This window comes from Phocoena phocoena, chromosome 8 (assembly GCF_963924675.1).
Source record: "Phocoena phocoena chromosome 8, mPhoPho1.1, whole genome shotgun sequence".
Lineage (NCBI taxonomy): Eukaryota > Metazoa > Chordata > Mammalia > Artiodactyla > Phocoenidae > Phocoena > Phocoena phocoena.
In genome coordinates this window covers 74291733-74435911 of record NC_089226.1, presented here as the reverse complement: position 1 = coordinate 74435911, position 144179 = coordinate 74291733, and the positions used below count along the sequence as shown (strand labels likewise).

Sequence of the window (144179 nt, the reverse complement as noted above, 5' to 3'; positions counted from 1 at the left end):
CCTCTCCATTATTGATCAGACCTAATTCAAAATGTCTCTCTGTACATTAAATCAAAATAAAGAACTTTCAAGTGGTTGGTCCTACTTGTGCCCTTTCCTTCTCCACAGAATAAACCTAAAACCTCTCGAGCTTGTCAAGAGGTTGGTGTATGCAACCACTTGTATGCAAAGCCCTGGGGGAGAACAGAAGAATGACCAGAGTCCCTGCCCTCAGGAAGTTTACACCCTAACAGAGGAGACAGAGAGATGAACAAGCTACAAAATAAGGCAGAATAAAATGTGGATTAAAGACAATGTTAAGAAATATACCTTATCCTCCAGGAGAAAGAACCCATTTAAGTCTGGGGTCATCCAGGATGGGTCAAGAAAAAATGTGATACACATGAAAGAAGTTATAGAGGCTGAAACGGAGACAGAGGCCTCTCTGGCTGATGAAACACCAAAAGCACAGACTTCCATCAGGAAAGGGCAACACACTCTCAAGGATCAGCTGTAGGATGGACAGATCTTAGAATCAGGAACGTGATGTGGGAGATGAGAACAGAAAGATGGGTTGGAGCCAGATTCATGGAAGGTCTCAAATGTCATGCTAAGGAGTTTGGATTCATCAGGCCACATTCTGAACAGGGCAACGCATTCTGAACAGGTCCTCTGGGAGAATGCTGCTGGCCACAGCTTTGAGTGTAGACTAGAGAAAAGAAAGATTAGCAATGGTATGAGGGGAAATCAGAATGAGAGGCTGTTTGGGAAGGAAAGTAATAGGTATGTGTTATGGACTAAATTGTGTTCCCTCCCATAAATTCTGTGCTGAAGTCCTAACCCCCAGTATGATGGTACTTGGAAGGGGGGAACTTTGGGAAGTAATTACATTCAGATGAAGTCATTAGAATGATCTGGACATTATGTTCCTATTAAGGTGGCCTAAGACTGATGGCATAGGTTCTTTTGGCTCATACTGAACTTGAGTCCATTAAAAACCCCAGGTTGGGCTTCCCTGGTGGCACAGTGGTTGAGAGTCTGCCTGCCGATGCAGGGGACACGGGTTCGTGCCCCGGTCCGGGAAGATCCCACATGCCGCGGAGCGGCTGGGCCCGTGAGCCATGGCCGCTGAGCCTGCGCGTCCGAAGCCTGTGCTCCGCAACGGGAGAGGCCACAACAGTGAGAGGCCTGCGTACCACAAAAATAAATAAATAAATAAATAAATAACAGGTCTTTTTCTCCTAAACTGCTCTCAAGGTAGGCTTGCCCTTCTGCAGTTGAACCACTGGGAAGAACTTTGTACTAATCCCTATGAAATTCCATCCCGTCAGTTTCAGTTCCTGGTTCTTGCTCTCGGGGATACTGAGAACCTCGATCCTGACATTCAGTGAAGGAGCTATTTCTCCCAGCTCTTCATCACCTCCAGCAACAGCTGTGGAATAGGGGACTTGAACAGACTTTGGGTTGGTTGCGGGTGGGTGAAGGAGGGTTTGATTTCAGCATCCCTCTCAGCTGCTTTCCTGCCTGCTTCACTCAAGATGCTCAGGGCCTTTGCCTGAGCACACCAGGTGAGGGCAGCCCTCTAGGTGACAGCGCTCCCCATAACCACTCCTGAGTCCCCCACCATCATTCCTGCACACCTCACTACCAGAAACCACAGAGCTTCTTCCCTGCCCTGTGGGGAAAAGTAGGCAGCAGAAATGGCTGAGGCATGTCAGGCCAGAGATGTGCACGCATATGGCCTGTAGGTGGATGAGTTGTTTCCTATCGTCTCTTGATATAACGTAAAATATCTGAATTGAGTGAAATAGCATTAAGAGTGTCATTCTTTTATTTGTGTCAGCAGAGTTATGTGAGTCTGAACTTTCCACTAAGTCTAAAAAAATAATCTGGTCCATAGGCCGACATTAAAGCTCTATGCTGTGATGTACTGTCAAATATAAATCTCCAAAATGGCAAATCTATAAGGGAGAAAATTACAGAAATCAGACTCGTTGTAATTTTGAAAACTGACTTTTTACGTTGCAATCATTTGTGTTATATCCATTTTATTATTTTCTTTTAATGTCACTATAAGGAAGCCAATTGTCCTTTTGGGGGAAGGGCTTTGTTTTTTTGTAAGATCACGTTCTTCCTCCCTTTTTTGATATTAAAATATCTTTTCTCCATAAAATATGGGTGAAATGAATAGATGATAGTTAACATAGTTGCATCCTTACTTGGCAAAAATAAAAAGCTGAAGACTCTGCATCATTTCCTAAATGTTTTCTGCAACTTTACCAGATTGTGAAACCCAAAATTCCAGGAGTTGTCAACCCAGAGGTCTGATAAGCATACCTATGATTGTCTTCTTCCAAGTTGCTGCTGAAAAATGCCAGCCCAGAGAGGATTACGTGCAAAATCAGACAGCATGGCCCTGGGGACCACCCTTCATGTCAACATCAATTCATGAATCAACACATTTAGGATATGTTTGTTCAGCCAACTATAAATCCACCTAACTATATTATCAACAAGCTCACATTTAACCATCATGCCCAAAGAGCATCCTGAGAGACTGTGCTTAAGGCCCCACTGAAATCAAAGTATCCTTGTGTATGAGATAACAATGGATGAACTGGTTGAGAACCCAGAGGTATTTGAGGTTTTTTTCCCTGTTCATTACGCACTTTCCCTCCTTTTTTGTAACTATACTATTGTCTTCCTTTGGAGATCCACCACTCACTCACTTTCAGTCTACTGGGTTCAGGTCTTGACTCCACCCCTCAACTCCATGGGTGGACATGTGACCCAGGACCAATCAGCATCATCCATCCTTCTGAGCACAGTATTTGGCTCAGGGATGGGTATATGACCAATGACAGCCCAATAAGACAGTTCCAAAGTTTTTGTTTTACTTACTGACAAAAAAGAGGCATCTTTCCACTGACATTCTGGAGAGAATATGATATAAGCCTGAGATCCTAGGGGCAACCTTGCTCCCCTAGGGAGAAGCCTGTCTGCAAATAACCAGCCCCAAACAACAGAGCTAAAAAACGAAGAGAAAGTGAAATTAAGTCATGATGACATCATTAGAGTACCTTAATCTATGAGGACTCAAGCCACTTCTATCCCTAACTTTGGTTACACAAGCCAATTAAATTTCTCCTTTTTACTTAAGCCATTTTAGTTGTCTGTTGATCTATTACAAGTAAAAGAGCTTGGCTGGTACATAATATTCTTTCAAAAATATGAGTTTGGCAAGTCCTATCATTTCATTTATCACACAGACATTTAGTATGTGCCTTTACAGTTTAAGGCACTTGCTAAACTCAGGGATATAACTGAGAATAAACTTGGTTCTGGCCTTTAGAAAGGTAGTTTAGTGAAGGAGACAGACAGCTAAAGACACAAATTATCAGAAAATATGTGGTCAGGGCCAGAGTCAAGTATAATTAATGTAGGAGCACAAAGACCAAACTGAATTGATTCTGCCTTTTAGGGTCCACGAAGCCATCAAAGAAAGGTGACACTTGAATGGATTCTTGAACCAGCTCCAGGGGAGTCAACAATTTCTCTTCTAATGTTCCCATATGTTTAATTAAGAAAGAAATCTAGAAATTTGCCAAGAAGAGATATTAAGATCACTAGGCTATGCTTTCTGGAACCCAGAATTTCCCCTTTAAAAAATAATAATTATAAAGGATATATATCCAGCCCTTCATCTCCTCCCTCATTTCCCATGATTTCCCTAAGATTATAAGACAGAGATTGGATGATCAAAACTAAGTCCATCCTATTTCTCTGGATGAGATTCATCTGAGCCTCAGGGCTAGAACTTGTTTAAAGCACTTTGAAGTTCTCTTTCCATTTTATAACGAAATTGGACTTTCACTTCCTGTTTGTTCCACACTGTCCCATATTAAGATCATTCCTCTAGAAGGAAAGATTGAGCCAAATGAAAGAAAGTGTTTCTGTGTCATCTGTTAATCTTACACCACCTAGTCCGAGCATGGTACCCATTCCTACCTTTCTCTTCTACTTCTCCCAGACATAATGATAAGATTTTAAAACCACGGTAATTTCTAGTATATGAGACATATCTCTGAAATTTTCTGTTTAAAGGACAATAATTAGGGTAAAGAATAATTTTGTGGTCTCACCAGTTATAACTTTATTTAATAGAGAAAATTCTCAAAGAAGAGTCGGTTTTTCTTTGCCATTTGTACGAGATGTTTATAAATATTTGCCCTTCCACAGTTCCCGCTGTGGGAACGGGTGCTCCCAAAGGTGACTAAAGCTAGAGTTGGCATCAGATCATCTCAATTGATGCAAGAAAAGCACCTGACCAAAAATGCAACAAGCTTTCATGATGATAGGGGGAAAAGAACTCAAAGTAGATCTTAAAAGTTGTAACCACAAAAGAAAAAAAAGGTAACTGTGTATGGTGGCAGATGTTAACTAGACTTGTTGTAGCGATCATTCCTCAATACATACAAATATCAAATCATTATGTGGTACAAGGAAACCAAGATCATGTTATATGTCAATTATACCTCAAAAAATAAAAATAAAAAAACATAAAACCTCTTAGCAACCTAAGAATAGATGACAACTTCCTCATTCTGATACAGGGCATGTACCCCAGAAAAAAGCCCTACAGGTAACATCATATTTAATGGTGAAGCATTGAATGCTTTCCCTCTAAAACAGGGACAAAAATGTTCTGCATCACTTCCACTCAGCATTGTACTGGAAGTCCTAAACAGTGCAATAAGGCAAGAAAAGAAATGAAAGACAAAAGATTAGAAAGAAAGAAGTAAAACTGCCATCATTAACAGATGACATCGTTGTAAATGAAGAAAACCTCATAGAGTATGTGAAAGCAAAAAAAAAAAACTACCAGAACAAATAAGTGGATCTATCAAGGTCTCAAGATAAATGATCAATATATAAAAGTTAATTTCAATTCTACAAAATAGCAACAATTAAAAATGAAAGTTAAATGGTATTACATTTTAAATACCTTTTAAAAATCTAACATCAAAGAATATATCCAATGAAAGATGTGCAACACCTCTACACTAAGAATTACAAAATAATGCTGAGAGATATTTTTAAAAACCTAAATTGTTGGAGAGATATATAGTGTTCATTGGTTGACTCAATATTTTTAAGATGCACACTGTCCCAAATTGATACACAGATTTAATATAAAACATATCAAAATCTCAGTAGAATTTTTTGAAAAATTGAAAAGCTGATGCTAAAATGTAAATTTAAATTGAAAGGATCTAGAATTACCAAGCAATCATGAAAAAAAGACCAAAGCTGCAACAACTACACTATCTGATTTCAAGACTTACTATAAAGCTGCAGTGATCAAAAGAGTGTGGTATTAGTGTAAGAATAAAGCTACAGATCAGTGGAACAGAATATAGAGAACACGATCACATGATTTTTTTTTACAGAGTCACCGAGTCAATGAAATAGGAAAAGTCTTTTTAACAAATGGTACCAGAAGATCTGGATATATGTATATTAAAAAATGAGTCTCAACTTTTATCTAATACCACACACAAAAATTAATTCAGGATGCATCATAGACCTAAACATAAAAGCTAGAACCATAAAGTTTCTAGAAGATAAAATTTTTTCATAACTTTATAGTGCAGTCAAAGATTTCTTAGACAACATACAAAAAGCTAACCACAAAAGAAAAAAGATTATATATTGGACTTCATCAAAATTTTAAATTTCTGCTCATGAAAACACCAGTAGTATATGAATAGATAAGTCAGAGACTGGGAGAAAAATATTTGTAATGCATGTTTCTGACAAAAAGCTTGTAGCCAGAATATGTAAAGAACTCCTATAAGGCAATAATTAAAAGAAAAAAAAAAATAGTAACAGGTAAAAAAGACTGTAACAGACCCTTCACAAAGATATAGGAATGGGAAAACACACACACACACACACACACACACACACACACACACACGGAAAGATGCTCAACATAGTTAGTCATCAGGGAAATGCAAATTAAAACCACAATAAGATATTGCTAAATACACGTCAGAATGACTAAAATTAAAGGGACTAATAATACCAAATATTGGCGAGGATGTAGCGCACCTTAACTCTCACACTCCGTTGATGGGATAGTAAAATGAACAACCACTTTGGAGGACTCTTTGGTAGTTTCTTATCAATTTACACTGGCCCTCTGACCCAGAAAGTCCACTCCTAGATGTTTACCCAAAAGAAATTAAAATATATTCATACAATGGAAGACTAATTGGCAGTAAAAATGAAACACTGATCCGTGCAACAACATGGCTGAATCTCCAAAATATTATGTCGAGCAAAATGAAACCAGATACAAAGACTGCATACAGGGCTTCCCTGGTGGCGCAGTGGTTGAGAGTCCGCCTGCCGATCTACTGAACCTAGAGCTTCTCTTCTTTAGGACTTCTTATTACATGAGATAATACGTAAAGCTTCCTTATTACTTAAGCCAGATGAGTGTGAACGATCACTTACTTGCAGGCAAAATATCCAAAACTTACACAAGAGCATGAGGAAATACGAGGCATTCAAGAAACTGACACAGCAACGTGACTGGAGTACAGAGAGCAAAGACGGTGGTAAGACACTGTCGCGCATATAGACGAGGCCATGTCACACATCCCAAGGTGATGGGAAGGCACTGAAGGAACACTGGTGTTCTAACTCCACTGTGGATAGGCAGGAAGGAGAAAACTTTGGCCATGGAATGTAGGTTTTGCGCATAGACTGACACATTGTAGCCTTAACTCTGGCACAAGCTCAACCATCTTTGGCTATGGCCGGGGTATGCAGAGCAATTCGTGCTTAGCAATCTGACTGGTCAGGAAATTCACTAAGAATATAAACTCCACCCCCCAGACCCACCTTTCTTTCACACAGTGATGCCAACAGACAGGCCAGGTGAGGGCATATGGGTTACTGACATGCAGGTCCCAACCACACAAGCAAGAGAAACCACACAGAGCTGACAGGATCCAGGTCTGAAGCTCACAAACTCCACTTGTCCTCTGATATCCAGATCACGCTCATCTGAACATTATCATAGGATCTCAGGCATTGTCCTCTGCATAGATGCCTTCCAAACTCCATCTCAAATCCTTCCTCCCTTTTAAATGAAAAGATGCCAAACCAAACAGCTCTTGCTTCCCATCAGCCTAGACTTCCTAGTATCTTGCTGATCAAGACACATTCTTCTCGCTGAATCAATCAATGTATGTTTATATGCTTATTTCAAAAGACATTTTATTTCTACTAATATATCATATAAAATATTCCCAAACATGCATGACCACATGAGAATATCTTTTTGTACACAGAGGTTCAAAGCAGGTACCTTTCCCACACGGACTACTTAACTTCTTCCCACTATTTAAATATATTCAACTGCACTCCAGGTCAGCACTGTCCGTCACTCTGAGACAATATTCAATTGTTCCACAAAATTGTTATTACATATGCCAGGTGTTTTATAAGAAGGAAGTCAGGCATGTAATTGTGAACAAGACACATCTCTGAGTTAAAGGGGAACAGACCAACAATGAGCTATCTCAAGAGTCGTCAGGGGCTTCCCTGGTGGCGCAGTGGTTAAGAATCCACCTGCCAATGCAGGGGACCTGGGTTCGAGCCCTGGTCTGGGAAAATCCCACATGCAGTGGGTCAAATGAGCCCGCGTGCCACAACTACTGAGCCTTCGCTCTAGAGCCCACGAGGCACAACTACCGAGCCCATGTGCCACAACTATTGAAGCCCACACACCTAGAGCCTGTGATCTGCGACAAGAGAGGCCACCTTAATGAGAGGCCTGCGCACCGCAACGAAGAGTAGCCCCTGCTCACTGCAACTAAAAAGAAAGCCTGAGCACAGCAACTAAGACCTAATGAAGCCAAAAATAAATAACTTTATTAAAAAAAAAAAAAAAAAAGAGTCGTCAGTGGGGACTTCCCTGGTGGCGCAAGTGGTTAAGAGTCCGCCTGCCAGTGCAGGGGACGCGGGTTCGAGCCCTGGTCCGGGAAGAGCCCACATGCCGCGGAGCAACTAAGCCCGTGCGCCACAGCTACTGAGCCTGCACTCTGGAGCCCGCAAGCCACAACTGCTGAGCCTGCATGCCACAACTTCCAAGGCTCACGAGCCTAGAGCCCATGCTCCGCAACAAGAGAAGCCGCCACAATGATAAGCCCGCACACCGCAACAAAGAGGGTCTCCAGCTCGCCTCAACCAGAGAAAGCCCGAGCCCAGCAATGAAGACCCAACACAGTCGAAAATAAATAAATAAATAAATTTCAAAAAAAAATTAATATTACATTAAAAAAAAAAAGAGTCGTCACCGGAGACTTCATCAGAAGGCAAAGAAAAGGACAGGGTTTTATCAGCCTGGTACGGGGTGAGCATGGTGTTAAACTTCAGTCATGGGGATAGGTCAAAGTCGTTTCAAGGTCTTTCCAGCTTTCAGAGTATATCGTGTATAACCAGGAACAAAGCTCCGTGGAAGCTGTATGTCTTACACATCTTAAATTTCCATTTACCAAACCACCACAGAGAAGTAAATAATTGGTAAAGAATGGTGAGTGGATCAAGAAAACAGACCTTAAAATGATCTAGGATACATGATGTAAATAAAATTTCACATTATATGAAAGTCCCACTCAGCAAATGTGATAGAATCGCAAAAGGGCAATGCTCAATAAAACTTTAAATAATCATCATCACTATTGAGTGTCCACTATGGGCCACATGCTTTGATTCCTTACTACACACCTAAAAGGGGAAGGCTGTTAATGTCCCCCCACTTTGCAGGTGAGGAGTTTGAGGTCAGATTGGCTGCCCAAGACCACTGACCTAGTAAGTAGACAGCAGGATTTGAACCCAAATCTGACTCCAAATCACATCTTTCCACTAGTCCATGTCACCTTAAAGTTTTTGAAGCTTAGAGACCTTTGTCTGATGGTTCCCAAAGAACTTCAGTCTATGGCCCACTGTTAGGAGTAAGGTCAAAGGTCCTACAGAACCTGTGCTTCACTCTCTGTCAACTAACACTGTCAAATGATACCCTCGACCTGTAGCCACAGTCCACATGACCACAGAAGTCTTCCCTAACTCAGGAGATAGGGATTCTAGTGGAACTCTGCTACTGACTGCCCTCACATCTCAGTTCCCTTACCTATTAAATAGAATAATAACTGCCCTGACCTGCCTCACTGGCCCATTCAGAGTTAAATACTTAAGAGTGAATAGGCCCTAGATAGGTAAGAAAATCTTATTCCTTGTGAAGGCATTTTCACTTTGCATGGAGGTCCAGAATGGAAGAGAAGAAGGAACCCTGAGATCAGAGTCAGGTGACCAGAAATAATAGTTCTTGATTCAGCCATTACTACCCATGTGTTCTTGGACAATCCTTTCCCAACCTTGAGCCTCAATGTCCTCATTCAGAAGATGATGTCATTGCACCAGATCAGTAACTCTTCAAATGTGGCCCACTGCCCAGTGGTACACCACTCGCATTCTCTTCAGGAGTCTCAAACTTGACCAAGAAATAAAGGTGCTTTTATAAATTTCATGAGTAGATAGCCCCTCATTTCAAAGAATTATTTTTATGGACAGCTAAGGGTTACTTACCAGCAACATACTAATTAGGTTACTGTAATGTGTTACCAGTCAACTAAAATTAACGTGTTTCTAGTCTACAAAGGACTTAAATACTTGACAACATTCAATGCTCCTATGGTGAGTGGATCAAGAAACATGTGCAGATGGTTGGAAGGTCCACAGTTTTCAGGAAGAATATATTGGTATCAACATCATTAGCGCTATCTTTAGTTGATTGTGGCTCTCAATTACTGTTATGACTGCTTATAAATTAATGTTAATTAAGCTCCATAATTACTATTATAGATTGTAGTGGGTCATTTGATTAACCCTACCACGTGTGGTGATGCACTCTTGGGTCCACAGTGTTTGAGGCCTAGGATTTTCAACAGTTGGACTTTAAGGCATATAAGAACTGGATGCCTGGTCAAACTAAATATTTATTGAGCACCTATTATGTAACAAGTTCTGTTCCAGGTATTAGAATCCTTCTGTGAACAACAGAAGGTCCTGTCCTCCAAAACTGTACATGCTATTGGAGGATTATAGACAATAAACAAACAAAACAAGTAAGTAAGGCAATGTCAGGCATCAATCAAGTATGACGGAAAAGATAAAACAGGTTAATGTGGTAAAGAGAGAATAAGAAGGTTACTTTGGCCAAGATCAAGAACCTTCAAAGTCTTCTCTAAGGGAGTAACATGTAAGTTAAGAACTGAATAATGAGAAGCAGGCTCAGGAAGATCTAGGTGAACTGCATTCCACGCAGAGGGAACAGCAAGTACAAAGGCTCTGAGGCAGGAACAGGCTTGGAGTATATCATGGTTTGGACTGTCATTCACCAAATGTATTCCTGTCCTCCTCCCACTGTGGACAGAAAATGCTACCCTGCCCCCTGATGTTGAGACTGGACATATGACTTGGCTTTGGCCAATGGGGTATAAGCAAATGTGGCATGAGCAAAGGCTTAACATGGGCCTGTGTGATTGGCCTGCCCCCTAGGGTTTCTGCCTTGCCCACAAGAAGAGCATGCCCTGAGTAGTTGCTGGTCCTTCATCCTGGGTTCCATAATGATCACACTTGGAGGAGAATTGAGCTCAAACTACTGTGAAGAGACAAGACCAGCTGGATTTTCAGCTTGAAGCAGAACCTCCTAGCCAAGCTCAGACTGGATCAGCTGATTCACTCAACTTGGAGTCCTATAAAAGTGAGAATAAATGTCTATCATTTTATGCTCCTGAGTTTGGGGGTAGTTTATTACACAGCAATAGCTGACTCATATAGCATGTTCAGACAGAGAGAAAATCGGTCTGATTACAGTGAGGAAGGAAGTCATCTTCCATACTCATATGCCAATATGGATGAGATAGCAAGGAGCCTGATAAGGCAGAGCTCTACAAGAAAGGTTTTAGCTTGGATTCTATTTTAAGTGTATTGGTAAGTCATTAGGGAGTTTTAAACATAAGAGTAATAGTATCTGGCTGCTGTATGTAGGATGGACCGCAGAGGTGCAAAAGTGGAAGATGGGATGCCAGTTAGGTGGCTATTATGATGTCCCAAGCAAGAAACGACAGTAGCTTAGAATAGGGATATGGCTATGAAAATGCTGAGGAGTGATCTAAGTCAAGATATATTATGGAGGTAGAGGAGATGGCTCTAATTAGTGGACTGGATTAGTGATGTAAAGATAAAAAGGTTCAAGGATACTCCCTAAGTTTTGGGTCTGAGCAACTGAGTAAATGATGGAGAAGGCTTGGGGTAAGAAGATGTCCAGAGTTGAGAAGTGGGGAAGGTGGGTGGTTTTGGCATCTCATGTTTGAGATGTTAACTAGGCAGTTAGGTGTTCAATTCTGCGTTTCCGGAAAGTGGTACAGACTAGAAATATAAATTTGAGTGTCAACAATGTATAGATGGCATTTCAAGCCATGAGACCAGGGGAGATCACCTAAAGACATGAATATGATAAGATACCTGAAGATACAACTTAGTCCAACATTTGGAGATATAGGAGCTGAGGATAAGTCAGCAAAGGACACCAGGAAATATGGGCCTATGCAAGAAGAAAAGCGGGCAAGGTCAGTAGGAGGAAATGAAAAGTCATGGATCAAACTGAATTCATACATGGCTCTGAGTGCTTGCTGAAGAAGATGTACATCTCATTACAAAAGAAAATAAAGGCCAAGAATCACTTTGAACAGTAATATCTCATTGTTATGATACCTCACCTCTAGAAAGTAGGGATAGATTTGGCAGGTGAGTCACAGGTCTTGTGCGTAAGTGGACTTTAGTTAGAAAAGTTTCAGAGTCACGGGATTTAATGGTTTCTACAAGCAGAAAGAGAGCTCTGTGGAGTCTGTGACTAGAGACTGGGTAGGACTACATTAGTTCAGTGTAGATCATCTGGCATCTATATCTACTGGAGAGGTGTACACAGAGCCATCCTAGGTGGAAAGAACAGAATGCAAAGGAAGAGTGAGTTCTTTTATCCCCCTATCTCCCCCACCACCAAAAAGAAGCACTGCTATGGACTGGTGATATTAAGGGGCAGATAGTAGAGTCTTTAGTGTGCCAGAAGGAGAGGTGAAGGCAAGGCCCACAAAGACCAGGATCCTTGAATGTCAAGGAAAGGCATTGTGTTTGCTGCTGCTTGGAGGGATTTCCAGTCATTTCCCTCTTGGTTTCCCTTCACTGCCTCTTTGACCCCCTTCCTTGTCTACAGCCATTAAGGTAAGATATGGCTCAAAACCTTCTCCAGCTTGGGAAGATGTGTCCTTCGCAGTTCTTCACCCCTAAGAGAGCCAAATAAGAACCAGACTGCAACGTGGATGGACATAGAGATTAACATACTAAGCGAAGTAAGTCAGAAAGAGAAAGACAAATATCATATGGTATCGCTTATATGTGGAATCTAAAATACGACACAAATGAACATATCTATGAAACAGCAACAGACTCACAGATATAGAGAGCAGACTTGTGGTTGCCCAGGGCTGGCAGTGCGGGGGAGCAGGGTGAGGTAAGTTTGAGATTAGCAGATGCAAACTATTATATATAGGATGGGTAAGCAATAAGGTCCTACTACATAGTGCAGGGAACTATGTTCAATATCCTATGATAAACCAACATGGAAAAGAATATGAAAAAGAATATAAATATGTATAACTGAGTCACTTCGCTGTACAGCAGAAATTAAATACAACATTGTAAATCAACTGTACTTCCATAAAATTTAAAAAAAGCAAAAAGAACCAGACTCATGCCCAGATAGAAACAACAGGCTTCTCTTGGAAAAAGAAGTCCTTCCTACTGCAAAGTCCACCTCATTAGAGGAAGTAGCAGAGTTTGGGGCCAAAGCTCCAGCAAATAATAAAAATATTCCTTTGCTGACTCTTCGTCGTCTAGCCTTTTGCTCCTCAAAGGGTGGTCCATGGGCCACATCCTAGGCCCACATCAGCGTCTCCCAGGAACTTGTTAGAAATGCAGAGTCTCAAGTCTTACCTCAATCTACTGAATAGAATACATACGTTAGCAAGATCCCTGCAAGTTTCATACGCACAGTAAACTTGGAAAAGCATGACTACGCTATGTATGTCCCTTGGGACTTTGTAGGAAGGGATGACTGATGGAGCAGAGATGATGTATTCCTCAGCTCCCTGGCCAAATACCCAATACTATCTTCATGAGCACAAGATACTAGAATTCCAGGAGTTGAGAGAGGTTTGCACAAGACTTGTAGTGTTCCATGGCAGACTTAATCTTGATGGGTTCGGGTGGCTTGTCTGTATGTTCTCTGAATTACTCACCACTCCCAGAAGTCCATCTCTTAGAAACCCGAATCTCTGGAAAGTTTTTAGGGATGTTAACAGATATGAAAACAAAGAAAGACCCTGATGATCTTGGTGGTTTGACAGGGAGGAATCCAAGATGCCTCTGCCCCTTTTATCCTAATTGGGGATATTAAATTAATCCTGATTATGTTCGTGGACTTCAGAGACAGGGGGATCAATTCAATCACAATGAGAAGGTGGCATCACCCATGAACAGGTAGAGAGGAATGAGAGCTCTTCTGCCAGGCGATGTAATATGACACGTTCTTAAGTTGAGATAGATAAAAAAAAAGCATACTGGTGGTAACACAAGGCCAGGTTCCAGCCGGGAAAAGTAAAAGGTCTCTATCTAAAATGCTGGCACTGAGAACCAGACCTGCATCAAGGTAGAGGGAAAAGCACCATCAGGAGGCATGAAGGCTTCAGGGACGAACGTGTGCACACAAAGCTACTACTTGGACTTTGCAGTAAGGACATCAGAAACCCGGGAAGGATTAGAATAGCTTAAAAACTGATTTTGATCTTGAAGTCAAATCAAGAAGAGTGGGAAAGAGAAAGAAGAAAAGGAAAGGAAAATCTCAGGACCAGTCCACAGTATTAGGCCTAAAAGTGGCAGAGAAGGAACTGAAGAAGCAGGTTGAAGCCATTTCAGAAAAGTTAAACCAGCAGAAAGAGGGACGGGAACACCAGACAGAATCAAAAAGAAAATATTAGAAAAAACAGATTCAAGTTCCTTTACTGCAGGCAAAGAGGTGCTAGGCAAAAGATTATTCCTGACATCACTGAAACAAAAAAGGGACCTAAGCCTGCAGAAATCAAATGCTGTGGAAAGACAAAGTAGGTGGATACTGCGGCCTGGGGCACCAGTAGCAGCAGGAATCTGTTAAGGGGCTTCTCCATCAGGACCAAGGAAGAAAGGAGTCCTAAATCTGAGGAATTTCAGGGCCAGGGGCAGCCATGGAAGCTGCTGTTGCCCTAAATGGCATCGCAAGGCTAAGAAAGCTTCAGGATCCTGCAGTTTTAGAAAATGACAGAAAGGAGAGGAGGAGCCATGCCACTTCCAAGTTGAGTGACCCTGGACAAGTTACCTAACTTCTGAAGAACGGGGGGTAATAATAGCGTGGATCTCACAGGGTTGTTGCAACAATTCATTGGATTAGAAAAGTGTCTGGTGTGTTCAGCACTCAGTAAGTGCTGGCTTTTCTTCCCTCACTGCATGTAAATCCCATGAGGACAGGGATTATTGTCTGTGATTGCTATAAGCTTAGACACCTAGAATAGGACGTGGCAAATAGTAGTTGCTCAATAAATATTTGTTAGGTGAATGAATAGTTCTCTCTCTGAATCTTCATCCTAGTATAAGGGTGAAGCGTATTAGTAACTATTTCTTTTTTTGTTGTTATTGTTTTCCTTTATGGTTTATCACGGGATATCGAATATAGTTCCCTGTGTCATACGCTAGGACCTCGTTGTTTATCCATCCTATATATAACAGTTTGCATCTGCTAATCTCAAACTGCCAGTCCATCTCTCCCCCACTCCCCCTCTCCCTTGGCAACCATAAGTCTGTTCTGTATGTCTGTGAGTCTGTTTCTGTTTCATAGATAAGTTCATTTGTGTCATACTTTAGATTCTACATATAAGTGATATCATATGGTATTTGTCTTTCTCTTCACTTAGTATAATAATCTCCAGGTCCATCCATGTTGCTGCAAATGGCATTATTTCATTCTTTTTAATGGCTGAGTAATATTCCATTGTATATACGTACCACATCTTCCTTATCCATTCATCTGTTGATGGACATTTAGGCTGTTTCCATGCCTTGGCTACTGTAAACACTGTTGCAATGAACACAGGGTTGCATGTATCTTTTTGAATTACAGTTTTGTCCAGATACATGCTTAGAAGTGGGAGTGCTGGATCATATGGCACAGAGTTACTGTGTATCTTGTTGTCTATCTCCGGATGGGTCCTTTAAAAACCACCCTTCCAGACCACTCGACTTTTCTGGACCATTCCCCACCTGCCTTTCCCATTCCACCCCCCACTGTACATCAAACACTCCCTCTGGGGAGCCCTGCAGACAGTGAGGGGAGGTCACTTCCTCTCTCTGTGCCCAGGGAATGGCTGGGGAAGATGTCCATGAATGTGCCTGTCATTTACCCAGCTGGATCCCACCCAAATCCCACTGCACATCAGTTGAGCAAGGGGCCCCTGTGACGTTCACTGCCCAAGGTTTCTGGAAAGACACTGTCAAGAGAATGACAGAAACGGGAAAGTGCTTTTACCATGCTACAGCTCCCACTCTCTCTGCCTCGACAGAAAACGTAAACACTGGCAGGCAAGCAGCTGGGTTACTGTCTGTTGGGAACGTTTAAAGTTCATTGCAACTCTATTGACAATAGCCAGGACATGGAATCAACCTAAGTGTCCATCGACAGATGAATGGATAAAGAAGATGTGGCACATATATACAATGGAATATTACTCGGCCATAAAAAGAAATGAAATTGAGTTATTTGTAGTGAGATGGATGGACCTAGAGACCGTCATACAGAGTGAAGTAAGTCAGAAAGAGAAAAACAAATACCATATGCTAACACATATATATGGAATCTAAGAAAAAAAAAAAGGTCATGAAGAACCTAGGGGCAAGACGGGAATAAAAACACAGATCTACTAGAGAATGGACTTGAGGATACGGGGAGGGGGAAGGGTAAGCTGTGACAAAGTGAGAGAGTGGCATGGACTTTTATACACTACCAAACGTAAAATAGCTAGCTAGTAGGAAGCAGCTGCATAGCACAGGGAGATCAGCTCTGTGCTTTGTGACCACCTAGAGGGGTGGGATAGGGAGGGTGGGAGGGAGGGAGACGCAAGAGGGAGGGGATATGGGAACATATGTGTATGTATAACTGATTCACTTTGTTATAAAGCAGAAACTAACACACCATTGTAAAGCAATTATACTCCGATAAAGATGTTTAAAAAAAAAAAAAAAGAGCTACAAAGCACAGCAGGAAGCTAAGAGGCAGCATTCATTGATGGGGAGCATTTGGCTCCCAAGAAACAACCAAACAAGGGTGGTGTGTGTTCTGCCCATCCCCAAATACAGCCCGTAAGACAGAGTGACATCGCCGCTGCATGAGGTCACTCTTACCTGAGGGCTCTCTCCTCTGCACGTTCCACTGGGCAATGTTAGCAGGCCCTGAAAGGCACTGCCAAGCCACCGCCATCTTCTCAGCGCTGTCTGCTGACCCCTGTGGCCTCCCTCCCTCCCCCTTCACAGGCAGTGCATCCTCAAGAATGTTCTACAGCGACAGCTGTGCTATCCAGGACACTAGTCAGTGCAGTGTGAACCACACTTTCAAGGAATTCACTAATTGAAGCAAAGTCTGGCTCCTCTGGAGTTAAAGACCAGGGCACCACCGCCTCCGAGGAAAAAAGAAAGAAGCCCCATCCCTCGCATCTCCATGGCTCTTAACCAGTCTACAGGGCTCCTCCCCAGACGTTACCTCACCGGTGATTCACAAACCCCTGGGAAATTGGTATTATTTCCCCCACTTTACAAGTGAGGGACATGGCCCAATGTCACGCAGTTAGTCCTGGCCAAGTTGGGACTTGAATCCAGGTCCCAGTCCAGAGCCCAGGCTGTTAGTGAATTTTACCAGAGAAGAATGAAGGGAAAAAAAATAAATAGCCTCTTTGAAAAACATCACATTTTCTTACAAGAGTTCAAGGAGTAAAGCGACCCAGATTTTGATTCCACAACAGCTTAGACCATTCTCTCCTGGGACCTCCTGTCCAAGCTGAAGCACTCTTGTTCAAAACCATCAGTGATTCCCCATCATCTGCGCTCCCTGGACCCAGAAAACCCAGCGCCCTGGACAGCACCTCAGCGCCTTTCTTTCTCATTCATCCATTCAGTCTGTCTGCACCGAGCACTTCTGTGCACCAGTGCTCTGCCAGGCCCTAGCATCTCTGCCCAGACCGTCTCCTGCCTACTCCTCAACCTGCCCCCACTCACCAAGGCTTGGAGGATCCTCTCGTGGGATGCTTTCCCAGACACCATACACACATGCATGCACACGTGCATTCACACACACACCTCTCCAACCCACAGCAGAAATATTTGCTATGATCTCACAATCCTTTAGATTACATTTTTTCACACTACTTATAGTGTGTATAAATACCTCCCTTTGCCACTCAACTGAGTATTACTAGCATACAGTAGCTGAACACCACAAAGAACCTAACTCATGGAGCTTATATCCAGTGGGGAAGAAACACATCAAATTCACATGTAACTGCAAACAACAATTCCTGTTGGTTCCAACTCAGAGTGTAGCACAGTGCCTACATAATAGTAGCTCTTAGTAAATATTTGAGTTTTTCCCACTCTGAACTTTTACAAATGGAATATTTATCCTAGAATCCTGTAGAGCATTCCATGGAAATAGTATCAACAATAATGTGAATTACGGCTGATGCTCATTGAATATGATGTGCCAGTTGCTCGCTAATCTCTCTGCAGGAATTAACGTTCCTCAATCTTTACAAGAGTCTTTAAGTTCCTTAATCTTTACAATCTTTTCACAGATGGCAAGATTGAGGCACAGAGAAGTTGAAGCATTTGTTCAGGGTCATATTCCTTTTGACCATTATCATGTATTCACGGATTGCCAGTAACAGCTTATTTCAATTGATGGCAATAATTATTGCTTTTTATAAGTAAATTGCCCCACCTCAGCCAACGGGAGCCTTTTCACTGTTCCTCTTGGCCATTTTTTGCACTAATCCAGATATATCTGAAAGCAGACAACCCAGGGCCATCGTGATATTCCCCTGCCCCAAATTTCATAATTAGCTACATCTAGGGAGCTCCGGTCCCCTTCAATGGAGAACAACATTAGACACAAAACAGGAAGCCAGGGCTTCCCTGGTGGTGCAGTGGTTGAGAGTCCACCTGCCTATGCAGGGGACACGGGTTCGTGCCCCGGTCCGGGAGGATCCCACATGCCGCGGAGCGGCTGGGCCCGTGAGCCATGGCCTCTGAGCCTGTGCGTCCGGAGCCTGTGCTCCGCAACAGGAGAGGCCACAACAGTGAGAGGCCCGTGTACTGCCAAAAAAAACAGGAAGCCAGAGGGCCAAGACTGAAACCAGGTTATCAGACTCAAGAGCCCGGGAAAATAATAAAAATAGGAGTAAGAAAACAAAAATTAACAGGAGGGAGAATGCTATGCACAACTACGGGATGTAAGTGGGGTTGGGGAGGAAGAAAGGGTCTGGAGATGATTGATTTTTGCTGTATAAATTTTAGGATTATTTCCTTTGTTACAGTGAAAAAGTAGTTTGCAATTTAAAAGATAAATACAGAATGTTCTATAAAGTAAATAAACTAATGCCACATTTTGAACACTGGTCAACAGAGCACAGGCCTGAGAAACCCCATGGACCAAGGAGACCTCTGTCCTCTCTGGATGGAGAGAAAAGCCAAGACGGCTCTAGAACTTCTAGACCATCCCAAACCACAGTGAAGGGGCTCAGCTTCAACTCTGAGCTGAGTGCCCAACTTCCTTCCTGACTGGGGGCACCTTGGGATCCTTGTTTGCACCATCCCTGTGTGCTAACAGCTGGTCCTCCTCAGCCAGTGGGTACCTGGGGTTCCTGGGGCAAGGCCAGTGTGCCCTGTGGGAGCTCTGATCCCCTCCCCGCCCTCTCACCTGCCACCCATGAGAGCAGAGGGGGCGTGAGGAAGCATTCTCTACCATATCACATCACCCATTGTAGTTTCTTCTATTTCACACCTACTTCTCTCACCTCAAACCTCCACCACCTCCCCTAGCCCTCCATGGATGACCTCACTTTTATTCTACTGAGAAACTAGAGGAAACAACCTCATCTTTGCACCTTTAAGTCTGCCAACCTCATGGCCCCGTATTCACTGTCCTCTGTATTCACTGTCCTCTGTATGTATGATACCCTGCCTCCCCTCTGGCTGCCAAGGATCAGTTCGTCCTGCTCCTAAGATCAGTGCCCCACTCATGTATGGGATTCCAGCTCCTCTCACCCCTGTTCAAGGACCTCCCTCCCGCTATTAGTACCCCTCTCTCCTGCATCATTCTTTTTTATTTACTGAAGTATAGTTGATTTACAATATTGAGTTAGTTTCAGGTATACAGCATAGTGATTCAGTTGTGGGAGTTTTTTGCAGATTATATTCCATTATAGGTTATTACAAGATATTGAGTATAATTCCCTGTGCTATACAGTATATCCTCGTTGCTTATCTATCTTATATATAGTATTGTATCTGTTAATCCCACACTCCTAGTTTATCCCTTTTCCCCCCACTTTCCCCTTTGGTAACCATAAGTTTGTTTTCTACATCTGTGAGTCTGTTTCTGTTTTATACATATTATAGATTCATTTGTATTATTTTTTAGATTCTACATTTAAGTGATATCATATACTATATTTCTTTCTCTATCTGACTTATTTCACTAAGCGTAATATTCTCTAGGTCTATCCATGTTGCTGCAAATGGCAATATTTCATTCCTTTTCATGGCTGAGTAGTATTCCACTGTGTATATATATGTACCACATCTTTATCCATTCATCTGTTGATGGACATTTGAGTTGCTTCCATATCTTGGCTATTGTAAATAGTGCTGCTGTGAACATTGGGGTGCATGTATCTTTTCAAATTAGAGTTTTCTCCAGATATATGCCCAAAAGTGGGATCGCTGGATCATACAGTAGCTCTATTTTTAGTTTTTTAAGGAACCTCCATACTGTTTTCTATAGTGGCTGCACCAGTATACATTCCCACCAACAGTACGAGGGTTCCTTTTTCTCCACACCTTCTCCAGCATTCGTTATTTGCAGACTTTTTGATGACAGCCATTCTGACTGCTGTGAGGTCATTGTGGTTTTGATTTGCATTTCTCTAATAACTGGCACTGCTGAGCATCTTTTCATGTGCTTTTTGGCTGTCTTATGTCTTCTTTAGAGAAATGTCTATCTAGGCTTTTCATATATAGCTTTCATTATTTGCGATATGTTCCATCTATACCCACTTTGGTGACAGTTTTTATCACGAATGAATGCTGAATGTTGTCAAATGCTTTTGTTAATGTAGTGTATCACACTGATTGATTTGCATATGTTGAACCACCCTTGTGACCCTGGAATGAATCCAACTTGATTATGGTGTATGATCTTTTCCACGTATTGCTGGATTTGGTTTGCTTATATTGTTGAGGAATTTTTCATGTATAGTCACCAAAGATATTGGCCTGTAGTTTTTCTTTTTTGGTAGTGTGTTTGGTTTTGGTATCAGAGTATTTGGAGGCCTCATAGAATGAATTTGGGAGAGTTCCTTCCCCTTCAATTTTTTTTGAATGGTTTGAGAAGGATATGTATAAGTTCTTCTCTGTATGTTTGGTAGAATTCCCCAGTGAAGCCATCCAGCCCTGGACTTTTGTTTGCAGGGAGTTTTATTACAGATTCTACTTCACTTCTAGTGATCAGTCTGTTCAAATTATGTTTCTTCTTGACTCAGTTTTAGCAGGCTGTATGTTTCTAGAAACTTGTCCATTTCTTCTAGGTTGTTGCATTTGTCATATAATTGTTCATAATATTCTCTTATGATATTTTGTATATCTGTGGTATTGGTTGTCATTTCTCCTCTTTCACTTCTTATTTTGTTTATTTGGGTCCTCTCTCTTTCTTCTTGGTAAGCCTGGCTAGAGGTTTGTAGATTTTGTTTATCTCCTGTTTAATTGTCTCCACTATGTTATTCCCACTCAATTTCAAATATGTTATATCTCCTGCCTTAAAACAAAACAAAAACCTCCCTATAGACGCCAAGTCACCTTCCAGCAGCTGCTCCTTTTCACTGTTCCTCTTTATAACAAAACCTCTCCAAACGCTTGCCTATACTTGCTGTCTCTGCTTCTTTACCTTCCTTTCTCTCTTCAACTTCACTTTCTCTTTTAACAAGCTTCGTCAGAGCCACTCCATTGAAACTGCTCTAGTTAAGGCTAAGAAAAGATACTTATCTTGCCAAATCCACTGGACCATTTGGTTCCTCATCTCCTTCAATCTTCAGCAGCATTTGAACCAACCATCCACGCCTTCCTCATAAGCATTTGTCATCCATTGCAAAACCCTCTGCGTCTTCTTCTTAAATTCCAGGTTGGTTCTTCTCAGTTCCCATTGCTGGCTCCTTGTACTCCAGATTTTAATTGTTGAGGGACCCATGGATCAATCTTTGGACCTCCTCTCTGTCTACACTCACCCCCCAACACTCAATATGAGTTTGTACCAGAATTATCTGGAGGGCTTGTTAAAACACACATCACTGAACTCTACACCCAGAGGTTCTGATTCAGTCAGTCCAGAGAAGAGCTTAAAAATCTGGATTTCTATCAAGTCACCAGGTGCTACTGCCACTGCTACTCATCCATGGACAACATTTTGAAAGCCGCTGCCCTACATGATTTCAACACGCCCTTGGCCTCAAATACCACATTCATGCTGATGAAACCCAGAAATATACCTCCAGCCTCACCTCTCCCCTTAACTCTGGACTTGTAGGACCCAATGCCTCTCCCCTTAACTCTGGACTTGTAGGACCCAATGCCTCTCCCCTTAACTCTGGACTTGTAGGACCCAATGTCTCCTCACTTCCCCTGTGGACATTAAATAGGCTCCCCAAACACAACATGACCTAATAGGACTGAATGACAGCAGTATCCCCACTAGTCTTCCCAGTGGCAATAAGGAGAAGGCAGCCTTGATTCCACCAGATCCCTCAAGCCCCATATTCAGTTCATCACAAATCCACAAATCCTGTTGTCTCTACCTGCAAAATACATCCCAAACCTGAACACTGCTGACCACCTCCTCCACGACATTCTTAGTCAAAGCAATCATCTTCCCTGGACCCCTGCCTGTAAGCCTCCTGTCTGATCTCTCTAGTATACCCTTGGCCCTCTGCATTCTATCCTCCACAGAGCGCCAGTCGTATTTCAAAAACGCAACTCATACATCATTGCCCCACTCAAAATCCTCCAACTGCTCTCATCCATGGAAAATAAAGTCCAAATATGATCTGGCCTTTGCTTACCTCTCTGATCTTAACTCCTACTACACTCATCCTCACCCTCTTCACTTTAGTCACCCTGACCTCCTAGATTTTCCTCAAACTCACCAAGCTTGGAGCCTCTGTACTTGCAGTTCCATCTACCCAGTATGCTTTTCCCCCAGGATATGGTATAGCTTCTTCCATTACTTCAGCAAGTCTCAGCTCTAACATCATCTTCTTCTTCAGACCTTTTATAAGCACTTGATCTGAAAAGCACCCCTGTCACCTGTACCCTGTTATCTTCCTTTTTTCATAGTACTTATCGCTAACTGAGCCTTACTATATATTTGTCTCCTGACTGACTTGTCTCCACTAGAATGCAAAGTCCATGACAGTAAAGACTGTCCCCTTCCTTGCTGTATTCTCAGCACCTCGAATAATAGCTAGCAAATAGAATACACTCAAAATTTTGTTGATGACTAAGTAAATGAATGAATGGTCCTCATCTCTGTTCAAAATTATCTTGTAATTTCTTTGTTAGTGTGCTTATTATCTGTCTCTTCTGATCTACACAAGCTCCATGAGGGCAGGGAATTTGCTTTCTCATTCACTGCTCTAGCCTCAGCAGCTGGACACTGGCAGGCGTGTGGCAGGCACTCAACAAATACTTAACAGGAGTTAAACTTTTGCATGGGGTCCACCCCTCCCCAGTAGAGTCTCGGCCTACACCTAGGGCCCTTTATCTCTTCTCATCTCCCATTCTCTCCTCCTCCGACTCTGCTTCGGACCTCCACCTGTTCCTGCCCCTTCTGGCCTGTGCTCCCAATCTAGTTTTTGCTAGGTATGCCTCACCTTGAGCTCAGACCACACCCTGAAATTGCAGTCGTCCTGGAGAAACTCACAAGGCACATGTAGGTTAATTTCTACTGCTGATGAACTACCTCAGTCTATGACAATTTACAGTCACTCCCAGGAGGCAAATGCATGAGGCCAAGAGCCTATGGAGAGCGCTAAACTGTAGTTGGCAGTCTCAGCGGCAGTTGAAAAGGTGCAATGTCCTTCTCTCAGAGCAGCAGGCATAGAGCGGAGCCAATGGCTCCCCAGAACCTATGGAAAGAAGTGAGGAAAGGGAAATGGCAAGAAGAAAGAGGAAGGGGGAAGCTAACACCACTTGGATACAGAGCTGTTATTTTTTTTACATGATTTCATTTAGTGACAGCTATCCCTATCCTACAGACGAAGAACTGAGACCTGGAAAGTTTGAGGAACTTCTTGATGTTTACCCAGGAAGTAAATAACAAAACTAGGACTTGAATCTACTAGAATGTAAGTTGTGCAAGGGTAGGGGCTGGTCTTCATGTTCTCCACTGTGTTCCCAGCACTTAGAAGAGTACCTGGCATTTCAGTGAATGTCTTACTGAAAGAAAGAATGAATGAACCCAGGTCTAAATGATACCAAAGTCCATGCCTTCCCCACCATAACTTCCTGAGCCTGGCATTCAAAGCTTCTCACAGCCAAGCCCTAACCTGCCTTTCCAGGTTTCTCTCCCACGTATTCTCACATGAACTCTTTATTCAAGCCAAACTGTCCTCTCACTGTCCCTTGATCATGGTCCCCCTGTCCCTTTGCACATGCCATTCCCCCAGCATCCTATGTCTTCCTCCCACTCTCAGCCTAACCCAGCCCTACTCATTCTTCCGCTCCTGCTGCGAGTCCTTCTGGATCCCGCCAGCCCTGAAGCATCTCTGAACCTCACCCCTCCACCGCACCCACCATCGGGGAGCCATTCAGGAACACCAGTGATGCCCCATATGGCTTATCATCTTTTCACGCACACCTGTATTGCCTCCCTAACTAGACTCTTCTGGTAGTGACCTTGGCAGCAAAACTACAGGAGTACCCCCAAACTTTTCATGCAGAATGAAAGGACAAAAGCCATAGTAAAGGGAGCAGCTAAGACCCACCAGCCTGCGGGCTCCTCCAGGGAGGATTCACACCTTATCTACACACTCATTCAAACCAGCCTGAGCAGAGCACCCACAATGTGCCTGACACTGCTCAGAAGCCAGACCCGGTCCCTCCTGCCCCACAGTTGCTCCTGATGAAGCTGGGGAACCAGTCCTAGAAACCGATCACTGAAATGTAAGGTTACGAGTGCTGAGATGAAGGTCAAAGAAGCCATCCCCTCTAAGCTGCGTTATTGTTTTAGTAAAAGCTTTAGAGACAAGCAATACCACCTTCAGTGACTATATGTACACCTTGACCGTAAGACACACCACGTTAAAAGGTAAAATGCGAATCTCAAAATAGAGAAAATACGGTAATACCGACCACAGAAAGCTGATGGGGATTGAAGGTGGAACTTAAGCACCATCTTCCACTCACTAAGATCCACAAAGCACAAGAACCAAGAGGGAACAGACAGGAGGAAAGGGCAAACTAGGTAGGTCTCAAGTGGACGTAAGTGAGCCCGATGTACATAAGATCACCTAAGCACCCCCATCACCTCCTCCCTCCACCAACAACAGGGAAAGAACCTGGGAAATGACAGCTGGTGAGAAAAAGACTCAAAAAGGCAGCACAAAAACTGTGAACAATCCTAGTGGGAAATCAGGGCAAATCCTAGGAAGGATGGGTCCCAGGAGAGATTCCCTGTGAAATGCTTCTCTAGAAAAGGAGCTTTGGAGAGTACACCAGTGATTTCGGATGAGGGAAGCCCCTTAGTTAAAGAGAGTCTGCTAAGACAGCCCCTTAGTTAAAGAGAGTCTGCTAAGACAGCCCCTTAGTTAAAGAGGGTCTGCTAAGACAGCCCCTTAGTTAAAGAGGGTCTGCTAAGACAGCCCCTTAGTTAAAGAGGGTCTGCTAAGACAGCCCCTTAGTTAAAGAGGGTCTGCTAAGACAGCCCCTTAGTTAAAGAGGGTCTGCTAAGACAGCCCCTTAGTTAAAGAGGGTCTGCTAAGACAGCCCCTTAGTTAAAGAGGGTCTGCTAAGACAGCCCCTTAGTTAAAGAGGGTCTGCTAAGACAGCCCCTTAGTTAAAGAGGGTCTGCTAAGACAGCCCCTTAGTTAAAGAGGGTCTGCTAAGACAGCCCCTTAGTTAAAGAGGGTCTGCTAAGACAGCCCCTTAGTTAAAGAGGGTCTGCTAAGACAGCCCCTTAGTTAAAGAGGGTCTGCTAAGACAGCCCCTTAGTTAAAGAGGGTCTGCTAAGACAGCCCCTTAGTTAAAGAGGGTCTGCTAAGACAGCCCCTTAGTTAAAGAGGGTCTGCTAAGACAGCCCCTTAGTTAAAGAGGGTCTGCTAAGACAGCTGGGGATAAAACCAATGTGTGTGCATGCACATATGCACAGCCTACCACACACGTATGCGCACACCTACTCCCATTACAGACACTAACATCTGTCATTGACTCAACACTTACTAATGCCAGGCGCGTACTTAGCATTTTTCACGCATGCTTTCTGTTTTGACCCTCACAGTAACTCTGTGAGGTGGTTATTATTCTCCTTATTTGACAGGTGAGAAAACTGACATGCAGAGAGGTAAATTACCTAACCCACCCCACTTATAAACGGTGGGTCTGGAATTTAAACCCAGGTCTTTGCTACCGCATACACACACAGCCCCTCCCCAAGCACACACTCACACTCACACCCATGCCCACATCACACTCCCAAAGCCACAGGAGTACATTCACACACATAACTTCACACACACCGCTCCACACCTCTTCTGCGCACCCTCGTGGTGAACCCCCTTCCGGCCTAGCTCACATGCAGTTCTGTAGTTCTAGAAGGTTCTTTCAGCCATGAACTCCTGAAGCTCCAGCTTTCTCCTCCCCTTTCATCTGGCCACAACCATTAGCCCGTTAAACCCAACAGAATGATCCCCCAGCGTGGTCTCAAGTCACGCAATGGAACCTCACCAGGTCACCTCCAAAGTCTTGCAGCTTGCCAAGCTGTGAAAGTTCTCACAACGCATCTGAAGCCCCTAGTGCCTCACGCAGGTGCAGACCTCCCCGGGTATCTGCAGAACTGCATTTCTCAAGGTGAAGAGCAGAGTTAAGGGGTGCGGGTGTGAATGCCCCTGCTGGGGCTGCAGCTTGAAGATACCAGAGAACCCAGGCCTGGACATCCCAATGAACTCACCAGTGACAACCGGATGTCAGGAAATTATAGTGGATTTAGAGCCACAAAGAAAAATGGTGATCATAGGAAGCCTTCAGAGATGATGTATCCTTCCCCTGAATTTAAATAAAACTATTCAAGACAGAGCCAACTCTAACCACTCAGGAGACTTAATTCATCCTTCAATCACCCCCTTTTAGTCAGGAAGTTCCTCCTTGGGTATAAACTACACTCCTCATGCAGCCAGGCACTGGCCCTGGCTTCTGTGGGGATGGGGACAGCTGGCTGCCACCACCCTTATTGTGCACATCCAGGAACCCAATGGAAGGCGTGCTGCCCTCGGACCCCCGCTCTCCAAGATGAATGATCCCAAGTCTCAGGGCCTTGCCCCAAAGCACGTACTTTCTGTTCAAAGCAGCAATCACACACCATTCCCAGGCACAGACCAGAGGTGCTTGCCTCATTTTCCCCTTATTAATGCTGTAGGAATACACCACGGCAAAGTGGGTCAAGCACAGGGTCTGGGGTCAAAGAGGTCTGGGTCCAAGTACTGACTCTGCCTCTTAACCTCTCTGGGCCTTGGTTTTCTCACCTGAAAAATTAGGGCTGCTATGAAAATGAATTCAACAGAGTGAATTCTATTTGTAAGGGACTGCACACATCTTTGGGAATATGGAAGCAGTAGACCCTTTCCCCAGAAAAATACATAGATTTGCATGCAACTTCAGGGGGCCCACAGATTCACCAGGCTTGTTCATGGACTCCAAGTTGAGATCACTGAGATACAACAGATGCCTCCTAGCCAAGCACAGTAACTGTTAGTTATTAATATTAATAACATAGTACTATTAATAATATTTTATATATTTGCTTACCTCCCAACTACATTTTCATTTGCTAAAGGATAGGAATCATAACATGGACCTGCCTGTAATTCATAATTCCTACACAGTGCCTTGCAGTTAGCGAGCCACTAGGCCCTTTGATGATTTGGTCCAATGGGGAGGCTGTATGTCTTAAGGTCCTGTGAGATTCAGAGAAGCCGGGTATGCTCCTTGGAAATCCATCTTCTCCCTACATTTGGGAGTTGCTGCCACTACACTGGAGCTCGAGCCAGAGATGGAACAGCTCCTTTCCTTTTCCCTTGGCCCGGACAACCTCAGTCATCCCAGCTACCAGGCATCCGGAGTGCATCCAATTTCCTCCCTGTTGGCTTGCCTTCCCCACCACCATGGCAGAAGAGGACATAAAGTTAGGAGAAAGAGGTGACTGCATTCTCTTGTGAGAAGTGCCCAGCACAGCATAGCACCAGATACAAGGGAGAACTTCAGTAAATGCCAAGCACAGAGATGATGGATGAATGGATGGATGGATGGATGGATGGATGGATGGATGGATGGAGATGAGCAAGGCCTGAACCAGAGATCAGGAAATCTCAGAACTAACTCTTCATAAGACCTGGATTCTAATTTTTATTCTGCAAGTAACAAGCAGTATCACCTTCTATAAATCCTTTCCCACTCTGGACGTCTGTTCCCTCACCTGTAAAGTGAGAAAACAGGGCTAAAAAGGTGATTATGTTTATAGGACACCCAGATTCATGAACTTGCTTTGCTTTCAAGCCAGAGAGGGCCCTGGAAGCCATTTACACTAGTCCCACGGAGATGCAGCCAGACGACTGCTGCCACCAACACATCTGCCACGGAGCTGCTCCCAGTTACTCTTGTCGCCCAGATGCATGCTCGAACAATTCCTCCCCTCTCATCAGGCCACTCACCTTCATCTCATGCTCTGGGGCCTCCCTGATGCCACAGAGGCAGGAGACATCTCAGGACTCACATGGCATCCACGCACATGCAGCCCAGATGTCTTGAAACATAGATGCTTCATGGTAGGAATTTGGACCCATGGGAGTTAGGAGTCAACAGGTACATTCTTCTCTCGTCCCCCCTTAGTGTACGGACCATTTGGAGAGGCGATGACAATACATGACCTCTATGAGTACATCCTGAGAGACGGAACAATCAGCTTGCCAGGAACCCATGGCCTGCTTGGTGACGCTCTCTCTTAGACTCCCTCCTCCTCTGCTTCATCTTTTAAGACTCGCACTCCTCAATAAAGTGTTGGTGCAGAAAGTGATGATCTCGTATGTACCATGTGCCCACTGTCCACTGTGTGTCTAGCACTGTGTATCACCTGGGCTAACTGCAGCTACAACAACAATAATTAGCATTTATTGGGCACTTACTACCAGCCAGGTACGGGCGTAAATGTTTTAAACCAGGAAATCCTTTATCCACCCCCCGAAACACTTACGGTTATTATCTCCGTTTTACAGATGAAGAAACTGAGGTATGTCTAAGTCAAGTACCTTATCCAAGGTTACACAGTTACTACACAGGGGAAGTGAGATACTCAAAACATTCCTGTGGAATGAATGATACCGCTATCTTCTTTGACAAGTGAGAAACAGAGACTGAGAGAGGTCAAGTCAGTTGACAAAAGTCACACAGCAATTAAGTGGCAGAGGTGCAACTTGAAATTCTGGAGTATACAGCCTACTATGCCCCCTCCAAGGATTCTTTCAACTCTGACATATTAACCTGTTAAGTCTCTGATGAAAGATAGAATCTTCTGGTGCTCCTCTCATTCCCAAGGCCAAAGTCCTTCTCTTCACCAACTGCTCTAGTTTTCCCACCTGCTTAGTCCCAAGGTGTCAAACTCCGTCCTCTATCTCTCTGAACTTTTCTAAAAATATTCAGTCCGTTGTTCTAGACTGTAAACCTGCTCACAAATATTTCCTGCCCATCGCTAGAAGAGAATTGTACTCCCCGTCTCCTTTCATTTAAAGCTTGGCAATACCCCTTGTTTCAGCCAATGAAATTTGAGCAGAAGTGACACATATTACTTCAGACCAGTAGCTTTAAGAGCCAGCGGACACTTCACCTTTCTTTTTCCCTTTGCCACAGCAATGGCCAGGCTATTGACAGAGGTTGCACTAGATCTCAGAGAGCGAAAAATATGAAGGAGAGAGGTGGCCAACTCATGAAGGACACATGGCATGAGCAAGAAATAAACTCTTGATCTTGTAAATCACTAGGTGTTTATTGCAACAACACCTAGCCTTCCTGTCAATACATGAATTGGTACAAGAAATGAGGTGTTGCTGTAACAACACAACAACAACAAGAGATAAACTAAAAATATGTGGCATTGGCTTCTGGCAGAGGGCAGAAAGAAACTGTATTATTAGAGACTGGAAAGATGTTTATTTCTATTATACAGTGATGGAATATTTGGTAAAGCTGTCATCTGAAATAAACTGGAAGACATAAATGTACCTGGTGAGTACATTTATGCCTCACAGTTCTGGAGGCTAGAAGTTCAAAATCAAGGTGTTGGCAGGGTGAGTTCAGGTACACTGACCAGAAAGTTAGTATATGCCTCAATTACTATTGGCTGCATTTGACAAGGACTAGGGGAAAGAGATGTGTTATGCATTGAAATTGGTCCCCCCAAAATTCCTACATTGAGGTGCCCACCCCCCATACCTCAAAATGTGACCATATTTGGAATAGGTTCTTTACAAAGGTAACAAATTAATACGTGGTCTTTAGGGTGGACCCTAATCCAATATGATTAGTGCCCTTATAAAAAGGGGAAATTTGGACACAGAAATGTAGACAGAACGAAAACAATATGATGAGACATAGAGAGAAGACAACCATCTACAAGCCAAAAAGGGAGGCCTGGAACAGATCCTTCCCTCACAGTCCTCAGGAGGAACTCACCCTGCCAACACCTTGATTTTGAACTTCTAGCCTCCAGAATTATGAGACAATACATTTCTGTTATTGAAGCCACTCAGTCTGTGGTACTTTATTATGGCAACACTGGAAAACTAATACAAGATGAGAGACAAAAGAACTGGCCACCTTGTGGATGGAAAGGGAACATAGTCTAGAAATTCCAGGACTTGTATTGTTGAAAGAGACAAGTTTTTTTTATCTCCAAACTGTAAAAAAGATACAACTGAGAAATACTTTGAGCAAGCCAATCAAAACTCAGTTTTCAAAAAAAAAAAAAAAAAAACTCAGCCTTGAGGCCAGGATCGCATCAAGGGTTTGGACATCCAACCTTTGTTAAAACATCTGAACAAATTAAAGTAGTTCCAGTGAATCCCTTCAGTTGGACAAAATGGCTAAGGGTCTAGCTCTTCTCCCATGAAAGCCTGATAAGTTCAAGGTAATGAAAAGTAATTGTGAATGTGGCCCTTGGTACATAAAACTGACTGGAATTAAATGAATACTATCTTAAACTAAGAGAGACGGTGACCATTTAGGAAACAAAACAACACTTGGGTCCCCAAACTTCTATGGGGAAGAAGTGGATTGACAGAGTTTTTCAGCTGCCAAAAAGGATAATGGAAGAAGAGAGACTCCCAAGAAAGTGAAAGCAAGAGCCATGGAAAACAACAGACAGGAGATCCACTTCTGGGGAGCCACAGAACATGCCCAATCCCTAAGGTAAGAGGCCCTTTTAGCATCTCTCCCATTAAATCCCAAAATTGCTATAATTGTGTATCTATCAGTCTTTTCCTTTCCAAAAAAAAGTATTTATTTAAGTTATTCTAGCCCTGTTCTAACATTATATATTGGGTATACGGGAAGCAGAATTTTTAGTGCATGGGTGTCAGAAGCAAGAGAGGACAAATAAATAACTGATGTAAAGTCCATCACAGGATCCCGGGCTTTGAGTGGACCGCCATGACTAGACAGACTTTCTGTATGGTCTCCCAAGAGGGAGGCAGGAGGAGGGTGTGTTTTGCGAGCTGAAAGGAAATTGAACCAAATATTTGTGATGATAAGGGAAGACTATAATAAACTATATTATCATTCACAAATATTTGCTGCCTTTCCCTGGGGAAGGCCACTACTTTGCTTTGTCATGGAACTTGCTTTCAGCAAAAGTGACATATTTCTAGGCAGAAGTTTTAAAGGTCAGCTCATGCTTTGCCATGTTCTCTTTTCCCTCTGTCACAACAGCAAAGTTCTACATAAAGAATGCTCTATCTGCTTGTTCCAGAGGTCCCAGATGTCCCACGATGAGCATGGAGAGAGAAACCAGCCCTTGTTATGAAACACAGTAAAACCCAGCCTAGATTGAGTGACACAATCATAAATATCCTCCTGCTGGAAGAGCCCAAGCCAATATTCCTTCCACCTCATGAACGTCTGTCTCCTCATTCCTCTCATTCTACTGGGGCTGAGTTCTAAAGTATCAAGTTCTAGAATCTGGAGACCTGGTCAAGACTATAGATGGAAAAAGCACGGGCAGAGAAATCCAGTTTGAAGACTAATAATACATTTTGTCAAGAGATGGAGTTCAGAGCTTATCTTGAGGATATATTTGCATGTTTGACATCACTACACAACAAACAAGACCATGTAATCGATTCCACGGACCATCGTGTTTCAGGCAGTCTTTCTTACTTGGGGAGGGAAGATTAGGTCACATCAGAGTATCAAGTAGAGGACTTTAGAATACGCAGAAAACCTACCCACCGAAGTGTAACTTTATTTTTTTTTTTTTTTTTTTTTTTTTTGTGGTACATGGGCCTCTCACTGTTGTGGCCTCTCCTGTTGCGGAGCGCAGGCTCCGGACACGCAGGCTTAGCGGCCATGGCTCACGGGCCCAGCCACTCTGCGGCATGTGGGATCTTGCCGGACCGGGGCACGAACCCACGTCCCCTGCATCGGCAGGCGGACTCTCAACCACTGCGCCACCAGGGAAGCCCCCGAAGTGTAACTTTAAATAGGACTCTCTCCAGCTGTTTACCGGGAAGGGCAGTTAATTTCCCCTGGACCAAAGATGTTTAACCCCAACAGCCAATTAGAGTCACCCAGAGAGTTTTTATAAGACTATCAAAGTCTAACATGAACCTCACATTTGATGAAATAAATCGTAATCTCTTAAAGGTAGGTCCTCAGCATCTGAATTGTTTCAAGTTCCCTAAGTGATTCTAGTATGAAACCAGGGCTGAAAACACTGTACCAGACAGGAAGTTCCTTGAGAGCAGGGGTCATTACTACCTTCTTCAAAGCTATATCTCCAGCATCTAGTATTGTGCCTGGCACTTTGCTAACGCTCAGTAAAAAAAAGAAAACAAATCTATTAAATAAAATAAAAGAACACTGAATAAATGAATCCTGACCCTGAGCAGACCATTTGATCCCACACTGGTTTCTCCCTAAATGTTATACATACCATTTCATCTTTTCAAAATTTGAAACTTTTTCTCTAGAACTGCACTGTCCAATACAGTAACCACTAGCCACATGCGGCTCCTTAAATTTAAAGCTCTATCGGACAATGCTGTTCTGTAACAACCAATTCCATTTTTAAGAGCTGCGAGTGACCTTGGTGGTTTAACCCTCTCCCTCTATAGATAGTAATGAAATTTAATGGTAATGAGCATAAGGACATAAACATGGGTCCAAAACACCAACTGTGTAAGATCAAGAAGGGAAAAGTCAGAGTTTAGCAAGTGAAACAGCAAACAAACCAATCTCTATGGGGTCTTGGTCCACAATAAGTTTATTATGAATTAATTCTGTGATGGGGCTGCAGTAATAGAAACTTGATATGAACTTGAATATAAACTTGAACAAGGAGGGATGCTCTGCTGTGTCCTGGTCACACTAGATTGTAAACACCATGTTCAATTCAAGACATCAGACATCATTAGGAGTAGAGACAATTAGCCAGGTAGTTGAAAAAGAGAAAATGATGGGGAAATTCAAAATGATGTCCCATCAGGAACTGCTGAAGCAACCAGAAACGTTAACCCTGGAGAAAGGAAAGGAGGGAGACCTTGAAAGCTGTCTGCAAATATCTGAGAGGATGCCTCATGAGAAAGGGATTTAGACTTTATCTCTGTGGTCATAGTGCCTCATTAACTCATTTCTTTATTCACTGCCTAAACAACTCTTTCTTAAGTACCAACTCTAAGTGCCAAGCATTGTGCTAGGCACTGACTTACGACAGAAAAAAAACAAGTGGAGTCATGGAGTTACCTACGATCTTCTGGGAGACAAAAACATACACAGGAAACAAACAAACAAACAAATATATATGTGTGTGTGTATATATACATACTTTCAACTTATGAAAAGAACTCTGAGGGACTAAACACCAGGAAGTGATGAGTCATAACAAAATGGGGAACCCTCATATGTAAGATGGTCAGGGAAGACCTCCTTGAGGAAGTGGTATATAAGAGTAGGAGCCAGATAGAGAAAATGCAGCTATAAGGTGGTCTTCCGGGCAAAAGGCAAGCAGGAATGATGGCGTGGGTCAGGGAAAATCTTGATGCAGTCAAGGAACAAAGAGGTGGCCAATGTGACTAGAGTGATTTAGATGGGATCAATGCAAGGGCACGGCATTAAACCAAAATCTGTCTTCCTTTAAATTATTTCTAACAGAGAATTCCAAAAGTAATATGAGCTGCCTCACGATGTGGTGGTACTTCCATCACTAGGCGACCAACCATAGGATTGGACTCATGGATTATTGGACACTTAAGGATTCCCTTAAAGAAGACTCCCTATAGTGAGGTATGTATTTTAAGAATTTCAGAACCATGGGCAAGGAAGCATGCACAAAGATGTACCTTTAAGTACTGTTTGTCAGAAATCTGAATCAAGCCAAGTTTCCACCGATAGGCGAATGAATACATTGTGGGGTTATACACCAGTTCACACTAATGAACTGGATCTATTCATCCTCAAAAGAATAATGGTGAATATAATAAGTTTCAGAAAGGTCCATACTATATGATGCCATTTCTATGTCTTAAGCCACACAAAGCAACAGCTAACATTTACCAAATGTTTACTATATGCCCAATAATATTCTAATATATTACATGAATCAAGTCAACCCACAGAACAATCTGAAGATAGATGCTTTATTATCCCTATATTACACCTGGGCAAATTGAGGCAAAGAGAGGTTAAAGAACTTCCCCAAGGTGATACAGCTATTAAGAGTCACATCTGGGATTTGAATCTAGGCCATCTGGTTCCAAAGGCTGTATTTAGCCCCTACACATACGCCCTCTCTGTTATGTATCTTGTGTATGAACACACACAAAAACATAAATGTGGCAATATATGAGCGTGCAAACACATGCATACACACCTACATATACACAAATGGACTAAATACTAATCAACCATGTTAGTGATGGCCTTTAAGGAGGTTGAGAGAGAGAAAGCACAGGGAGGGGAATATAGAGACTTCAACTGAGTCTAATGTTTTGTAAGGCTCTAAACAATATGACAAGATATTAACATTTGTTGATTCTAGAAAACAGCTACAGTGTTGTTGCCCTGTGCTTGTCCAGATTTTTCTTTTCTTTTGCAAAATAATTCCTTGTCAAGCTAGATATTCTATGACTTTAAAGACCTGAGGTCCAGAGAAGTCAAGGGATATACCCAGGAATCAACAGCAAAAGAGCCAAGCTAGACCCTGTGTTCCCAGGCTTGCGGTGCCGTGCATGCTCTGCGACCCCATGCTGCCAGATGGTGTGTGTGCCTTATTTTTTCACAGACAGTAAGCGTGAGGGCTGAGCAAGCCTAGCTTATCAGAACACCTTGGCTCCCCTTCATACACTGGCTGCGTCCCTGAAAAGTTGTATTTAAATAAAATATTTGCATATCAAATCACATTTTCTCCACTGATTTACATTCTAATTTTGGAGATGTGTTCCCACAGAAAAGAATTTAGTCCCAATATGTTAAAATAAACCCCAATTAAGAATCACAGCATTCATTAAAAAGCACAGCAGTCAAGGTGGAGCTAATTCTCCCACAATGCTCTCTCAAGAAAGCGCTGGTCAAATGGCCACAGAGGCTACATTTTAAATGGACACATATTAAACTGTAGCTCCATGGTTAATTCTGATTTTCTTGCATGTTCTCTTTAAGCATCCAAACAGATTACCAGGTATTCATCTCCAGATATTCAGCAGGACCCTCCAAGCGAAGGAATTATTAAAAATTCTATTAAATGAAATTCATCAACTTACAAAAAAGGGTAAGCTGGGACGAAGTGAGAGAGTGGCATGGACATATATGCACTACCAAATGTAAAATAGATAGTGGGAAGCAGCCGCATAGCACAGGGAGATCAGCTCGGTGCTTTGTGACCACCTAGAGGGATGGGATAGGGAGGGTGGGAGGGAGATGCAAGAGGGAGGAGATACGGGGATATATGTATACGTATAGCTGATTCACTTTGTTATAAAGCAGAAACTAACACACCATTGTAAAGCAATTATACTCCAATAAAGATGTTAAATAAATAAAAATAAAATACCTGCCAAAATATATTTTGGCAGATTGTCCTTTGGTGTCTCTTAGAAGAAGATATATCTCTAGCATATTGCACTTATTTTGTCTTTCCCACCATCATGAAGTAGGGAAAAACAGCCATGAGACGGATTGGGACCTGCACAAACTCCGCAGGTATAGACTCCTGAATTTAAATCCTATGTCTGTCACTACAACTAATGTCAGTTACTGGAACTCTCTGGGTCTCAGTTTCCTCATCTGTATAATGGACATGAAAACAGTACATATACAGGAATGTTGGTGGAAGGATTAAAAGGCAGATAAATTTTAGGAGTTGAGGTAACCCTTCTTTTAAAAATAAAATGGAGGTCAGACAAGTTATCCATCCTTATTAGGAATTAAGTAAGTAGGTAACTGCAAATATATACTCCTTGAGAGAAAATGAACAGAAATATTTTCCTGACTGTAAATACATTAATTGTTTAAAGTTATCTGAACTTACTTTATACCTATTGATTTGCTTATTGTCTGTTTACCCTTAAGAGCCAGACTTCTTCTGATTTGCTCACTGCTATATTCCTGGTGCTTGAAAGAGTGCCTAAAACATAGTAGGTACCTGCTAAATATTTATTTAATTTTTAAAAGTATATTTTCTGAATAAATACTCTTAATAATAATATTGACTAACATTTTCAATTTCTTTTTATGGCTTACAATAAATTTATATTATCTAAATTAACCCTTAAAAATATCTTGTATCATAGACACTACCATTATTACTTAATGTCCAGAGAAGAAACAAATCCCAAGAGGTAATTTGCCCAAGGTCAATTTGTTAGTATGGAATTGGCTCTTATACCCAATAGTTTCTAAAGGAATTATCTTTTTACATTCTCTGCTGTCTCTCTCCATCTCTGCTTTCCTTAATGTACAATTTGATAGGAAAAGGAGCATGACTGAGAAAATAGATTTTAGTGCAGATGTTAGAAGTGGGCAGTTTTGGGAAACAAAGACAGAGTTTATTTGATCTATGACATCCATTTACGCACATAGCCATTGAATGATTTTCCAGAATATGCCAGTGCAGGTGTTAATCTGCCCCAGAGAGGAACTTGTAAACCCACTCCAGCCCCGCAGCTTGCTTGAGGGTTTGTTTGTTTTTTGCTTTTTGTTTTTTGGCAAGAGCAAAAAAATACCTATATTTGGGAGACGCTGGCATGTGAACTGAATCACTCCACTAACTGATTAAATGCAAAGTTATACTAAATCACTCCACTCAAAGTGAGGTTGACTCTGAAGTGCTCCCAGAGGTAATTAGCAACTAGGCGCATCCAATCAACAGAAAAAACAATTTAGACTTGGGCAATAGTGGGTGGCAGGAAATCTGGAAGATCAGCATTAAACAAACCCTTTGGGTAACTCCATCTTACTCAGATTTTCTAAGTATTAAGAGCTATGGCTCAAACTTCAAGCACCATCTTGTAAAAATGATTATACCTAGGCAGTGCTCCTATGAAACAGAAACGGATTTACTTCCTATCCATCTTTCAAGTTCTGGTTCAGGTGCCACCTTCCCCAGGGAGCCTTCCCCAGGTTAGCCAGTGAGAAGAAATTTCTCTCTTCAACATACTTTATCCATACCCCGCTGCAAGCCCATTCTCTTGTCCTCTACGTTACAATGTCTGATGACATGCTGTGTTTGCCTTCTAGACTGTACCCTCGTTGCAGCCAGGATCTTTGCCTTATTCATCTGTGTCTTCCCCAACATCTAGCTCAAAGCCTAGAATGCAAATAGGTGCTAAAAGCCTCAATCTTCTCCTCAAAGTATCCCACATTAGCCTTTATTCTAACTTGTCACATAAAATAAGCTACTGGAAAGATACTACTTTTTCTTTAGAAATTCTCCTAATGTAGAACTCCTAAAAGGTAGCACTTTCCTGACAGGAAAAAGAAAGTAACACATTAAAGAATTTGCACTCATGTATATTCTAATTCACTTTTATAACTGAAACACCAATAGACAGACAAATCCTCCCAGCTACTCAACGCTAAAACATGGCCAGTCAGGGAGAAGTACAGTCCCAAACCATCAGAGCTTCTCTGAGTCCCATGCAAAGGAAAGCAAAATATTCCAGGATGATTTTTGAAACTCTGATTCTGGTACTCAATATATAGGATGTTTTTCAGCTTAGAGAAGACCTATGACAGTCTTACACATAGCCATTTATTCTCCCCACCCCCATCACCAATCCCTATTAAAATATGATTTGTTTCAGGTAAGAAGACAATAAAAATCTTCCTCATTCAAGCCTTTACACTCTACAAGGACAGCAGTGACAAAGGTAACCTTAAAAAGCTGAGTAGCCAGAAAATAAATCCTATCTGGCTTTGGAGCTGGTATGATAGGAGTGCTTCCAGTTAACTGGGCTTTCTACTTAAATTTATCAATATTAAGAGGCTAGCATTGAAATGAAGGTTTTCACTCCCTCAATACACATCAACTCAGAGCTGGCCTTAGGATGGTGAAACAGGAGAAGAAATAAAAATAAAGGAAGGAAAGAAGAATGAATTTGTTTTTTATACTTTATATTTTTCTCTTTTTTCTTTATTTTTAATTTATTTTATTGAAGTATGGTTGATTTACAATGTCGTCTTATTTTCTGATGCACAGCAAAGTGATTCAGTTATACATCTATATATATTATTTTTCATATTCTTTTCCATTATGGTTTATTACAGGATATTGAATATAGTTCCCTGTGCTACACAGGAGGACCTGATTGTTTATCCATACTATATATAATAGTTTTTTTTTTTTCATTTCCACAAGACAACCTGTCTCAGCCAGTGGGGAGATCCCCTTCCAGCTCATGGGAAAATGAGTGAGTGGCAGAGGGGAACAGAACAAGCCACAGTAGCAGGACAGCCAGGGTGATACATGTCACCTCAGGCTTCCATGTTTCCGTGTCTCTGTGGCTCTGGCTCTGGCTTAGCTCCCACCCAGGCAGCATCAGTTACACTTATTTTTCAAAGTACTTTCTCACACATTGTCATTTAATTCTTACAATCAACCCCATTTCCAGATGAGGAAACTGAGGCTGGAAGACATTAAGAGACATATCCACTGGTCCCCCTAAGTACTGCTTCAAGGTACTTCCATTTACTTACTGATAAAATGGAAGCATGATAATAATTACCTTATATGGTTGTAGTAAGGTAAAATAAATTAATACATAGAAAGTGCTAACCCCTAATCTTCTGCCCCCTCCCCAATCTTCTGCTTTTCCCACTATCCCAAGTTACCTCTGCAGGTTAAAATCGGACATTAAGGGACTTCCTGGTGGTGCAGTGGTTAACAATCCACCTGCCAATACAGGGGACACGGGTTCGAGCCCTGGTCCAGGAAGTTCCCACATGCCGCAGAGCAACTAAGCCCATGCGCCAGAACTACTGAGCCCGCGTGCCACAACTACTGAAGCCCATGTGCCTAGAGCCCATGCGCCTCAACAAAAGAAGCCACTGCAATGAGAAGGCCACGCACCGCAACAAAGAGTAGCCCCCACTCGCTGCAACTAGAGGAAGCCCGCATGCAGCAGTGAAGACCCAACGCAGCCAAAAATAAATAAATAAAATAAGTAAATTTTTTTTTAAATCTGACATTAATAACACACAAGACAGATGATACACATAGGAGAAGAAGACCAAAATTATACCCTATTACTTAAAAATGCATGGACTCACATTTAACAAGAGTTTGCCATGTACCAAATACAGTGTATTGTGTGTATTAATGTGTATTAATTTATTATGTGTATAAATTTATTTCATCCCACTACAACCATATATAGTAAGTACAATTACTACCCCATTTTATCAGTGAGTAAATGGAGGTACTGTGAGGTAGAGGGATTAAGTAGTTTGCTACTTACGATCATGTATTAAACTTGAAAGACAGGATTTCTTACCTTGCTCATATTAACTGAACTGTGGTGAAACGCTAAAATCTCTGAGCCTCTCTAGACCTGCACTGTCCAATATGGTAACCCCAAGCCACATATGGCAATTGAGCACTTGAAATGTGACTAGTGTGGTGGAGGAAATTAATTTTTAATTTTATTTAATTTGAATTAGTTTGAATTTAAATGAATATTCAATGAAATGGCAGTTTTCAAGACACTGGACATCAGTCAATGAAGAACAGTGACCCTCAAGAGATGGAAAACAAAAGAGATGAGCCCTACAATTACCCAAGTTTACCCCTCTGAGAGTTTCCAGGCTGTGCCATAGGGAAGAGAAATGCAAGCAAAGCCCAGCAGTCTTCACTCAAATTGAGGTGAAGAAGCTGAGAGTGTGGGGAGACCAAGGCACCTAGCTTTCAGAGGACAGCACACATGAGAGATAACGGCAGAGAGAAAAATATGGAACTCTCTCAGCTGACATAGAAGAACCACCCAAAAGGCAACAGTGCCTGGCATACACACAGGACCAAGAAGAGTACCTATTCTCACCACTCAAACTGGAAAACCCCATGATTCATGGGGCGCTGGGTGGAGTACACAGAAGGTCTTGCCTCAGTGATGGGAAATAATTAATTCTATTCTACATACTAGCACTAGCACTGCTCTGAGCCATCTAACAAATCTTAAAAGTAGGATCCATAACCTTCAAAAATTGTGAAGCACTACGCTGTACACCTGAAACTGATATAATATTGTACATCAACTATACCTCAATTTAAAAAACTAACAGGATCCAAAAGGATCAAATTGTTCTTCAGTAATTTAACTGTGTCCTAAAACGAAACTCAGGAATATTTATAAGAATACAAAAATATCCAGAACCAAACAAGGCAAAATTCACAATGTCTGGCATTCAATCAAAAATTACCAAGTATACAAGGAAGCAGTAATGAAGAGAAAAGTTAGTCAATCAGAATCATCCTAGTGCTGATACAAATATTAGAATTAGTTGTCGGGGATATTAAAACAGTTGTTACAATTGTACTCCATCTATTCAAAAAGTTAGATAAAGACACAGAAGATCTTTTAAAGAGTCAAACTGAACTTACAGAGATGAAATTACAATACATGACATAAAAAAAAAACAGAATGATACTAACAGCAGACAATACAGAAAAACAGTTCTTGAAGTCAAAGTAATAGAAACTATCAAAAATGATACATAGAGAGAAAAGAGAAGGCTCTAGAAGGAACACAGCTCTGCCAACACCTTGATTTTAGCCCTTTTTAAAGCCCATTTTTGACTTCTGATTTCCAAGCAAAGTGTTGAAGTTTCAGCCTGGTTGCTCTTTGCTGCTTATAGTAAAAGGTAAGAAGAAAAAGACAGATTGAGGGAAGAGCTGTTAAGCAAAAAGGAACCAGGACTGATTATATGCAGAATTCCCAGCCTACCCAGATTGGAAAAGACAATAAAATTAGGAGATTCACTGTCAGGAAAAGTCTGCTCTGGAAAAAAGCCAAGGGTGTGGTTGAACCACCTTCTGCTAGTGACTATGAAGGACCAAAGGGTCAGAATATTCAATCACACAGAGGGTTCTTTGAAGAGATCATGGTTGTAATTCATGGATCCCCTCAGCCATCCCAGCAGAAGTCAGAAATAGAGATTAGATTATCTCGGAAAGATCTGTAAGTGAGCCTTTTGTCTAATGGACAGGAGACCCTCTGGGTTCTTGAGAATGTTATACCAGCAGAAACACTGCCAACTTGGACTGAAGGGGACAGAAAGAACATGAAATGAAAGAAGGCTGATCGACTCCCAAAATTCTATAAGCAAGAAACAGGTTGATAAAACTATTCAACTACAAACCTATGCTACTGTTCGTGAAAAAGAAGGATTCAGAGGAATGAGTCACAAGCCCAGAAGGCAGAGACAAGGACCATAGAGAATGATCCTCAGGGCCCTGAAACCCAATGGAGTTTGCCCTGCTGGATTTCACATTTTCTTGAGCCTGGTGACCCCTTTCTTCTTTCCAATTTTCCCTTTTGAACAGGAACTTCTATAACTGGCATTCTATACCTGTCCCACTATTATATTTTGTAAGCAGATTACTTGTTTTCTAGTTTCACAGATCCATAGATAAAGAGTAATTTTGCTCCAAAATGGCAAATACTCAGAGTCCCACTCATACCTGATTTAGATTTTTAGAGAGTGAGATTTGGAATTTTTCAACTGATGAGTGGATGAGATTTCAGACTCTGAGCTGATGTTATAATTGGTTAAGACCTTTGGAGATATTGGAATGGGGTGAATGTATTTTGCATGTGGGGCAGACAAGAATCTTTGGGGGCCAGTGGGCAGACTTTGTGGTAAGCAGAATAATGGCTCCCCAAAAATGTCAATGTCCTAATTGCCAAAACCTATGAAATATGTTACCTTACATGGCAAATGGACTTTGCAGATGTGATTAAATTACAGATCCAGAGATGGAGAGACTATCCAGGTAAGGTAATCACAAGAGACCTTGAAAGGGAAAAACCTCCTCAAAGTCCCATAATAAAGTTACTCTTCCCAGCAAAGAAGCTGAAAATCTGTCCCTATTGTTGGAGAGATTTGGGATGGTAGACATCCCAAAAGCAGCTGCTAAAGCAGAGAACACACAAATTAGAAAGCAGACATCTAGCCCAGGGAATAAATAAATGAGTGAATGACCAGCATATAAAGTAGGCAACAAGCCTTTCCTAGAGCACATTGGACAGAGGAAATTTTAATTCAATTCAAAATGTTTACTTGTCACCTACTGTGTGTCATGCACAGTACTTGGCCCTAGAGATGTAGGGGTATTTAGACAGGAAGACTTCTGCTTTCACGAAGCTTACAGATGAGCCAGGCTTCCATAGCAACTCTGTCGACAAAGTGTCAGCAGCACTTCTCAAATCAAGAATGGGATGGCGAAATGTCTATTTAGGTCTTCTGCCTATTTTTGGATTGGGTTGTTTGTTTCTTTGATATTGAGCTGCATGAGCTGCTTGTAAATTTTGGAAATTAATCCTTTGTCAGTTGCTTCATTTGCAAATATTTTCTCCCATTCTGAGGGTTATCTTTTCATCTTGTTTATGGTTTCCTTTGCTATGCAAAAGCTTTTAAGTTTCGTTAGGTCCCATTTGTTTATTTTTGTTTTTATTTCCATTTCTCTACGAGGTGGGTCAAAAAGGATCTTGCTCTGATTTCTGTCATAGGGTGTTCTGCCTGTGTTTTCCTCTAAGAGTTTTATAGTGTCTGGTCTTACATTTAGGTCTTGAATCCATTTTGAGTTTATTTTTGCGTATGGTGTTAGGGAGTGTTCTAATTTCATTCTTTTACATGTACCTGTCCAGTTTCCCCAGCACCACTTATTGAAGAGGCTGTCTTTTCTCCATTGTATATTCTTGCCTCCTTTATCAAAGATAAGGTGACCATATGTGCGTGGGTTTGTCTCTGGGTTTTCTATCCTGCTCCATTGATCTATATTTCTATTTTTATGCCAGTACCATACTGTCTTGATTACTGTAGCTTTGTAGTATACTCTGAAGCCTGATTCCTCCAGTTCTGTTTTTCTTTCTCAAGATTGCTTTGGCTATTCGGGGTCTTTTGTGTTTCCATACAAAATGTGAAATTTTTTGTTCTAGCTCTGTGAAAAATGCCAGTGGTAGTTTGATAGGGATTGCATTGAAGCTATAGTACAGTCATTTTCACAATGTTGATTCTTCCAATCCAAGAACATGGTATATCTCTCCACTTACCTCAACATAATAAACAGATTGTCAACAAACACATGAAAGGATGCTCAACATCATTAATCATTAGAGAAATGCAAATCAAAACTACAATGAGATATCCCACACCAGTCAGAATGACCATCATCAAAAAATCTACAAACAATAAATGCTCGAGAGGGTGTGGAGAAAAGGGAACCCTCATACACTGTTGGTGGGAATGTAAATTGATACAGCCACTATGGAGAACAGTATGGAGGTTCCTTAAAAAACTAAAAATAGAACTACCATACGACCCAGCAATCCCACTACTGGACATATACCCTGAGAAAAACATAATTCAAAAAGAGTCATGTACCACAATGTTCATTGCAGCTCTATTGACAATAGCCAGGACATGGAATCAACCTAAGTGTCCATGGACAGATGAATGGATAAAGAAGATGTGGCACATATATACAGTGGCATATTATTCGGCCATAAAAATGAATGAAATTGAGTTATTTGTAGTGAGGTGGATGGACCTAGAGTCTGTCATACAGAGTGAAGTAAGTCAGAAAGAGAAAAACAAATACCTTATACTAACATATATATGGAATCTAAAAAAAAAAAAAAAAAAAAAACATGGTCATGAAGAACCTAGGGGCAAGACGGGAATAAAGATGCAGACCTACTAGAAAATGGACTTGAGGACACAGGGAGGGGGAAGGGTAAGCTGGGACAAAGTGAGAGAGTGGTAGTGTATATATGGACATATATACACTACCAAATGTAAAATAGATAGCTAGTGGGAAGCAGCCACACATAGCACAGGGAGATCAGCTCGGTGCTTTGTGACCAGCTAGAAGGGTGGGATAGGGAGGGTGGGAGGGAGGGAGACGCAAGAGGGAAGAGATATGGGGATATATGTATAACTGATTCACTTCGTTATAAAGCAGAAACTAACACACCATTGTAAAGCAATTATACTCCAATAAAAACGTTAAAAAAAAAAAAGAATGGAATGGCCTCTCAACAGTAACTGAAGAGACCTTGCACAATGCAAAGAGAAAACTAATCCTGTTTGTATTCTCTTAACCATGCCCAGTTTACTTACTTCACCAACTCCTTAGTAAGAGTAAGCGGAAATTAACATATCTGTAGTCTTGTTATATATTATTATACAGTAGTATCTATAGATGTGCTGTATATTATTAAGAAGCTTTAAATTCTCTGCAGAGGAAATATATATATATATCTCATCCCATAATGTTGGTTCAGTCATTCTAAAATAATCCTTTTGTTATCTTCACAAAAGGCTGGGTTAAAAGGAGCCTGCCAGGCATTTTCATAGAGGAGTATCGAGGCTGCCATATCTGATCAGATCACTCCCCTCCTTCAACTTATCAAAGGCCCCCACTGATCTGAAAGTAAAGTAAGAAACTAACATGGCCTATGGGCAAGGGTAATATTTGCAATAGTTAACAAGTACATGGCATCCCACCTATCAAAATAGACACTGGCCATAAAGCGTCAGTACACCCCAGCCTGTGGATATAAGCTAAATATCAATTCTGCCTTCTGGGCCCAGTGTGACCTAGCCCCTGCCTACCTCTCCAGCCACTCACCACCTTGCAGCCATGCCAAATGTCTTTCCATTTGTTTCTGCCTTAAGACCTTCCTACATACTATTTTCTCCGCCCAGAATGCTCTGAGCCGCCACCTCTCCCTACACAAGCTTTCTATTCATTTTTCACTTTTCTGCTGACATATCCCTTTTTCAGGGTAGCCTTTTCCTGACCACCACTATCTCCCCACTCCCAATAAATCAGATCTCCCTGTATACTCTTATTTGGCAACCTATACACCCCGTTCATGCTAAGTATAGCCACTGGAAGTCAATAATTACTTGTGTAATGACTGTTTCTCTCACCACATTTATTTACTCTTACTAATAATCCTACTATTAGCATGTTGCCTGGTACACAATAGGAGTTCCATAATAACAGCTAATACTCACCAGGGATTTACTATGTTATCAGGCACTGTTTGAACCACTTGAATGGATCAGCTCCTCTAATCCTCGCACCTGCCCCATTAGGTACTATTATTTCAGATGAAGACACGGGCAGAGTCAGCCTAAGGAATCGCCCGAAGTCGCAAAGTCAGTAAGTGGTAGGGTTGGAATTTAATCCCAGGCAGTCAGGCTCCAGAGCCCAGGCTTTTAAGAGCTCACTGTACTGCCTTTAGGAGTGCTTGCTGAGTAATTTAATGAATTATAGTCAAGTTCACAGTGGGGAGAACCAAGGAAGCTGTACCCCTAAGAAAATGCAGCCATGAGACACCCTCTTCGTGCATGGTCCACCCACTAAATGAGAGCTCAAGATACAGGAACAGGAATGGACGTAGGTATAGGTAACGATAGGAATAACAGTAGAAGAAATATCCTGTAAAAGTAATGTGGCTGCCCATGGCTTTCAAGGACTTTCCAAATTCATTCCACTTTAGATCCCCACCAAAATCCCCCGGGAAATATGTCACTGCCAAGCCAAATCTTTCATCACCACGCCCCCGACTGCCCCCTCCCACGCCCTCAGAACACCCCCCAAATATCTAAACACCCTCGGCATTTCTGAACATTCCTCATGACGGTAACACAAGGGAAATAGCAGAGATGATCCTCCGACAAATACACACCAGAGGAACAGTCCCCAGACAGACCCTCCTCCCCAAGTTCTGCCCCCATGCAAAGGAGAAAAATGCCTTTACCTTTAAATAAAAATGCTTTGCTGGTGTCGTGCAGTCCAGACACCTGAGTGACTCCAAGGGTGGTGTTCGTGAGGTCGAGCTCAGTGATAATATCCATCTGAAGGTGGGGATCCATCCCAAAGCCCACCACTGAAAAGGAACAAAGAGCCATCTTGGCTTAAAATGCCGACTTGCTTGCGGCCACATGGAACAGAAATGACACGAGGCCACAGGAGTGGCAGGGAATACAAGGAACCCAGTGATGAGTGCTTAGAGATGCTCTTTCCCTGGATGGAAAATGAAGGCAACTCTTTGCTCCATCACCCCCACTGATACTGTGGTTTTTTCATCCCTTCCCCATCTCCCATTCCCCATTACAGATTGATAATCCCTATGCAAAACCCTAGGGGCCAAATATATTTCAGAACTCAGACTGGACCATCTGTTGGAAAGCTAATATGGCCCATATACTACATCTTATGTAACACCCTCAGCAAAGTCTGCATCAGTACCCCATAACCAAACACAATATTTGTAGAGCAAAAAGTCTGATATCGTCCTCTAATTGGTATAAATAAAGACTATAAATAGCCTCGTGTCTGTTCAGGTCAAGTTTTGCCACCAAAGGAGTTCAGCTCAGGGTAGGTTTTGCTGTCAGGTGAGTTATGAAGAAACTTTGGGTTTCTGAGCTTTTTTAGAATTGGGAACTGTGGATACAGGATTGTGGCCCTGATCTACCTGCTTCAGAGACTGATACAGTAGTGAAATCTGACACCACGGTCACCAGGAAACACCTCCACAGAGCACTATTAATGTGGCAACAACACCTTCCATAAAGAGGAAGAAAATGAGAGGGATCCTGACCCTGACGGATAAGGGTGGCGGAGGGACTGGCCAGGAGAGAGATCCTCAGAACAATGGATGTAGATTTCAAGGGGATTCCTGAAAAGTTCCACACCCTGACAACTCTTGCTGGAGAAACTTAGCACAGAGGAACAGGGCCCTGAGCCCCCCTTGCCTCATCTGAAAAAGGCAAATCCTTAAGCCTGTCTCTCATCCACAGGGTGTTCCGCAGAATGATTCAGTCCTGACCGCAAAGTGGCTTCCAATTATATCTATTAATAAGGCTAGCGATCAGTCCAAGGGACCATGTTTAAGCCATTCCTACAGGCTGTGCCTGTCTACACTCAGCACCTCAGTAGTGCAATTCTGATTGCACAGTTGGAAATGTTTTAATCAGCAACAACTGTCAACGTTTGTCTGGTGGTAATGCAGTCGCTGAGGCAAGATTTGGAGAGCTTACACCCAATTTGTTCCAGAGAGACCGAGTGCATTTCATCAGGGCACCAAGCGCTGTGACAATCTCATCTGTCCTCCTGCCCTCACCCCTTTCCCCACAGATCTGGAGAAGGAAATGTACCCTCTCCTCACTCTTTTCCTGTTAGGAAACAGGGGCTGCTGCAGCAATCTAGGCTTCTGTCCACAGAAGGTGGCTCTGGGAAGGGTCTTTGGAGCCGAAGGTGGACAAAGGGTTAAATTAAAGGCACAGGCATAGAGCTGCCTTCTCAATTTTCGTCAGGCTTCCCCTCGTCCTCCGAAATGCAGCCAGATGCGAGACCAGTTTACCCAAAGACAACTCATTCATTCAGTCGTTTTTCAACAGATATGACTAAGTGCTTTCTATGTAACACACACACTGCATTGCGAGGCACTGGAGATGGCCTCCCTGGGCATGCATTCCTAGGGCAGCGGGTGAGGAGAGGGCAAAAAATAAACGAATACATAAATAAGATAATTTGAGATGGCAATAAATGCCACGAAGAAAATAAAACAGAGTTATGAAACAGAAAGCAGCTTGGGTGGAGGCTTAAAAAGGGTGGTAGAGGAAGGTTCCTCTGAGGAGACACCTGATGTCTATAGCGGCTGGCGATGGTGCAGTCATTCCGGAAGGGAAGATCTGGAGGGGAAAGCTTTCCAGGTTTAGAGAACAGAAAATGCAAATGCAAACCAGGAACAAACTTGGCGTGTAGAGGAAACAGTGAAAAGGCTAGTGTGGCCAGAGCAGAGTGAGCCCAGGGGGGAGTGGTAGAAAATGAGGCCCCAGAGTAGGCCCTGCCTTGTGAGCCGCAACAAGGAAAGGGACAGTATTCTAATTGCAATGGAGTATCACTGGAGAGCTTTAAGGTATGTGTTTAAGGGGAGGAAGAGTGGGATGTGCTCTGATTTACCTTATGATCTCACTTAAGGTTCCATCCTACCTGCCTGACACAGACTCCATTCATAAAGACTGATGACTGACCGAGTACCTACTCTGTGCAAAGAAGTACTGCGCTAACGGGCATCTATCAGCCCAGGTCACGGCACCATAAGCCCCTCGTTAAGACTGGCAATGTTTTTCTCCAAGTGAGCTCAGATACCCAGCAGTTCTATGATCACCTTGAAAAGGCAGGAAAGGAACTAATATTTCAGTTTGATCTATAGTGCTCTACACCTATATGGCAGAAATTAAATTAAGAGTGATCTCAGAGGACCTCCACACTAGTCTATCTCTGGCCAGGAATTTGAAATGTGGTTTGGGAAATGTGACCTTAGCTGGACACAAGAGGAAGGAAGCATCCCTGTAGCCTCAGTGTCTTGCACAAGGCTTCATATATGTCAGGCCCTGAATTTAGGACCTGATTAATTTTTTTTTTCTTTTTTTGCGGTACGCGGGCCTCTCACTGTTGTGGCCTCTCCCGTTGCGGAGCACAGGCTCCGGACGCCCAGGCTCAGCGGCCATGGCTCACGGGCCCAGCCGCTCCGCGGCATGTGGGATCTTCCCGGACCGGGTCACGAACCCATGTCCCCTGCATCGGCAGAAGGACTCTCAACCACTGCACCACCAGGGAAGCCCAGGACCTGATTAATTAATTGATGAGTGGATGTATGATCACTGCTTTGGGTGCAGTGATCTAAGGGCAATATGCATACCTGAGGAATACCACGAGAGGACAGGATGGCATTGGAGCCCAGGAAACTTTCTAAAAGGAATATGGTTGACTGAATTCTTGGCTTCAAATCTTTACCCCTGGATCTCCCTGGTGGCGCAGTGGTTAAGAATCCACCTGCCAGTGCAGGGGACAGGGGTTCCATCCCTGGTCCGGGAAGATCCCACATGCTGCAGAGTACATGCGCCACAACCCATGCGCCACAACCACTGAGCCTGCGCTCTAGAGCCCGTGAGTCACAACTACTGAGCCGGTGTGCCACAACTGCTGAAGCCCATGTGCCTAAAGCCCGTGCTCTGCACCAAGAGAAGCCACCGCAAAACACGCCCCTCAAGAGTAGTCCCCACTCAGGGCAACTAGAAAAAGACTGCTCGCAGCAATGAAGATCCAGTGCAGCCAAAAATAAATTAAAAAAAAAAATCTTTACCCCTCCCATAGCCACACCCTTTGCTATGTGGCTTTGCATGTCCTTCCACTAGAGTGGGAGTAAACCTCCCCATCCCTTGACTTTGAGCCCAGCCATGTAACTAGTTTGGGTCATTAGGATGTTAGCAATGTCACACAAGCAGAGGCTTGGATGTGCCTGTGTGGTGAGGCCTGTTCCCTTGTACCTCTGCATTACAGTGAGAAAAACATGGCCCTACTGGGCCACTGCTCCAAGGAGACTAAGACACACGGAGCAGACACCCTACCTGGGTTTGGAACGACTCCCAGCCACACCTGGCCCCAGTGAGCCAATACCAAACCAACCGACAGACGCATGCACCGAAAGAAATGTTGCTTTGAGTTTAGGGTGGCTTGTTATACAATATTATCGTGGCAGTAAGTGACCAACGCGGGGACTAAAGACCCACAATAATGGTTATCCCTAAGTTGTTTGAATCTCCCAAACTTGGAGCCCTGCAACCGGACAAGCCTAAAAGGCACCCACACAGATTCTGTAGAACTGGCAGAACACCCCTATGGTGCCCTTGGATTCCCAGCTCCATGTGAGAACACCTCAATATGGAAAGTGTTGTGGAAACAACACTAAACTAAGAGCCACTTTCAGTCCCGTCTCTTCTCCCTACTAAATTTGTGCCCTTGGAAAAATCATTTCACTTCTCCGAGCCTCATTTCCCTTAACTGTAAAATGGGGATAATACGCGCCTCCCAGCCTCGTGAGGTTTCAGTGATAACTGTAGGAACACTCCTAGCACATATCTGGTGCCCAGCTGGGGTCTGCTGCATCTGCCTTTCATAGGACCAGCTCTCCAGACCATTCCAGCTCCCTGGTCCTCAACTCCACTGGAATCATACGAAAGATACAGATGGCTCCCATTTTCCCAGCCCCTCCACATGCCCAGATGACATAGAAGGGCTTCTCACTCTGGCCGTGTTTTTTTTTTTTTCTTTAATTTATTTTTTGGCTGCGTTGGGTCTTTGTTGCTGTGCGTGGGCTTTCCCTAGTTGCGGAGAGCGGGGGCTACTCTTCATTGCGGTGCGCGGGCTTCTCACTGCAGTGGCTTCTCTTGTTGCGGAGCATGGGCTCTAGGCACGTGGGCTTCGTTAGTTGTGGCTCGTGGGCTCTAGAGCGCAGGCTCAGTAGTTGTGGCGCACGGGCTTAGTTGCTCCGCAGCATGTGGGATCTTCCCGGACCAGAGATCAAACCCGTGTCCCCTGCATGGGCAGGCAGATTCTTAACCACTGCGCCACCAGGGAAGTCCCTGGCTGTGCTTTGTGAAATCTGTATATTAAATCTATATTAACCCCTCTCCCTATACCCTGCAAGCGAAGGGGCTTCCCTGGCTTTAAGATAACTGTATTCCTCTAGTCATGAAAACATCCCATTAAAACAGAACAAGAGAAATCAATTAGGCTTCCAGAAACAGAACCGTACTCTTTTCTCTAAGTGGTCCCCTTCAAGATGAAAATACCTGGTGCCAATAGCTGGATGAGTAAAAGAGAGCACTTTGCCCACTGCCTAAAAAATCAGAAAATCTATTAATAAGACAGCATTTGCATGGCTTCACCTGAACCTTATACAGTATGAAAGTGTTGGTTCCATAAAAATATTTTTTTTATTTTAATGTTTCTGCTTCTTATCCAAGCATGGAGCTCTTGCCCTTTCCAAGGAAACTCTATTGAAGTTTTCTACTTTGGCGATAACTGCTCTCAAATGGCTGAAGCTGGGTATTGGAATTAAGCAGGATAAAAAGCTTCTGGGGAAAAAAAAATATTTTTTAAAACCTGGAAGGCAGCATGTCAATGTCACAGAGGCACTTGAGGCCTGGCTCTGAGATTCAGAATCTCCACCCTAATCTCCCAGGACACCTGCTGCTGGCCACTCCTCAGTCTAGCCCAGAGAGTGTTGAGGCCCAAAGCCCACTCAATTCACCTTCAGGGTCCCAGGCCTAAGCTCCCAAGCAAATCCTCCTGGATGTGGCTCACTTCAAATCTAATCCAGCTCACTATGCATGATGGCAGCTGTTTTCCTCTGGCCCATGAAGGGGAATACCATGCTGGAGACATGCTCCAAGACCTCATTTACCAGCAGGATTTCACAACCATTTGATCGGGTTTGGGCCTCTGGACTCCTACAAAGTTTCTTACCACCCCAAAAGCAACGTCCTTAAAGAACATGCTCTATGCCTGTTCCAAATCAGCCAATATTTCACATGATCACTGGAGGCTGGGGGCTTTTGTTCACAGCTCTATTATTCAATTCATAGTTAATGAACTGCCTGGGAGGTGCTTCTAAAAGAAAAGCTCTCCTTTCCAGCAGGCGGCAGCAAAAGGCATTCCCTCAGCCCCAGGGGCTCCCTCTAACCATTGCCCTGGCGACCAAACCACACTTGAAAGCCATGGGGGAGTAATCACTGAGTTTTCCATTATTCACACTTCCAGGTTACTGGAGAAAACTCGTGGACATAATGTATTATTACTGCTGTTATCGTAGCCTTCTAAATTTTCATTATTAGTGAGGTACCTGGAAATCTCAGATTTTTTTCACCCAGAAATAACCAGCACTGGAGAACAGGACCTATTCTTGACTCCACTCTCCTCTTTCAAACAAATTCTCTGAACAATGAGTAATTTAAGCAGCTTCCTGTGACACCTATCATTAGATCTTTTCATATGTAACTGCTGCTGCACTGCAGTGCTGCTTTAATTAAAATGTGCCTGATACCATCTGTTCATTTCCATTAAAAGGCAGTGATATGGGAGCAGCTCACTCAGCGAAGAAGCACGTGTTTATTTCATCTTGGACTGTTAACAGCCCAGACAGCAATTGTCCCACTTGACAAATAAACTTTCCGAGTGTCTGTTTGGATCCTGATAAACTAATTGAGAGCTAGGCTTAGCTACCTCAGAGGATGTATGTGTGATGCTCGTATGATGGTTCCCGGCCAAAACCAAAGAAGAAAATTGCTCATCAGACCACCTCAAGCCGCAAGAAATTGTAAGTGAAAGAAGTGAGATATAATTCCCCCCTGTCTTTCTCATTCTTCTGATAATTTCTGTAGAAGAAATAGGTAGCCTCTGGTGTTCAAAGAGTACCAAGTGGCATGGAAAACTCAAGCTCCCTAAGCAACTGCCACAACCAATGGGCAGATCCTTCCATGCTTCCTTGACTTTGGACAAGCTGTGCCCTCTGCCTGGAATGCTTTCCCTACTCTGTGCACCTGGAAAACTCCCTACAAAGCCTTCCAGACACAACTTTCAAATGTCACCTCCCGATTAAAGCCTTCCCTGACTACCGACCACCCCTCCCCAGAATTCACTCCTACCTCCCCTCCTCTGTTTCCTCAATACAAACTCCTGTACTCCCACCTCGCTTCCCCCCACCCCCATCAAGCTGTACAATAAAACTGCTTTTCAGTTTCTATCTAGATTCTCAGCTAAGCTGTAAGTTTCTGGAAGTCAAGCAAGCCGGTTCCTCTTTATATAAGCAATCCTGGCACCCAGCAAGACACTCAACTCTTCGCTGAATGAATGGATACAGGAGTGAATCTTCCCTGCAAGAGAATGTTTACAAGTTTTAAAGGGGCTTGATGTGGGGAAGGGGAAAAGACAGTGTCGTTAAAGATCTCCAAAAGCAACGTGCCCTGGAGACACAGTCCACTTCTGGGGGAAGCACTTTTTGCCGACTTTTCAAAAGAGTAATGATAACAAAGGACGTTAAGTATATTTGTTTGTGATGTGCACTTGAGACCTGAAATGCCCGATGCTGCCCTCTCCCCCACCTAGTTTCTCTCTCTTCGGTTCCAATTCTCTGCACGCAGGGCTGCTAGCCCAGGCTCTGCACTAGCCTCGCCTGCCCTGATCTTCCGGGGGCGCGTTTTTTTCCAGTGTGTTCTCGGTTTTTAAAAGACTAACCCATCTAGATGGGCCGGCACTCAAGAAGCACCTATTCTAGGCTGGACCGAGTCTTGGCACCTCGGCAGCCTGGGGAGCTCGGATGGAGATAGGAAAGGGATGGGGATGCCTTTTGTCCGCGGAGAAGTCCACACCCGCCGCTCTTTCATTAAGCAAAGGAAAAGCTGCTTCCCGCTCAGTCCTGGGGAAAATGGAAAGGGCCGGCGGAGGGAACTTTTGAGCGGACCAAGGCCGGGCATCCCTTCCCAGCCCTCTACAGATAAACTCTGCATGGGAAGGAGGCTATGCCTCTAGAGAAGGGAAATGAGAGTGATAAAAGAGAAAAAGAGAAAAGCAGAGGGAATGACTACACACCGATTCTGGGGTGCGAAGTCGGCCGCGCGTGGCGAGGATGGCTAGCGTAGGGATGAAACCTCGCGACGCCCCACCCCACCCCTGGGGGGAGGGTCCTATTTTTGCTAATTTCCTCCTCCATCCCACCCCACCCCCACCTTTCCAAATCTACTACTAGTCCCCTGGAGAAGGCGGCTGAGAGAGGGTCTCCAAACCCCAGGGGACATGGGGGCTGGGGGCGAGTAGAAGCTTTAGGAAGGAGGCGCGCTTAGAGTCCTCACAACTGCGTCTCTGGAGGCAGAAAGAAGTGGGGACTTCAGAAAATGACGCCAATTATCCTTGCCTCCCCTTTACAACCCCCAACGTGCAGTTATAGCACGGGAAAACTAGTGCGAGCTTGAGAGAATCTCCCCGGGATTGCTCCCACAGTTCCAATTCCCCCCAGTTTGTCCTGCCCTCTGGGGGAGGGGGGGATAGGGGTGGCAAGAGAGACCACTCCTGGAGTTCCCCTGGGGAAGAGTCAGGAGGGGACGAGGAAGAGATCGCGGAATCCCAGGATCGCCCGCAGCCCTCACCCCGCGCCGCGCCCTCCCGGCCCTCGCAGCGCCCGCCGGCCGGAAGCGCTCCGTCTGCGGCCCGGCGGGACGCAAGGACAGCGGTTTCCACCGCACCTGTCAAGTTCACGGGTGTGGGGCTCGCGGACCCGCCCTACTGTGGGTTTCGACCCGGAAGCCGGTTACTAGCAGCAGGAGGGTGCGCCCGAATGGCCGCGCCCCTCACTCCTGCGTCCGCCAGGCCGTGTCCTCCGGGAAGGGGGCACTCCTCGGGGGGCATCTTCCAGCCTGTGAGTCCCACTTTTCACCCTTTCACCTGGACCGGGGCAGAGAGGTTCGAGGGACCCATCCACGCCCTTCCCCGGACCAGTGCAGAGCTCAGCTCCAGCTCTCCTCACGCCTAGGTGGGCGCCGGGCACAGCGGCGCGGCTCCCCCCTATCCCTGGATCCCTCCGACAGCCACAGCCGTGCTTACCTGTCCTGGCGGTGCACACACAAAACCACACAATTAAGATCACATCCTTCGGCATCGCTCCCAAGGGTCCCCGCCGAGCCGGGCGCGCGGAAGCCAGGAGGAAACAAATGCGCCTCGATTCCGAGGCGCGCCGGGCTCGCAGCCGCCAAACTTGCTAGCGGGCGGCGGGGGAGGTGGCTCGGCGGCGCCGGGTGCTGCGCTCGGGGATCGCGCCCAGGAAGGCGGCCCCGGCCGCCCCGCCCCCAGCCCGTCCCCCAGAGCGGGCGGCGGCACCCTGCTCGGACCCCGGCCCCCGCTGCGGCTGCGCTCTCCTCGGAGCTGGAGCGGGAGCGCGGGGCTCGGCCACTCCGGCAGGTTGCGCTCGGCGCTGGGAGCGGTTTCCCCTCCGCTGCGAAGACCCGGGCGGACGGCGCAGCAGCCGCTACCACTCGGAGCACCGGAGCTGGAGTCCCAGGACCCGCGGGCAAAAGGGAGGAGCTGGAGGCGGAAGCACCCCTTCGGCTTCACGCCCTCCAGCCCAGACGAGCCGGCCTCGCCACCACCGCTGTCTCTGCCTCCGCGCCGCGCTGGAGACTGCAGAAGTTGCCCTAGTTCATCTTGGTCGAGACTAAGAACCGCGGAGCCCCCGCGGGTGGGTTTTTTTCCAGGGGGAATCCCGACCCAGGTGGCGCCAAAGAGCGCGCCCAGCCCCTCCCCGGAAAACAATTACTCGGGATTTGCTTAGGCAACTGGTTGGCGAGGGGCGAGTAGGGCCCTGAGGGGAATGATGGCAGAGTCGCGGCTCGCCACCTGCATCTTCTGTCCCCTCTCCCGCCCTCTGACTGGGTACACGCTTTGGAGGTTCAGGGAGAGGACGCTGAGGCAGGGGGCCCAGTAAAAGGGTCGCTGAGCCCGAGCGAGCTACGGTGGGGTTTGGGGGGTCTACTTGCAAGCCTTCCGGTTCCGCAGGTCAGATGCTGCCACTTAGGGGAAATTCCTAACCTTTATTTTTTTTTTTTCCTTGAATGACTTTCTCGATGGTTTTGTCAAAAGCCATCATAGTCACTTTTATGCCTGTCCCGCAGTCCCTCTGGGACCCTCCCGAGGACCATTCCACGGAGAGAAAAGCTGGGCTTTGTTTTAGGAGTGTGGGAAAGAAGTCAAGTCCTCCTCCTTCTATGTGACCCCCTTCTGGAACCGAGCCTTCCCTAGAAATAGCTCCCAGGTTTGTCACACTTCCATCCAGGAATGTTATTTATAACTAGGATGCAGAGTCGTGAAATCAGACATGACAGGACCTTTGATTTGTACCAAATGAGCCCCACGTGATTTAAAACTCCTCAGCTTGCTCGCACTGGTCCCCTCTCCGAGTCCACCCCACACCTCTGATACTGGCAACAGGGATCCCAGAGAAGGAAAGGGAAACTTCTCTGAACACAACCCTCCCTCATTTCCCAGGAGACAATTGCAACGTTCCAGAATCCTCTTCACTAATAAGGATCTGCCCTTCTCACCTCTCGTGCCCCCTCTCACTCCCTGTACTCCTAACCCCTACATCGCTATGATCCCAGGATCCACCACTGAAGGTCACCAAACTTGCAACACAGTTTATTAAGAGAAGGTGTTTTTTTTTTTTTTGATTTTTGTTTTTCCGGTACGCGGGCTTCTCACTGCTGTGGCCTCTCCCGCTGCGATGCACAGGCTCCGGACGCGCAGGCTCAGCGGCCATGGCTCACGGGCCCAGCCGCTCCGCGGCATGCGGGATCCTCCCGGACCCGGGCACGAACCCGTGTCCCCCGTATCGGCAGGCAGACTCCCAACCACTGCGCCACCAGGGAAGCCCTTAAGAGAAGGTTTTATCTGCGTACTCTTCTGATCTCTGCCCTTTTTTTCTAGATATTTCTGTATGCAAGCCACTGTCCCACTAGGCGCTTTGCATTGTGGTCCCTTAGCAGATGAAAAAGGAAATGAACAAGAGATAAATTCCAGCTCCTACCAGCTGAAGTAGAAGAAGGGAAGGCAACAAAGAAGTGTACTGCCACTCCAAAGTTGAGTTGAAGGATTGAGGTAAACTGACGTCAAGGCTGAACTGATTCTCCATCTCTTCTGGGATCAACTCCAGCCCAGAGGGGATCTGTCTGCCTTGACTCTCTCTGTGTGTTTTCATTACAGAGTCAGGACTTTTTCCTTCTACCTGGAGCATGTTACATTTAAAGCTAACGTTAAAATCACACATCTTTCAGAAAATTGGATTCCCCAAGTTTAGTTGAGCCTAATGAACGAGAACTCCCCTACACCATGTTGTGTTGTGAGACCCATGCCCCCTGTCTCTCCACGGATTTTAAATACATCTCAGCAGGAGCAGCCCTTCGTGGCTTTGAACTGTTGTTTTAAAGGCCCTTTTATTGATCTCAGAAATCCTAGAAGTCACAGTGACCCCAACAAAGGGAAAAGGTAGTCTGAGTCAGACCTTTAGAGCTTTCTCTCTGTTAAAGCTTCTGTGTAATTAGTTGGTCCTGTGGGATGGAGCTTTTAGCATGTTCCATTAAAAAATAAAGCAAGGCATATGTTCTGTCAAAGCTTTGCAGCATCACATCCATTAGCAGTAACAAGTGTTAATCTTAACAAGGTCATAAATCTTCCTAGATAACTAAGTACTTCAATCTCCTCTTATAAATGCATTTGAGTAGGGATTTGGAGTGTGTAGCCTAAGGTAACCTTTACAGAATTCGTCTATCAAATTTCTGTGGTGTCAATTAAGGGACCACGTGGCTGTGATGTTGGGATATTGCAATGGGATCCATGCTCAGTGAAAGCAGTGATGAGGCTTGGTTTACCCAATACCATATCCCAAGTCCACCCTGCCCTTCTGAATGGCCTCCCTCCATGGTCTCTCCAGGAACCAGAGGCTTCCTTTGATCATCCCTCTGCCTCTTCTTCCTGACCCCTAAATATTGGGGAGACTCAGGGCTCAGTCCCCAGTCCTCTTCTCTTCCAGCCACACTTACTCCTGTGTGTTGCCATCCAGCCTCCTGGCTTTAACTACTATCTACACATGGATAATTCTCACATGCGTATCTCCAGTCCCCACCTCTCCTTTGAACCCCAGGCTTACATACCCAACTACCTATCAGGTGCCGTAATTGTAATATGGCCACATCATCAAAATTAAAAATATTTGTGCTTCAGAGGACATCATGACGGGTGAAAAGACAACCCACAGAAATGGGAAACAAATTTTCAAGTCCTATATCTGACTGAAACTTGTATCTATTAAAAATTATCATAACTCAATAGTAAAAGACAAGTAACCCAGTTTTGAAATGGGCAAAGAATCTGAAGAGACGTTTCTCCAAAGAAGATATACAATCAGCCAGAAAACACATGAGAAGATGCTCAGCATCATTAGCCAGCTGGGAAACGCAGATCGAAACCACAATGAGGTGTCACTTCACACCCACTCGGATGGCTAAAATCACAAAGCCAGATCATAAATGTTGACAAGGAAGTGGAGAAATTAGAACCTTCATATACTGCTGGTCGGCGAGAATGTAAAATTGTTCTTTGAACACTTAAACGTAAAGCTACCATGTGACCCAGCAATTCTACCCCTGGGTACATACACAAGAACTGACAACATATGGCCACACACTAAGTTGTACACAAATGTTCATAACAGCATTATTCATAATAGCCAAAAAGTAGAAGCAGCCCAAATGCCCATCAGCTGATGAGTGGATAAGTAAAATGCAGTATATTTATATAATGGAATATTATTCAGCAATAAAGAGGAATGAAGTACTGATACATGCTACAATAGGGATGAATCTTGAAAATATTACGCTAAGTGAAAGAAGCCGTCACAAAGAACCACATGTCACATTATTCCATTGATATAAAATGTCCAGAATAGGCAAATCCATAGAGACAGGAAGTAGATTCTTGGTTGCCTAAGGCAGGGGGAAGGGGAAGGAAGGCTTGGCAGGTGCCAGCTAAGGAACGCAGGGTTTATTTGGGAGGAAATGAAAATGTCCTAAAACTGATTGTGGTGATGGACGCAAAACTCTCACAGATATTCACAATATTCTAAAAGCCGTTGACCTGTACACTTTAAATGGGTGAGTTGTATAATATGTGAATTGTGTATCAATAAACCTGTTTTTTAAAAACTTTGTTAATGATCATGAAAAAAACTGTAATATGGCCAAATGAGGACCTTTGATTCCCCCCCCCTCCAAACTCCCTTCCTGCTGCCTTCTAAGGAGATGGCACCAGCCTTCATCAGGTATTCCAACCAAATGACGTGGGGTCATCCTTGACTTGCTTTCCCTTAGACCTAAAGAAAAATCCCAAATCAACTACTTCTCACCACCCTTCACTACTCCCACCTTCCTCCAATCCATGACTACCCCTTCCCTCGGCTACTGCCCTAGACTCTCAATCATTCTCTCAGCCTCCCCTCTTGCCCCTGACAATTCAGCCATCCTCCAGCAGGCATAGTCTGCTTTTTAAAACATGTATCAGATCACGTTCCCTTGCTCAAAACTCCCCTGCATTTTTCCATCACATCTTGAAGAAATCCAAACATGTTACCAGGTCTCTGCCCACCTTCCCAGCTCTCTCTCCCTCTCCCCTTCATTCACTCCAGCATCTTGCTATTCCTCAAACATTCCAAGTTCACACCCTCCTCATGGTCTTTGTATGTGCTGCTTCCTCTGCCTGGAACATTCTTTCCATAAATCTTTGTGTGGTTCACTTTTTACCTGACTTACATCTCTGCTCAGATGTCAACTCCTCGGGGAGACCTGCCTAAAGAAGCTTCTCGCTTCACGCCCACGGCTCTCTGTCTCCTAACACTGCTTCATTTTTTTATAGTGCTTATTACTATCTGAAATATCAATTGATTTGTTGACATTTATTCTGTCTCCCCCCAGAGAACGCCACAAGAGTAGGATTTTCGTCTTCCTCGTTCGCCGCCATATCTCCGTACCTAGAACAGTGCCTGGCACATTTTAGGAGCTCAATAAACCTTTGCTGAATGAATCAACGGATGTTCTCCCAGGAAGCAGCATAGAGAACTGACACTTCTCATTGACCATCACCAAGGCAACAGTAAGACTGCCATGTCCCACTGACCCTCAGAGCTGCTCCACTGCTGACTCTATGTAGGGCAGCGGATTCCACAGAGGAAGAATGAGGAAGACTCCTTCTTAGTATCCAAGGCTGAGAAACTCTCCATCTCATATACTGCCCTCCAGTCCCCCTCCATAAGTCACTCTCCTTCGTCCAAACAGCCTTCCAACTACCTTCATATTTATGGGTGCACAACACATTTCCTTGTAGAACTGGAGAGTAGAGGATAGTGCTGTTATGGATAGGATTGTGTCCCCTCGAAAAGATATGTTGAAGTCCTAATTCCCAGTGCCTATGAATGTGACCTTATTTGGAAATTGAGTCTTTACAGACATCATCAGGAGAAGATGAGGTCATTAGTGGGCCCTAATTCAGTGTGACTGGTGTCCTTATAGGAAGAGGAAAATGCCATGTGAAGACAGAGACGTAACAGATGTCAGCATGTGACAGGCAGACACTGAAGGGCTGCGAGCCAGAGAGTGCCTGGGGCCACCAGAAGCTGGAAGAGGCAGGGAAGGATCCTCCCCCTAGAGGCTTTGGAGAGAGCATGGACCTGCTAACACCTTGATTTCAGGCTTCTAACCTCCAGAGCTGAGAGAGACCAAATGTCTGTTGTTTTTAAGCCTTCCGATTTACAGTGCTTTGTAGCAGCCTTAGGAAACTAACACAAGTGCCAATTTGCTGACAGAGCCCAGGGAAGTGCAAAACCTCCCAAGTTTCCTTCACAAACCCAGCAAGCCCCAAACTCTCTAGAATTATGCACGCCTGGACCTGGGTGGGTACTTTCATTTCCTGAAATGCACGTGCAATCGTAAAGAGGGGTAGAGTGAATATATTCACGCCCATACCTCTGTTTCAATATGAATATAAGAATTCTACACACAAAACAATGCATTCCCTACTCCAATTACTACAATCAATTTCAATGACATCCAGATTAGAGGGACCCATATTTTGTGAAGATAACTACTGTCCTTCTGTCTTGCAGCTTCAAACGCATTTCAGAACAAAGCTAGGTGTAAGTCCGCAGGAAGACATAGAAAAATCTGTACATAGACATATAGATAAAGGCATCTCATAATTCTTTCGGATGAAACTCTCCTAATCCATAAAATCAATAATCTGAGTTTTGAGTTTCTGAGGATAAGGACCAAGGTGTACACAATATCCAGGTTTTCAGTGTTATATAAGTACATGTCCATTCCTATAACCAGGGGAGAGCAGAAACCCTATCCTCTAACAGGCCCTAGAGGCAGACCTTGCCCCAACACTAACCAGCATGATAATGGCTCCATTTATTAAGTGTAACTAGGTGTGGGTTACTGAGCCAAGTGCTTTCTATGGATTTATTCCTCAAAGCAGCCCAATTACATAGGTGGGATTATTATACCCATTTTACAGATATGGAAACTGAGCCATTTGTCAAACATATGCCCGAGCAAAGCTTCAAACCCAGACAGTAGGACTGCAGAAGCTGTGTACTTCACAGTTGAGCTATACCGCTTCTCCTGGGCTAAAGCCTGTGATTCAGTCTCCTTGTTGAGGTCTTGTGGGAGACTAATAATACATAGCAGCCCTATTTCCGGCATGAGTTCTGACCAACTGAGAAATAAAAGAGTTAACAGGAGGCCAAACATGGCCTTTATGAATACAGAGACAGTGTTGCGAGAGCACAGCCTCGTGTGAAAGCCAGAATGGACTGGCCATCTGCCCTCCCTCCAGGCTGGACCTTGACACAGCCATGTGCTCTCACTGATCAGGGTGGAGGGAGAAAGTGAAAGAGAGCTCATTGAGAAATGAGGACCAGTGGCCATCCGCCTCCTCTATAAAAGTGGAGAGAGTAGGGAGTGTAGTAAAGGGCCAGGAGGGTCTAAGGAAAATCCCTCACATGGAAACCAAAATGATCCTCTTGATCAACTCTCAAACTTTCCTCCATAAAGCCTCCTTCTATTGTCCCGTGGCCCTGGGCTGCCCACAAAGTGCTCACCCAGCCTTCTTTTCCAGGGCTGAAAATGGTCCTTTATTCCCGGTAGAAGGCCCATGTACTCAACAGTGTTACCATCACTCTGCAGGAAAATTAGGAGGAAGGCATCCTTTTGTACTTACACTGAATTAGGGAAGATGGAGCATGCCTCACTGAAGTACCACATCAATGAGCCGGCCTGTTGACACAAAGCAATGGATATCTACTGGAGGAAATTCAGGCCGTGGGATACTATAATGGGAGAGGTATTTTTGAACAGGGATAGCCTGCTCTAGGTACTTTAGGCAACAACCTATCACATCAGTTCTTGAGACTGGCTCTGCCCATCTACAATACATAAAACAGAAATGGTCATTTCCAACGCTTTTAAGACTGCTTTCCAGAGTCACAGGCCATGAAAATTCTCCTCGCCAACAAAGTAACATTAAACTCTCCCACATCTCCCAGCGGTTCCTTGGGTCTCCTTCCAGTCAGCCCAGTTCATTTTATTACCTATATCAGTAAGGATTCTATCTGCCTTCATATAACAGGAAAAACTCCCAAGTAATAACTTACATAAGAGATGTGTAAGACTCTCTCAGGCAAAAAAAAAATATCCTAGAGTTGAATGAACCAGGTTTAATTTAGTGGCTCTATGAAGTCCACAGGGAGCCAGGCTCTTCCCAGATCTCTGCTCCATCATTCCTAGAATGTAGTTCTTGTCCTCATGGCTCAGTATGGCTACTGGTACTCCAGCCATTAGATCCACATTCCAGACAGCAAATATGGAAGAGAATGAGAAGGAGAAGGGTATGCCTAGGAGCCCCATGTATCATTTCCACTCAAACTTCAGCAGAACCTAGTCACGTGGTCACTCCCTATGTATCTGTTAGCTACTGCAGCATAACAAACACCACTAAATTTCAGTGGCATCCAACACTAAGCATTTACTCCCACACATCTGCAGGTTGGCAAGGATTCAGCCCATTCAGTCTCGTTCAGGCATGTGTGCTTCAGGCTACAGTGGCTGGGCGGATCCCACTTCTCACGGCAGGTCTGTGTGTCAGCTGAATGACTCTGTCCCACATGTCTTTCGTCTTCCTTGGACCACTGGGCTAGCCAGGACATGTTCTTCTCATAGCACAAAGAGGATGTGAAAACAGGCCAGGTCTCCTGAGGTCTAGACTCAAAACTGGCACACTGGCACTTCTGCTTACATGCTAGTAAAGTCAAGGGACAAGTACAATCCGTCCACGATGAGGACATAACCTGGGTGTGATTCGGATCGGGGTGAAGACAAGTAGAGCCGGTAGTCCATCTACCATACCTGGCTGCAAGGGAACTAGGGAACGTCATGTTTTGAATGGGTGACAACAAGCCTAGCTAAAGTCAGAAATGTTCCTGAGGAAGGCAAGAACAGAAGTTCAGAGAAATTCAGTCTCTATGACACTCCCTCACCTTGTTCCAGTTTTGCAAAATACCAATACTGGTCTAGTGCGAGGTCATCATCATTCTTACCCTCACCCCAAGACACAGGGTGTATAAGAAACACTCACCTGAAGGCAGGAAAAGAGAGGGACTGCACACCAAGATTGTCACAAGCCTACGCTTAGCAGTGCTCTCCACTTTCAAGCAAGTGGGGCAGAGTGATTTTTTATTATTATTATTATGGTCTCTTCTCAAAACCCACAGCCAAGAAAGATCAAATTCATACAACCTTGGAAGGTAGCACCCAAAGCTCTCTCGGTGCATCTCTCCCCAACACCAGCATGGGATGCAGATGGCATGCAGTCTGGTTGCAAATGGTACAAATGAGTATCCCTCGTAAATAACCACAGAATGCCTTAGCCTCCCCTTCCTGAGTGAGAGGAGAAAGCAGAAGGAACCGAGTAATGGGATAAGAACATCCAGGCTGTCCTGAGGATCCTGAGTCCCACCTCAAAGCCCCACCTGTCCCAGCACGTCCCCTGGACTCTGAGAATTTGCCGAGATCCAGAAACTAACATGGCAGCACCTGGCAGGGCAAGAGTCTCCAGGACCATGCTCCAGCCTCTGTCCCTATTGGCTGGTGTCATCTCCATGCTGATTGCTCACATTTTTAAGTATAACCCCTGATGGCCCTAGTCACATGAGTCAGAAAGGAGATTACCTATAAACAGACCCCTATGTTTCTAGGTTTACGACCTGGTGCCTTGGTGTTTCTTCTAACATTTTGAAAAGGCTGGTTTCTTGAACAATCAAACCAGTGTTCTTGCCCCAGGTCTCTCCCCACTTCCACCGATCCTTGACACTGTGACCAGGTCAATATTCCGAATGCACAGATCTGACTATAACAGTAAATATCCAACATTTATCTGTGGTGTTAAATTTGCACATACAGATTTTAACTTAATGCTCATAGCAATTATGTGAGATGGGTATAAGTTTTCCAACTGTACCAGTAAGAAAACTGAGACTGTGCTAATAAGATACAGAGCCGGCACTTGAACTCGGGACAGTGCTTTGTCTCTGGCATCATGGATGCCTCTGCCAGGAGATATCTCTCCATGATTCAATAACCGTCCCCGGTAGCCTCTGAACTCTTCTTGTTGCCACTGAAGGCACCTGACTGTCAAGTCCTAAACTCTGTTTTCAGCCTTAGTTCTCACTTCCACAAGCATATGTGATGCTTTCCAATTTCGCCCACCACTCTTCCTTGAAAGAGTCCTATCCTCATACCATCACTCACTTGCTTTCATCCACCTGGGAAGCTCATCCTAATACCTTCCTCATGGTCAAAACCTCCCCCGTGTCCCTATCTCCTGAAGTCCTGCCTAATCCTCTCAGCCAGAAGGAATTTCTTCCTCTGCATCCCCTCAGTATGTTCTTGTCCTAAATCCTGTGGCCACACTTCGTACTTGCCACCGTGTGTTATGGCAACGTGTGTACCTGTCTTAAAGCCCCGCTGGCTCTGAGTAACCTGGAGGGAGAGACCAAGTCTTACTCGTGTTTTTCCTACATGTTATAACACTGAGCTCTGTTCCTTGTACAGAGCCAGTACTCAGTATTTGCTCATTTGACTAAAAAATGCATTTATTACCTACTGTGTCACAAATTATTAGGTACTGGAACTATGTTAACATCTTAACATAATTAAGACATTGAGTAGAGTGTAAAAATAAATACATGAGTGAACGGATCAATAATGATGAAAATGTGATTCTGTTTCAATGCCGATCCACACTCTATTCCAGATGTTATTTTCTCCTCATCCTACAAGCAACAGGAGAAGTTTTCTGCAAAAGGGAATGGGGCTGGGTTCAATGACTTACAATATGAAAATTCTCATAAAATTACAGATTACACTAAAAGGCAAGAAAGGAGCGGCCCAAACCACACACAGTCTCAGTTTATGCAGTAGAATGTGTAACTCAGAGAAGTAAATTCACTTTTGTCAACTTGAGAAAGGCACTGGAGGAGCTTTCTCCTGTAAAAGGCTCCTATGGTGAACCTTTCAGACAGCGACTACCCACCCTCCTTGCATTGCCTTGTAAATCCAGTTCCCACAAAACAGACTGTCATAGAAGAATCTGTGTATCAGAGATGCTGGAATAAATGACCTTGGACTTCTATGCAGCTGTGAGATTCTGAATGTCTGGCTCCAGGAGAGACATCTGAGGAGATGGAGGAAGGAGGCATGAACAAAAGCAGAGAACAAAGGGGCAGGACTGAGCTCCTTAGGAAAATAGCCACAAAGTCCAGGGGGAGGAATAGTTGCCAAACAAATGAAAACGAGATGAAAGGTTGGACGCAGGAAGCCAGGGGAGGTATCAGAGCAAACACCGTTAGCTCCTTCCAGAAAGATCCTTGTACCCTCTTTAACAGCCTAGAGTAGATCAACCTGCTACAGATGTGTGGGCGCTAAGCTTCCCACATTTCATTATCCCCATTTAGGGAAAGACTGTTTAAAGGGGTACATACACATACGTACGCTACTATATATAAACCAGATAACCAACAAGGACCCACTGTATAGCACAGGGAACTGAACTCAATATTTTCTCATAACCCGTAACGGAAAAGAATCTGAAAAAGAATATATATACACATACACATTCGTATAACTGAATCACTTTGCTGTACACCTGAAACTAACACATCATTGTAAATCAACTATACTTCAATAAAAAAAATAAATACTATAGGGCTATAAAAACACAACAGCGCATTTCCAAGTGAAATTCCATGGTGTCTGGGCTCTGCTTTGAAATACACCAAAGAAATAAAGTTTCAGTTCATAGTGGGGAGAGGGATACATGAAATAAACTTGGACATGAGTTGATAATTGTTGAAACTGAGTGATGTGGACATGGGAGTTCATTTTTCCACACTCTCCACTTTTATATATGCTTGAGAATTTTCCAGAAAAAGTTAAAACACAACTGAGCAAATACATCACAGGAAGGAAATCAAGGATGACAAGCCAGCACTAAATTCTGATGCCATGGAGCGTTCTTCTTTCAAGATGAGGTCTTCACTGAGTTTGCTGTTTGCGGCTCCGTCTGCCTGCTAAAGCACAGTATTATGGACAAGCCTGAGGGGGGGTGTGGAAGCCTCCTTACCACAGGATGGACACCTATGCCCATGGCCTGGGGTTTGCAGCATCAGCTTCTGAGGGCATCTCTTTTCCCACCAAGAGCGGTGCAGCTCATGCCCATAGCCTGCCCACGTGGCAGCTGAAGTTGGAGGTGGAATGCGAGTGTCTGTGTTTATTGGAGGAGGACAGGGTCAAGCTTCCGGGTTAACATGATCAGACAGGAGCGTCCAGCTGCCAGTCTCCACACATGATACCAGAGCTCAGGGACCCTCTCTGGGCAGGGAATGTGCGGGCTCCACACACTTAAAAGGAGAGGAATGACATTTATTTGCTTGTGTGTCGGTTTAATATGGGTAGTCTTTCTGCTAAGCTCTGTGTTCCATGAGCTCTGGGACTGTTTTATTTTTTATTCAGTGTTGCCTGGGGTCTGACTCAGTGGAGGAGCAACGTAAATGTTTGCGGAACTGAAACAAAGTTGAATTGAAGACTGACAAAACGGTCATTAAAACGCACCCAAGGATTTAACTTGCCCAATCCTTCTGTTCAGATTCACTCAGATCCTCTCTCCCTCCCTCTCTCTCCTTCCCCAGGAGGGATGATTAGTGTATTCCGATGGCTAAGAATATAACAATTTCATTGATATTTGTTTCTGCAGCAGTGCAATATCTCATTTTCCCGAGAAGGCAGTTTTCCATTTCTGTTCCAGGTTTCTCCCAACAAAACAGATCAATCCTGGGAATACCTGAAGGCCACTTGTTAAGAAAGAAAGAATGTGCGTAATGGGTTTGAAATAGACACAATTCTGTAATCATCAGGTTAAACACTGACATTTATTTAGGGCTTTGTGGACTCATACATTATTAGGATAAATTCTAATTTATATCAGTATATAATAGGCAAATATATAATACCATAAATTGCATTTGTACACATAAATACAAAATTTGAGGTAGGGCCTCAAGAATAATGACTTCTTAAATGAATAACGCACAGTATATAATATGTACTCTCTAAGATATATATATGATGCATCAGTTATAATGTAATATATTTTCTTCAAGTACAGTTAATGAAAAAATATAAGGACCTGATTACGGAACATATCTTTATTCATAGGCGACCGGACCATGTAAGATGCCTGCATTTAGGACATTAGCCAAGTACACAATTTAAGAATAAACCTATTCCATGATAGGTCCATATAAAGTGCAAAAAAAGACCAAAAGAATGAGAGACTAAACAGCTCCTGGTCAGTTACTAGGTATCACCCTAACGATAAAATACACCTATAAGCTCCTAGTCAGTTACTAGGTATCACCCTAACGATAAAATACACCTATAAGGCAAACGGTTACCTGAAGATGTATTTAATCCATAGCAGGTAAATCAAACCACTGCTTGCTCTTCAGAGGTGATGAATGCCCAATCTGAGAACCCTTTCTCTTTCGCTGCAGGCTGCTCAGAGGTGACCCAAGCAGAGACCACAATTCAAAATGACTTGGCCTTTCTGTACAGCTGAAGCAAAATCCAGGAAAGATAGGAAGCTTCACTTTTGCAAATCCTAGGGCCACTTTGCAGAGAAATTAGTATCAAGATTAAATCGCCCAAACCTTTGCTCCCAGCCTGGAGGTTTTCTGCGTGATACCTGGTATGAAACATAGGTAACACTCATTCCACTCGTTGGCCTTGGTCTTTATTTCTCTGCAAGATAACCTACCACCCAGCCGGCCCTCGCTCGAGTCATCTGCCTCAGAGAAGCGTGTCACAGGCCCAAATCCAAGTGCAGCAGCCGTATGATCTTGCCATCGCACTTACTTTAAGTTATAGTTATTGTGCAAGTCTCTGAGAAGAGAATGATGACCGATAACCGATAGCCAAGGGAACAAAGAGGAAAGAAAAATATCTTAATTTCAGGCATGGGAAAACCATGCTGACAGGTTAAGGTTATCAGGAAGCACTGAGGCACATGTAGATAACAAAATTAGAACTTAATTAAAGGAAAACTCCACTCCAGTGCAACACTAGCAAAGACAACCCAAGTCTTATCCATTTCCGGGTCATTGCGTTCAGTGTCCTTTTAAAGTGCCACTCACCGAAAAACAAGTTGATTTCCATTTCTGACACACTAAAAACACACTGGAAATTTTAAAGACGTTGAGGTCATCGAGATTTTGCATTGACCACAGATTTCATGCAATAAATAAATATAAAAGAAAAAGAGAAAAAAGACCAGACTGGACACATTTGTACATGGCAAACACACAGCCTTAAAGAGATTAAAAGTTACTAATATGCAAGACACATATTTGCATAAGAAGCCACAACACCAATTGTAAGACATATACATTTTTTTCTCCTTTAAGGATATTACAGCGTTACCGTTTTTAACATATGGCTTTTTTTTTCTCTGGATGGGTTTCTGGCATCTGTTGGTATTAGGAAATAATCTCACAAGTGGAAAATACCCCACCCTTCTGCACAGTGAACCAATGAAAGTCTTTCCTCAGCGACTCGGTTTTTGCCTCAGTTTGAAGGGGAACTCTCAAGTGGCACCTTATGACAATGCTGCTCATTTTATTTTTATTCGTCCACTTCTTTCCCTTCCGCTTGACAGTGCATTTTAATAGCATGGAAACATCCATCTGGTCATACGCATCTCAGCTCTTAGCGTCCCAGCCAAGTCTAGGGGAGGTGCAGCCTGAGTAGATTGGTGATGACTAGAAACAGCTCAGATACTGAACACATCTCTGGCAAGGAAAGCCTCAAAAGTTAAACACGACTGCAGAAACTGGCAAAACTAAACTCACAAGGTAACTATTTCCAGATAAGTTCAGAACCTTCCACCTTTAAGGAAACTGTACATAAAACTTGGAAGTTGTAGGAAAAAGGAAAAACAAAAACCAAAACCCAGCTGCTCAGGGAACAGGTCCTGGGTCTTAACTGGACAAATTGTAATGAATACAAATGTCGCTGCCCCCAAATGCAAAACACACTAGCTAGTGAGGCTGTCCCCACTCTGACAATTAAGTTAACTTGCAGTGTGTACAAAACAAATCTGGCAGCATCCATGAGTTTTTCCCCCTTTCTTTTAATCACAACAGCAATAATTAACAGAAACTGGGTTGGCATCCGGCATCAGACTCGAGTTTTAGCCAAGAGGCAAGAGAGGAAAGCCAAAAACCACTCATCCTGACACAAAAGTACCAGTCCTATGGGAGAATGCTAATTGATTTCAGCTCTCTTCTTCAACCTTCAAATGGGAAAGGCTGCAGGACATTTCCAAACCTAAGTTAGTCCTTCCTTCCTCTCCCACCTCATCAGATATCAACTGGAGAGGCTAATTTTTGGTACCACTATGCGGAATCTGCTACAGCAAAGGGGGCTTCTCTACAATATGGCTTTCTTGGGGAAACCAGTGTTAATGGCGGACAGGTCACCATGGGAAACACTGGGACAGGGGAAGCCACAACTCAGCTTCCTAAAGCTAAGTCTAGGGGAAGCTTAGGATTCAGCCTCTGTGATGGAGTCTAGTAAGTTCTAGCTTTGGGAGGTAAGCAGAAGAAGAGAACGAGGAGGGGGAAGAACAAACGTGCCCTGCAGACAAAAGAGATGAAAAACCTAAAGTTCGAAACCCATCTTTGTTTCCTTTTCTGAAAGTTTCCACAGGCTGCTCTTGAAAACCGGAAGTTCACGTTGGTGTTGGCAAATGACAACAATATTTGCCCCAGAAAAGGGAGAGTTCAGTAAGATGAGTTGAGATTTTCCTTTTTCCTTAACAAATGAAGTCATTTTTTAAAAAGTGTTACTTTAAGGTCTATTGTTGGGTTTCATTACTGTTCAACAGGATGAAAATGGCACATCAATATACAAGATTTGAACTGAAAACTTTGCCTGAGACCCTGTAATACGAAGACAAACAAATAAGAAAATGATTGAAATGGTCTCCCCTAAGGAAACAATTTTAGGTTTAGATATTATCACTGTAAGGGAAAAAAAAAAACAAACAAACCCAGACTACACTATCCTACACTCACCATCTCTACAGTGATTAATATTTATAAAGACAGAAAACACCACTACAAGTACACACTACGTGAACACATATCACATTATAGAAATCTCATATATGTATGTTCAGGATACAAGAAGATAATAAAGGTTACGGCTTCACCAACCTCTGTGGACTTATGATTCGCTCTCATTAGAGTGTGGTTATGAGTACTGTGAATTGGGAACTCTTAAAATTGAATTAGCTAAATGTAGTCTTAAAAGCTATAGCTTTAATTAGCTCACTTGCTACTGACCTACCCTGTACCTAACAGAAATCTCTGTAAATACAGTGACCTAAATGTACTACCAGTGCAGTGAATATTGTGGTTGCTTTCTCTTCAACTCTCCATTTCTTTGATTCTATGGCCACAATCGGCATTGACTGTGAATGAAAAAATGAAGAGTAAAAACGGAGACATGTTTTTTAAGAGTTTGTGTCTTATATATATAATATATAGACAGAACCGGGGTAAGTCTTGTTTTCCCAGAGGCTGAAAGACAAGGTAGCTACAGCTCATAGAAAGACATTTAGAAGAGAAGAAACATGGAATGGTGACATTGAACCACAGTGCTAGACGTCATGGAGAAACAAAAAGGGCACTCTGCTATGAATGTACAACTTTGGGCACAAATACAATGCAGAGGTGGAGGAAAGGATCCAAAGAATTCACAAATATGGTTATTCAAAAAAAAAGACAACTGAGGGGAGAGAACCAACTCTTCACTGAGATTTGCAGTTTGCAGAGAGAAAGCATCTGAGTCCTTGGTACACTTGAGACAGTTGGTCCAGATGAAGGAAACAGAGCCCCAGTCATGAATGGAAATGGGAACTTCACCACCTAGGGGGCGTCCAAATCCACCGGCTCGTTTTACTCAAAACCATTTTCTGACCATTGCTGACCCTCCAAAGGTACCCAGTCCTGAACTTTGGGTGTCGGAATGAAATCATTACGTTGCTCAGATGAGTCCAAACTAACGGTCTGGTTATCCTGCCATTCTGCTGCATAAGCCTGACTGGCACCAACAGTGACGACCACAGAGGACGCTTCTCTACTGACCAACGCACGTACATCTACTTGAGACTTCGCTGGAAAGCGCTCCCCTAGTTGATTCGAGCCTGCGGGGTAAACCCCACCAGAAACTGACAGCATGGACACAGGCAAACCGCTCTTCAAGTGGTCCATCTAGCTCCTGGCTACAGCATGCGACACTATGTCCTACTTTTCTAAGTCACCACTCTCGTGCACGGGTATGAACCGAGATGTGGGGAGAGAGAAGAAGAAAAATGGGAAGAGAGCTGGGGAAAACACTAGGGGAAGGCAGAGAGCAGAAACGGAATCAAGTCTGGGCCACCCATGCCATCGGACTAGCACTGGGTACCCAGTTCCAAATCCTTCACTGGCAGTTTGAGTCCCAGGGAAGAGGTTCCCAAGGGGTCGATCATGTTCTTGTAACGCTCCCCACGGTGCTGAGCTAAGAAGGGGCCCCAGTCCGGCTGCGGCGAGCACACCAACTTCAGCCTCTGCAAAGAAGCCAAAGACACACAGGGTCACAGAAGCAAAGCACCCTCTTCCCCCAGGCACCACCCACCCATCCCCAAACTGCGTGTGACCACATCCGCCAGAACGCCTCCTGGAACCAAGAGGTCCCCCACCAAGAGAAGCAGTTAGGAAGATCAGCCCCATTAATTAACAAGGCCAGGGATGCAGTTAAGAGGAGACTTAGTTTAGTTCACTGGAAATTATTTATATCACCCTGCAAGCAATATTACAGTTGCCCAGGGTTTGCCTTGCACAAGATTAATAGAGAATAAAGGGCCCAGATTTTAATTATACATTTTTTCCCCTCCAAATGGAGAGGATCTACAAGCTGCTCTCTCCACTGCCAAATGCAGTCTGCAAAGGACATGTACTCACTTTTGTTCTGTAGCCTCAACAGTGAGTTGTTATATCAAAATAATTGGATTTTGTTTAGCACATTTCCCCAAAGTATATAAATGGCCGGGAAAAAAAACCCTCAACCACAAAGATACATTGCCAAGAGTGAGCAAAGATTTTAATTATCTGTTGACAAAAATACACGCTTCTGACTTGGTTCAGAAGTGTGGGTTCTTGCAGGCAAGCTAAAAATAATGGGAATGTCTCTAATCCGTCAACTGAACCTTTCATGGAAAACATAATTTGACTGGAGCATTTTCTAGAAAAAGGAAAGAAAACATATTTCTGACTACATAAGAGGGAACAGGTATGTGTTTATTACCTATTAAAGTGAAGATGCTTCTTATAGCTGTTAGCTTAATCTCCCCTTAATCATCAGTTTGCAACCTTCGTGTCCCGAACCAACCATAATAAATGTATATTGCCGACTCAGCCGTTTAGAGGATTTCAGCCTAAGACAAAAGTAGCAGAGGCTAAAGCAGCTTCTGTTCAGAGGGACAGAGATTTCTGGGTCAGTGGGTAGGAGGTCCATCTGAGGCTCGGGCAAGCCATCCCTGGCGGTGAGAGGGCGGAGTCAATTTACCTTAAGGAGATAACGATTTCCTGAGGATGGAAACTGGAACACTGCTTCAGTAAGAAGACTCCTGCATCTCCCTTTGTCAACTCTGCCTCCATCTTTAGTCCAATAAAAACAAAGGCCAGGGCTTCCCTGGTGGCGCAGGGGTTGAGAGTCCGCCTGCCGATGCAGGGGACGTGGGTTTGTGTCCCGGTCCGGGAAGATCCCACGTGCCGCGGAGCGGCTGGGCCCGTGAGCCATGGCCGCTGAGCCTGCGCGTCCGGAGCCTGTGCTCCGCAACGGGAGAGGCCACAGCAGTGAGAGGCCCGCGTACCGCAAAAAAAAAAAAAAAAAAAAAAAAAAAAAAAAAAAAACCCCACAAAGGCCACCTCCTCATCGCGTGGACATGCGTGTAAGGCGTTTACTCACATGCTCTATTCCCATCTGCTTCTCCCCTCCCGAGCTTGCGAGAGACGCTCCAGGGCCCTCTCCTCCTCAATCTGGCTGACCAAGAGCAAAACCCACCCAGCTGTTCTTCACTACCCTCATCAGCAGGTGTTTCTTTGCCTGAGTCTAATCCAATGCCTCTCAAGCTTGAATTTGCATCAGAATCACCTGGGGGCTCGTTAAACAATGGACGCCAGAGTCCTACTTCCCTGAGAGTCTAGTTCTGCGGAGCAGAGTTGGAGCCCGATCATTTGCATTTCCATAGTCCCTGGGCCAGACCAAAATGGCAGCCCTCTGGACCGCCGAGACAAGGCAGTGCCGATCTCTTCCTAACACGTCTGAGCACGTGATTTCTCATGAATAACAGAAGCCTGACCACACTTCACTGGTGGCTCAGCAAGTAGCAGTCCCCTTACCATCCTCTCTGGAGTGAGGGTGGGGAGTTTTTTGCATTAGAAATGGGAAATGGGTCCAGCAAGGGACTAACCGACAAAGACAACCAACATGCCTTATACCAGGCATGCCCTGGACCTTTCATTACATCCTTCGGGGATGGTGACATTTAAATCAGCTTGGACCCCTCAGCCATGCCTAACACAGGCATAGCAGGAAGGGGGAGTGATTTTAAACGTAATCGTAATAGGTGTTTGGGGGGAGGCACCTCGGACAGAGAGGAACATCAGGAAAGGGGGAATCTGATGTGTGGTTAAAAACCAAACACTGGGATTTAAGCTCTGGATGAGGGGAGAAGAGGGGGAAGCACCAGGAGAGAGGCAACACTGATCGTTTATTCCCCAGAGCCACTGCTCAGCCACTGGACTGGCTGAGTCCCTCCATTAGAGGACTAATACATAATAAAAATGGGTTTAATAGAAACGGTAGCAACTGTAACCACTTAATCACCATGTCTCCCCTTAGAATAAGTTCACCGAATCTTTTGTTTTTTTAAAGCACAGAGCTCTCGGAGCTTCTGCCCTGGGAGGGGACGGCAGGAGAGGGAGCTGATACAATTACCTCAATAAATCTGCCAGGAGCCAGATGCATTTTTATCACAAACATAATCGGGATCCAGATAACGGAACAGGCGAGCATTAGCCATCCGAGCACCATGGACCAGTTAGGGTAGCGGTAAGAGCCATAGGTCATGGGCTCCCACTGGTAAAAGCTGAAGCAAAGGATAAACTGGGAAGAAAAGAGAAACACACGCGTTAGGGTGGGGATGTGAAGCATTCCTTCAACAGTCATGTACTGGACGCCTGCTGTGAGTTGGCTGCTTCTTTGTCTATTATCTCATTTTACCCCAATAACGACCCTGAAAGGGAAGTATTATTACTTCATTTTCTAAATGAAGAAACTGGATTTCACAGAGATGAACGTGACACACACCGAGCCGCTGATGCTGCGTTCGCCATCCCATAAAAACTAAGCAATGCATATGGGTGTCTATACACACAGACTGGCTGAGAGGATGATTTTAAAGGCTATACACCAAGGTGACGGAGGGGTGGAGGCAGGAGAGGGGATGGTGGATGTTTTTAAGGAGAGGGGTGTCTCTACTGTCTATAATGGATAATCAAGCTTTTGTTATAAGGAAAAAATCCATTAGATTAATGTGAAAAATGAATAAAATCGACTTTGCTTTCACCTCGAATGGGGAAGAGCCCATCTGCAAGTTTGCTTTCACCTCGAATGGGGAAGAGCCCATCTGCAAGTTTGCTTTCACCTCGAATGGGGAAGAGCCCATCTGCAAGTTTGCTTTCACCTCGAATGGGGAAGAGCCCATCTGCAAGAGCTGCCTCTCAGGCCGGCTGAGAGGTCCCCAAGCAGTGGCTGAGCAGGAAGTTTGGTCCTATAATCAGCTGTGGGACAAAGAGAGTGGAGGCCCAGCCCACCCCTCAACTGATGCGAGGTGAACGGGCCTCGTCAGCAACCCGTGAGCCGAGAGGCCGGGGACGGGCAGGCTAATCCCAGCTCTACCACTAATTGGCTGAGGGACCTGTATGTCTCAGACTTCTCTGCTATATAACAGATCCACTTCACACCAGGTACACAACACAGGGATTTTCTGGGAACAACGGTCTGGTATTTACTCAGGAGCCCCCGCCGTTTTCCCCCATCACCGCATACTTTGGCTGGCAACAGCGACGCGAGCCCTCTGAAGTCTTAGTTAGTGCAGCTGAGGGGGAAGAAGGCGACAGATATGCTGGACAAAGAGGCACCGAAAAGGACAGAAGAGGGGTCCTAACGCTCTAGCCAAGCCTCTGTTGGGGGAGGGGGCACCGCCCTCAGAAAATTGAGTTCTTCCCTGTATTCACCCCGCCTATGGCAACCTCCGCCTAGAACAATGTACCTGCCTAAGTCCTTCCCTCCTCCCCAGCTCTCTCATTCTATCTTAAGCAGTAAAAGAACTGCCTGAAAATGATTAGAGGGAATTATGTCAGGCGAGATAATATATGGAAGTGTTTGGGGAAAGTGTGAAGCATTAGACAAATGTAAGGCATCTGTATGATTGCTGTAAAGCCCAGGCTGCCGGGGCAACTGATTATTTCAATGCAACAGCAGTTCAGTATATGGATTCGAAGCACCACGAGACTGAAGACAGTGGTTGAGAAAACTGCTCCTATAAGAGATATCTACTCTAGGCCCCCTTTTAAATATTTGCCCCTAGAGTTATAAGCTGTATTAACCAGTCTATTGGAAGTATGGCCTAATGTAATTACGGTAAGTTGCTCCATTTCATTTACTATATAAATAGCAATACATCTGCTTATGTGTGTACATAATTCAGTAACGTGATCTGCCTATGTATACAATAATTGCACGCAGAATATTTATAGCTCTATAAATCCATGAAGGCACATATAAAAATGATCAATTTTATTTCAGGGTTTTTGAAGTCATTTAAACCCATAATCTCAGCTCATTCTAGCCTACTACAAGATAGCCATGTTACAGAAGGGCAAATGGCAAAAAAAGAAGGGTTAGCCTTGGTCCTTTTGATACCCATTTCCTATTACACAAATATCACATCAAATTTATCTGTGCAAACTTGGTCTTGCCATCAATTTCCCTCTGCCAAGTCAGGTTTGACAAAAACCCTGCCCTCAGATGAACCTGGCCATGAGAAAGGATAATTTAGCCACTGAGCCAGGGACCTCTCCACAGGTTTCTGAGGTGAGTTTTATAATGGAAATCGAGTAAAGCACAGCACAGTTGAGGAACTTTCTCAAAAAAAACACAGCAAGTCCCTAGAATCCCTTTCCCCTGACATTCCGCTCCTAAAGAAGATTAGGATTATTTTAATCCAGAATTGGCCAAACTCCACTTGGAGATGAAAGCAACTAGGCTTTTAGAAATGTATTAGAAATGTATTTAGAAATGTATTATCTTGAAGCCTAGGTAGCCTTGGATTCCATTCTCATTCTGCCCCCTGCAAGCTTCGTGGCCTTGGGCAAGCTCCTTAGCCTCTCCAAGCCTCAGCACAGGCAACTGTAAAATGGGGGAAGAATCACCCACCAATCAGAGTGGTTGGGAGCTTGAGAGACATAGTTAATAAAGCAGCTACCACAAGTCATCCTGCTGATTATGATTATGTGGTCTGCATCTGCAGAGTATGAGATTCTCTAAAGCTTAATCTCTTCCAAGACAGGAGGGAACAGATTCTAACTTTGATTCCACCCAAGAATCAATTGTGTATAGTAGTAACTGAGGGACGTGGCAAAGCTCAGCAGAGATGGGGAACAGCGGGGAGGGGGGTCTCCTGTCTTCCTCCCAGGAGATGGGTAATTCTCCATCCTTCACACACACTTCAGTCCTGGATTCATGAAACTGAAAAGTCTACCTTAGTCCTTTTCAACTCTCATGCCCCAAATCTGGTGGGACTTCTCAGACAAATTACAGCCTCTGAAATGTGAGTACAGATGTGGGCTTCTGTATGATGTCTTCCTGTCAATGCAGAGGGACGTAAACGCTGAAGGGTTTTTCTGTCTAAACTTCTGTCTTTTCAGAAAGAAATTGAGATGTTTTGATTAAAACTCACTCTGTGACAGTTTGGGTTTTTTTTTTTTTTTAAGGAAAATATATGATTTCTCTACAATTTTACTGTCTTGTTTTCCTTTAAAGAAGCTGGTACGGTGTAGTAAAAGGGTCTTAATCTGGTTTCTAGTGCCACCTGCTGGGCCCAGGAGGAGCTACAGCCAGCTTCCTGCAGCCTTTGCCCAGATGACACCTACAAGCCAGGGAGGAAGAGAGGGAAAGGCAAGGTCTCTGTCAATTACTGTGCTTGGAGAGTAGATGGAGGCAAAGCCAGGAGCTGGGGCACAATAAAGGCAGTGACAGGATATGCCTGTAAGTCCCTATGTAGATTTACTGGCACATGAAGGGCTCTGATCTTTAAGAAGATGAATGTCAGATGATCTCAAAATGTCATCATCACACTTGAGGATGATAAGATAGTCCCCAAAAGCAATAAAAATGAACAATAAAAGTCTAACTTCTGCTATACATATTAGTTGTAGAGTAGCTGTGTTGAGCAGTGTTTAGGATTACGTGTTCTGGAGCCAGACTGCCTGGGTTTGAACCCAGGCTGTTGCTAATTATAGTTGTACAATCCTAGGCAAGTCACATAACCTCTGGGTGTCAGTTTCCCCATCCGTAAAATGGAGATGATTATAATACCAACCCCTCAGAGCGGCTGTGAGGGAGAGATGAGGTGATACATATAAATCAGCAGCCCCCAACATTTTTGGCACCAGGAACCAGTTTCATGGAGAGCAATTTTTCCATAGATGGGGGTGATGGTTCAGGCAGTAACACGGGCGATGGGGAGCCACGGGGAGCGGCAGATGAAGCTTCGCGCACTCACCCACCGCTCACCTCCTGCTGCGCGGCCCGCTTCCTAACAGGCCACAGACCGCTACCGGTCCTTGGCCTAGGGGCTGGGAACCCCTAATATAAAGCACTGTGCACAGAGCATGGACCCCAGTTAGCACATGGGAAATGTGATCACGTGAGGCAGACAGATATAATGGGAAATGTTCCATAGGGATGCTCCAAACTGTGCAAGCTTTGCACGCCATCAGTCAAGCACCTTTAGGCAAGGTGCTTCACCTCTTCAAATCTGCATTTCCTCAACTGAAAGACACGAGTAATACTCATCCTACCAGCTCCGCAGGCTCATCTGTATGTAGGCACAGGTCTTGTTCAACATAAAGCATCACATATGCACGCAAGGTGCTACCCATGCAATAAAGCACACGGTCCTTACAGTTAAAATGGTTGGAGTAACAAATGCCCAGCAGACTTTCCAGAAAACGTTTGGCTGGAATCCAATCATCATCTCGATATCTTCACAGAACCTCTGCAAGCCTGCAAAGAGACCAATGGGGATCAAGCATTAGGTGCCATGGCAGGGGATGGCGTGAGAGCCCCTCACTCGAGTGCCGTTGGCTGGGACGGCCCCATCCTGGTGTCAACGTGACCCCTATTTATGCAGGAAACCATCAGACAAATGACTCGCTGCCGGGAAGATTAAGGCAAATGGGACATTTAAATAGATAGTAAACACCCTCTGCAGTGAAGTTCAAAGCGAGTTGTCATCCCACCATGACATCTAAAAATCTCCATCCCGGCCTGCCCCGGGAGTCTCCACACTGCCACAGCCTGGCACAGTCACCCGTGCGGCTGCTTTTGGAGGTAGGCTCATGGGCTCAGCGACCAACCCTGACAAAGCCAATTAAGACTGTGATCGATAAGCACGGTGTGTTAGGAAAGCCTTGGGATTTTGAGGGAGACTCGCTGTATGTGGCTTTTTACCCCTCACCACCACAAGGACACTCTCCCATGAGTCAGTTTAACTCTGCTCTATGTAAGATGCTACAGGCAGGCAAGAACCAAAGTGAACGCCACGTGGCCATCACCCACTTTGTTGGAACTCAGAGGATTGCGAGCTTCTTGGTCGCTGATCAACATAACTACGTAAAGTAAAAAGCAGACAAGAGAGTTATTCTCAGGACCCCACGTAACTGGCATCCACTCTCTGAAAGGAAAAGCGACAGAGGATGTTTGAGGAGGGAACGGTTTCCTGTATTGTTTCCTGAGCTCATCAGAAGCACAGCTTTCTCAGAACTGTGGGAACGCTATGCTGAAGGCACTTGAAAGGGCCCCAAGTTCAAGCCCTTTCATAGTCGGCGGTTCTGACTGGTGGCCCCAAATCATAGGCCACCACAGGCAAGAACTGCACACTTTGAGCAGCTGACCTGACCATCTTTGGGTTGGTTGGTTTGTCCCCTTTCATGTCATCAAACACCTTCAAGCGAGTGGCCTCTGGACAGTAGACCCTCTGGGCATAAGTGAGGGGTGAGAACAAAAACAGAGACAAAGGTCAAAGATGAGGCCCTCAGAAACACACATGAGATCCTGAAAGCAGGCCTCAGTTCTTAAAAGATTCTAAAAATGGGGCTTCCCTGGTGGCGCAGTGGTTGAGAGTCTGCCTGCCGATGCAGGGGACACGGGTTCGTGCCCTGGTCTGGGAGGATCCCACGTGCCGCGGAGCAGCTGGGCCCGTGAGCCATGGCCGCTGAGCCTGCGAGTCCGGAGCCTGTGCTCCGCAATGAGAGAGGCCACAACAGTGAGAGGCCCACGTACCTCAAAAAAAAAAATAAAAAAGATTCTAAAAATGTCTATTATCAGTGCCAATCCTGTTACCAGGCTATTAAATCATCCCCAGGGGATGACGGTGCACAGCTCACCTGGCGAAATCGATCTGACAGGGTTCAAGGTTAGACAGAGGAAGACATACAGATAGCCTCCTACGGGGGGTGGGGGGGTGGGGTGGTGGCAGTAGAAGTGCTCAAGCTCCCCCAGAGGGGACCAAGAGCTGGACCCAGAGCTGTAGGAAGGGGTGGATGACGGGGGCCCAGTTGTACCAAGAAGCAGTTTGATGCTGAAGAGCAGTGCTGGGACTGAAGGGGAGACGGCTTGGTTTCCAAAGTCAGCTCCAGCCCTGGAAGTCAGCTCTCCCCGTGGGCCTCCGCGAGGGCTCTGGACGACAGGCTTCTGCCTTCAACAGGCTCCAGGTCCCTTGACTGCTCTGCTTGTTCCACAGATGTGGACCCCCAGCTGGGTGCCGCCAGGCAAGCCTCCTGCCCCTTGCTCATTCCTGAGCCAGGCTCTCCCATCCCTCCATCCTCTGGCTGCTCCAGTCCCCACCCAGCACAGCCCGCCCACGCCCTGACTCACGCCCCCACCTGAGTCCCTTACAGCTTCAGTGTCTACCTTCCCCTCCCGCCTTTGTTCATACTGCTTCCTCTGCCTGCTCTATCCTGCCTGCTGGTCCAGATCCCTCTTCAAAGCTAACTCTTTTTATTATTTTTTTATTGGAGTATAGCTGCTTTACATTGTTGGGTCAGCTTCTGCTGTACAGCAAAGTGAATCAGCTAAACATATGCATACACCCCTCGTTTTTTGGATTTCCTTCCCATTTAGATGGCTAACTCTTGACAGAGGACTTGATCTTGGGGCCTGGAGCATGTGCATGGAGACTTGCCTGCAGCATGACCTTGAACCTGGAGGGGTAAGAGAGCTCCAAAAGGGATCAGGGCAACTGTTTCTCACTGAATTAGCAGAAAAATAGCAGCCAAAAAAAAAAAAAAAAAGTGGTGAACACATAGCAACTGTTCTACATTCAAACCAACAGATTTGGTGCCCAGAAATGTGCCCACCACAACCTCCGTATAACCAGCCAATCCTGAACTGTAAGTCAAGGACCTCCTTCAACCAACCGATCACTTTCACCCATGCAACTTTGTGGCTTTTGTCTTTATGAACCATACCCTTGCCCTTGGTCTGAGTATGATCTTCCAGGGGCTGCTCTCCCCACTGTGTGGCCAGGGCCAGCCTCCTAGCCTGTGAGCCAAGCACTCATACAGGGCCTGGTGCTCACAAGGGCGCCACCCCGGATTAATCTTAATCTCTCCTGTCGCCATCTTGAAACTCTTGACAATTTTTTAACACAGGGCTCCACATTTTCATTTTGCACTAGGTCCCACAAATTAGGTCTCCAGTCCTGTGTGTATCTCAAATATTATTCTCTTACAGTTAATGTAATGTTTTGGCTGCATCTCTTGGAGCCAAAACCCTATGTGTGGGCTCAGATTTTCCCTGCCTTGGTTAGCAAGAAACTTAACACCAAGTCTCGTCTTTATCTACTTTTATATTCTTTTATCTCCAAAACTCCACCTTCTCACAGTTTTTCTGGCTACCCTGGCCCTCCTTTATCTCTGGGCAGCAAAAGCGCATAGCTGGGATACACAGCTTAGTACTGGCCTTCTTCTCAATATACGAAGTAGATTCGCTCTTCCTGGCAGCTAGTTGGAAATATCCGTGAATATAGAAAACTACCTCTGCCCTCCCCACATGCAGGGCATACAGTGAACACTTAATAAATACCTGTTGAGGACTTCCCTGGTGGCGCAGTGGTTAAGAGTCTGCCTGCCAATGCAGGGGACACGGGTTCAAGCCCTGGTCTGGGAAGTTCCCACATGCCACAGAGCAACTAAGCCCATACACCACAACTACTGAAGCCCGCGCGCCTAGAGCCCGTGCTCCCCAGCAAAAGAAGCCACCGCAATGAGAAGCCCGCACACCACAACGAAGAGTAGCCCCCCACTCGCCGCAAGTAGAGAAAGCCTGCGCGCAGCAACGAAGAACTAACGCAGCCAAAACTTAATTAATTAATTTAAAAAGATAACATTTAAACACAGGCATTTACCTATGGGAGTTATGAATGGACTGAAACCTCTTGTTCCTAATGTTTTCTGAACCCCAGCAAATGGAGCTGGGGGAACTTACACCCTGAATGAGAGGTGGACAGTGACATTTCAGCCAAGAACATGTGAAGATGGAGCTCAGGGAGGGGGACCAGACAGGAACAAAATTAAGCTTGAATTTGTGGGGTTCCAGAGAGATCATGTGTTTTGTTTTGTTGTTTTGTTTTCTTTTATACTAAAAACAAAAACAAAAACACTTTGAGGTGTTCAGCCTTCAGGATGGACAACCTGAACTGGAGAATGACATATTCCATCCTGTAAAAGTCATTGCCTGTGTGACTCTAACATCCCTCACAAGGATGTGGAGAAAGACAGAGTGGGGTAGGACGTGAAACAAGTAACTGATCAACATGGAAGAAAACAGATCAAGACAATTGAGCATATAGTGATTTGGGGGAAATGCACAGTGTGGGGCCGAGCAGAGAAGCAGGCAGCAGGGCTTTGTGGTGACAGGTCAATCCTATGGTCCCCCCAGCCAGAAAGTCCCTGTATTGGCTCCCAGGAAAATGCAAATCACTTCTTCAAAGCGACTGTTAGGTAACAGCCTGTTAAAGGGATTGTTCCTACACTGAACTCAGGGAGTTCCACTTTTCTAGCTACCTCAAACCCAGATATTGGCCTTTGAAGAGTGTTGCCTTGAGAACCTGAATCAGATATTTTGATCTAAAGATAAAACTTGAAAATTGTACCTACTGTATTTTAAATGTTTGAATGGCAACCTCTAGAATCTAGAGATCATTAGAACTAAGAAGAAAACACAAATCTCTGCAATCCACCTACTTATTTTTCAAATTCAGCAGCCAGGATGGGGGGAATCAAATCAGTCGGGTTCATTTTCACTCTTCACAGGTTCATGTTCAACTTCCTTAAACTAACCTTGCATTTGTTTGGGGCCTCATCATCTCAGTAAAGAACCCAGTGTCCTCTGGAGCGTACATTATATATTTGTGCAGGCTTTTGCTTTCACCTCTAGCAATTATGTTAGCTTATTTCAAATATTTCTTCTAAGAGCCCCTTCTTAGAATTCCATCCAGGTCCAAATCAGAGGTTCACACCCACATCCGACACAGCAGGAGTCAAGTTCACCTTGAGCTCAGCACAGAGTCCACCTGGACCTGGAAGCTGGCCCAGCACCAGCCCTCTAGAGGCCAGGCGATTTCCTGGGTGGCCCCCCAGGAAGATTAGCAGAGCCCAGGGACTGAAGCACTCAGGACTTATTTTTTCCTTCAGAACCAAAAAATCTACCACCAGTTTTATATGGAGGCTGGGGGGAGCTACTTAAGTTCTAAAAATAGAGACGTTAAAAGGTTTCTGTTTTAACAATGCTTGTAAACCACACTGAACAGCCCTGTTTTATCGGAAAGAATTGTGCAAATGTGTCTTTTGAGGATACAGACCGCAGAGGAGGTCAATGATATGGCCACCTGCACTTGGGCCAGTGCTGCAACGAAGAGCTTTCCTGACTTTGCCAACAGACTATCTGGTGACTTCAGCTTATATATGGACCCATGAGGGCTTGAGTTTCCAAAGGAGGGCCTCAGAGGCCTCTCCATGGCAAAGCCTTTGCTGTCTGGGCAGAAAGTTAGGATTGTGGTAGATTGGCTGGGTTTCTGCCACTCTCTGCTCAGGTAGGAAGCTCTTTGAAGCCTCACCCTAAATGCAGGTCCTCAATCACAGCGTCACTGCAGGCTCCAGTCTGTCTCATCAGCCCAAAGTGTTGGCAGTTTGGCCTCTGATCCCATGACGACAGCTGGCATGCCTGCCCACTTCTCTGGCCAGAAACTAAACTCTCCCTGCAGTGGGGATGTAATCTCCAGCTGAGACAAAGTTCCCTTCTGCCAACACCTAACGATGACTACAGTATCTTCCTCTTCCTCGGGCACCTAACGTTTACATGAGAGGTTTCCTTTTTATATTTTCATTCCCCATCACCCTCCATTTTAATGTGTTTTTCAGGCAAGCAAGAAGCTGCTGAAACCTGATGGACAGGAGGCTAACAGTTACATTAAAAGCAAGATGCTCATACCAAGGACATCCTGCATCCAACTGATACCCTGCCTTTCTTTTTACCATCTCTTTTTTCGTTTTGAAGTACAGATGGATCATCTGAGTTGGCATTTTTCACCTTCCTGGTATTTGCTAAGGAGGCCTTATCTATATTAGGGATGATTCTAAGACTTTCGAGGCACAGGGAAGTCAGCAGTGCCTTGAACCCAATAGGACTCGCTTGTGCTGACTGGCGGTGCACACAAGGAGCCCAGGAGATCACCCGGCGAGACCCCTCCCCCGCACGCACAGACACCTCCACTGAAGGGCAAAGATAGCATCCGCTGACTTACCATTCCTGCTCTTCTAGATAATGGCCCTGCTGATTATGGGATGCAGGTTGCTATGGTGATATTAAGAAGGGCTAATCTGTAAGGGAACAGGCAGTTTCTTCCTGGGAAAATCTGGGGTTGAGATCTTGTATCACAGGCTCCCATGATGCTAACAAAGTCTCCTAAGGATCTGTGAGGACTGTGTTCTCTTTTCTCACTAAAGTATCCGGGCATCAGCCAGGAAGCTTCTCCTCACCTCAAGCTACAGGAAGACTGCAGCTACCAAGACCTCAAAATACAAAAGAAGCCTTCCCCGCCCCGCACCCAATCTGGCCATTGTCCTCAGGCATTAACGACGGTTCACTTGCCAGACCACACCCAAAGGCATGTCCTGGTCCTAGTACTTTCTGGTACAAAGACTACTGAGTTTCACCATCAGCCGTCTCTTGTTTCTCTATTAAATCTAGACCCCAGCGGTCCCGAGGCAAGTTGGAAATAAAGGTGCAGCTCTCTTATGTCTCCTAAATAGCTGCAGTGAAGCCCTTTCATTGTCTTACTTAATGTGGGAAACCTGCTTGCCATGGACGCTTGGCAACAGACACTAAGTTCTGCCTCACATCAGGCACAGCGGTCCCCTTACCGTACACATAGGAGATCCCCACGAGCTCAAAAATGGCAATGATGACGAGGGCGTAGGAGGCGGCATACGTGTCCACAAGCTGAAACATGTAAATTCCACCCTGGTAGGGGAGAGAAACAACCGACATCAATAGGCCTGGATCTAGGCTCTCTCCCACTTCTAGCAGTCAATCCTTCCATCCTGAGCAGGGTCAGGTGCAAACAGGAGTCAAAAGATCTCCCCTCCCCTTGACATCAGTAACCTAACGCTGGCCAGGTATGTAAGCTGGGGGCCTTGCCATGTTAGCAAAGCAGTCCCTGGAAAGACTCCGAGCTAATCAATAGAACAAGCCCAGACAAGTGATCTAACATCTTACTCTTAAAGGGCAAAGGTCAGCATCTGAAGATGTATATGTGAAAGTAGCCAGATTGCTTCATTTTTGCTTTAAGAAATAGATGACCATTTCTAGCCATATACCTGCATGTGACTGACCTTCATATGACCTTTACGTGTCTCTGGGCATTCCTCAAGCAACCTCCTGCATTTTCAGCTCACTCTTTAAGTCTCTCTACAATAGATGAGGCTTAGAGACCATCTCCTTTCAATCTATCATTTTACAGATGCAGAAACCAAGGCCCAAAGTAGTGACTCGCTCAAGGTCACAGGGACAGCAATATATATATATATATATATATATCAGGTAAGCTAATACCCAACTTACCAGACACTCAGGACTGGAAGGAACTCAAATGGCTATAAATCTTGTATATTACAGGTCATCAATTTCTCTAGTCAGTATTTTCATGTATTCCATTTTCTTAAAGTAGGACACACCTGTCTCGTTGGCTCAAGAAGGCTACATCTCAATTACGAAGACGCTAGAAGTATCATTAGTAGCCAAGGTGACATATTTCCCTCTGTGGTCAGAAGCCCTAATGAACTGATTCCATCTACGTGGAAATGGCAATGATTTGGCTGTTGTTATAAGGTCCGGGAGCTAAGAGTAAAAGGCTGGAGAGCCATCAGGCGCCCCTGCAACCTGCCCCCATGCCAAGCCTGTGCCCAGCAGGCAGCTTACCTGAGTGATCATGGGGAAGCCCATGATGAAGAAACAAATGCAGCAGCCCAGAGTAAAGACCGGCTTGTGTGTGCGCAGGTACTTGGGAAACTCGTCTGAGATGGAGGTCACTATGGTCTCGATGGTGGCAAACTGGAATGATGCCAGCAAAGTGACACCTGAGACACACCGCCCAACCCCAAAGACTCCAAAAAGCCCTTTGTGTTTCCCACCAGGCCAAGTGGTATTTGTATGAGGTTTGGGTTTTAGGGTTGCATTCCCTCAATGGGCCTGACTTTGCTGGGGTCCAACCCACAAGGCCAGCGAGGGGACTCCAAGCAGGATGTGGGCCTTAGAGCAGTTTTACCAGCTCCCAGAGGCTGCACTCATACCCATCCACCAGGACACTTTAAGCTTCACTCTGTATTCATGAGATGTAAATTCCTCTCCTCCCGTTTAAATCGCATTTGATCTTCTGCTTGAGGAAAAACCCTCTTTGCACCCAACTACTAAACCCTGAGTGCCTGTCACCATGATCTGTAGTAGTCTCAGCCCCAGAGCAATTCCCCTAAAATTGACCTCATATTATTTTCCCTTATTCAACCCCAAAGGACTTGCTTTGGCAAAATGACACCAAAAGCAGGAAGTACACAGGCTCAAACTTGCATGGAGAACAGAGAGGGAGAGAGTACGGCTCCTCTGCCCATCACCTGAGTCACCCACAAATGCAAGGTTATCCTGAGCCCTGGACAGGTACCTCACCACCCCTACATCACTCAGGGAAACGTTTAAGGACCACTAAGCTCAACCCCATTGCAGGCTGGATGCAGGACCCAGGACAGGAGTCTTCAGAAGAAGCAGGGGTCGAAATGGGGAAGGGCTCACCATAGTGTCAAGTCCAAGAGTGAGGAGCATCAGGAAAAAGATGATGGCCCAGAACGGAGAGAGGGGCAGCCTGGTCAAGGCCTCCGGGTAAACCACAAATGCAATGCCTGGCCCTGGAAGGAAAAAGACACATGACTGCAAACAGGTCCAGCTCAAGGCCCCCTCTTCCTGGAAGCCCACAGGGTCCTCTCTCCATGGAAGCCCCGAGTTGTTAGTTATCACATGCTGCTCCTGCTATCTGCTATGTTTTTACTCCTCTCTATCCATTTCCCCAATTAGACCTCGAGCTCCCGGGAGGGAAAGACCAGGGGAATTAGGTCCACATCTCAGGGAACTCAGAGGAGACGCTCAAAAAGAGTGCCAAAGCAGAGACTCGGGGCCAACTCGACTCTAAGGCCAGGCTGTATCCCATGCAAATAACATGAAAACCTCCATCTTTGTATTCATAAGTTGGGGGAGAATGTAATAGTTACCCTCTAGAACAGTGGGTGATTTTGCCCTCCTGGGCACATATGGCAATGTCTGGAGACATTTTTGATTCTCATAACCGGGGTGTTATGGGGGATGATTACTGGTGTCTAGTGTATAAAGGCCAGGGATGCTGCTAAACATCCTTCAATGCATGGGACAGTCCCCACAACAAAGAATTATCCTACCCAAATGTCAAGAGTGCTGAGGTTGAGAAACACTGCTGTAAGGGTTAAACATGCCCAGAATGACATCGTTTCCCCCTTTTGTTACCCTTGTTCCTAGTCACTCCTCCAGGAGAAGCCATGTACATAAAACATGAATCAGTATAACACTTTTAGGAACTTGCCCTATAAAGGTTTGGTAAAGATGGGGCTACATCAGTCCACAGGTAATTAAGTGGGGAAGAGGGAAGCATGATATAAGGGTTAAGAGAGTTTGGTCTCTAATAGTTAGACCTGGGTCCAAATTCAGACTCCATGACTTGCCAGCTGTGCAACCCTAGAGAAGTTATTTAATTTCTGTAAGCCTCAATCTTGCCCATCTGTAAAATGGGGATAACAATAGTTCCTCACAGCGCGGTTATGAGGGACAAATGAGGAAACGCAGGTAAAGCACTGAGACCAGTGCCTTGCACATCATCAGCACTCACAGAATATTAGCTTTTCTTAGGGGCAGACAATGAACTTGGAAATTAGCAGCTCTGATTCCAGTTTTCCCAGGAATATCGCGTGCGGTCTTGGTAGAGGATGTCTGAGCTGCAGTTTTCTCTGCTAACATAAAGCCCCACCAGCCGTTCGTGTCTTCCTCACAGCCTCACTGGGAAGATGGCTAAAGACCTGGCAGTTGTGAATTCCCCTGTAGGGAGAAACCTAGATGATAAGGGGCAGAGACCAGGGAACGTCGGGGTAATCTACGGCCAGCGCACGTCTGGAAGCCAGAAATCGTAGCTCCTGGAGTTTTTATAACTCAAGCATAATGACATGTTTTTAAACTGGAATTCATCAGGTTGTTAGCTCCTAATGTTGCCTAGGGCCTTGGGTATTTAAAACATAAAGCCTGGAATGCCTAAGATACCCCTGCTCGATGCATTTATTGAACAGACAGTAGAGACAGCCTCTGAAGTCTCCCTGAGTGAACCATGAAAGAAAAATCTGTATTAAGCTACAGTTCAAAATAGGTCTCAAATGCAATGCACCGAAGAAGCCAGTTCAGTGCCCTGAACACCGAGAAAGCCAGTTCAGTTTAGGCCCATAAAGTGGACAAGAAGGTCTTCAAATGGCCACTGCCGGAGGACCTCGGCTCATTGCTTTAACAGGATTCTGGCCGTTTGGGCTTTACAGCTTTCTTAGGGAGGGGAATGATTTCAAAATATTCGGCCTGTTTCCATTTCAGCGGCCTCCCTAAAGTATGCAGGGTAAAGGCGTCATCTTCAGCAAACTCCGTTTATCCAAGATGGCTAGAGAGTGGATTTTTTAAATACATTTTTAGAACATTTTGTAGAGTTCAGAAAGATGGACTGTCCGAGCCACAGCAGAGTTTTCCCCGGGCTAGGCCCTCGTGTCTGATGGAGGCTGAGTCCTGCCTCTTTCCTCTCCCTCTGGTAGGCAGCAAGGCCCAGTGGGTGGGCTGCAGTCTTCTCTCCCCCATGGACCAGAAAACTGGCTCTGCCTCTTACTAGCTGTGGGACCGTAGGTAAGACTCTGGACAAACGTCAGTTTCCTTATCTGTACAATGGAGATAATGATAGCACCTACACCCAGGGAATTTCTGTGAGCATTAAGCGTGTTGATACAAGTAAAGGGCTCAGAACCATGCCTGGCCATGGCGAGAACTCAGTAAGCATAGACCATTACTACTCTTCCCATGAGAGGGGATCAAAGGGGTTCTGCATGCCAGCATCTTGGGCGGGGCCCCCAGAGACCTACAGTGACAGCCTCCTTGGTCCTAGAGAGCCACTGAAGACACAACCAGGGGCTCCGGTCAATGGACCCATCACGACCCGCAGCACACGGGGAGTGGTTACTCTTCTGAGAAACCCACTACATGTGGATGCGTTCTCAGAGGACGCAACACCGGAACCCTTTCCTGTGCCTTTGGAAGGACTGGCATCCAGGTGACAGACAGATGGTGGGACAGTCAGTCCAGTTTGAGAGCGTTCATCTTCATCAGCAGGGTCTCTGAACTAGGAGGGGGTGAGGGAGCCAGGGCAGAACTTCCTAGTGGCCTGGTTACCTGAGAGTTACCACCTAGACCTGGGACTCTATATGCAATACGCACCTCTGTGTTCCTCTGCTGTGGTCTAACCCAGTGTTGCCGCTAGAGGGTGAGCATCTTGGTAGGGCTCTGAGTTGGATTCTGACCGTGAGTCAGTGCTCCCCAGGCAGCAGCTGGCTGGGAGATGACTCTAAAAGGCTGACTTCCAGCAAGCTCCTTCTCTGGAGTAGATGCCTGAGAAGACCACGCCCCCTTCCCTGTGCCCATCGTAAAAGCAGAGGACAGCTTGGTCTCATCACCAATCCCACCCTCAAGCCCCCAGAAGCTCTGATACGGCCAAAATTTGGGGTAATAACTTTGAGCCTCCCTTACAAGGGAGCTGTAAACGAAATGGACTAGTGTTAGGTCATTAAAGAGAACCTGCTTTTGACTGAATACCAAAGCACAGTTACTAATGTTGGGTCAGCAAAAATGAACTGAATGTCCACGGGCCAATGTCGCCCAGCTAGGAGAGCTTGGGGCTGGCACCTGATGCAGGTCTGACCCCGACCTCTGTATTCTGCAGAGCCTCCATTACAACGGGGGAAATCAGACAAGCCTGCTAATCACATGTAAGAATGTATGCGAGTTCAGATGAGCAGGTTTCGCTGCCCACGGGTCTGGGAGAAGAGCTCCCGGGCCACTGCCCCTCCCCTGTGGGAGATGAGACCCACTGTCCCTGTGCTGTTGACAATGAGAAACGACCAAGTACAGTTGGTCCTTGAACAACACAGTTTTGAACTGCATGCGTCCACTCGGACACAGATTTTTTTCAATCGTAAATACTACAGTACAACACAACCTGCAGTTGGTCGAATCCATGGATGCGGAGGAATTGCAGATTCAGAGAAACTGTACCTACGAAGGGCTGACTCTAAATTAGAACACGGATTTTTCACTGCGTGGAGGGTCGGTGCCCCTAAACCCTTGCATTGTTCAAGGGTCAACTGTATGAACACGGCACGTTAGAACCTGTGAGAAGTACTCCTCTCTCCCTGTTAAAAATCAGAGGAAATGAAAAAATTCTGGAAAGGGGAAGTTTCAGAGGGAAACACAGGCCATTTGTCTGATGCTTTTTATATAAACGAAAACCAAAATTTAATTTGGGTTTTAGCAACTTGTGCCCCCAAATCCCTTTCCTGGGGCAGGAAACGCTCAGAAGAGTTAACGAATGGGGTCCACATCTTAAGAATCACTATCTCTGGCCACTCGGCCACTGGTTCACAGGGAGCTCAGTAATGTCACAAAAATAACAGAACACCTCAGATCTGCTGGCAGGTGGAGCAGGGCCTACCTGCTCCAGCTACGCTGCTGGAGGGAAATGAGGGCAGCGCGGGTGGTACAGGCACTCCCAAAACAAAGCCTCCGCCACTCTCTCCCTCCCCCTCACCACCTCCCTGCTCCCCAGAAGGTTTAAATTTTTCAACCAGGGAAGGGCATTTGCTCAGCTCTGGGACCTCTAATTTAGTGCACTGTTGCAGAACTAAAATCCCTGGGGGTTCAGCACCCTCTGCAGGGAGAGGTAGCTCCCCCCACCCAACAAGCTGGCTCTTTAACCCTTTGAGGCCTGCAGTGCATCGTCAGCGCCGCTGAAGCAGTAATTAATTATCCTTAGGGAGCCAGAAGACAGCCAGCACCCCACCAAGAAGGTGACATTGCTAGGGCCTAGTTCTTTCTCGTGCTGGTGTCTGAGCCACTACCTAAGACTTGCAGTGAGCTCCTTGAAGAAAGATAACTTCACAGAGAAGTCACAGACAGGCCCACACTCTGGATCATCCGGGCCCACAGCCCTGTCCCCACAGCCCCAGGCACAGTCCCTACACCAAGGCAGCCCATAAATGCCTGATTAGAGAATGCCCGTCATGATAGACAACGCCACGATGAAATCCCTCAATCACTGAGGCCTGCTCGGCACCCAAATCCCCTGTAGGTTAAGGCTGGGTGGAAGCAAAAAGTTAACTAAAAGTATTACACACTCTCTGCAAGATTCTGTGCTAGAAATATGGATTAAATGAGATAAAAAAAGGAGCGCTCTCTGTACACTCCAAAGGGACCACACAAACGTTAGCGCTAATAGAGGGATCACTTGGGCAGAAGGTAAACATGTATTCCACATCCCTCCCACCACCACCGTCCAACCTTTCCACCCACTGGGGAAACGATTTGCCGGGTCTACATTGCGAACGAAGCAGAAGACCCTGAGAACACATCTGACCTGACAACCAGGAAAGTGCTTCATCAGGAAAAGGCTGTGCTCGCTAAGCATTAGTGTTTGGTGCCTACAGAGCCCGCGGCAAGGAAAGCCACCCGGAAGCAGGTTGTGCCTACATCCGCTGCAGGAGCCATACATAGTTTGCCTAGAGAATCCTCTCCCCGTGCCCAACAGGTAGAGACCTTACTTCTGCTGGAGCTGAGTTAAGAGAGGACAGGAAAACGAAGGAAAGGAGAGGGAAACAGGAAAGGGGCTTTTATAGCCACACCTCTGGGGAAGGACCAGCCAGATCTAACCCTGCATGAGCTTCAGACTCCAGCTGTTCTGGGTCCCTCCGTAAAGGGGGACCTAGGCTGTCCCCCCTCTCCAGCCTGTTCCAGAAGGCCAGCTTCCTAGCACAGCATGAATGAGGAGCTCAGGGTGTGAACCTGGAACCTGCCCTACAACAGCGGGGTGACCAGCGCACCGTACCTTGGTCTGCCACGTTCTCGATGTTAACCTTGCGTTCATTGGCCATGAAGCCGATGACTGAGAAGATGACGAAGCCGGCGAAGATGCTCGTGGCACTGTTGGTGCAGGTAACAATTAGGGTGTCCCTGGGAGGAAGAGACAAGTTTGCCAATAGGCGTGCTTTGTGAGGAGGAAGGGATAGGGGAGGGACACATGAATGCGTGCTCACGTGTTTGTGTGCCCATGTCCACGTGCCCATTCCTAAGTAGGTACTCACTGCAGGCTGGTCTTGTTCTCTCTTATTCACAAGGAAAGGAACCACCAGTCTTGACCGCAGGCTCTCTTGGGCCAAGTGGATAAGTACCAAAAGACCCAAAAAGCTCTCCCTCCCCTAACAGCCCTGCTCCAGGGCCTCTGGGACAGAACTCTGGCTCCACCTGCCCGAGAACTGGATCTCCCCTCCTGGCAGTGGCAGAGGTAAGTCTGTCCATCAGAGCAGAAATTGAGGAGATGAGGCCTTTTGCAGAGTCCGGGACAGGAACGACGTATGAGAGAAGAGAAGGCGGTGGGACCAACAAATCCCACCAAGCATGAGAACAGCCTGGGGTTGGGGTACAGGGGCCTAGAAGGGCAAGGGAGGCGGGGAGAGGAGAGAGACCAGCACCTCGGTGCCGGCGCCCTCTGCTGGCCATATGGCTGCCGTTCCCAGCCTGCCCTGTCCATCCCAGACCCAAGAGAGGGGTCACAGCTAGATGGAGCCGTGAGGCCAAATTCTCTTACATGTTAGAGGCATGACCTTGACCAAGTCACTTCCTCTCCACTCTGACTTTATTTTTTTACGCATATCCACTCTTTTTTTTAATTCTTTTCCCATATAGGTCATTACAGAGTATTGAGTAGAGTTCCCTGTGCTATACAGTAGGTCCTTATTAGTCATCTATTTTATATATAGTAGCGTGTATATGTCAATCCCAATCTCCCTATCTATCCTACCCCCTCTTACCCCCTGGTAACCATAAGTTTGTTTCCTACATCTGTAACTCTACAAAAATTTCTGTTTTGTAGATAAGTTCATTTGTACCCTTTTCTTAGATTCCACATATAAACGATATCATATGATATTTGTCTTTCTCTGTCTGCTTTACTTCACTCAGTATGACAGTCTCTAGGTCCATCCATGTTGCTACAAATGGCATTTTTTTGTTCTTTTTTATGGCTGAGTAATATTCCATTGTATATATGTACCACATCTCTTTTATCCATTCCTCTGTTGATGGACATTTAGGTTGCTTCTGTGTCCTGGCTATTGTAAACAGTGCCGCAATAAACAGTGCATGTATCTTTTCAAATTATGGTTTTCATCAGATATATGTCCAGTAGTGGGATTGCTGGGTCGTATGGGAGTTCTATTTTTAGTTTTTTAAGGAACCTCCACACTGTTCTCCATAGTGGCTGTATCAATTTACATTCCCACCAACAGTGCAGGAGGCTTCCCTTCTCTCCACTCTGACTTTAAATGGTGGCAATGACTCCACCTCCCTCACAGGTTGTTGTGAGGACAGAACCAGATGAGGCCTGCACCGCACAGAGCCTGGCAAAGAGCAAGTGTTCAGGATACAGTCCACCTTGTCCAGGACCTTAGTTTACTGATGGGGAAACTGAGGCCCAGGGGAAGGCAATGGGCTCATAATGGTAGGTTCTGATTTGAACCCAGACTTCCTGCCCATTAGCCACACCACACAGCCTCATTTCTAACAAAGCACAGAGCAATGCTTCCCCCTTGGACGATGCTCAGACTGAGTCTCGCGGGTCATAAGTTAATAAGCAACTATGACCAAAGAAGTTCAGACAACTTAGTCTGGCATTCTAGCTGTTACGGGCTGAATTGTGTGCCCCAAAAATGTAAATGTTGAAGTCCCAACTCCCAGTTCCTCAGAATGTGACTGCATTTGAAAATAGGGTCTTTAAACAGGTGAGTAAGTTAAGAGGAAATCATGAGAGTGGGCGCTAATCCAATACGATTGATGCCCTTATAAGAAGAGGAGATCAGGGCGCACAGCGGGAAGACCACGTAGAGATACAGGGAGAAGACGGCCAGCTACAAGCCATGCAGAGAGGGCTCAGAAGAAACAAGCCCTGTCGATACCTTGATCTGGGACTTCTAGCCTCCAGAACTGCGAGAAAATTAATTTCTGTTGCTCAGGTCACTCACTCTGTGCTATTTGTTACGGCAGCCCCAGGAGACTAGTACAAAGGCTCTCTCCAGTCTGGCCTCAGCCAGTTCTCAGGTCCTATTTCCTTCTTGCCCGGTGAGCACACACCTGCTCCAGTCCCATCAACCTGCTCCCTCCCACGTCTCCATCACACCCATCCACACTCATCCCCACCTGAAAACATTCCCTTCCTCCCCTAACACCTTTTGAAATTTGGCCCAGCATAGATGTCACTTGTGTGAGGCCATCCCAGCCAGGCTAGGCCACAGTTTAACTATAATCTCTTCCTTTTGGTTCACGAAATATCTCATGCATGATTAAAAATAATAAGAATGGCGGGCTTCCCTGGTGGCGCAGTGGTTGAGAGTCCGCCTGCCGATGCAGGGGACGTGGGTTCGTGCCCCGGTCCAGGAAGATCCCACATGCCGCGGAGCGGCTGGGCCTGTGAGCCATGGCCGCTGAGCCTGCGCATCCGGAGCCTGTGCTCCACGGCGGGAGAGGCCACAGCCGTGAGAGGCCCGTGTACAGCAAAAAACGAACAAACAAAAAAAAACAACAACAAAAAATAAGAATGGCAACTGCTGTCTACTGAGCACCTACTATGTGCAAAATATTGCTGTGGGAATTTTGCAAACATCATCTCTTACCCTTCAACAAAATATTATAATCTGCATTTTACAGATGAGAAAACAGAGATTCAGAGAAGCGAACTGTCTTACCCATGTCTTGGAGTTTTAGAAAATGGTGAAGTCATAATACAAATGCAAGTCTCTCTGACTCCAAGGTTCGTTCTTTCTTCTTTTTCTTAATCAGCCCCTCAGTATTTTCTTACTGTTTGTCACAGATGGATTTAACTTTCAGATGTCACCTCGTCCAGAAGCTGTCCAGGCTGTCTCACATCTTTGGGGTTCCAGAGTCCCCTAATATCACACTATCCAAATGTCACCCTGCACCAGAGTCACCTGAGGATCCTGTCTCCATATGTAGATTCCCGGGCCCACCTGACCTCCCCATGTTCTGTTTCCTAAATCTGGGAGGGGACTCAAAGTTTGCATAACTTTGGGTTTAACTGACAGATACAATTGTAATACATTTTAACATATTTAAAGTGTATAACGTGATGATTTGATATACATATGCACTGAAACAGAAGTCCCACCATTGAGTTAATTAACACAGCCATCACCAAGGTATTCTTTCCACTGTACCATGCTGCCTTTCTTACAGGGCTCTCTGGAAAAGTGTTTGTCAAGTGACTGAATGACCACACTTCATCAGCGACTATCATACAACTGTATCCATGGACTAGGTAGCTCACAAATGACTATTCCAGGACACAACCAGCTGCATGGCACCTCCAGAGAAACTCAATTCCATCCCATGCGTCAGAATCAGGGTGCAAGTTGGGGTCCAAGCCAGGCCACCAGAAGCCAGCAGCTAGGCCTTAGCAGGCAATTTCCCCTACACCAGAGCTAACTGTCTGGCTCTGCCTTGGGTGAAGTGTGAGGATATGGCCTCAGGTGTCTGATGACACAGCCCATGATTCTGTCCCCAGGCCCTAGTCCCATTCACCCACTCCCTCTGGGACTTGAAGTGCCTCCACATACCTGTAGCAGTTGTTGTGGAATTTGTTGTAAGAAGAAAGAGTGATCAGGCCTCCCCATGCAGCAGATAAAGAGAAGAAAATCTGAGTGGCAGCGTCTTTCCACACCTGGGAGGCAAAAGAGGGGAAGATTTAAGGTCACTGAAAGAGGCTGGCCCAGGGGAGGGGAGTCTCCCAAAGTCACACCATCTCCCCCGGGGGGAAAAGGCAGTCAGGACAAGATGACTTTGGCACCAACATAAAGGAGAAACATACATCATTTGCACTGGAAGCCAAAAAGGCAGTAAATGACCTGGGAGACTCTAACTTCATTCTAATCAAAGGAGAGGAACTCAATAAGCAATGTACACATTTCATGCTTGCAAGCCCTACAATGTAAAACTATACAGAAGGGGAGAGCCCCTTCTTTAGCTGGAAGCACACTCAAAAAACAATTTGGAACAGCAAAAATATTCATGGATACAAAATGAAAACCTCTTAAAATTGACATTCCCCCCCAAAAGCAAAAAACAAAATTGACATTCCTAAAGATTAGGACAATTTACTAAAAATCTGAAATTCTGTAGCCCCTCATCAAAGTAAAGCAAGCCCTGCGCCACAGCTGAGTGGAGTTTACAGTGCCACCTCATTCTCGAACTTGGCTGACAACACCTCTTGGTCATCTCCCGTTGCGGAGCACAGGCTCCGGACGCGCAGGCTCAGCGGCCACGGCTCACGGGCCCAGCCGCTCCGCGGCACGTGGGATCTTCCCGGACCGGGGCACGAACCCGTGTCCCCTGCATCGGCAGGCGGACCCTCAACCACTGAGCCACCAGGGAAGCCCATTGGCGATTTCTTTTAATTGTCCTCATTAAACTCCAGAAAGCTACTCAAGAGTCTGAGCTATAGATTTATATGATTTGATATGGACTTCCTATCCTTTTTATTAATTAAAACTGCTTTTTAAATTGTGCTTAACATATGCAAAGAGAAAGTTCAAGTGTGTGCTGGCAAAGCCTGTACCACAACCTCCATTCTCCCATGCTCCTCACTAACAAAGCTGTGGTTTTATTTCAAGGCAGCCATATGTCCAGCCAAATGGCCAACTCCCAGAATCAAAGAGAGGTGCAGATGAGAGGAGATCATCATAGGACTTAGTTTCTGGCCAATGATGAGAAAATCAAGTGTTATGTGAGATTTCTGGGCTTTCTCCTCCTTTAAAGAGAAGGAGGATGCCTATCTGTCTCTTCCCTCACTGCTTTGTGCCACCTGGAATGCTGACATGATGGGTGGAGCTCTGGCAGCTACATGGCAGCTATTCACTGAGGATGGTGGGGCGGAAAGACAGGAACCCGGGACACTGTGGAGCCACCCAACCAGGGCTTGACTATCTACCACTGGGCTGCAAGTGAAATCAACTTTTGTTAAAGCTGCCATCACCTGGAGGTTTTTCATTACGCGCAAACTCAATCCTAGTTATGCTTTCTTAAAATCTTCTGGAAAAGCAGATTTTTCTTTAAGGTGAGAAAATGCATTTCTTATTAAACAATCACCCCCTCATGTGAAGTTCTGGGGGTTGGGAATTTTAGAGTAAGATATGCCTGTACAGAATATGCCAAGAGAAAGCGTAAGTGTGTGCTGGCTCTGTGTCTCAGAAGTATTCAAATCTGTCTAAGCCCTTTAAATTATAATTGCTTGCGGTTTGCCTAAGTGCTATTATTTTCCAACCAGCAAAACTCCATTTCCAACACACTATAATTAGCAACAGATATGTGGCATGAGGTGGCCCAAAGCTATTAAGGGAATTTCATTCTTCATTTCAGCCTCTGCAGCCTCCCAGGCGTAGGACAACCATTCCAGGAATCTGAAACCCCCAGCTGCTCAGTTCTCATTAAAAACTTCCTGAGTGTGTAACATTTCAAGATTATCAGGAGTTTGTAAAGGCAAACAGTGAAATGCCCTGTGGGCGGAGGTCTGACCCCTTCTGCTAAACAGTGTCCCGGAGCGGGACCCACCCCCATGTGCCGTTCCCCCCACAGGCACGTCATAAATGAAATCAGAAGCCCACCGTGGCATCCGTAAGTTTCTCCCACTTAGGCGTGATGAAGTACCAAATCCCAGCGCCGGCTCCAGGCAGGGTAACTCCTCGGATGAGAAGAATCACCAGCACGACGTACGGGAACGTGGCCGTGAAGTACACCACCTGGAAAAGCCACCGACACGGGGGCAGGAAGGAGCAGACACACGGGATGTGACCAAAGGAGCGGCGACAGAGGCAGAGTGCCATCCGCCGCCCGGAGGCAAGTGCCTGATAGGGTAGTTTTCGCCAAAATCTTGTAGGTCTGGGGACACAAGGAAGGCACTGGGACCAAAGGTGGATCAGAGAGAGCCAGAAATGAAGTCTTTTTTTTTTTTTGCAGTACGCGGGCCTCTCACTGTTGTGGCCTCTCCCGTTGCGGAGCACAGGCTCCGGAAGTACAGGCTCAGCGGCCATGCCTCACGGGCCCAGCCGCTCCGCGGCATGTGGGATCTTCCTGGACCGGGGCACGAACCCGTGTCCCCTGCATCGGCAGGCAGACTCTCAACCACTACACCACCAGGGAAGCCCAGAAATGAAGTCTTGAGGGGCACATCCAAGACTGTGGATTGAGTCAGCCTGCAGCGCAGAAGTGGACAACTCCCTAAGGACCAACTGAAAGAGAAAGGGTATGTGCCCCCCTCCTCCCTAATTCCTAGCCCACCCTCTGCTTCAGGCCCCAAATCCCACCATTAGAGATTAATTTCTTTATCTTAAGTTTTCCATCCTTGTTTATACACACACCCTAAGTGAGGCAGCCTAGTGACATGAGAGAACCGTGATCTTAGGATTAGACATATTTAGGTTCAAATAAAATCACATCTCTGGCCCTGAGTAGCTATGAGACTTAGGTCAAGCTAATCAGCTCTCTGAATCTCAGTTTCTGCAGCTGAAAACTGGGGATAATAGCATGTTTCTTAAAATAATTGAGGATTAAATGGGCCCCTAGCACAGCACCTAACCTGTAACAGATGGTCATTCAATGCAGTTAAGTTCAACAAGCATTTACCACGGCCTCCTATGACCTGGGAGCTGTGCTAGGGCTTAGATGCATAACGGTGAAGGAACTCGACCTCGGAGACCCAGAGACAATATCTGAATAATGGGCTAAGCAGTTCCAGACAGGACACTGTGAAGCCCAGGGGAGGGCACTGGGCTCAATCCAGGAGATTACAGAAAGATGCGTGGCGATGACACGCGAGTCGGATCTTAGAGGCCAAGTGCAACGCAGAGGAGGAAAGGTGAGGTGGGAAGGTGAGGGAAGAAAGTGGGAAAGGCAGGGGTGAGGGCAAGTCCTTAAATTCTCTAGGAGCACAGCACACAGTTGAGGCTAAGAGCAATGGGGCACTAGAGACATGGGAGGAGACGGGTCGTGGAAGCCCTGAGTACCAGCCAGAGGAAGCTCCTAGATTCTGAACGAGAGGGAAGGAGCAGAGCCGAGAAATATTTGGGAAATATCATCAGCAGAACTTGGGGGCTGTGGTTGAATGGGGATGAGTGAGAGGCACCTTCCTGAACTGTCAGTCAAACCTCAGAATGGGGCTTCCCTGGTGGCGCAGTGGTTGGGAGTCCGCCTGCCAATGCAGGGAACACAGGTACGTGTCCCGGTCCGGGAAGATCCCACATGCCGCGGAGCGGCTGGGCCCGTGAGCCGTGGCCACTGAGCCTGTGCGTCCGGAGCCTGTGCTCCGCAACGGGAGAGGCCACAACAGTGAGAGGGCTGCGTACCGCCAAAAAAAAAAAAAAAAACTCAGAATGGAGGAAGGGCTTGGGACCAGGATTCAGTACACAGAGAGAAGAGCAGACTGGGAGAGCTTGGGCTCTGCACTCCAACGGGCCTGAGTTCAAACCCTAGCTCTATCACTTATGAGCTGGGCCACCTTGGGAAGTGACTTAACCTCACTGAATCTCAGTGTCCACACCGGCACAGTGGTAATAACAAAAGCATACTCCTCACAGGGCTGTTGGAAGAGCACAATGGGATGATGCATATGCCATGGAACAGGCCTGGGACCCTGGAAAGGGAAGTGCCATTTCTGTCTTGCCAATGACTCACCAGTCCTAAATTTAATAACCCCGGCAACCCTCAGCTCATAAGCCAGTTACATCCCAAAAGTACATTAGGAGACACTTGGAAGGATGAGGCTAAGCTCCTGTCCTGGACCACCAAATCCTCCCTCATCCTCATCCACAGGATGGGCATAGACAGCCGGCTGAGCACTGTTGGTTCAGAGCCCCTCTGTGCTCACCCCCAGCCTTCCATCCTGGGAAAGCCAGAACACCTGCCTCCGGGAGGGAGACAGAGTCCCCATCACACACTGGCTGCACAGAGCCCATGGCCTGACAGGGGCTCCAGCCTGGCAGCGGCTGGCAGGCACTGGGATGTTTAAGAGATGAGAACTGATTCAAGGACTTGAAAAGGATGGATTGAGGGAAAGTTAGGGTTGAGATGAAGATAAATCTCTCGGGGTTACTTCTTATTAATCCAATAAATGCACACATATGCATACATAGGTACACATATTTTTGAGCAGCTGATATGTTCCAGGCACATGCTGGGGAGGGTGGCTGGGACGATGGCCATAATAAAGGAGAGGACAGGGAAGGCCTCACTGAGAAGTTGCCCAGGACTTGAAGGAAGTAAGAATGCGCCAACTGGATATCTGGGAGAACATTCCAGACAGAGGGAACCGCTGGAGTAAAGACCCTAAGGAGGGAGTGTGCCAGCCTTCTAGGGGCAGCCAGACAGCCGCTGTGGCTGGGCAGGGGCACAGGTGGGAGAGGAAGGCAGGGGTAGGGGTGGAGGCAGGGACAGATCCTGCAGAGCCTTGTGGGCCCATGTGGGTGGGGAGGGGATGGGGAACTACTGCAGGGATTTGGGCAGAGGGGTGATACAATCTAACATTTTAGCTGTCACCGGCTTGCTGCGTCACGCTTACACTGCAGGGGCAGCGGTTAGGAGGCCACAGCAGCAATCCTGGCAAGGAAGGGACAGGAATGGCTCCATCCAGGGTGGTTCAGGGGAGCTAGGAGAAATGATCAGAAACCGATACACCGTGCAGGAAGAGCAACAGAACTTCCTGACCAATTTAATGGGGAATGAGAGGGGCGGGAGGCAGGAGTCAAGGATGACCCCAAAGGTTGTGGCCTCAGCAGCTCGTGGGCAGAGGTTCCGTCAGCTGAAATGGGACAGGCTGCAGGTCAAGGAAAGATAAGGAGTTATTTCTTCCTCTAAACCCAATTACTTGTCAAGGCCAAAGTCTTCCTGTCTACAGACCAGAGATGGGCTGGTCTCCTTTTCTCTGCACTGCTGCCACGGCTGACCAGGAGTCTCCTCCCCGTTCCCCAGGACAGCAGCCCCCTTCACTCTTTGCCCTGAGGCACTGGAATTACCAGGGATATTGAGCAGGGGGCTCCCTGTTCCCTCCTATCCACCCCCAAAGCTGCTTCTCTCCTTCCCCTTAAGTGAAACCCTTCCACACACAGACGGTAGGAAACTCAAAGGCATCTGACGTCTCAGGAGAAAATCACCCACCACAGGATGACCCGGGCTGTCCTCCCAGCTGTCGGATGGGGCTGGGGAGAGGAACGCTACAGGGCCGGGCGGGGCCCCGCCAAGACAGCAGGGGCAGGGTGACAACTAAGGGATATCCTCTTCACCTCCTGACCATGTGGAGCTGGTGGGAGATGAGGGTGGAAGGAGGCAAGGGAGAGGAGATGACATAGATAGTGGGGTCCAGCAGGAAGAAGACCCCAAGAGTGGCACCAGTCTAACCAGCTGAGACGCTGCTCCCGTTTGAGTGCGGGAGACAGCGCATTTCTGGAGTTCCCTCCATGGATCAGCTCTTTGCAGTCCCATTTTACAGAGGAGGAAACTGAGGCTCAGGTTAAGCCTCCCACAAAGGGTTAAATATCTCACTCAAGGTCTCCCAGCTGGAGCCAAGATCCAGACTTGAAGCTTTCTAACTACAAAGCCTATTTCCATACCTTTAATGCCACTGACTGGGCCACATGATCTGAAATGTGTGAGGCAGGGCGGGGACTAGAGTGAGGCAAGGGAACACCCGGGGTGCACAATTTAAGGAAGCACTCACCCTCATGGGACCGAGCCTGCACATGCAGGAACCTGGGAGTGAGCGCCGCCTTAAATTTCACACCCTAGGCACTTGCTTGCCTCACCAGGTCCGGTCCTGGTATGTGGAACGATGCCCTCACTTTGTCAGTGGGGATTGCGGTGGACTGAAAGGGCACACAGTTTCATTTCGAAATCCCGGGGATGCCTCCAATGTGAGTCAAGTGTTAGTCAGGTGTCTGTGGAGGTCTCTTCCCAGCTAGTTCTCCTGCGTCACGGGGCCTTCAGAATGTACCTGTTTCAGGATGGACTGCCAGCGGAATTAAACTTGAACAGTAATGAATTATACTTGGCAGGAGTGACAATGACGAGTTGATCTGAGCCTGCTGGCCCGACACGTGGCAGCCCTGAACAGGTGGTAAGGCCACTGCCCCCACCCCAGCCAGTGCCAGCTAATTAAGCTGGCTTTGTGTCCTCGCCATAACTCTCAGGCAGAGCGGCCCCTGAGGTCAGATGGGCTGCATTTGACCTTCAGGCTGCCTGCTGGTCGCCCCTGCCTCTGGAATTCTAGCTGCTCAAAGGGAGACTCAGGTCTCATAGGAAGCAGCCGGCCACTCTTGTCTCCTAGGGCCCTGAACAAGAGGAACTGAGTTTATCTTGCCGCAACAGAAGAAGGACATCTCTGTTGCTTAGAAATGACAGTCTTGGTGGAACTTCGGTCACAAAGGAGCCTGTCATAATGAGGTGCTGCAGCCGTGCTTCCAAACAAAGCTCTATGATTAATGTCTGCACCAGCCGGGGCTGGATAATAAACTGGGAGGCATTATTTCCGGTGGTATTCCTCATTAAAAGAAAATTCATCATTGATCCCTAATTAGAAACCTCGCTCAATGAAGCAGAAAGATAACTTAGCAGATCTAAAAGAAAAGCTGACTTGCTCAGGGCTACTCAAAAATCCCCATTTCAAAGAGAGAGAGCCCATAAAATCTAGCACCAAGGATTAAATTCTAAATCAATGCCAAGAACTGATTCTAACACCATCCCCCCAAAATTGCAGCCCGATAAGCAAAGAAGGATCTTAGAGAATATTTATCTTAACCCTTGAATTTGCAGACGTGGAAGATGGGACCCGGATGCCTCCTGGGACTTGCCCAGCTGGTAATGACAGCTATTGACAGCAGGACCGGGTAGCAGTGCAAGGGTCCTGATTCACAGTGGGGGGACTTTTATCCCCCCAGATGAAAATGATGGCTCCAGAATTCTGCATTTCCATCTCTTCCTAACAGCCCCTCCTTGGGAGAGGATGTCACGTAGTGGAAAGAGCCTAGGCTTTAAAGGGAGACAGACCTGGGTTCAAATCCCAGCGCTGCCACTTAAAAGCTGTGTGACCGGGACTTCCCTGTGGTCCAGTGGCTAAGACTCTGCACCCCCAATGCAGGGGGCCCGGGGTTCCATCTCTGGTCAGGGAACTAGATCCCACATGCTGCAACTAAGACCCAGTGCAGACAAATAAATAAATAAATAATTTTAAAAATAATAAAGTAAAGTATTCGGGAGTTTGTGAGTAGGTTATATGTAAATACTACACCATTACAAAAAAAAAAAGCTGTGTGACCTCCAGCAATTTACTCTACCTTGATGCGCCTCAGCTTCTCTATCTATAAAATGGGAAGAAATGTCCTTACCTAGCTGGTTGTTGGGCAGATTGAATGCACGAATGCAGGTGAAGTACTTAGCAGAGTGCCTGGCACACAGAGTGTTCAACCAACTTCCCTTTCTCTTTCCATTTTCCCACCAGAGCCACTGCTTTCAAGATGTCATCACGGGACAATATCCACTCAATACATCAGCCAATCATTATCACAAAAATGAAAAGAGTTAATGTCAATTAAGAACCGATCATATGCCAGGTATTTTATATATATATTATATATTTATATATATAATATATATATATATATATTCCCTCACCTAATCTTAGAACAGCTCTACGAGGTATGTACTATTATCCCCATTTTACAGATGAGGAAACTGAGGTTCCAATGGTTAAACAGCTTGTCCAGAGTTACACAACTAGAAAGTGATCAAGACGGGATTTGAACTCTAAAGCCACCAGGCCATCCTTCCTCATGTCGCCAACATGGCTGCTGTTCTGATCCTCCTCACCTAACACCTCTTCTCCTGCCAATCACACCTTCTAGCCTATCCTGCTAGAGACCTGTCCGGCCACTTCGATTATGGTTGAAGGTGCCCTCTCTCCATCTCTAGCTGTACGTGATGGTCCTGCAGTTCGATTTTGGCTGAGCAAAGACATGGTCCCTCTTGCTAAACAATCACCACCTGGCTGGCCCCCATTTTTTTTTTTTTTTTTCCGGTACGCGGGCCTCTCACTGTTGTGGCCTCTTCCGTTGTGGAGCACAGGCTCTGGACACGCAGGCTCAGCGGCCATGGCTCATGGACCCAGCCGCTCTGCGGCATGTGGGATCTTCCCGGACTGGGGCACGAACCCGCGTCCCCTGCATCAGCAGGCGGACTCTCAAACACTGCGCCACCAGGGAAGCCCTGGCTGGCCCTTTACTGCCACTCCAAGCTCAGTTCCAAGTCACGGAAGGCGAGGAGCCCAGGAAACCTCAGGACTCACAGGACGTTACTGTGAGGTTCATGTTAACATTTCCTCATCTTCCTGCTGCCCTAGAAAAACAATTGCTCCAGTCTCATAATACTCATTCAGAGTTAGCAGGGTCCTCAATCCCAGCTCTCATTTTACAGAGGGGGAAACAGAGGTCAGAGAGGGAAAGTACCCCCAGCTCACCCAGCAAGTGTTCTGACAGAATCATGTTAGAGCCAGCAGGTCTTAGACATCACCCAATCCAATTGCCTTCACTTTAGAAATGAGACAACCGAAGGCTCCTGAAATAGCTAAGATAAAGAAAATCCGCTTTCCACTTATTGGCTAAATAAATAAAAGCTAAGGGCAAATCTGAAGCTCAACGAGGTTTCATTGTCCAAGCAGAGATGTCCCTACACAGAAAACACCACGGAAGGGCTGGGGGGCTAGAACCCAGATCTCCTAACCCCCAGTCTGGCTCTCTCCCCACCTGATGTCATTTAAGGGCACCACTGGCTCAGGTGACCCTGACCAAGCTGCCAGAATACACCATTCAAGCCCATGTGGAACCAGATCACATGGAGGGCACCAGAAAGAATTGTTATCAGAAGGCCCTCGTGAGCTTGTCTATGCGTCCAGGGAGAAGACAGACCGCTCTCTGTGGCTGATGGGTGCCAGGTGTGGGTGCCTGGTGGGGCCTGTGAAGCATGCCTGGGAGGTGAGAGGCGGCACGGACCCTCACCCCCATGAGGCCGGATCCTTCCAAACGGGTTGTTTGCTATTGTGACCACAGTAAACCCTGGCCTGGACGACTGGACCAAGCCTAACTCCACAACCTATGGTCTCAGAGTTCACCATCACATTCTATTCCTTGGGCCTTAAAGACATTCGGGGTTTCATGCTGAGACATGCAAATGACTCTCCAGATGATGAACTCATATTGGTTATCATCAAAGTGGTTGGTTAACCATTTCATGGGGTTTTTCTAAAGCAGCAGGAAGATGAGGGGAAAACACTGGGACCTTTACCACAACATCCAGCGTGTCCTGAGGGACCCTGCACACCGTGCCTGCCGTGCCTTAGAACTGAGCTTGGGGTGGGTGTCCCACCACCTCCAAAGGACCTGCCAAGCGACTATCTAGCAAGAGGGGCCTAGCACGTGCTCGACCAAACTCCCACTGGCAGGATTATCGCCCTGTCATGCTGGGGGCACGTGGGATGGGAGAGTGTTGGGATGGGGTTGGAGAAAGGGCACGAAAGGCGGAGAACGGGGTGGTCAGGAGTGAGGAGAAGGAATCCCCTTCACAACTTTGATCTTCTTCCAGCTTCCTGGGAGGAGCAGTGACTGAGCTGGCAGCCAGACCAAGAAGCAAAAAGCCAGCAGCACCAACTCTAGACTTTCGGGAGAGATTGAATCATATCGGGGGGTGCCATCTGCTGAATGAAGGGTCCCCAATAGGGAAGGAAGGAAACTCATCCACTAGGAGCCCTGAGTACATCTGTCTCAGTTAACCCTTAAAACCTCCCGGGGAGAAAGGCATTATTATCCCATTTTACAGACAGCAGTGAAGTCACTTGTCCAAGGCCTCACAGCTACTCAGGGACGAATCAGAATTCCACCCACACCTCCCAACTCTCATCCCAGCGCACTTTGGCTGCTCTATGACACAACAGCCCTGGGGGTCCCAGAGCTTTCTCTCAGATAAATATAAGTTCTTACTTTTCCTGAAGTCTTGATTCCTTTTGCCAGGGATGCATACACAATCACCCAAGCCAGGAAGAGGCAGAAGGCTAGTGGCCACCTGATCTCGCCAGGATATTCAATCCCTGCAGAAATCTTCAGCACAAAGTACCTATGAATTGAAAGGAGAGAGAAGGGAGGGGAGGAAGGAGGGGAAGGATGAGCTGGCGGAGGTGACAGTCTGCAGGCTTTATCTTCCTGCAGAGCCTCAGACAAAATCCCAGCATCCCCACCCTCCCCATCAGGGACCTGATCAGATCAGGTTGTGAGGGATTTGCTGATCCGGGCTCCCTCCCACAGCTGTCTGTGGTGAGACCCACTGAATTTACCCTGCTTTTAATTAATTATGGCCCTAAAGGGGCTTCCCTGGTGGCGCAGTGGTTGAGAATCCACCTGCCAATGCAGGGGACACAGGTTCGAGCCCTGGTCCGGGAAAATCCCACATGCCGCAGAGCAACTAAGCCCATGTGCCACAACTACTGAGCCTGCACTCTAGAGCTCGTGAGCCACAACTACTGAGCCTGTGCGCCACAACTACTGAAGCCCGCATGCCTAGAGCCCATGCTCCACAACAAGAGAAGCCACCACAATGAGAAGCCCGCGTACCACAACGAAGAGCAGCCCCCACTCGCTGCAACTAGAGAAAGCCTGCGCGCAGCAGTGAAGACCCAATGCAGCCAAAAATAAATTAATTAATTTAAAAAAAATATGGACCTAAAGGACCTACTGTATCAGCACAGGGAACTATACTGAATATTTTGTAATAACCTATAAGGGAAAAGAATCTAAAAAAGAATGTGTGTGTGTGTGTGTGTAACTGAATCACTGTGCTATATACCTGAAATTAACACCATATTATAATTCAACTATACTTCGACTTAAAAAAAATTAATTATGGCCCTGGGCGGGCTCTGAGCAAGGCTATGTCAGCTCCACCGTCATCTGGAGCTGCCTCAGGAGCAGTGTAACAAATCCAACAGCGTCGGGGGTCCTGGTGTAGCAGCCCCCGGAATGGGCATTATGGAGATTATTGTCTTTACATAAGGGACGCCAGATGGGACAATCCCCTCAACTCTGTAATAAAGTCACACAGCCTGGATGAAAGTGCTGTGCGTGTAGGTGGGTGTCTTTCTGTGACCCGAATCAAGGGCCAGCCAGCATCCAGACTCTACTGGACTGTAGACATGATGGCTGAGTGTCCTGACCTGCTGAGGGAAGTGAAGGGGGCAGCACCCCGCCGGCCAGCTAGCCAGCGACACTGTGAGAGGCTGTTTTGCAGTTCACAAGAGCAACCTGGACCTCATTTAGTCTCAACTCCTGGGGCAACCTGGGCTCTAGAGTAGAGTAGAAGTCACCAAGGGTGGAACCAGCCTGGGCTACCAAACCTTAGGGACCATACTTGTAAGCACTGAAAAGGACCCCCAACCCCACAATGGGCAGGCCATCTAGCCAACAATTCCACGGCCCCTTGGCCATCTCAACTACTCCATGATTTAATAAGGGATATTGGATGGCCCCAAGAAGCTCCTGATAACATTCCCTCTTGGAAACTAAGACTGGTCCCAGAGGATTAGCAAAGCCACCAAAAGCAGATTTGCAAAACACTTCATAATACACCTGACCACATGGATTATGTGATCAGATTTCAGCCCACCACGAGGTCAGACTCCTTTCTCAGAGTTCAGGGTGAATCAAGGCCCACCCTCACTGGTCCTACGTTTTCTTCAAAGGGGATTATTTCTTCATTCAGCCTAAGTGCCCCTTCTGTTCTACAGGAAACATCCATGTGCCCTCTAAGTCCACAAGAGAGAAATCTTGGAAGAACTAGTGGGAACAGTAGTAACCACTTCCTATTATCTAAGTAAAGGCCACAAACCAGGGGCCCCCTGACACATGCATTTTACCTGACCCCAGTGTTTCATCTGAATTCGATTGCTAACATTTAAAGTGGGAGAGACACATAAAAACTCCTATTTTATTTCCAACTTCTCTTGTAAAATGGAAGCTCTGGCAGCGCTGCCCACATTTCCATAAGACAGGGGCCAGTTGGAGCTGAGCGTCAGCAGCCTCCCTTCCACTGGGCAGACCTCCCCTCCCGTTGGCCACAGTCCCCACCATTCTCTATCGTCTTACCTCTACCTCCCTGCCAAGCCCCCAAGTACATTTGAGTTTACAAGCCCCGACATAATGCTTAGCTAGAGAACATTATCTACTCTCTGTTGAACTCTGTCTCCATCTACCTCCCTTATGAAATAATCCCCTGAACGTTATTAAATCTTCCTGTGGTGGCTGAGGATTTCCTCAATCCCCAATGTCTGGCAAAATGGATGAAGAAAGTATAAAACTAAGACAGAACTGTTTTAAAAAAAAAAAAAAAAAAAGGAAAGAATTAGTTCTTCTTTAAACCAAATCACTGATCATGATTTGTTTCCTGACTTTCCTGGATTTTTGTCTCTCTTCCCCTCACAAGTGCAGAAGGAAAAAAATAAAACAAGTAAAAACAAAAAACAACCTAGTCAGCTGAAGGTCTGCTTAGATCGCATCGCAGGAAGGTTTTGCAATGTTTTTGGCATCAGCGTCATGAACTACAGCAGCACCAATTCTGTTCCCACCAGCATTCAGCCAACTCTCCTCTCCAGGCCCACAGGGCACAGTAACCCACTCCCAGAAGCCAGACCAGGGAAAAAAATCTTCCTCCCTGAGCATCTGAGTAGGTAGGGAGGGTACAGAGGGAGGCAACCCATCCCTCTAGTCCACAAGTTGGATAGTCACTAATTCACTGGGTTTCTCTTAGAAAAGTTTTTTTAAAATCTTACTTGAAATACTCTTCACTCCCACTGACAAACGTTTTATTGGCCTGGCTGGTGAAATTAACCATTGTCAAGTTGGGATAGGCCGTCATGCAGAAAGTTGAGTTCTTGATCTGTATTTTGGGATGGTCACTGATCACACAGGAATCTGTTTAGGAGAGGATGGAACAAAAACACAGTTAAATCTGTACAGAATGTAGACACGTGTATCTCTCTAGCAACTTAAAAAAAAAAGCCAAACATATTTGCCAAATATTGGAGAGTAACTTTGCGAGGGTATTAACTGAGCAAAGCTAGACGCAGATGAACCCCAAAATTGTGTGCTATTCATCCCAGAGCCCCCAGTACCTCCCAGCAGTGCCCGGTCCTGGCAACAATGGCTCTCATTTCTGGAGAGCTCTCTACACGCCAAGCACTTTACATGCATTATCTCACGTAAGGCTCACAACAGCCTGTGCTGTGGGTACTATTGACTCCGTCTTTCAGATGAGGAAAAAGGCTCAGAGGTTAGGTCATTCTACCAAAATCACACAGCTAATGGGGAAGAGAATCAGGATTCAAAGCCAGGTCGTTATGACTCCACAAAAAATAAATGGCTTGCAGAAATGAATTTTAATCAGACGTAAGTAAAACTTCTGAAGCACTCTACCACAGAAGGCTTACTAATAAGCCCACCTTGAACCCACTGCCTGGCACAACGGCCGACATACAGAAGTTCCCTAAGATACATGTGCCACGCGCTTTCTGCACGCTCGCATGTGCTCGTGAGCCTGCAACAGGACTGAACACAGTGGTTCTCAACTGCGAACGAATTTGTCCACTAGGGGGCACTTGGCAATGTCGGGGGACATTTTTAGTTGTCATATTTGGGGAAAAGGGTGGTACTGGCAACTAGCGGGCAGAGGCCAGGGATGCTGCTAAACGTCCGACAATGCACAGGACAGTCCCACGACAGAGAATTATCCAGCCCAAAATGTCAATAGTGCTGAGGTTGAGAATGCCTGACCTAGGCTGGGATGGGAACAGGGAACTCATCAGGTGAGTCTTAGCATGTAAGGTATCGTGCTGGACGCTTTACCAATTATTATCTTGTGGAAGCCTCAGAAGACCTGGGAGGTGCCTATGATGATCCTCATTTGAAATAGGAAGATACTGAAGTCTTTCTGACCACATTACAATGTTTCTATGATCACTTGATGGATATTCTAGATAAAGAGTCCACCAGGATTAATGCCAAAGGATACCAATTTATAAAGAAATGAAAAGTAACAATAACAAAAATAACTAACACTTATATGGCACTTACTATGTACTATTTTAAATGTCTTATATGCATAAACTAATTTGAGCCTCACATCATACCTGCGAGGTAGGTATTGTTATTATCTGTATGTTACAGGTAAAGAAACTGGGCACAGAGAAGTGCGGTTGCTTGCCAAGGTCACACAGCAGAATCAGAAGGCAAACAGTCACTCTCTCTTTGGAGGCCATGCTCTTAACCACTTTACTGGGAAGCAGAGAGCAGGGAACATAAACTCAAACACCTTCAGAAGCCAGGCTGGTGACACAAATTAAAAAGATATAAAATGGAGGATAAAAAGGGGTGGCAGGGCCTCCCTGGTGGCACAGTGGTTGAGGGTCCGCCTGCCGACGCAGGGGACACGGGTTCGTGCCCCAGTCCGGGAAGATCCCACATGCTGCGGAGCGGCTGGTCTGATGAGCCATGGCCGCTGGGCCTGCGTGCCCGGAGCCTGTGCTCTGCAAAGGGAGGACACGACAGTGAGAGGCCCACGTACCGCAAAAAAAAAAAAAAAAAAAAAAAGGGGTGGCAAAACAGAGAGCGCGGTCTGCCCTCCGTATCCGCAGTTTTACATCCATGGATTCAATCAAACACGGACTGAAATTTCGATGGCGGTTGGCTGAATACTGTTTTCATTGTACTACACCATTTTATATAAGGGACTTGAACATCTGCAGATTTTGGTATCCGAAAGGGCTCCTGGAACCAATCCCATTAACACCGAGGGATGACTTACCAGCCAATCAGTGCCATGCTTTTCTAGGTGTCCTGATAAAAGATGTAGAAAAGTCGGATATTTACATGAAATCTCTCCATTTTAAAACATTGGAAATAAGGCCAAATTGTCTTTAAGCACTGTGGACCAAAACGAAACAAAACAAAACCAAAAATAAAAGCATATGCAGCCTAGATCTGGTGCATGGACTCCCAATTTATGCCCTCTGTGGAACAGCAAAGTGGGTAAAACCATGGGTTCAGGAGTTCCAGTAGCCCTGAGAGCTTGGATGAGTTCCTTAATCTGTCCAAGCCTCCATTTTCTGATAATAGTGTATCTAGTTTGAAGATTGTTCCAAGAACCAAATTAAGTGAGATAGATCATGAATGGAAAAATTTCATGCAATGCCTAGCACACAGCTGGATTCAGTAAAACTTAGGTGTAATGCAATCGCCATTGTTATACCTTTGCATGGGGTGAGCATCTCTAATCCTCAACATCAACTCTCCATCCCACTTGCCAGCCGTAAATTATCTACTACCTCCCACACATCCCCTAGAATATCTCAGAATACTGGATAAAACTGAAAAGAGGGGCTTCCCTGGTGGCGCAGTGGTTGAGAGTCCGCCTGCCGATGCAGGGGACGCGGGTTCGTACCCCGGTCTGGGAGGATCCCACGTGCCGCGGAGCGGCTGGGCCCGTGAGTCATGGCCGCTGAGCCTACGCGTCCGGAGCCTGTGCTCCGCAACGGGAGAGGCCCACGTACGGCAAAAAAAAAAAAAAAAAAAAAAAAAAAAAAAAAAAACTGAAAAGAGTAATTAAAAGAATCCCTTCCCTCTGATTAGTCCTTTAGACCAGAATTTTTTCTAAACAGCAGTACCACTGACACTTGGGACGAGAAAACTCTGTTGTGGGAGGCTGTCCATGCATTGTAGGGTATTAGCAACATCCCTGGCCTCTGCCCACTGGATGCCAGGAACATCCACCCACCCCACCCCACCCCAGTCCAGTTGTGACAACCAAAAATGTCTATGAACACTGTCAAATGTCTCCTGCCAAAATCAGGTTTGAGAACTACCACTATTAGAGTCCTCAAAATACCTTCTTACTCAAATCTATCTTCTTTAATCAAATAACAGACTTTCAGGGGGAATCTCACTTCATAATTACCAGCTATTTACCGAGGAAGCATCTGTCTCCCCCAGCAGGGACCAGAATGAAGACAATTAAAGCACCATCCATAGCCCTTTTCTGTAAGTAAGCACAGAAGTTATTTCTCGCCCTCCTGCCCAAAAGTACGTCCCCTAAGACAGAAGAGATCGCTAACACACGGGCAAACGCCAAATCGCTTGCTTCCAAAACTGGCACTGAGAAGCACATGGGCAGCTTCCCTACAGAGCGTCTCTGGGTCACCGATCTCCCCTGCAGCGCAAGGTCACAGCGTCCCTGAGGCACTGCAGCAGGGCTCCCTGCAGCCTCAAGCCTCCTGCAACATCCCTTCCCACCACTGGGCGGCAGAGGCGTGCTTCCCAGCACACTGCGCCTTCAGCTCGGCCAGCAACGGAAGGAACGATGAGCCGTGTCATCGGCTAGCTCTGCGGCCCAGCAACCCTGAACAAAGAACAGCGATAAGGATCGTGCTGAATTGGAAGCTGTTCGAACGAGATTCTCTTTACGCGGGCAATTATGAATAAATGAAAGCACGTGAAAGACTGGGGAGAAAAGGAATCACTGAATTAAGGTTCTAATGAAAATTAAGCCATTCCAGAAACAGAAATGATGTTTATGCACTTCCCATTTTAAATGACCCAGCTAGCTCCTAATTTCAAAGAACAGTTGTTGGTCTTACTTGGCAGGGCATGGATTAGCCCTTCAACATTACAAATACCTGGAGGGTTGAATGCCCCTAAGGAAGACAGCCTCTCTCAAAATCTACACCTTAGAAATGTGTGGCAAGCTCAGCCTCCACGGTGGACAGAGCCAGGGCTTTTGCCCATGGCTGGATTAGGTACAGGGTCCTGGCATCTGAATGATGAGGTAGGGCTCCCAGGCAGTATGTCCCTAGCAGAGCTGAGGGGCCATGGGATAAGCCCCTCCCTGCTATGAGTGAAAGTCATAATGGCATGGGACTCTACCCCCATCTCCTGGGACAAGCTACCCACTAACACAGGGTACGGTGGTTATGGGGTTGTAAGGGGGAGGGTGAGCCTGGAGGGTCATTTGTGGAACACTGCCCTGGGGGAGGGAGTTTTTCCATTTCCTAAACAAGCCTCTCTCAGTATGGCCACTTGGGAGGCAGCCTGGGACATCACTGTCTGGACTCCGGTCTTTCCCAGCAGAGCAGCGGGGCTACAAAGCTACCCATGACTCTATAAGTCAGGCCGTCATCCCCTTTTCCAAGACACGCCAGGACCCCAAAGGATCAATACTTACACAAAGGATACCTGGCCCCAGTCAAGTGCAGATAACCCAGGGAAGGACAGATTGAGGGGCTCCACTAAGAGAGGGGAAAGGATTGATACCTCCATTTTCAACAAACAAAAAATTTTAAAGTACTGGCTAAGAATGAAATAAGATCTGCCCAGCCTGTCCATATGTTTCCAGGGAACAAAGTGAAAAATGTCCATTGTCTCTGTCTGCTCAGGGCTTGCATCATTTTTACGGTTTATACCAGTCGACTAGGTGCTTAGCTGTATAATGTCTTCACTCTGCCTTTCATGTTCCCTGGGATATTGTGAGCCAGGCAAAAAATTCCACAAAACCGGGGGGGGGGCTGCACCCACACACCTGGCCCAGTCACTGTGCTCAGCTTGCTGTAAAAAGAAACACACACACACTATATATATGTGTGTGTGTATATATATACATGTACACATACATATATATACATATATATATTCTCTGACTATAAAATAAATACACATCCCTGATACAATATGTAGAAAAAAAAGAATGGCCTCAAGTTTACCAGTTAACATTTTGCGTATCACCTTCCTATGTTTTCTAGCCAGCACATATTGTTAGTAAAAATGAAATTATACTATAAATTAGTATCCTTCTTTTACATTTAACATGATATGCTGACGATTTCCCTATGTTTAATGAATATTCACTTTCAAAGACTATAGAATACTTCATCCTATGGATGCACTATAATTTATTTGAACCATGGAATTATTGAATTTTTGTTACACGTCTAAGTGTTTCTGGTGTTTTCCTAGATTGTAAATGTGACTGCAATGAACAATCTCGAATAGTCCTTACCTGTGTCTCTGATTTTCCTCTAACAATAGATCCCCAGAAGTGGAATTACTAAGTCAAACTACTGTTTAAACGAGCTTTGTTTCTTTTTTTTTTTTTTTTTTTGCGGTACGCAGGCCTCTCACTGTTGTGGCCTCTCCCGCTGTGGAGCACAGGCTCCGGACGCGCAGGCTCAGTGGCCATGGCTCATGGACCCAGCCGCTCTGCAGCATGTGGGATCTTCCCGGACCGGGGCACGAACCCGTGTCCCCTGCATCGGCAGGCGGACTCTCAACCACTGCGCCACCAGGAAAGCCCCTAAATGAGCTTTCTTTTAAACCTACAGAATCTCAGCTAAAAATATCAGTTAGGGAACAACTGGACAGATGTCACTCTGCCAGGGCTGATAGAATACAACCTTCAGGAACCCTGGATGAGCAGAGAATCAGGGGTCATGAGACCCAAATCCTTGTGCTGGCTCTACCTTGAGACTTGTGGCCTGATACTTCCACCTTCTAAGGCTTAGAGTCCACTTTGACACCTGTGAAATAGTGATCATGTCACCTGCCCCTTGGGACGTATAGAGCTCTTATTAGGAATAGCAGAGACATCATTTATGAAGCTGCTTTGTAGACTGAGGAGCATTTAACGTGGTGGTTAGGACCATGGCCTTGGGAGGCAGGCAAACTTGGGGTCAAATCTAAGGTCTACCACAGAGCTCGCTTTATAAACTTGAGCTCCAGATTTTTCACCTGTAAAATAGAAATAATAATTAAACCATATGTTGGCTTGTTGTCCATCCTTTTTTTTTTTTTTCCGGTACGCGGGCCTCTCACTCTTGTGGCCTCTCCCGTTGCGGAGCACAGGCTCCGGACGCGCAGGCTCAGCGGCCATGGCTCACGGGCCCAGCCGCTCTGCGGCGTGTGGGATCCTCCCGGACCGGGGCAAAAACCCGTGTCCCCTGCATCGGCAGGCGGACTCCCAACCACTGCGCCACCAGGGAAGCCCCTGCTGTCCATCTTAACGTTGGTAATATGAGTTAAAGGGTTTAACGTGGTGCTTGGCATGTAGTAAGTAATGCTGGCTATTATTATTAAGGTGCTGCGCACGTATTAGTGGATATTGTTAGCAGAGGAGAACGTGTTTCTGAACTCCTATCCCTCGCGAGGAACAGCTGTGGGACACACGTGACCCCTGAGGGAAGTGCCCAGGCAAGCTTCCTTGGAGGCTGGATCGAGGCAACAGCTCTCTTTGGAGGAGGTACTCCCTTGGAAAGTAACTTCCGTCCCAGACACAATCTGGGAAAGACAGGCAGGGCACTGGGATGACCTTGAGGATTTTCTCCATTCCAGCCCCACATCCTAGAAAATGCACTTTGCCAAAACGACATTTTTGGGAATCCATTCCAGCAGCAGATTATTGGTTGTGAATCTGAGAACAGCTACCTTAAGTGGGGTATCTGAGTGGGGTTCTCTCAGGCAGCAGCTTTGCAGAGGTGACCCTGAGTTGGTAGGGACTGCAGGGCAAAGAAGGTGGGCACTCCATTCCAAACATGGTTAAGGGCAGCTTAACTAAGGGATGTGGGCAAACACCAACCCGGTGGTTCTTACCCTTGGGTGCCGCTGGGGGACTGTAAAAATAGATTCCTAGGCTCCATCCCCAGAGAGTCCAACTTAGCTGGTCTGGGCTGGACCCTAAGTGATGTCTTGATTTGCTAGTTCCCCAGGTGATTCTCCCGCGTAGCAGCTTGGGCTGAGAACCACTGAGCTAAGTTAAGAATCCGTCCACATGGAGATTGTAAAGATGAGGGCACTGAGGCCCAGAGAGTCTAGAGGCACTTACTCTTGGTCATTCCACTAGTGGGCCGCACACCTGGGAACCCCACAAATCCCCATCCTCCCATTCTTGAGCACTCAGGTGCGCTGGGTTTGAATTTGATGGGCGCATGTTTCCAGTTTCAGCTTTCCTGCAGTCTCATTCAAAGCCTCTCAAGGTGGAGGCTGGACGTGTTGTGTGCACACATGCACGTGTGTGGAGAAATACTCCAGCGTGCATTACTGCCTTTAGGAATGTGCATCTCTCTGGGGTGTGGGAGGGATGGGTCATCTTTCTCTCTCACACAAAGCATTTAAGTAACTTCCTACTTCTGCAGTGTGCAGGGCTGTCAGGGCAAAAGTGCTGGTTTGGGGGACCAACACTAAAAGCCAATCATACAGAGACCACAGGATTCTGACTTCAGCCAGATCCAGCTTAAAGGGAATAACAGCTCCGCCGGGGAGAGAAGAAACGACTTGCTTATTGGTGTCCATTAAAATGATCGGCACCTGCAAAGGCAACTGGTACTAGCACCTTCTATTTGTACGTTTTTCCAGCTACGATCATATCCTCCGTTTCTTTTCTCCTTACAGAGGTCAGTAGGGTAAGAATGTTGTTAGTAGTTCTATTTTTCAAATGAGGAAAACTGAGATCCAGAGAGGAGAAGTTACCTGACACAAACACATGTACCATCAGGGGCAAAACGTCTTACAGATCAGAAGCCTTGCCAGCCACTCTGCACTGTTCCTCCTCACCGTCACGCCCTTGCCCTTGACCCAACAAGCTGACAGTTCCCCCAAGTCCTCAAGTCCCAGTGGATTTCAGGCCCAGACCAGCCTTCCCCCAGGCACACGCCTTGCCTCCCTGGGCGGCCTTCCCCTCTTCTAGGTTAGGTCTTCTATCACAGGTCCTCAGTTTAAGTGTCTCTTCGCATGTTTACCTCATGCACTGGGCAGCATTTTGGGAAGTGTGGACCCAGGATCACAAGCATCGCTCCCCTAGATGCTAGACCCCATTGCTTTACAAGTTGTACCGTGTATATGAGTCACCTGGGGACCTGACCCCAGCCAAATCTAGTAAATCAGACTATTTGGTGGACTTGTAATTCTACATTTTAAACAAACACTCCAGCTATTCATGAGCAAACAAAAATTTGACTCCCCCTCCTCTAGGCCATGAGTTCCTTAAATATTAGAATTAGGTATATTTGATGTTGGTTTTAATCTCTGTGCCCCCAGCACCTAGCATAAAACCTGGCAAACATAATATGTGCTAAATTCGTCTGCATTGAATGAATGAAGAGTTCACCTAGTGTAGGTATGTCCAAACTTACCTAATAAAAGTTTGGTTTTATCTTTGCAATCAGGCGTGTTCCAAGGGTTGTTGCAGGAGCCCCAGGGCAGCACAGACACAAAGGAGGCAAACAGGTAGAAAAGTGTGTAGCAAATAATCACATTGTAGTATATGGCTATTAGGACGGAGATGATCAGCATTGCGATGCCACAGCCTGTGGAAGCAAAAGTTCCAGGGATTCATTTCCTCCAAATCTTGCGGAATCCTTACAGTTGAGCACAGGGTGGGGACCTAGGTCTTGGCTCTCTCTTACAGATGGATACACTAATAGTGGAATAGACTCTGTGTCTACCAGGAACACTGAGGCATTCTGCCAGGAACGGAACAATGCCAGAGGTGACCTTGGGCCATTCTCCAGAGGGCCCCAGTGGTGAAACTGATCAAACAGAGAAGGAAGGAGCGGGTTCTCCTGATCACAGAAGCAGGTCTTCCTCCCCGGGGCCACGTGGTGCCATGGAGGGCAGGGGAGGGCTGAGGGAGCTGGAAGGCAGGGGGGACTCACCTTGTAGGGCTGGGATGGCCTTCCACACAGACACCGGCCCCTGGCTGGCGAACTGGCCCAGAGACACCTCTAGGAAGAAGATGGGCAACCCTGCCAGGGCCAGCATCATCAGGTAAGGGATGAGGAAAGCACCTTGGAAAGAGAGAGTGGGAGGTGAGAGCCCAGGGAGGCCCAGGCCAGCTGGCTCCACCTTCCCCCTCAGGGAGGAAGCTCCCTTGCCTTCTCTAGGAAGCTTTCGGTATTCCAGCTCAACCATAGGTACCCAGGACATTTAAGAGCCCTCCTCTAAAAAGTACAAGGGTACCCTGCAAACACATTCTTTTTTTCAGTTCCCCATTGGATGGGTCGCTAGGGGTTGTGTACTGGGTGAGTTTTATTTTCTCTTCTTTTCTCTTTCTTATTCTAGTACCTCAATGTCTCCAAATTAAGCTCTTCTAATGTTCCACAAATCCACACCTTTGATTCACTACTGGAGTCAGATTTGGTGAAATCTCATTGGCACCTCAGCCCTCCAAAACCTTAAAATCTTCTAAGCTAGGACTCCAGGAGCCCTCAACTTGTTACCTGCATACCTTCTGCCAACCAGGGTTGGACCTGCTCTGCCAGACGGCTGGCAGGGACAGCCCTTTCCCCACTGCCTCAGCCATCACACACGTCTCAACTTCCTTCTCCACATTAGAAGTCCCTTCCATCCTTCAAGGTCAACTCAAATGCTTCCTCCTTCAGGAAGCCGCCTTTCTCTGTCCTCCCACAGTACCTCTCCCCAGGCACTAAGCACTTGACACTATTTATGTGGGCGTCTCATCTAGACCGAGGGCCCCTGATGTTGATCCTTCACATCTATTCCCCAGACCGCCCAGTCTAGGGCACCAGTAGCTGGCAGGCCTCCGCAGACTTCCTGAGGGTTCTCTGGGGTTCTTTATCCTCAAGGATTCTTTGAGGCTGTTCGGTAGAGGCTTGGGGAATAGCCATGATCTTTGGACAAGGGAGTGCTGTTGCAGAGTCAGAACCAATTCAGGACTCGAGATGCCAGAGTCCAGAACACTGGGCTCCACTGAAGGAAAGCTGATCTTTCTCTAGCCTCTTCCTCCTGCTGGAAGGGCCTTTCCTGTCGGGGCAAAACCAGGGCTCTTGCTTTAAACCAGGGCTCTTGCTTTAAACCAGGGCTCTTGCTTTATCCTCTCCTGAATGGGCTTTCGAGAAAGGTGTAGATTGCGCAATCTTTCTCTTTTGCTCCTGGGAGGGAGGAAGCGAGTTCTCCACCCGCGCCGCGAAGGGGCCCGGAGCCGCAGTGCGGAAGAGGTTGCCTACCCTCCGAGCGTCCGACTCCCTGCACAGCCCAACACTTCGCAGATCAGATGCAGATCGCAGATCCCGGGCCAGCAAAGCACGGACCCTTTTGACTTGTCCAGCAGAGAGAGCAGCGGGGCTGCAAAGTTGCCGTGCTCCCTGGACTGGAACTCCCTTCCCACCCTCAACCTGAGTGCCCGCCCCCTTTCCTGGTACTGTAAAGCTTAACACGGCACCCTGGTCTGGGGACTCCCTGCAGAGAACCAAGGGGTAACAGGGCTGGGGCGCCCGTATGTGTGTGGCCAGCATGCGTTCTTCTGTTTCCGGGGCACCCCTGATTGCGAACGCTCTGCGCTCCTCATAAATACTTGTCAACGTGTCCTAATTTGGAATCAGGGGGAGGGGTATTAACATATTTTTCCGTTTTCATCATCACGTGGGGCTGCATCTGTCCCTTGTCCCTGTGCCTGGAGCGCACCGAGAGACCAAAATCAAAAAACAAAACCAACCAACCAAACAAAGAAACAAGACTTAAGCTGCCTAGCCCGACGGAGTGAGGGGCGCAGCTCTGGTCTCCTTGGTCCAGTTGAGAAGCTGTGAAAGGGAATCCTGGGTGCAAATTCCTATTCCTAGAGGGGGTTTGACTTGTCACTTTAGCCCCGCCTTGCAAAGGAGGCCGTGAATGTGCCGGGTCCCTCCTCGGTGGGCAGGGGAGAGGATCCTAGAGGCCTAACTGGAGTCCTCCCCATTGTAGAAACGGTTTTCCTTCCACCCAGTGAGGACAAATGAAACGGAAACCGTTTTTGCAAAACGATTTTTGCTAAAGTCAGAATATGCCCTGCTTGTGCCCATGAGGATGTGTGTGTGGGGGTGCTTCTAATAGATTTTCAACAGCACAACCCCCAGTCCCTCTGTTCTCCCCACTCCTGGTTCACCTGCATCCTGCGTTCTGCACAACCCAAGTGCCCATTCCCAAAGTCTCCTATGTAGGCTCGGATTTCCAGGTTATGATCTTAAAGCCTCCTTAATTCAGTGTCCAGGATCGCACAGCTCCTGGCTCTAAAGTTGTTTAAGTGCGGGGAGTGTGTCGGGTACCGAAATACCTGTGGGCTAAATTAGGATTTGAACTTCCCTGCACCAATGCTCAGCTGAATCGGGGCCCAGCTCCCCAAGCTGGACCAGTGAGGAAGCGTGGGGACCCATCTCTTCTCTGAGCTCCATCTCCAGATAAAAGCCTCCTGGATCTAGTGCCAACCTCTTTCAATAGCTCCTGCCCTCCGGCCTCACACGGATGCCCACAGGGGACGAACTGGAGTGTGAAGAGGCTGCTCTGAGCCTCCCCTCTCAGCCTCGGTCCCCGTCCCGGGGCTCTGTGTCACCCCCCAACCCACAAGCGCCCGCCCCGCCCCGCCGCAGGCGGAAAGAGCGGAAAAGCCATACCTCCCCCGTTCTGGAAGGCCAGGTAGGGAAACCTCCAGACATTGCCCAGCCCTACTGCATACCCCACCATGGACAGGATGAAGTCCAGTTTGCTGGACCAGTTCCCTCGGGCCTTATTCTCATCCCCTTGCTCGTCCTCCTGGGGGCGGAAAAGCACATGGTCGGATACCAGCCCCGGGGAAGGTCTGCAAGCAGGCCCCATTCCGCCCCTCCCCCACTGCTGAGGCTCCTTCCCAGCAAGCAGGCCCCCACTTTTCAACCGAGGATGCATCGGCAAGCAGGACCCCAATTCTGAAGAGAGGATGCATCTACAAGCAGGGCCCTGACCCTTCAACCCTGCAGAGAGTCTTTCTGCAGGAGGCTCCCAATTCTGATCAGAAGAGCCATCTTAAATAGACTCCTGGACCCCTTTCCCTGCAGTCAAATCACGCCAGCAAGCAGCTTTCCCCGGACCTTGAACTCTAGGCGGATTGCAAGCAGGTCCCTCCATCCCCAACCCATGACCAAGAGTTCATTTGGCAAGCAGGCCCCCAGTATCATGCCTAGAGTCCCCAGCAAGCAGGTCCCTAACCAACCCCTCCTCCCCAAATTCCTCACACCCCTGACTCAGCCCTTTCTTTTCTCAGACCCCATGCTAAGGCCAGAAGAGGAGCTGCAATGCCTGAAGCCGGCCAGAGCCCCTGCCTCACTTCCTCTGAAGCCCACGGCGGGACCTGCCTGGTCAGCTCACTGAAGGGGGCACCTTTCAGCAGTGGGGCAAGGGAGGTGGGAAGGAGAGAGACACGGGGGTGAAACAACAGGAAGAATGGAGAAACACACATGCAAAGAGACAGGACACTGAAAACCTTGAGTTCTGGTCTAAACTTTATCGTCCCAGCTGGATAATCCCAGGCAAGCCACTGGCCCTTGCTGAGCTTCTGTGTCCCCATCTGTAAACTGAGGGGCTCAGAATCACTGTCCCCTGAGGCACCTCCCCCCCCCCCCACCAGCTCCCGCAGTCTCTGGATCTTTGGAGCTCACCTCTCCAAGCTCACACTAAGATGCTTTCTTGGGGCAGTCCCTGGTTCTGGAATGCCTTACTGGAAAGCAGAGAAAACTGTAGGTGAAGCCACCTCAAATAAACTCGGGAAATGTTCAGGACACCTGGACACCACACAAAGCTGCCAAGGACCCGAGCCACTGCACAGCTCCCACCTCCTCAGTCACCCTCCACCTCATTCTAGCAACCTGGCACGTCCACACTGTTCCACAGGCCATGGAGGGTAAAGAAGCAGCTGCCAAAATGGTAAGGAAGTCTTGGGGAGAGAGGAGGAGGGTCGAGGTGGGTGTCAGAAAGGTGAGAGTCGGAAAGATGGGCAGAGCTGAAAATAGGCAAAGGCAGGGCTTCATCTATACTGAACATCTTTAATAACCCCACTACACTCCTCCCACACACAGACCACCTCCACCCCCCCACCAACTTCAATTCTTCCGGGGCTACGAAGGGTGGGGATTCCGGCCCTTTTGCCGCAGTGCAGAGGTTAAGCCAGGAATGCGGAACGAATTTCCTGCCTCTACCTGAGGTCACACTCTTGGGCACATGCTGTCACTGGCTGTTAATGCACACAGTCAAACGCTTCAGAGGTGGACCCCAAAAGCAAGGGCGAGTGGGAAAGCCTAAGTTTATGTCCATTTCTAGTTATTGTAACAGCTGAGCTCTTGCTGTGTGTGTGTGGGCGTGTGTGTGTGTGTGTGTGTACAAACACTAGAGTAACTAAGAAGGGCCATACACACCCTAGATCTCACACAGGCAGATGTTCTGGTTCAAGAGCCCACCACTGGCTACACACGCTTAGCCCTCGAGCCCAGGGGAGGAGAGGAGATAGCAGTAGAGGCAGGCAATGGGAAAGGAAGAGCTAAAGTATGTGAAAGGAGATGGAGGAAAGAAATCAGGGAAGGAGGGAGAGAAAGTGGAGGGAGATGGAAGAAGACAAAAGTCCATATGGGAGGGGGGCCACCAGGAATAGCTGCCTCGTCCCTAACTCAGGACTGGGATTTGCTCTGTGGGCTTTTCATGCCTCTGGTTGAGCGTAAAGGATCAAATGCACAGGTGAATCCAGGTTTTTGGGGCCTGAGGCTCATACAACTGAGAGAGGTACTCTAAGAAAATATATATATATACAAAATTAGGTACCAGGTTTTGGAAAATATAGGCTCTGAGGTTTAAACTTCAGTACTGGCCTCATGTAAGCCACCTCTCATCAAATGAGCTCTCATGTGATAAATGTAATTCGCAGTGCAAAGTCTACAGGACTTACGTGATTATTCCCCCAGGTTTTTCTCTGTATTTTCTTCTCCTTTTTTAAATTAAGAATTGTTTTGGAAAAAAAAAAAAAAGACCCAGTCATTAGCAAGAGGGGGTCCTGTCTGCAGAAAGGGGCAAGAATCTAAATGCCTCAACTGCTTAATGAGTCTGCACCTGGATTTCCGCTACCACTGAGGCTGGGAGGGGCAGGTAGCGGCAGGTCCTGAGGTCGCAGTTCCTCTGGCAGCTTCGCTGCAGCCCTCGCGCCCTGAACTAGTGACCCCAGCGCAGTGCGAGTTTCCGAAGCCCCAAAGCTGCCTCCCGCATCCATCACCTGGCTCTGCCATCCGGTCTCCCCATCAGCACACGTGCACCCGCTTCGGCCTGCCTCGCCTCTCGCGCGGCTGGGGAGCAGAAGGCGGCGCGGCTCGAGCGCGACCTGCTTACCTGGGCGGCAGAGGTGGCCACGCTGCCCGGGAGCACGGACGTGATTCCATCCGTGCCCAGCACCACGGTGCTCTGGCTCATATTCACCCAGCCTACGGCCGGGGTATTGTTCCGCTCCAGGGTGCCCTTGCCCACGCTCACGTTCGCATCCCCCTCCGGTCCGTGCAGGGCCGGAATCTTACAATGCAGCGCGTTGCCGGGCCCGGCGCCCCCTGAAGGAGGGGCGGCCTGCGCGCCGTGCGCCTCGCTCAAGTCCCGCAGAGCCGCCGAGGCCGCCGGCGCCCGCGGGCTACCGAGTTTGCAAGCCCCTACTCCCGGCCGCTCGGCCTCGCAGGCTCGCGCGTCGGGGAAATGGAAAGTTTGGGCGCCGGTGGAAGAGGACCTTGGCACACGCGGCGGCGGCGCGGCGGCGGCCGCGGTAAGCCCCTGCTCCGGGCTCGACCTGGGTGCGCACGAGCCATCGTGGTGGCCCAGCGCCACCGCCGCCTCCAGGCTGTTGGCTGGCTGTTTATTCATTTCCTTGGGAGCACCGCAATCCTGCAAACATAATGTGAAGTTCGTGCAAAAAAAAAAAAAAAAAAAAAAGTCACGGCAGCTTTAAAAATACCTGTATCGACCTATAGAGACGTTCACAACTCAGGTCCAGACATAATATCTAGGGAACAAATTGGAATCTGGATTTTTTTTTTCCTTCTCCAAGAAAAACTGTAATCATTATTTCTCAGTCTGTCCGTCTTGTGGATAACTGGATGACATAAAGAAACTAATATTCTCCTCCCTGATAGAAGGTGAACTAAGAAAAGAGGCAGAAATGTTTTTTGGAGGGGGGAGAAGTGGAGGGCGGAAATCACCCTACAGCCATGAGGTCCCTGCCCTCTTTGGATTTCACATCACGACTGTAGGATGCCCACGTTCCCATCACCATTGTAGAAAGATTCTTTAATTTTCCGCCCCATTTCCTTTGTCATTCAACAATGCACATTGCTTTTTTTTTCTTTTAAATAAGCGATAAACAAGCTGCGGCCACAAAAGCTGATGCCCGGGCACCTGCGAGTGTTTGAGGCCAAATTGGTTGTGCGAATCCCAGCGCTCCAAAGCCCACCCCCGCCCGCCAGGTAGCAAAAGCAAGAATGAGGATAACGACCAAAATAACAGCAACAACAACCCCACAAGAACAGTAATAAACCAGATTTCAAACACAAGGTAGTAACTGGAGCTATCTTACACAACCTACATTCATTTCTAGATTCCCAGATATGTAAAAGAACCTGAGAAGTTTTTTGATCCACTCCCCACGAATAACTATTCACAAGAGTTTAATATCCATGCCCCTCCACTGGCTTGGGAACCAAAACTCACGACTAGTTTTCATTTGCTTTCTCCCAATTGAGGTTCAAATGAAAATAACTCCCAGCGGTGTTTTTTCCATCCACTTTCTCCCCTCGTGTTATCTTTCCGGGCTTTGTAAATATTCGTTCCAATAATTACTATTATACTGTAAGAATAATCGTATTACCTTCACCTCAACCACACACCTCTCGTCTAACCTTTTTTCACAAACGCACAGATCAGAACTCTTTAATCTGCACCAAATCTAAGTATCTCGGTTCTAGCCAGCATTCTTATCTCAATAGCCTCTAGGACCCACAGCGGCTCTCTTCAGTACCGGCACCTGGCTTTTCAGCACCAAGGACAGTTCCCAGAATAGCGGGGTTGGGAGACACCTCCAACCTCTCAGCTCCACAGCCTCGGAAACCTCTTTCCGAACCCAGGTGATGCTCACAAGTACAATGTGCGCTCCCTTCGCCTTCCAGAATGCACAGAACATTTCAAAAAGAAATATCCAAAACGAATCTGCCCTTTCTACCCTCGCAGCCCCCTCTCCTCGTAAAAGAACAAAAGCAAACACTCACCATGTCTGAAACAGGCAATAGATTGAAGGCAGAGAGTGAAACCAGCTATTGACAAGACTGGGTTCGGCTCCAGCAAGAGAGGCGCTTTCTATATCTCCTTGGGAAAGGCCAGGTTTGCGTCAGTGCAAAGCAAGGTGCCCTTCGTTTGACATTTTCTTGATAAGACAAGTTTGATAAATCATTACCTCCTTGGATTCGAGTTTTAAAGGGACAACAGCCGAGAGTACGCTGGCCAGTTGTCACTCGGTCGGGAGGGGGCTGCGTGTTTGGCGTGACTCATGTGGGTCTGATTACTAAACCGAAGCAGGCGGGAGGAAATGATAGAAGTTTGCCTCCTCCTAATTAAGGGAAACATGGGAGGGACACGTCCCACTGCACCCAAGCTGAGGCGCAGCCGCCAGAGGAGCGCTTTGGGCTGCTGAGGTGGGCTCAGAGGAAGGAGTTAAATCACTGTCATGTTTCCCTCCTTCTCTTCGGCTAGATCCTGTTGCCACCTCTCCAAACCTGCAGGCAGCGGATTCCGCAATATTACTATAAAGAGATCGAGGGTCTCACGAAGCGACACAGTTCTGCAATGGCTGTACGCACGGTTCCTGCGTTTATAAGGCTGTACCAACCTTGCGTGTGGGACTTCAGATTCCCACAGCCCACCCTCCCAGCCAACCAGTGTTGGAGAGATCCTACGTTTTCGCTTAAAAATTGAGGTCTAGTTGTTTGCATTTCTATTTCATCTCCACTAACACAATTAAGAGAAAGCCCTGAGTAAAATTAGCACTATTCGCATTGTATGTTTTAAGCTCCTCTGAAAATATTATAAGTAAAAAGGAAATTATTTCCAACACTGACCTGCTTCTTAGGTCACTTTCAAAGTCAAAGGAAACCCATTCTTTCTTCCTAGACCTCTCAATAAAAATTCACCAGAGCCAGGAATGATTTGGACGCACAAGGTGTTATAGACCCTCCAAATCACCATCTGCGGCAACCGGGCGGTAGGGCTGGCCCTCCGAGATGCCACCAGAGGACGTTCTACTGCTCTGTGGCTGGGGTGGAGGTGGCCGTGGCGATAGAAAGATGGACTTTCCTGCTGGTACAAAGCAATGGCTATAATCATTAGAAAGGGAAAACACCTTTACATAGGTGTAGTTTGGAGACTAATAGGGGATTCGTATCAAAACGCTTCCCTTCTCTCCTTTCTGGCCGGGCTCCTTCAGGCAACTCCAGGCCTCGGAAATGGGGAGCTACGGAAAGCACTTTGTCCCTTCTCTGCTGCCCGCAGCCTTGCCAACTGCCTCGGGGTCGGCTCCGTCACACTCGACTGGGCCGTCCCCACGCGGCGGGAGGACAATGCTGCGGCAGCAGATTGCGGTGGGCGCCCAGAGCACTACTGCCGGGCCCCTCCCGCCTCCTTCCGAGCTGCGCGAACGCACGCGGATCCCTCAGCTCACTGACTCTGCCCCCTGGCCCCTCCGGGGGCAGCCGGCTGGGGACCCACGGTCTGCATGACTATGGAAGGAGGACAGGTTCCCTGAAGAGACCTTCCTTGTGAGCTTCCTTGAGGGCTTCAGGCCGCTTTGTATTGTCGCTTTAATATTTATTAAGCTCTCAATATCGAACAATCGTGCAAGGGCTTTCCATGAATTACCCCATCTAGGCTTAACAACAACCTTTGAGAAACTCCCAGTTTGAAAGCTGGAGAAACTGAGGCTCAGAAAGTCGCGTTCGAGCCCTGAAGAATCTCCCAAACCCTCCCACAGGGCCGTCTGGGGGCCGATCGCGCCCTCCCTAGAGGACCGCTCTAAGGCAAACCCAGCGAGGTCGGGAGCGGGTAGGAAGGGAGATGGGGTGGGACTGTGGTGGGCTCTCACTGGGGGAGGTCAGGAGAGAAGGCGGGGCCAGGAATCCCACAGCGGCGCTTGCTTCGGCCCTGGTGGGCGCTCGAAAACACCCTGGACTCTGGCAGCCACGGGGAAAGCCGAGGGGCTCTGCTGGGCGCTTCTTCGGAAACAGTCCCCAGTTTCCAAGGAGTCAAACCAGGATAAGAGAATTATAAAGGGCAGGCCTGGCAGCCCCCCGACTTCCGCGCCAGGAAGCACGCCCCTAGGTCAGAGTAGGACTCCCTCGGCGGGCCCTGGGCCCACTTCCAAGAGGGAGTCACGACTTCGAAAGTCAGTTTTCGCAATTTGCATTTGAGCCGCCCGCACCAAGTGCCCGGCGCCAGCGGAGCGTCCAGCCAGCGCACCGATGCTCCGGGGCGCACTGACGTCCCTGCCCGGGCTGGAGCGAGAAGGAGTGCGCAGAGGCGGTGGAGTACTGCTGTCCTCGCCGCCCCGCGCCCCGGGTCAGTCCCCCGGGTCTGACGTTTCTCCCGCAGGCCCTCCCTCGCCGAGTGCGCACTCGGTTCCCTCCTGGGGCCCGACGTGCGTCAGGTCCTTCAAAGGCGGTTGACGCGCAGGCTGCAGGCGGTTGGCGGAGGCACTGCTTTGGCTTCCCACCTTCCCCCCACTTGCAGCCGCAAGGTTCTGTAGAGGAGGGGCCGCGTGGAGAGGGGAGCGGAGAGACCTAGAGGGGTTGTTCTGAAGCCAACGCGGATGCGGAGTGGTGGGCACCAGCCTGGCAGCCGGGTAGGGGGCGAAGGCAAGAGAGAGCGTGCGGGGGCAGGAGGCCAGGGGCGGCCTTGCGCCCCGTTGGGTGTCAACGCTCGGGAAGCGCCGAGGAGTGAGCCGCAGTATTTAGAAAGACAAGAAGAAAAGACTCAAGTCCTGCGGTTGCGGGCCTCCACCCACGCCCTACGCCGCCGCCTGTTTGGAGCGATAATCGGCCTCTGAGCGCCGCCGCCGAGCAGGCCGTAAATCCGCATCCGTCACTGAGCAGCCATTCGGTCGGAATCAGCCAGTCGCTATGGCCCTAATTACTTTGTCAAAGATGAAAAATAGTAATTGATTTTGCCCTTGATCACTCTGCTCCCCCCGCCCCGCAGTTAAGCAAATAAATAGCTATTTTTGAACCCCCCTGTCCACCCAGCAGAATGGGGGGGCAGGGGAAGGGGAGTCTACTGAAAAGGAGGCCATCCCGTGGCAGCCCTGACGCCAGTGTTTGTGCCAAGACACAGGGGGCAAACTGGAACCCAGGCAGGAGAGGGCTTGGAGCGCAGCCTTTTGCCTTCAAGATGCTGCCCTCCTCCGCACTAGAGGAGGAGAGAAATGGAGAGGTAACGGCGTTTTACAAGCCCTGGCTCTGGTGTTGGCCTGCCGCTTGTGGTGCCAGCTTCCTCTCGTCCTCAGGGCAGCAGGTGAGAAACAGCTGCCTGGCTAATTTGACAGAAAGGCGAGGAAACTTGCCTAAGGTCAGAGGGCAGAGCCAGAATTTGAGCCCACGGTCTGTGTTGACTCTGGTCCACAGTCTGTATCTGTGTTCAGATGATTTTGCTATGGGAGCCATGAACATCTAAAACTTCTATAGATGATGGGTGCGGGGTGCTCAGTGTGGGTTTCAGGTGACATTGATAAGATAGTCAAGAAGCCATGCAGTATTTTTGCCCCACTTGTCTGCTACTGCCGGGTTCCACTGCAGTGTTGTTCTGTGTTAAGAATGTGGGCTCTGCAGACAGATTACACCACCTCCTCGCTCTGTGACCTTGCGGGGAAATTCTCAATCTGAATAATATGTATTAACCTCCCTCAAGGGTTGTTTGTGGATTAAATGAGAGTATGCGTGTGAAGTACCTACACTGAGGCCGGCTGCGTGGTATTCTTGCAGTAAGCAATTGTTATTATTCAGACTGCAAGAATTATCTGTTTGAAGCCCCTTAGATTTAGCAAATAAAAGAGTTCTTTCTCCCTGGTCCAGAAGCTTTACTATGGGTAGACATGCACAGAATAGAAAGCCTGACAAAGTAGATAACCATTGTGCAACATTTTCCCTCCTCATTCAGTGGTGTGGTCACGGAATTATCAAGTATTTATCCTCATTAAAATTGGAAGCATCCTGAAAAAGTAATCAAAGAGGCTGCTAGGAGTGTGTCCTGTTTAGATGAAGGTAAATCTAAACGTACACAGCAGAACCTTAGAACTCTGCAATCAGCTTCACTGTCCAGCTCTCATTTGAACTGCAGGTGTCAAGGAGACACAAACTAATCAGGGAAATCTTCCCTCACTATAGCATTTCAGGAGAGTTTGTACTTGGAAATCAGTGGTTCAGCTAAGTAACTAGTCTGTGTGCAAAATGTAGGTCCAAAATCTTGAGACTCAGACAGGCAGGACGCTTGTTCTTGAGTCAGCAGCAGTGATGATTTTCACTTCACTGCAGCAAAACACAGAGCAGTGGGCATAGGTGCAGACGCAGAGAAGTTTAAAACAAGCTGCAAAGGACATTCAAGGTCATCTATAGTCCCACACACTTGCTTTACAGTGAGAAAACTGAGGTCCAGGAAAGAGAAGTGAGTGCTCAAGGTCACTTGCAAAATAAGAACGTCTAGCATAATCTTTTTTAAAAGGAGAGAGAAAAAAAGAGCAACTACACGATTTTTTGATGCAGTAAGCTCACTCTTAGAAATCTATCCCAAAGAAACAACACTGCAGTGCAAGAATGCTTATTATAGCACAGTTGATAAATGACGCCTAGGGGAAAAAATATCCACATTAGATCAATAGTACGTCTAAAGCATGAAATGATTTTGTAGCCTTAAAAAGAATGGTTTAGAGCCATACAGTTGGCTTGGACAGATACTCATGAGATATTGAATGAGAACAGCAGATGCACTAAAGTGTATATAATATCATTCCTGCGTGTGTGTATGTGTGTTTGTGTGTGTGTATGCGTGTTTGTGTGCGTGCGTGTTTTCCAGCATACACACTGGGTAGTATGTAGGATTACTGGTAGGCAGCATGGGCATTGATGTGAGTGGAGAGGAGAGAGGGTAAGAGGTAAACAAAAAAGGAAAAGAGAAGGAAAAGGCTGTACTGTAAAAAAAAAAAATGGTTTTAAATGGTTCTGAAGAACCTAGGGGCACGACAGGAATAAAGACGCAGACGTAGAGAAGGGACTTGAGGACACAGGGAGGGGGAAGGGTAAGCTGGGACGAAGTGAGAGAGTGGCATGGACATATATACACTACCAAATGTAAAATAGATAGCTAGTGGGAAGCAGTCACATAGCAGAGGGAGATCAGCTGGTGCTTTGTGACCACCTACAGGGGTGGGATAAGGGAGGGTGGGAGGGAGACGCAAGAGGGAGGAGATATGGGGATATATGTACATGTATAGCTGATTCACTGTGTTATATAGCAGAAACTGACACACCATTGTAAAGCAATTATACTCCAATAAAGATGTCTTAAAAATGGTTTTGATTGTCATATGTATAAATTTATGTTAAAAAGTGTATAAACAATTTTTAAAAGAAAAATAAATTCAGTACTAGAACCTACTGCTTTAACTAATGAGGATGGTCACCAAACGAGCTACTTTCATTAGGAAGTATTAAGCCTACATCTATTTGACTGTCTTTCTCTGAGGAGCAGAACTCAGAGAAATGAATTCAGTTAATTAAGGATCCGAGCTACCGATATTTGGCTAATCCTCCTTCCTAAAGTCCTGCTGTTTCTGCCTCCTAGGTCTGCTGAGCTGGAACCAGGGCCTAATGAAAACCTTTAGAGAACATAGTTTTGGAAAATATGATGATGTTCTGCTCCCCCCACCCCATCCTTGCAATGTCCATTAAACTATAAAATAATTTAAACTAAAACAACACTAAACTGAAATTTTTTCTGATTTCTACTTTTTCCATAATGACAACATTGATACTTTTCTGACCAACAACATATTCACTTCTTTCCCTTGCTCCCCGCCCCCCTTTTTTTAAATCATTCTTTTGGTAGCCCTGCTTTAATGGTTGCATATGTTTGGTAAAACGACCTAGTAATCACTTCCCAAGTTTAAGTCTTCTGATCAAAGTTCCCAAACCCAAAGTTGGGGAAACCATCCTTGAAAGAGAGATCAGGTCCCAAATACATTCATTATTAGAAACAGAAGATTTCTAATACATGGGGTACAAGAGAATTGACATTTTATTAAATGTTAGTAAAGAAGAGTCTCTTTTGTTTCTTGAATGTCCCTGTTTCCCTTGGCCTTCTGTTGCTGTCCTAGTTAGTGGAGGAAAAAATTTGAGTTCAATGTCATGCAAACCTAGCAGGAATTCCCACAAGTAGAGCAGAATAGATGTTGGGAAGCTTTACTGTATAGGCAGCTGATGGAGTTAACTCAAGGCTACCGAGTCAAATCTGAGCAAGGTACAGAAAGACACGATGGTGAGGACAGTGGTCCAGAAAGTGGGACACTGAAAATTCGAGATCTTTTACATGAGTGGGAGCTGCCAGGCAGCATAGATAGGTTTCTGGGCCTTATGATTTTGTCATTTGGTGGTGCTCTTGTAAATTGGGCTTAGGGGGCCATGGACATTGGCACCAAATCTGGTACTGTTAGCTCTAGTAATCTACAGCATTCACTACAGCATGAGATCATATCAAACAATGACCTGGAAGAGTCCAGCTCAGTCTACTATCTTTGACAGACAACCCAGAGTTCATTGATCATGATGGTAGTTGCCCCCGGGATGTCACCATTAGAGCCATGAGAGCTTAGAAATGACCCATGATAATGTTTATAAATAATCTCTTAGGGTTTGCATTCCATTGCAGAGTGTTTCCATGTTCTATCTAAACATATTCCTAGGTGGGGGTAACATGGTATGGTGAAAATAGGGCTTTAGAATTAGACGACTCAGGGGTTTGAATCCAAGGTCAGTTACTAGCTGTGTGTTCTTGGGCAGTTACTTCTCTGAGCCTCGCTTTCTTTTTCAGTAAAATGGGGCTTCTGTCGTAATTAAATGAGATTAAGCATTTGAAAGCGTCCAGTACAGTGCTTGGCGCAGAGTAAGAGCTCTTCCTACCGTGAGACAGTGGGTTTTAGTGGGTTTGATTAACACTATTCCGCTAGCAATGTAACAAAATGACTCCTTCCTCGAGAGTTTAACATTACTGGATTTGTTGGCCAAATTTCATTCTCCCCATCTTTCTTGATGGGTCATGAGCTTTTTCTGGTGTCCTTTTGTTTTCTGAGCTTTCTCTGGTATCCTTTTTTGTTTGCTTTGCTTTTTGTTTTCTGTCTTTCTTAAAAAGGCCAGGCACAGTCATGACTCAGCCTATGCATCTGCAGTATGCTTTGCCTGAAATTCTCCTCCCTACAGAGTGAATTCCTAACTACACCTTTAGACTCATTGCCCAAATATCTCCTCTCAGAGGCTTTTTCTGAACAGAGGTAATATCTCCACGCTCCGTGCTTCTCTAGCACTAGTGTACTATAACTATTTCCAAGTGTGCCTTTTCTTCTATAGAAGCCACTAGCCACATGCGGCTACATACGATTAAAGTAATTAAGATTAAATGTAAGATTCCATACCTCAGTCATACTAACTACCCAATAGCTACTTGCACTGAACATTTACATCATTCCAGAACATTCTATTGGACAGTGCTGTTCTAAATTGTGAAGCCTTCAAACGCAGAAGAGCTTGATATTTTTAAAGCCTCTGTATTTCTACCTGTACTGACATACAGTAGGCCCTTAGTATTTTGAATGAATAACCTCCTGGTTTCTTATGTCACCTTACTGCATTCTCTAAATCATATTACTCTGCCTTTTTATACTTTTTCATTTTGTTTTTCTGATTATAAAGACAATACATGCTCATTACAGAAAATTTGGAAAAGCCCAAAGAAGAACATACAATTATATATTCCCAACACCCCCAAATATATCCTATTAATATTTTGGTGTAAGACCTTCTAGACTTTCGTGTGTATAAAGGTATGGTTTTTGTTTTTATAAAATTGAGATCATGCTGTTCACAGTCTTTTTTTAAAATTTATTTTTGGCTACCTTGGGTCTTCGTTGCTGCCCACGGGCTTTCTCTAGTTGCGGAGAGCGGGGTCTACTCTTCTTTGTGGTGTGCAGGCTTCTCATTGTGGTGGCTTCTCTTGTGGAGCACAGGCTCTAGGCACACAGGCTTCAGTAGCTATGGCACGCGGGCTCAGTAGTTGTGGTGCACGGGCTTAGCTGCTCCGCGGCATGTGGGATCCTCCCAGACCAGGGCTCGAACCCATGCTCCCTGCATTGGCAGGCAGATTCTTAACCACTGCGCCACCAGGGAAGTCCCCATAGTCTTTTGTAATCTGCCTTTTTTCACTTATATTGTTGATATAGCTCTGCCCCACTGCCATGAAATCTATATTGTTTTTAATTGTTGCACAGATTTTCATGATATGAATACACCACAATTTAATAATTATTTTACATTTGAATTGTTTCCAATATTTATTATAAATACTACTGCATTACATATCTATCTATATATATCTTTGCTCACATCTCTAATTTGGATTCTTAGTGCAGATTCCTAAACGTGGAATTATAGTTTAAAGGAATTGCACATTTTTGAGAATTAGAGCCATCTTATTTGCACCAGTTTTGTTTTGTTGATGTTTGCCTCAAGACATAGACATGGAGCTGTGTATGAAGATGTAACCAAGCTCTGAGTACAGGGTGACAGTGTTCTGTGGTTTATTTCCATTCCTCTTCCCAGTGATACCCAGCAATCTGTGAATACCTCTGGTTATAGGAAAGCCATGGAAACATAAAGCCATAGTATGTTTCTATAAAGACTAAAACAGCTTTCTCTTTAGCATAAAGGAATTTTTAAATGGAAAGAATATTACTCGGCAAATACAAATATTTGTAATTGTCAATATGCACAATATTCAAATTTTATAACTATTAGGACCAAACAAATAAGCCCATCTGTTTATACAGCATTTAACTAAATAGTTGTGAGAAATAATATAAACATTGTTAAAATGTGCAGGATTTGCGAATGCTTCCTCTGCAGTGGAAATGCGTGATTCAGGGCCCTCTCTGGTTTCGGCAGATTACATGGCTGATGATATGCTTTTCCAAGTCATTAACTTGGGCACAGCTTTGGGGCCAAATGAGAAGCCACATCCAAATCATTCTAAGAGTCGGGGCGATTGGTAGAGCTGACAAAGGAAACACCCTCTGTCATTCAGCACCGTGGGAGCATTTGGGGAGTGTGATTGCCTGTGGAAACTCATGGTTCAATGAATCCATTGTTTCAGGAAGGCCTGGTTTCACTGATACTAAGAGAGGAAGGTGAACTGTGCACCCACATGCGCTATTTATGTGACAATGTCAATGACATTTGCAGTGGGTTTTTTTTTTCCCTTTAGAATGTCATTCTGCCTTTTTCTTCCCCCCTGCACTGTACAGTTTGCAGGATCTCAGTTCCCTGACCAGGGATGGAACCTGGGCCACAGCAGTGAAAGAGCGGAATCCTAACCACTGGACCACCAGGGAGCTGCCCTATTCTGCCATATATTTTGCATTAAAAAGTTTCTGTATATTACATTAGAGAAAAACATAAGCAAAAAAAAGAAAATAAACATCATCCTACCAGGACTCTTTTGCTTGCAAGGGACAGAAACCCAATTCAACACTAGCTGAAGCTCAAGGTAACAAGTAATGGCTAGATCAGGGTCAGAGGGGAGCTGACCTCAAGGTGGGCTGGATCCCAGGATGCCCACAGCATGAGGACCCTCTCTCTGAGTCTTGGACTCTGTTCGTCCATCTGTCTCATGTTTTCAGACTCTCATGTTGTAGAAGTCATGCCACCAGAATTCTGGGTTTAATGCTCATGGATTATCATGGAAGCGGAAAGAGATAGCTACGTCTCTACCTGAGTTTGGGAAGTTTGGGGAAAGGGCCAGACTCTGAGACAAGGCCTTTGATGCAGATAGAGTATTTCGGAAAGGGTACCAGGGAAAACAGGTGAGGGAGCAAGGGAAGCTCAACAGATGCGAGAAGAGTCAACGTAGTGTTAGTGAGTGAGATTCCACTGTGGGCAACTGGAGTTCAGGCCTGCTGGGTCCCTCAGAGGCACCACGTGGAACACAAGTCGGAATTCTCCCACCAGGGGACAGGGAAGCCAGAAGGTGATTTGTCCACAGACTCCCATCCCTAATTGGCTGAGGATGATCCCTGAGGGTGTTAATCCCCAGCTCTTGTGAGCACTCTGCACTTGGGCTGGGCAAGTTTCTACAGCACTGGGAAAAACTCCCAGATAGAGAAACAGAGAGACATGGATGTCTGAGGTGGGAGGCTGTCAGTACCCCAGAAATTCTCCAGCACTACTGCCGACAGACTCAGATGGGACAAAGCAGTGTGGATGGGGCATCATAACGGCATTTTAGCTTGTTCCCCACTGTGTGATTGTGTTCCCCAATCACACAGGACACTGACTGGTCCAGGCTTGTGTCCATTTCTTAGGCACAGTGGGGCAGCGTGCCATGAGTGGAAGCTCCATCCAAAGCACGTGGAGGGGGAAGAAATTTCCCAAAGCAAAGGGGGAGGTAGTCAATTACAGATATCAGAATATGTGCAGGAGAGATGATGGACATCATCATCATCATAATTATAAAAGATATTCACTTCCAAACTTTAATTCTGTTATAGGGTTATAACCATTGAATGTTTTGGTAAATATCCTTCCAGATTATATCTATTTTTAGAATTTTATTTATTTATTTTTGGCTGCATTGGGTCTTCATTGCTGCGCGCAGGGTTTCTCTAGTTGTGGCGAGCGGGGGCTACTCTTTGTTGCGGTGCGCGGGCTTCTCATTGCGGTGGCTTCTCCTGTTGCGGAGCACGGGCTCTAGGTGTGCAGGCTCAGTAGCTGTGGTGCGTGGGCTCAGTAGTTGTGGCACATGGGCTTAGTTGCTCCGCAGCATGTGAGATCTTCCCAGACCAGGGCTCGAACCCGTGTCTCCTGCATTGGCAGGTGGATTCTTAACCACCATATAATCTGGGGAAAGCCCCAGATTATATCTATTTATACATTTTTCCTTCCAAACTGGAAACATGCCATCTATGTATACTTTCACTTTTTTCTTAATAATATGTAATCACTTCTTAATAATATGTAATCACTTCAATATATAGTGAACACTTCATATGAATATATTGTAGAAATATATCAAATATATCAGTCAAGATATTTAAAATTTTTTGTGCTAAATTATTTGATTAAAAGTGGACTGGGGGGACTTCTCTAGTGGTGCAGTGGTTAAGACTCCAAGCTCCCAATTCAGGGGGCCCAGGTTCAATCCCTGATTGGGGAACTAGATCCCACATGCATGCCACAACTAAGAGTTCACATGCCGCAACTAAGGAGACCGCCGGCCGCAACTAAGGAGCACACATGCCCCAACTAAGGAGCTGGTGAGTCGCAACTAAGGAGCTCGCAAGCTGCAACTAAGGAGGCTGCTGGCAGCAACTAAGAAGCACACATGCCACAACTAAGGAGCAGGCGAGCCACAACTAAGGAGACTGCCTGCCACAACTAAGACCTGGCACAACCAAATTAAAAAAAAAAAAAAAGTGGACTGGGAAGATGAATATACGAAATCCCCAGTAGCCTCTCTTCCCAGAGGAAAAAGTGTTAGTGGTAGAATTACGGGCATCAGAGGAAGCAATGTTAAAAAGAGTACCAATTTTGGAGTCATAGGGCTTGGGGTTTGATTCTAATTCTTATTACTAGGTATTTGACCTTGGTCAATGTATTTAATCTTACAAAACCTCATATCTTAACTTACACGTAGTAAATGCTAAACAAAATAGCAGCTCTTACTCTTATCGTCTGTAAAATAAGGACCATCACACCTTACTGACAGCATTGTTATAAGACTTGAATTAGGTCATGCAGGTAATATGCCCAGGAGAGAGCCAGAGACATAGTAGTTGCTTAATTAACGATAATGTGTTGCTGTGATCCCTTAACCTTATTTTAAGGCAGACTTTCCTGCCAGGCAAAGATTTGGGGCCTTATGTCAAAAGAACCTCCCAAACTCAACCATCTTTACTTGGCCACCAACCCCCCTGAAATTCCACCAATTCTAAGTCCATTTAGTATCATAACCAAGTTTTTTTAATTTCACATGCTCCTAGAACAACTAATTACACATTTACATCCTGGTGTAAACTTTATTATATGGCTTTCCTCCTTACACCTAGTTGACACATGAAGTATCCTTAAAGGAAAACCCTAGTTAGCAAAGATAGGAGTGGATAGACAGCGTTGTACCATAAGCTATCGTAGTGGAGGCCCCCAACAGTAGACAGATTTATGCTGCCAGAAGAGAACATGATGATTCTGGACCTGGGAGCTGTCAGAAGAGAGGTATCAGGAGGTGTAAAGATGCCTGAGAAAGGTAAACTTTCTCTCTTGTTTTTCAACTACTTTCAATCATCACTCCCCTAGAATCACTAATAAGAATGAATGAATTTGTTCCAATTGAATTGAGTTCCAATTTCCCATCTTTTTCCCTGGCTGTAGATGGATATGCTCTAAATTAGGTATCAGATGCCCTCAGTCTAGAACCAGTGAATTGTGCAGTCTTGGATAAATTACTAGCTTCTCTGAGACTCACTTTCTGCAGTTGTAAGGAGATAATAAATCTTGCTGTGCCTAACTCTCAAAGCTGAGGTGAAGATCAAATAAGACAATGGAATGGAGAGAGCTAGGTGGTTGTAAAATACCATGCAATCACGGGAACTTGAACCTCTATATTCCAATATTCGTGGGCCTGATACCCACACATCTGGGCTGAATCATACAGGGGTGTGTGTGTGTGTGTGTTGCAGGAGGAGGGTGTTTCTTAAAGAGGAGCATAATCAAGGTCACTTACCTAAGGAAGGGACAGTCCCAGAATGAGAAAAAGATGCCGTGAGCCAGATCAGGCAATCTGCTAGCTGTAGTCCCCACTCTTAGTTCTCTTCTTTTCCCATAATAATTAAGTTTAGCTGGGCACATGGCAACCCAGTTAACGATGATGCATCCAAGCCTTTCTTACAGCTCGATGAGCCCTTGTCACTAACTTCTGGCCAAATAGGACATAAGTTAATGATGTGTGACCTCAGGGTGTTCTCTTAAAATCTTGAGCATATGCTCTCCCTCCCTGCTAGTTAAGAGATGAAGAGCCACCACTTTGTACCTACAAGGAAGAGCCACATGACAAGAATGGCAGGGCAGCCTATCAACCTAGCACCTCTTATCTCTCTGCTATGACATTAAGACAAATAAGTTCTTATCTGGTTTAAGCTGATGACATTTGGGGCTGTTTGTTACAGCACCTCAGACTTTACCCTAACTAACACACTGGACATTCCACACAACATCAACCTGAGCCTGCCCCAGGTGGGAGCAAAAGTCTTTTGTCAAACTGAGGCAGTGCCCATGCAACCGACTAAAGGATTCCTTGCCTCCTTGACTTACTGGAAGACCAATGAGCCATTTTCTTGAAAGCCATATCTTTCAGCCCAGCCTGCCAAAGTCACGTACACGAGGCAAGCATGGTCTGTCTCAGATTGAAAGCACAGCGTGAGTCACCACCACTACTCCTTTATTCTGTGCTGCTGTTGAGCTAGGCTTCCAGAGACAGAGTAGCATATTTGTTCATTAGTTGTACCCCACCCATAATGATAACGGGTCTTTGCATGTTTGCTAGGATCCAGACTCTGAGTTTGGTACTTTATATCCATAGCCTTAGGGTACATGGTATTTTTTAGACCAAGAAACAGTCTCAGAGAGGTTGAGTGAGTTCCCTGAAGAAACACAGCCTAGGTGATGTCAAGGCAGATTGGACTCATTCTACAGCCTGTGCTTCCTCCACTCCATGCACTGCCTTCAAATAAACTGCCTACTTCAAAACATGGTTTAATGTTGCTTAGCAAAGCTGGCATCTGCCTACTGAGATGAGAATCCAAGGGCCTGGAAGCCTTTCCCCACCACCATTCACTACCTGCTGTCCACTCTCTGGGCTTTCATCCTTTCTGAGGGTTTTAATCTTTGTGAGCATGTGTTGCCTGTGCAAGCATGAATGTGTGTACTGGATGCTTTGAGATCTGATGAAAGCTCTGGAAACATCCACATCGTTACGCTCCCCACCCCACCAAATATGTTGGTCTCCTAAGCCTCAGTACCTCAGAATGCGGTCTTACTTGGAGACAGTCTTTAACAGAGACGATCAAGTTAAAATGAGGGTGGCCCTAGTCCAATATGACCTGTGTCCTTATAAAAAGGAGAAATTGGGGACTTCCCTGGTGGTCCAGGGGTAAAGAATCCACTTTGCAATGCAGGGGGCACGGGTTTGATCCCTGGTCAGGAAACTAAGATCCCACATGCCGTGGGGCAACTAAGCCTGTGCGCCACAACTACTGAGCTTGCGTGCCTCAACTAGAGCCCGCGTGCCTCAAACTACAGAGCTCTCGCGCTCTGGAACCCATGTGTCACAACTACAGAGCCCACGCACCCTGGAGCCCGCATGCCACAACTAGAGAAGAGAAAACTCGCCCATTACAACTAGAGAGAAGCCCGCTCACCTCAACGAAAGATCCTGCGTGCCGCAACTAAGACCCCACACAGCCAAAAATAAAATAAATAATAAATGAATCTTTGTTTTAAAAAAAGGAGAAATTGGACACGTAGACAGACACGCATAGAGGGACAGTGCTGTGAGAGACGTAGAGAAGACAGCCATCCATAGGCCAGAGGGAGGCTTAGAACAGATTCTTCCACCCAGCCTGCGATACTGTGTTACTGCTGTCCTGGGAAATGAATAAACAACTAACTAGATGCACATACATACCAAATTTCACACACAAATTCTGGGAATTTATAATTTACCCCAGAACACCCATAGACCCCTGCTGAAGGACCCTTGCAAAGTTCTATTTCCTGAAAGCCTTCCAATGCCCATAATAATGATAATACTAACAAAAACAAACAAACAAAAGGCATTTAGGTCCCACTTGGATAGTCCAGGATAATCTCACCATCTCAAAATTCTTAACCACATGGCAAAGCTCTCTCTTTCTCTTTCTCTCTCATCATATGATAACATTCATAGGTTACAGGAACTGGGACAGGGATATCTTTTGTAGGGGAGCATTACTCAGCCTATTGTTACCTGTCCTCTGGGCCCCAAAGATTTATTTCTCTCCCACAGGCAAAATACATTCACCCCATCCCTACATTCCCCCAAATTTCAACCCATTAAAGCATCAACCTGTCCAAAAATCTCATCTAAATCTCATCAGCTCAAAAATCCCAAATCTCATCACTTAAATCATCTAAATCAAGTAGGGGTGAGACTCTGTAGGATAACATCCTAGGCCAAAATTCCCCTCTACCTGTGAACCTATGAAATTAGAAAACCAGTTATCTGCTTCCAGAATACAATGGTGGGATGGGCAGTTACAGACATTCCCATTCCAAAGAGAGAAAATGTAAAGAAGAAAGAGGTCACCCTTGCAAAATTTCAAAACCCAAGGGGCAAATTCCATTAGGTTTCAAGGCTTGTGGATGATTCTCTAGATTGGAGGACTTGAGGCAGATGCTATTATTATATTCACTTTACAGATAAGAAAAAGGAGGTGAAGAACCTGCAGAAGATCCTACAGCTAGTGAGAGGCAGATGAGGGTGATGTTCCCGGCAGCCTGACTGCACCGTCTACCTCCACAGAGGTTCTCTGCATTTACAGGGGCTCCTGGAAAGGTATGGGGGATTTGGTGGTTTTTGCAAATGAAAAATACCTGCCTAATTACGTAGTCTTTAAAAATACTTCTGGAGCAAGCAAAGCATATGTGCCAGCTGTACTTTTTACCCCCTGCCTACGCTCTTTGGTTATCCTTTTGATCAAAACCAGGCTTCTCAAATCATAAGAACTTGAATGGGAGACCCCTGACAAAACGTAGGTAGTTGCGCGGTGGGTCCAGAAAACCTTCTCATACTGGTCATGCGTGCTATGTAAATTCTCAGGCTGGTTGAGATTGTAGGCTTTGGAATCCGACCTAGTTTGAGGTCTTAGCCTCTCCATGTATTAGCTCCATGACCTAACCTCTCTTAACTTTAGTTTCCGTTTTTGAAAATGAGGTAATAATGGAACCCACCTCTGGGTTTGCTGGGAGTGAATGAAGTATGATATATAAAGTACTTAGCACAATCCTTAATCAAGGTGAGCTGTTGTTAATATTATTATTGTCATTGTTGTTGCTATTTCTCTGTTACAGAGTGATCTCTGGAGCTGACATCCTCCCACAAAGGTAGTTTAAAGTCTTTGATCCAGAGGCTACAAATATTTTTAAATACATTAAAAAATATATCCCTTGTGTGGCTTTAGCATTGTGTTATCCAAAGTATCAAATTCCTGTGTCCTTTTCCCATTTTTCCTGGAAAATAATATGTGGGAATAGTAAATAAATTCAATTTTCATCCTTTTAGATCTCACTAAAGTGTGTTCTTTTCCCCCTTTCTCTTCTCTTTCCCTTGGTTCTACGTGTGATGAGGAAAAAATCCTTTAGTGAAGAAAAAGCAGATCTGTAAACCAGTTTTCCAATTACTGAGCTGCAAAGAAAGAAGCCATAATGGCTCAAGGTGAATGGAAAAGAAAGAGATAAAGTAAATTATCATGAAGGGCAATAAAAGAAGCTTTCTGGAGACCCAGCAAGTATTTCCCCTGTCACTTGTCAGCAGACATGAGGGAATAAAACTGCACACGCACCAGAAAATACTTGTATGCAATCATTCTCGTGCTAGGTTTCCCTTCTCTACTTTTACACAAATACACACGCTTGCACATGTAGCACGCACACACGCTGCAAAGAATAGCTTTGTCATGAGGTTCCAGCCCAAGTGAAGAATAAGGATGAGCCGGAAGTCCAGAGAGCAGAAGTTGCCCTGCTAACAGTGTGAGTGGCAAGAGAAAAAGCGTTGTAATTCAAACTGAAACAAGAAAGATACTGGGGAAATGATTATCTGGAATCAGGGTGCTTTGATTCATTGCTATTTCCTACGTTCTACCTTTGATCACAGGCTTCATCTTAAGAAGGCCAGATTTGGACAAGGACAAGGCAAAATGCTACAGCCCAACACTGACTGTTGAATATCTCTTGGCTGATCTAGTGATTTCTTTTCTTGATTGAGTGAAGCTGGATACCCAGGGGATTTATGAGCACATGGGTATTTGTCCTTTGAGCCAACTATGGGAATTTTTCCTGCAGTAGCCTTCTAGAACTCACTAAGTTGCTGATTTGTAACTCCTTCCCTGGCTTCATGTGAAAAAAGCCATCCCAACTGGGTTAACGTTTGACTTGGTTTACTCTTCATATACTGTTCACATTGCGTGACATATGTTTATCTATTCAGTAAATATTTACTGGGCAGTATCTCTAGGCCAGGTATCCCTGGGAACGCAATAAACTTGACAGACGCACCTGTGCATTCATTAACTTTATTCATACAATGAATGAAATTCATTCATTAATCTATCAGGGACAGGACTATTAGGCTATTGTAACAGAGGATGATGAAGCTTGTATTAATAACAGCAAATATTAATTGAATGATTATCAGGAGCCAGATACAAAGTACATTACATACATTAACTCAATAAACCCTTACGACAATTAGATGAGGTTAGTAATAGCCTCGCCCCCACTTAATAGATAGGAAACTAAGGCACAGAGAGGGTAAATAACTTGTCCAAGGTTACCAACTAGTAGGTAGTAGAGCTAGGCTATGAACCTAGACAGTCTGGCTTCAGAGCTGGTGTTTTTTGCCATTACGTTAATACTTAAGGAAACTCTAGGTACATAGGGTTAGGGAACAGAGTTTTTAAATCTGGTCCAGGTAGTGACTTTGCTGAGTCCTGTAGGGTGAGAAGGCTTTAGTTTGGGAAGGTAGATAATGTCCAGCATA

The 144179-nt window shown here is 46.0% G+C and overlaps 2 protein-coding genes across 4 annotated transcripts in view; both read right to left on the bottom strand.

The window, feature by feature from the left end:
* Nucleotides 1-55217, bottom strand: part of NELL1 (neural EGFL like 1) — an 876133-nt gene extending 820916 nt beyond the window's left edge. For all 3 annotated transcript variants that reach the window (XM_065883022.1, XM_065883023.1, XM_065883024.1), the window contains exons 1-2: nucleotides 55163-55217; nucleotides 46476-46604 (exon numbers count right to left, since the gene is read on the bottom strand). In XM_065883022.1, coding sequence (XP_065739094.1) covers nucleotides 46476-46604; nucleotides 55163-55217 — 184 coding nt within the window. The remainder of the gene's footprint in view (nucleotides 1-46475; nucleotides 46605-55162) is intronic.
* A 17012-nt stretch (nucleotides 55218-72229) lies between these two features.
* On the bottom strand, nucleotides 72230-124901 carry SLC6A5 (solute carrier family 6 member 5). The gene is made up of 15 exons (XM_065883213.1): nucleotides 124386-124901; nucleotides 121655-121793; nucleotides 118925-119056; nucleotides 118403-118576; nucleotides 110006-110147; nucleotides 107169-107301; nucleotides 98760-98894; nucleotides 96717-96820; nucleotides 92918-93042; nucleotides 87511-87623; nucleotides 86647-86778; nucleotides 85590-85689; nucleotides 79070-79170; nucleotides 74818-74985; nucleotides 72230-72385 (listed from the first exon to the last, which is right to left on the bottom strand). The coding sequence occupies exons 1-15, from the start codon at nucleotides 124899-124901 to the stop codon at nucleotides 72230-72232; spliced, it is 2370 nt and encodes a 789-aa protein (XP_065739285.1).
* Nucleotides 124902-144179: the final 19278 nt, after the last annotated feature.

What these genes read in the sequence shown, in the direction of transcription:
- SLC6A5 (XM_065883213.1), bottom strand. Translation starts at nt 124,901, where the DNA reads ATGAATAAACAGCCAGCCAACAGCCTGGAGGCGGCGGTGGCGCTGGGC. An exon ending in TAAAACCAAACTTTTATTAG is followed by an intron (nt 110,148 to 118,402) that starts GTAAGTTTGGAC and finishes TCTCCTAAACAG; the next exon opens with ATTCCTGTGTGATCAGTGAC. An exon ending in TTCCACAACAACTGCTACAG is followed by an intron (nt 93,043 to 96,716) that starts GTATGTGGAGGC and finishes TCTTCCTCCCAG; the next exon opens with GGACACCCTAATTGTTACCT.